Source organism: Meriones unguiculatus, chromosome 7 (genome assembly GCF_030254825.1).
Source record: "Meriones unguiculatus strain TT.TT164.6M chromosome 7, Bangor_MerUng_6.1, whole genome shotgun sequence".
NCBI lineage: Eukaryota > Metazoa > Chordata > Mammalia > Rodentia > Muridae > Meriones > Meriones unguiculatus.
Window position 1 is genome coordinate 107,365,651 of NC_083355.1, and position 144,179 is coordinate 107,509,829.

Here is a 144,179-nt window from a genome sequence, read left to right on the forward strand (position 1 = left end):
CACCTCTAGAGTGGTAAACCGTAAATTCACATTGTGCTACGAAATTAGTGTAATGAAAAAATACAAGTTAAGCTTTTTGTACCATTTATTAGCACAAATGTCATCATCTAAAACAGTGGTTCTCAAACTTCCTAGCGCTGCAGACCTTTAATGTTGTGGTGACCCCTAAACATAAAATTATTTCATTGCTACTTCACAACTGTAATTTTACGATTGTTGTGAAATATCTGATAAGCGGGATATCTGACACGGAACACAAAAGAGTCGTGACCCACAGGTTGAGAACCACTGCTCTAAAACGTCCTTCTGGAAGACTTCCTCTTTCTCATATATGATGAAGTATAGCCCAAGAGCTTTTATGTATTACCCTGATACGTAGCATGACCTGCCATGTTGGATATACTTTAAAATAATAGGAAGAGAGAACATGAGACAAGAATTGCCAAAAACTGGGCTCGAGAAATGGCTCAGTTAAGCTAAGTGCTCGCTTTACAGATACGAGGACCTGAGTTCCATCACCAGACCCAACATACAAAATATGTCATGGTAGCACATGTATGTGCCACAATGTATGTGTCCAGAAAGATCACTGGGGCTTGTTGTCCAGCGAGGCTAGTCTAACTGGCGAGCTCTAGGTCAATGAGATCCCCTCTCAGGCTTTCCTGAAGATGATACCTGAATTCTGGCCTCCACACAAACACACATAAATACATTAAAAAAAAATTTTTTTTCAGAGGCCAGGCATGGTGGTGCACGCCTTTAATCCTAGCACTCAGGAGGCAGGTGGATCTCTGTGAGCCCTGGGCCATCCTGGTCTACACAGTAAGCTCAAAGCCAGCCTGAGTAACATGGTGAGATGTCTTAAAAAATAAAATTGTCAGAAATTAGGTATGATTGACATTGGGTTATGAGTGAGTACAAGCTGGTCATTATACTAGTCTTGGTTCTACACAGGCTTGAATTTTTTTCTAGTAAAATTTAAAGCATGCCTATGATAACATTTGAGTTTAAAATGCTGTTCTAGTTTTTCTGTTGCTGTGATAAATACTATGCCAAAAGCAAATTGGACAAGGAAAAGAGTTTATTTCATCTTACAACTCCCAGGTCACAATCTATCACTGGGAAAAGTGTGGGCAGGAAGTCAAGGCAGGACCTGAAGCAGACATCATGGAGGAGTACTGCTCACTACCTCATCTCAGGCTCACAACTGGCTACCTTTCTTCTATAGTACAGACCCACCTGCCTAGGGATGGCCTGGACCCTCAGGAACTGAGCCCAAACTGACCACTCCTAAATTACCTCGTCAGGCATTTTGTCACAGTGGCAAAAAAGGCAACTAATAGATTATAAATACCCTGCCCATTATATGTGTGTATGTATTTACTGCTATTGAGTCAGGCAGCGTACTAAACATGTCCACTACAGTACAGGCCTTGAGACCATTCATATTCTGAATGAACAGTATTACTCATGGTTAAGAACCTAGAACAATGCATGGCCCATGGTAAGCACACAAACTGTTCACTGGATACTACATGACTTTCTCTATGGTGGCCCAAGAGACAAAGGGTGGCTAAGGTCCTTGGCACATGGTAAGTAAGTAAATAAATAGAGGGCCTCAAAACAAAACAAACAAAAAAAGCTAGCCAAACAGCTGGGAATGGTCACACACGCCTGTAATCCCAGAACTCTGGGAGGCAGGAACGGTGGATTGCTTCAAGTTTGAGGCCAATCTGGTCTACAAAGTGAGTCCAGGACAGCCAAGGATACACAAAGAAACCCTGTCTCAGGGGGAGGGAGGTTGAAGCTAGAAAATAGTAGTGCATGCCTGCAAACTCAGCACTCAGGGGTCTAAAGCAGGCGATCCTGATCGTTCCAGGTCCGTTAAGACTATACAATGTCTCAAAAGAACCCAAAACAAGTTATTAGTGTATTTTGTCCCTTGTTGTTAAGAACAATTTAATAAATACTTAAAACCAGATTTCAAGGAAAAATGTGGAATTCTATTCTTAGAAAAGACCTGAGGAAAGGGTAGAGGTATAAAGGCCACTGGGTTCAATCTAATGAAACTTGTGGAAGGCTTGTGTGGCTGCAATGAGGTGATAATGTATTCTGACAGAAATCTGTGAGGGCTCCCTGGCCTGTTTGATGCATCACTGCAGCTGTGTAAAAACAAGCAACTCCACAGACAGTGCTTCTCCAAGGTCCTGGTAGAGGGGCTCTGAATGTGGTCTGAAACTAACTACCTTTGGGAAAAGCTTCCAAGAGACAGAGACGCAGCTGTACCTCCCACCAGACTTTGAATAGCAAGGTTAGGAACTGACAATAAAAACAGAAAGATTAATAGAAAATCACACTCTTTATTTAATAATCTCTGATATTTAAAATACAACTCATTAACATCCACACCTACAGAGCCCTCAGTTCAACAGTGCTTTGGAAGCCCAGCTTTGGAAGGAGCAGACAGACGGAAGACCTGTGGAGCGGCAGCCGACAGTGAGGCACAGGAGGAAGGGCTGCAGAGTTGAGTCCTGAGGGACTGCACTGCCACAGTGCACCATAGTGACCAGAAGACAATGCCTTTTATTTCACGGCTTTTGCACTTGAATTTCAAATATTTTGTTTATACAGAACAGCCATTTTTTAAAAAGTTATTCCTATTAGTCCAGTGTTGTAGAAATTAGATAATAACATTTCAAATGTCTGTCTTCCTCTAAAAAAACACAAATCATTAAAAAAAATTCCAGGAGATATACCACCTTTCAACTATGCAAGAGACGAGTGAGTGTTACCTAAAGAACTGCATTTTCCACACACTTTTCACTAGTGCTTCATCTAGGACTGCACTCTTATAATGTGTACTTAAAATGTGTACCTACATAAATTTAGGGAGTACATTTTTTGCACTAATTCTTAAAATGACAGACCATTTTAGAAAAAAATCCTCAAATAATAAAAAAATATCCTTTTCATTTGTGAAAGACTACAACAAAACTTTATTATGTATAAAACTCTGAAAAAAATACAAAACCAACTTGTTCCTTTAACTAATTATAAACAAATTAGGAATGAAGGGAAAGTTTTTATTCTGAACATGAAAAACAGAAAAATGATCTACACTACTGTTTAGCTAATGCAATCTGGCTTTCCTTAATTGAGGTCCCATATCAGAGCTCTACACTCGTTAGGGCAAAAATACAGCAAACAGTTCACTTGAAAGTATTCCCCTAAGGCCTGTCTAAACGTAGCTGACACTGTGAGCCTCTGTTCTCCCACTGCAGCATTAAGGACTGAACCCAAGGCCTGGGCCACAAGGCAACTGCTCTCCCCCTGAGCACATCCCCACTGCCTCACAGGAAACTGCAATCAGAGGTCTCAGCAGCAAGCAAAACTCTCATAATTCAAAACTTCAACATTTCCCAACCTAAGACTTTCAAACAGCGCATTTTGCATCTGCACTGCCCGATTTGGATGTGTGCAGGGCACAGGGGCCAGTTCTAAGAATTCAGTAACTCTTGGCACTGGCATCATTTAAAAATAGGATTAAACATGCAGGTATCTCAAAATATGTGGTTTAGACTTTCACTCAAATTAAATGTATTTCATCCAACTTGATATTAAATAAAACAATGCAGACTACTCATTTTGAGCATTTGTCCTCATTAACTTTGGCTTCATCAAGAAAAATCAAGTTTTCAGGGGGAGAAAAAGCACCACATTAGATAGTCTGTGAACTGAAAATTATTTGGCCAAGGTCAAAGTTTAAGAGTTTACCCGCACTAACTGTATTAAACTGTATATCAGTGCTGCATACTACCGTCTTTGGGGACATAAATTTATGGTTCACACTACTCTAAATTTTTAAAATATAAGCTCATGACATCTCAAAATATGAAAGTTGTCTTTGAAAGTTCCTTTTTCTTTTTTAAAGACAGGGTCTCACTGTGAAGCTTTAGCAAGTTTGGAACTCACCATGTAAACCAGGCTGGCCTTGAACTCAGAGAGATCTGCCTGCCTTTGCCTCCCAAGCACTGGACTTAAAGGTGTGCAGTAGCACACCTGACCCTCTGAAGTGTTGCTTGTAACACTAGTATCACAACTGTACATATTTTATCTGGTAGTTCCAGTTACACATTAGAAAAATGATACCAGTAGTTTAAATATTAAACAGTAAGATGTTCCCAAATGGTTAAAAACAGAATGTCAGTCAAGTCCATAGCACAACAGTGACAGTGGATTTCCTTGCCCTGTCTGTCCTGCAGTACTGTACAGTAAACGTCAGCTCCTGGCATACGAACCAGAGCTTCATAGAACTCTTACACTTTGGGATACTGTGTTTATAATAAGCATTGGCATTTTTCATACTGGCTACTTATTCAGTGAACGCTCAGCTTCTCTTTAAAAAGTCTCTAAGAAAATACCAACATGCTGTATTTCATAAGAGATTTAACTAGGGTGTATTATATGAAAGTTTTATAAACTCTAAAATTAAAACTGAAATGCATATTCGCTTTATCATTTTCCTATCAGGCAGCTCATCCATCTAACCATATGGAAAGTTTGATGTGAGTTTTCAAAGGGGAAAAGGAAGGAGCCAATGTCCAGACAATGTGACTGGCACACTAGGGTAGTTACATACCACTCAACTGTGAATGGTTAAGACAAGTCCTAACTCTAACACCCCTAGAGCTGCGCAATTCTCTTGAACCTTTGCACTGACTAAAAGAAAGCTTCACAGATTTTTAAAATAGGACTGCCTAATTTTTCATAAAGCAAATTCCAAAAAATTGGCATGCAATAACTAAAACAAAACAAAAAACAACAGAACACCTGTTTTGGGTCTGGGAATATAGCTCAGAGGTAAGAGTGCTTGCCTAAACACACAAGGCCCTGAGATCCATCCCTAGCATAACCAAAAGAAACAAAACAATCCACCCTAGCCAACAAAAAGCTGTTTCATAATCATAAAGAAAAGTATCTGTATCTTTTTCAGTTAGACAGCAAAAAATCCTCCATCAAAAACCTTTCCCTGATAAAACGTATGCAGAACACACACCAGTAGAGCAGTATACCATGCTTCACCCTCCCAAGCTGTTGGCTAAAATTTCTTCTTGGACTTGACCTATGTACAAGTCAACATTCAAAAGGACTTCAAAAGGGGATAGGAAGGGAGGGAAGGAGAGTAGATATGAGGCTATGATACCCATTACAAAGATACATAGTTCATCTCCACCAAAATCATACCAAAGTATTAACCCACAAAACTCTCTGTGCATCCCAATTAAAGAATGTTTATCAAAACTATGGACTTTTCTTATTTACAGACAGACCCTGTAAGCACTGTTAGTTCTGTCTTTTGTTTGTTTTTGGCTTTTTGAGACAGGGTTTCTCTGTGTAGCCTTGGCTGTCCTGGACTCACTTTGTAAACCAGGCTGGCCTCAAACTCACAGAGATCTGCCTGCCTCTGCCTCCCCATGTGCTGGGATTACAGGCATGCACCACTATGCCTGGCTACTTTTTTAATTCTTAAGCAATTTAAACATGATTGCAAGAGTCAACCCACAGTATATTTAAATATATTTTCATTTACTTTCACATTCCAGACCACCATCCTGCATCCTGGCAGTCTATATTCTACTTAAAAAAAAATAAAAAATAAAAAAAAGTGAAGCAGGCATCTATTTTCCAGGACTTAATTGTTAATAGAACAAACACAAAACTCGTGTCACAGAAGAAAACCTAAAACAAACCCACCACCAACACAGAGGGGCAAGTTTCTCCTGTGGTACATTCATGGTGTGTGTTAAGTTGTAACATGCTTGTGTCCTAGCCTCTCCTTTTCTCAGCTGGGAGCAAAAAGGGAACAAGGTGCAGAAAGGATTACAGAAGTCAGCCAGAACACAACTGAAAGCCTTCACAGAACCAGAAAGCACATGCTCACACAAACCCAGTTCATGTATACTCAAATACTCAAGTAGAGCTGACATCAGAGTAAAGCAATGCACCAAAGAAATAATGATTCCACGAAAGGCTTAACAAACAACAGATTACCCTGTTAAGAGTTGTGGGAGAATAACCAAAACCAAGGAAAATAACATCTAAGTGCCCCACATACATATAAGACGATAGATTTATCTTTCTGAACAAGACAAACAAAAGACATTTCCATAAAAGGTTAGTCTAATTAATAAGAAATAAAAGCTCAGGTGAGCCAAGCCACCTCCAACGAAGAAAGAAAATGAAAACAAAACAAGATCAAGTTCTGTGGCAAGAGCTAATTAGTTGGTCCGCAAAGAGCCAAGAAAAATTCCATAGTTTCAGTTAGATATTGCACACTTAAAAAATAAGGGACAGTTAGAAAACTACCTTAAGTTTCTTTAATTGCTGACTGCCTCTTCGGCTAGTATGTGAATCATGTTTTAGTCCTATGACACATCTCTGGCTTTCTGATCATTCGCTCATAAATCACTGAGGTGTCTTTATCTCTTCTGGTAAACATACTGCCAAAAGGGACCTTACACTGTAATCACAGACAATGTCAGGAAGTATGAGTAGCAAAATGATTTTTAAAGGTGCTATTTTTTTCTTTCCGCTTTCAAACTATCCTTAGCAGTTTCTAAAGCCATGGTCACAGCGGCCCGAAGCATGTCTTCTTCACTCAGAGAATCACCTGCTGGGAAAGAAGACAAAGTTATCAGAAAAAAAATCCTGGAAGCTTCTCAATCATCACAAGGCTGACCTCTGAACTAGAGGCGTAGTTAAGTTGGTAGGGCACTTGTCTAGCATGCACAAGGCCCTGGGTTCAATACCTAGCATGGCACAAAAGGAGGCATGGAAACATAGTCCTGCAATCCTAGCACTCAAGAGATGGAGGCAGGAGAAGTTCAAGGCTGTTCTTGACTATGTAACATTTGAAGTTACCCTGAGCCACATGAAACCTGTCCAAAATGAAGAAGAAAAAAAAAAAGCAAATTCTTAGATAATATATTTCTACTTGAACACTAGTTAATTACTTTGTTAGCTGTGTGTAAATCTGTGGGCACGGTGTGCCATGAGTGTGCAGAGGTCAGAGGGCACATAGGCAGAGCTAGTGCCCTCCTTATCATGAGGGTTCTGATTATTGGAATCAGGTTGTCAAGTTTGGCACCTTTATCCACTGAGCCACCTTCCTGGCCCTAGCTTCCTTTTTATGACTTTATAATTCACATGGTATTTGTGTGGCACTTTAAGATCCACAAATGGACAGAGAACATGTTAAGACATCCACCTACTGTACTGCTGCCCCCATCCAGTTCCTCTGCGGTCAGCCCAAAGCCCAGAAGATGTGTTCACTGTTCTGTCCTTCTAACAAGTCATGATAATGGTCTCACATGATAAATATGACCTTCTGAATCTAGATTTTTCATTTATCATAATGCATTTGACATTTATTGTGTTTACTAACAATTAGAAAACCTTTCTATTTGTAAACAATTAAATTCAAAGAAAGCTGCAAAGACAAGGCTCCTGTGGACCTCTCAGCTCAATTTCACCCAACACTACTTCTTCTATAACTAAAGCTCAAACAGACTGTAGCACAATGTGGTTCTATATGGCTTTACATGGCTTTAAAGTAACTTTTTGTGTTTGTTTGTTTGTTTGTTTGTTTGTTTGTTTGTTTGTTGGAGACAGGGTCTTGACAGGCAGTAGTGGTGCACACCTTTAGTCCCAGCACTTGGGAGGCAGGGGCAGGAGGATCCTTGTGAGTTTGAGGTCAGCCTGGTCTAGAGAACAAGCTCCAGGACAGCCAAAGCTGTTACACAGAGAAACCCTGTCTCAAAAATGAAACAAAAGACAAACAAAAACAGTCTCACTGTGTACCTGCCCAGGTGGCTTCACACTCACAGTCCTCTTACCTTAGTCCAAGTGTTGAGATTTCAGGCATGCCCAGCCTAATGTGGCATTTTATCACAGATGTAAACTACATTACCACCACCACCACCACCACGACTAGAGGGCCGGTGATCATGAGTAAGTTGTGGGGAAGCGATGATGTCCTGCCTGAATGTGTATTATTTACATGAACACAACCATGTCTAGGACCCTAATGTTTCAGACACATGGGGATAGCAAATCCTTCCCTGGGAAAGGCTCAGAGGGATGTTCCTCTGGTCCAAGAGAAATATCAAAGCCTTCTCCTAGGCCAAGCTGGGGTGCTAGCCATTAGCTGAAAGCACATGAACAGAAACTATCAATGCAGCTTTCTCTGGAGGACTGCAAGCTGAGACTGTTCCTGGCAGAACACCTACTATCATTAGTTTCCTGCACTACTCCACCCCCACCCGTGTGCTCATGCCTCCTCCTCTTCTATGTTACATTTGGGAGTTTTAGAATGCTATACAAATAGCTCCTTGGCTTGAAACCTTTCAAGACTGTCTTGGACCTGGTATACTGACCCTGATGTCCACCTCAGATGCTACATGCATTAACAGTTGGCTGCTGTTTAATCCTGAAAGCAGTACTCTATGGAATGAACTACTACAATTCCCTTCACAACTCATTTACCTAATGTATACTTGTCTCCAGATTTCGATTAAGACCACTAAAATACCTATGAACATCTGTTTGTATACTTTTGTGTTGACATACATTTTTTTATCTTTGGCATAAGTACCCACAGTGTAATTGTTGGGTCAAATGGTCAGCATATATTCAGCTTGTTTGCTTTCTCAAGACAGGCTCTCACTATGTAGCCTTGGGCTGTCCTAGAACTTACTATATAGAGTAGGCTGGCCTTGAACCCCTGGAAATCCATCTGCTTTTGCCTCTGGGGTGCCAGGAATACAGAGGATTTTAAGAAACAGCTGAATTGCTTTCTGAAGTGGCTGAATGGAGAAGTGCAACAGAGAAAGTTTGGCTCACTTTCTGTCCTTTAACCTCCCTCTTCATAGCCACCCAAAATGCAACCAAAACCAGATGAGTGCTACAATTTTTGTTTCAACCATCAGATACAATTCAGAAAATTCAAAAGGAGGGAATTATAATTATCATCTTTCATTTTTCCTGTTCTTGTCAAACAGCACTTCATTTCTTTTCTGTTTTGAGAACTTTAATTTTTAATTGAAAATATTCTTTTCTATAGAATATATTCTGATCAATTTCCCTTCCCTCATCTCCTCTGAGATCCTCCCAACTTTCTTACCTACCCAACTTCGTTCTCTTTAGAAAAGTAGTAGCTTAAAAAAAAAATACAAACCAGAACAGAACAAAGGAAACAGAGAAAAAAAAGGCATAGAAGTATACTTGCAGAGACACACATGCACACACAAAACCCATAAAACACAAAATCAGAAAGTGTAACAGATAAGCAAAAGACCAGTAAGGTTAAAACAAAAATGAAGTATTACAAAACAGAAAAAGTATTATGAGACAAAAAATCGTAACAAAACAGAACAAAACTGAGTTTGTTTTGAGTTGGCCACCTACTTCTGGGCATTGGGCCCGCCCTTGAATGTGATTAATATACCCTGGGAGACTCCACTGGAGAACACTAATTTTCCTTTGAGAGCAGTTGTCAACTGGAGACAGCTTCTGAGTTACCGATGGGAAGTCATGTCCCCATTAGTGCTGAGACCCCATGAGGCTGGGAGCTGAGCATGCTGCCTCCGCCTCTTAGCTCACACATGCATCACTTCCGCTGTGTCTGGAAGGCACTGTTTCCCTGCTGTCTTCCATCCCCGCTGGCTCTGACCATCTTCCTACCACTTCTTCCTCAAAGTTCCCGGAGGCCTGAGGGCAGGGTTTGATGGAGACATCCATTTAGGACTGGGTAGCCCAAGGCCGCACACTGCGCACTGCCCAGTTGTGGGACTCTGTATTTGCTCCCATCCACTTTGATGGAGACATCCATTTAGGACTGGGTAGCCCAAGGCCGCACACTGCGCACTGCCCAGTTGTGGGACTCTGTATTTGCTCCCATCCACTTTGATGGAGACATCCATTTAAGACTGGGTAGCCCAAGGCCGCACACTGCGCACTGCCCAGTTGTGGGACTCTGTATTTGCTCCCATCCACTACCGGTGTAAGCTTCTCTGGGCATGGCTGAGTAAACACTGATCTGCTTTCCAGGCCTGCATGGACACCCCTTTCTCTAGCTTTTAAGACTAGGACTGCTAGAGACTTTTTAAAAACATTTTTCTCAATCCTAATGAGTATGGAATTACTGCATATGTAATCCTGGGTTTACGTTTTTCCTGCAGCACTGGAAACACGTGATCCACTCCTTCAGCAATAAGAAAGCTCTCATTTCAAACTGCTGTTGAAAAGGTTATTTCTTGCTGATTTGGGGTTGTGCTTTAAGTGTTCCAAAGTCAATGAATCTTCTTGGTAGGTATTTTTGTGGGTTTATACTAAATTGAAGTTCATTCAGCTTCTTCAGTCTGTAAGTTTCTAGTGTTTTGCCAGACTGAGAAGATTAAAAGATCAACCTTTCCCACCACCTCTTCCCTGTCTCTTTAGGAGACTCCTGTGAGTTAGAGGTGGGTTGCAGAGTCACAGCCTCCAGCGCTGTTTATTGTTCATGGTCAGTTTTCTGTGCTGAGGAGGAAAAGGAGGAATTTCTACACTGAGTCCATTCACTGAGGTTTTACATCTAAGTTATTTTTCTGCTCTAGAATTTGTATGTGAAATCCAGCTGTGGTAGCAGATGACTATACTCTTAGCACAAGGGCAGAAGCAGGACAATGGTGAATTTGAAGCCAGTCTGGGCTAGATAGTGAGACTCTGCCTGAAAAAAATTAATGATTAAAATTGTCCACGTGGTTCCTTCTTTCTCAGTTCTTGGCCTGACAGTGGTTTTCAAATGGGTAGTTGAGTACTGTCAAATTGCAACTCATACTGCTGTCTTTGTTTTTGTGAGCCTCTTCTGACAGAGGTATCTGTGTGGGGTATGTATACATTGACTGCGGAGGCCAAGTCCAGCAGAGGTGTCAAAGCCATCTACAGCTGGAGTTAGAGGATTTTTATATAATGTGCTCTCTAGTGCAAGGCACATCTTGTATCAACAATTCCTTGATCAGCTTATTGACTGTCTGCGTACTGTACCATTCTGAGAGCTCTGCACAGATTCTCTGTGAAGTTCTTAGACAGGGTTTCTTCTCCACTCAACTTTTACAAATACCTGGCTCACATTTAAGACCTATTAAATCAAGGTGTGGTGAGTAACCTGGACTTTTAGATATTACCTAGACTACACGACAATATGTTTTCCTTTACTAGGTCGTGAGATGTATTCATTTTCCATTTACTAATATTCATTACCTCTGAATCATCACATTTTTTTGAAGAATGTGCCAACTGTGAAGTTCAAGTACTATATATGTGATTTTAAAACCAACCAGGCCATGGTGGTGCTTGCCTGTAATATTATTACTAAAAAGGCCCAAACAGGAGGATCATGAATTAGAAGGCAGTGTGGGCTACACAGTGAGCTCCAAGCTAGACTTAGCTACATAATGAAACTGCCTCAAAACAAAACTATATTAAATAAATAAAACCCTAATATTCACCGAGTGCTCCGATTTGTCTGCTTCATAGTTCAGAGGACTTTAGTAAACTACAAATTGTTTAAGAGTTTTAATACAATTTTTAAGATTTATTTATTTATTATGTATAGTGTTCTGCCTGCATGTACACCTGCAGACCAGAAGAGGGCACCAGATACTATAGATGGTTGTGAGCCACTATGAGGTTGCTGGGAATTGAACTCGGGACCTTTGGAAAAGCAGCCAGTGCTCTTAACCTCTGAGCCATCTCTCCAACTCCCGAGTTTTAATACAATTAAAGAAGGAAAAAGAGGATGGAGGAATGGTTCAGTGGTATGAGGTCTGGCTGCTCTTCTAGAGTTCCTAAGTTCGATTCCCAGCAACATTTATAATAGGATCTGATATTCTCTTTTGGGATGCAGACAGAACAGAACACTTACAAATAAAATACACAGATGAGTAAAACTAAAAACAAAAAATGCTGGGCAGTAGTAATGCACACTGGATTTTGACCCAGTACTTAGCAAGTACAGGTAGGTTTATCTCTATGAGTTCAAGGCCACCCTAGTCTACAGAGTGAATTCTAGGACAGCCAAGGCTACACAGAGAAACACTATCTCAGAAACACAAAAACAACAACAAAAAAAAAAAAAAGAAGAAGAAGAAAAATATAAAGTAAAACTGTCATGGACCTTGGGTGTCAAGTAAGGCAGTCATGGTGAATGGCCAGAGAGCCTTACCTCGGTTGTTCCCAAGTCCTCCTGAGCTTGTGGTTGGTCTTTCACATGAGTATGAAAGCTGCCCAGTTCGGTCTACCTCCTGTTGCTGCTGCTGTTGCCTGAAACATTGACAAGGGAACATACATTAAAACTCCCCACGTCAAGCAGCTACCTAGCCTTCTTCTCACTATTTCATTTTAATTCTCAGCACAAACACATTACCACCTTGACGCTTCTGTTTCATAAGCTAACACGAGCATAACCATATGCTGCTTACCTGTGTCCCCAGTACCTGAAACTACCTGTCACACAGCAGCTTCATCACATACTTGAAGAATTAAAGAAATGAAAACTATATTCAATGACATTGTATGTCGGAAGTATGCCATCTGCATTTTACAGAGGTTACAGTTCAGAGACTGCCATTAATCTCAGAAGACACTTTGAACTTTGAAGCAGTCTTAAAACTGAAAGACTATGGTGACAATGGTGACCTTTGAAGTTGGACAGACTGTATTTTGCATTAAGTCATGGTTACAGCCTACTGGGGACCAGGGAGTAGAATGTGGTGGCTTACATATGAACAATCCCACAGGCTCATACAGGTGTGGCCTTACTGGAGGAAGTGTGCCACTGAAGGTGGGGTCTGAGGTTTCAAACACCATAGTAGGCCCAGCCTCTCACTCTCTGCCTGTGGATTCCAATGTAGAGCTCTGAGCTACTTCACCACCACACTTGCTTGCTGTGGTGGCTTGTGCCTGCAGTACAACTACTCAGGAGGCCAAGGGAAAAGGTCATCTGAGCCCAGGAATTCAATACCAGCCTGAGTAACATATCAATCCCTATTTCAAAAACAAAACATGCAAGGAGTATATCCTAGTATTTAGAAAATAGAGCTGAAATACTAAGCTACAATGAGCAAGAACACAAGTTATGCCCCAATGCTTCTGATATGTCAACAATCTGGGCAAAGGGTCCTGGAAGGGTGAAGGAGTTCTCTGCACTAGTTCTGCTTTTAAGTAATAAACACACAAAGAGAGCTAAAGAAAGAAGAAAACCCATAAATGATTGAGAAGCCACACAGATTGGCCAGGCGCAGTGGTACACACCTCTAATTCCAGCAGGCGGATCTCTGTGAGTTCGAGCCCAGACTGGTCTACAAAGCAAGACCAGGACAGCCAAGGCCACACAGAGAAACCCTGTCTCAAAAAAACAAAAACCAAAGGGGGAAAAAAAAAGCCCCCAAAAGAAGCCATAATTTAAAAACCACATGATTTTAGAAGGACCAGAACTTTAAAAATCAGTTTTAGATCAGCATATTTTCTTCTGACTTTCCTTTGAATTTTGAGACAGGGTCTCTAGTCCAAGTTGGTAGCCCAGAATGCCACTGAACTCCAGATCTGCTAGCCTCTACCTCCCAAGCATACCATACAATACCACACCCTGCTTATTCACCTAAGTCTTTAGTTTTAAATATGAGCAATAAAGACAACTGAGATAGTGGGAACTCCATCTTCTCCCTGTTGGTCTTTGAGACAAATTATTGATCTTCTGGTGTTATGTGCTTTTACACAATGGGCAATCTGGGATCCTGGAGGCTCCTCCAATCAAGGACTGCAACCTCAGAGGGATAACCTTTCATTGACTTTTAATTTTTCATTTAACTGACAAAATTATTGTACATACTCATGGGGCTATTATAACCTTAAAATTATGCAAAATCAGAAGAAAATCAGCTGCTAACCTTGAAACCACTGTGAATCCTGATGCTGCTGCTATGGAACAAGCCCCTCAGTGCCCTTCCTACCTCACCTTCAGCCCTATAGCAGCTTCAGAACTAAAACCTGGTGTCTGGCTACAGATTAAGGGCAAAAATGAGTCAGTGAGGTACAGCTGCTTTCTTGGTAAGCAATCATGGAGACAGTCCTGAATCCTGCCTCATGGCTGTTTCAGTGGGGCCAGAAACCTTGACAACTATGATGTGGCTTCCTGAGTCCAAGATCACAGCTGTTATCTAGTTTTTGTTTGCTTTTAAGATTTAGTTAGGGACTAGAGAAAAGGTGCAGCAGTTGAGGGCACAGGCTGCTGGGACCTGGGGTCAGTCAGTTCCCAGCACCTACATGAGGGCTCATGACCATCTAGAGTCCTGGCCCCAGAGAATCTAATACCTTCTTCTGGCTTCGTCAGTAGCTACATGCATGTGGTACAGATACATACATGCAAGAAAAACACCCATAAAATAAAGTTGAAAATGTTTTTCTGATTTAATATGCACATATAAAAGACTTAAAAGTGTTTTAGATTGTGTGTGTGTGTGTGTGTGTGTGTGTGTGTGTGTGTGTGTGTGTTTGTGTGTGGCCTTAGAGGTTGAGAACAGAGTACAGAATACTCTGAAGCTCGAGAGATTTTAAGCCATGTGGGGTTCTGGGAATCAACACTGGTCCTCTCCAAGTATATTGGAGCCCCATCATCCTAACCAGGCAGTAGTTGCAGCCCTTCTCACAAACTGGTCTACGTTTCAGAAGCCTGGCTCCGAACAATCCCTAAGGCCTCTAATTTCACTATTAATTACTGTTTTCCTTAAACACCCCTACCTGTTTCTGTTTCCCAAACTGAGCTGTCATAAACTAAGCCACACCACTAAAGCAATGGTGTAAGTATTAGGCAATCAAAACATCACAACACTCCTTGGCTATGAATGCTTGGATGTGTCTTGCTGGGAAACACTGTGTTTCTTGTAATAGGCAGGACACAGCATTCAAAGCTACACCTGGGAAGGACATCAGTGATGCTAACAAATCTCTGGGGAAGATGTTAACAGCTGACAGTCTTCTTACCCATCACTAAATTCCATGCTCCCAACAGAAGGCATCAGCAATGCTGATGTGGACTTTATTTACAGATCACTGCTAAAAAAAAAAATGTCATGTCAAGGAAACATTACCATCACTCATAAACTATGAATTTTTAATAGGCTAAATTTTAGTAATATTTTTTACACAAGAAGTCTTACAATGTGTTGTATTTCATATCTAATTGGGAAATAATGAGGGAAAGATGGGGAGGAATGTAACAAGTTAGCACCAGGGACAGTTTGGAGAGGGAAAGAAGAGAGCCAGACAATCTTATACCCAACAGTTCAGACAGAAACTAGAGAAATAGGAAAATATTTCAGCTAGGAAATGAGGGATGTGGGTAAAGGCAAGTACAGCATGCACTTTTAAACGATGAGCCATCCTCTAGCCCCTTGGCTCCCTGTTTTAAACTTGATTGTAAAATAGCACTTTTAAATGCCAATCAGTGTTAAAAATAAACACTACAAGCCCTTAATTCATCTCAGCTATATGTGAGGGGGCAGAACAGTCCCTGGTTGCCTTAAGTTCTCAGCAGAGTATAAAAAACTAGAGCTAGTAACAATCACGAATACATGATCAAACACAAGAAAGGAGGCATGCTCATACCCCTCCAAAAAATTTAAGGGTACAAGGTTGAGCAAAATCTGTTTGCTTAAAAGTACTAGTTACAGTTTTTAAATTGTGATTGTTATAGCTTACTTATCATGGGATGTTACTGAAATATCTACACTACTACTAAAAGTAAAAACTTACTGGAAGTTTCAAATTTTTATTTCAAAAAAGTTTACAAAATGTTTAAATAAAAGGGCACTGGTGACAGGGCCCAGCAACTGGAGACTCTTGCTGTCAAACCTAATGACCCGAGTTCCATTCACAGGACCCACGTGGTGGAAGAGAGGAACTAACTGGGGCAGGTAATCCTCTGACCTCCTGTGTACCATACATAGCACACGCTCACAGAGACAGAATACGAATATGCGTATGATGAGAGGGGTATGTACATTAATATCACTTATTGGAGGAAGTGATAATGGGAACATACTTTTTAAAAAACTTGGATTTTCTGGAATACTATTTTGCCTACTTAAGTAGTTTTAAGTTATTTTTAAAACTTAGATTTATTTATATTTAAATTAAATTATATTTAATTTATATTGAATTGTTAATTATTATTATTTGGTAACAAAAACATTTATTAGGAGGAAAAAAGAGTCAAGCTAGGTGTGGTGTACACACCACAGTCCACCACTCAGGAGTGAAAGTCAAGATGACTGGGAGGTTAGGACTAGCCCAGGCACTGAGCTGCTCAAAAAACAATGCAAAAACAATAACCCTACAGAACGCAAACAAACAAGCCCTCAAATATTGAAGGCCACACTAAGATCATAATGACATGATGACTGTGACTTGTTACAATTCCAAGGCTGTGGGTGAATGGAACAAATGGGAGTTAAAGGCCTAAAACCTGGTTTGAATGCTGATGTTTATTAAGTCTGAGTAACAAATATGGGTGTGTTATGCAGAAATCTAAGGTTTATGATAATTTAAAAAGTAAAATGAATATGAAAAGCACTACTAAGACTATTTTAAAATATAAATATAATTGAGTCTATTAATCAGTCACTGAAAAAAAGACTAGAAATATCGCACATTAGGAGATGTCAGCCGATCAGAATTTTCCTTCATACACTTCTGAGATGTGAACAGAAAAAGGTAAACATTATCTTCACGATACCAGCAGATGCAAAATGGTCCAAACTTTATCCTCTAACCCGCCAACTCTAAGAAGTGGCTGCTGAAACTCAGAGGTGCCACTGTGCAGCTGTGGCTGCTGTGCTGGGCATGGAAGCTGAGTCGCCTGCATGCTCGGTGAGCACGCTCCCCGCTGAGCTGAATCCCACCCAGTCTTTCAGAGATTTTCAAATGTGAAAATAAACGCACCAATGAATTGATGAGACACAGTATAGAACTGGGCAGAGTCCATCTCTGGCCTTATCTTTCTGACCTGAGATCAGAGAGTTCAATTATCTATTATTGATCATATAGCTTTTTAAAGGTAGAGTTTGGTTTAAAAATTGACATATATCTATAATCCTAGCATTAAAAAAGCTGAAGCACAAAGACAGCCGCCACAAGTGAAGCTTGCCAGGACAACACAACAAAACCCTGACCAAAAAGGAAAAACAAAAATAAAATAAAAATAAAAACAAAAGAAGACTTGTGAATGGTGATTATTAGAAAGGAAGAACTATAAAAGTTTAAGTAATCTTTTTTTCTTGGTCCTTATAAACAGAGCACAATAAGCGGTTTTGAGAGCTCATAATTAAGATTTATGGTGTCTACGGTCCTGATGTGACGGGCCTTAGGTCTCCTAACATGACACTGAGCAGTAATACAGAGCACACAGCACCTGCACCTGGGAATATGCCCCACCTTACTCGAACGCTGCTTTCCCTGTTAGCAAACGGGAGCACAACTCATAGGTGACCAGTGCCACATCCACTCAATCAACAAGCACACTTCTTCTGGCCCTAAGTCCATTTTCCTTCTGATAAGCAAAATTTCACAAGGTTTCCTTTATCCTCGTCCATATAAATATATCTCAGATTGGGCAAAGTTTTTTTTTTTCTAAAACTGCTAAGTATTTCATTTTTTATTTGCTGTAAAAATTTAAAAACATATATATATTCATATATTCACAGGTTCAGGCAGTGAGCAGTAATTTACAAACAGACAAAGTAAGCGAGTATTAAATATGTAACTTTAATCTGTACCAACTACTTTACTTTTCAAAGTAGGCTTCTCTTCTCTTGCGCAGCTCTTCTGAAGTAAGGTTTGTACTTGATGTCTGTGGACTATCTTGACACATATTTCTGGAACTACCTAAAAAAAACAATCATTTCATACACCTGTTCAAGCAGTAGTATACTGTTCTTACAGGAGAAAGCTTCTAGAAAGAAAGTTCTCTTCTTAACATTCCACTACTGTTCTGTAAACACAGGTTGTACGGAAGTCTTGGAAAATCTAATTAAGGTACTTAAAATCTCATGCATTACTGCAACCAAAGCTGATGCTGCCTGTGATACATCAGATGTGAGGACACAGGTTCACCGTTCACCTGCTGTGAGAAGTCAAGACCACACTTCTGTGCTTTTTACCTTCCCAAAACTGCACCTCCATCTCAAAGGCACAGCACTCCTCACAGCAAGCTATGATGGAGGACCACAGCATGCCCTTACTCTGTTCTCAAAACCGTCAATGTTTCTTAAGTTCTCAACAGTATTGTACCAAGCACAGACTCCAGGTAAAATGTAAAAATGGTAAGATGGGTGTTCTGTGGATGACTTCAATAATCCAGCAGGCTCCTCCTAATAAAACATGGGATTTCACACTACAAGGAGGAGGCAGAGGTACGCCTGGAGGTGAGGCGTCCAGGGTAACAATAATGGCTGTGTCAATAAAGCCTCAGCATACTAAGACATTTCAGATATTTAAATGATGAGCAATCTCACTAGAAGCAGAAGCACCTTCAAATAGATTAAAACAAAATAAAAAATAAATAAATAAAGCACTTTGTGCTGTCATAAACTTTTGACTGTCCCAACACTTTTCTCCACCAGTATTCCGAAGGGAATTTATCTTCACTTTCCTCCACTGTTGATGGACTTAAATTAATAAAAAAGGGGTATCCTGTAAAAATGGGCTTAAGTCTTAAGCTGTACAGCCAGTAAGTGTTGGACGCCCACTGGCATGTATCTGTTAAAATGGTTAGCTTGGGTCATCTAGCCACTAGAAACTTAATTCAACTACTTGTTATTTATATTAGTGCAATATTATAGTCATAGCATAACAAAAAAATTATAGCTGTGTTAAACACAATAAATATAGTCCTAGTATAATATAAGTTATAAAAGTGATTTGAGAGCAATGAAATCTAAAAGAAATGTTCAGATCTGGAGTATTGCTTTTGCAGTAACTATCAAAGAACTTCTAAAGCCACACAATTTTCAGAAAAGCCAAGAGTGTGAGCCACTTCTCCAGAAATGACTAAAGCATACATGAAAATGTCCATACCTTGCATACTGAGCCGAATAGCCCTACGGAGATCGGCTTCTTCATCCTCCATGTCAATTTCTTGACGACTTATGGCTAGAGCCCTCTGTAAATCATCCTCATCCTCATCTAACATTCCTGATCCATCAGCTGCCTCTAGGACTCGTTCCAGATCTGCTTTGAGAGCACTAAACAACAAATGAATTCATAATAATTACAGCCCAGTCTTCCAGAAACCCTGTCTTAAAAATAAAATAAAATAAAATGAAATGTGTATGGATATTTTGTTAGCATGTGCGCCTTGCACACTGTGTGCAGTACCTAAAGAGGCCAGAAGAGGGTGTTGGATCCCCTGAGACTGGAGTTACAGGTTGTGAGCTAGTAGGTGGGTGCTGAGACTCAAACCTAGGTCCTCTAGAAAAGCAGCCAGTGCTCTTAACCATTGAGCCATTTCTCTAGCTCCATATTCTTCAACTTTAGATAAAGTTAGATAAACATAAAGGCACTTGCAAACTAAAGAGTTTAGATTAAAAAAAAATGTTCTAGCAGATAAGGTCCAGTAAGAGAACAAGTAAGTTGTAATAAGAGTCTAATATGTTTAAGTCATTCAAAGTGCTGACTCCACCAAATCCACTAAAACACAGCCTAGCTGGGCACAGCGGCATATACCTACTGAGTGACAGCTACCTGCCAGCCAAGCACAGGATGTCAAGTTTGACAACTGGGCAATTCAATGAGACCTGAAGTGGAAGGCAGGGTCTAGAGAGCTTTTCAATGATAAGCATGAAATCCAGGATCTGAGCCCGAACACTACAAATAATAATAATGACAATAATTAATTTTTGGATGGGGAGGTAAGTCCTGGAGATGTAGCACAGTAGGAAGAATAGCTGCCTCATATACACAAGCCCCTGGGTTCCATTTTCACCACCATGAATAAAACAGCATGGAGGCACACACATATGTAATCCCAGCCAGCCTAAGCTATTTAAGATCTTAATTCAAAAAACAAATACAGAGGCTCCCTTAAACAATATGTGTACATGTCAAACTGCCTTCTAAGCACAATTAGACCTAAAAAGATTAGCACTACTCAAAAATGCTTCCTTTTGCAGTCATTGTTTTTGGTTGCTCACCAGTACTAAATAGTAAGATCTAATTGGTAAAGACAGCACATATTTTGCTTATGTAAATAGAGAAACCAAGCTGGAACTAAGCTGGAGGCGAACACCCTGCTGACCAGCTTTCAAAATGCTGCAAGATTCTATGAAGGCTGCTAGAGAAGAAAAGTCATTAATAGTTTTAAACAGACCTTGTCTGTATGTTATACCATAATACTATCTTGTTAGATAATAGTGGCATGACTATTATGGGGGCAACCAATAACTTTTTCTTTTTTCTTTTCTTTCTTTCCTCCCTCCTTCCTTTTGAGACAGTATCTATTATCTAGCTCTGGCTGGCCTGAAACTCACAGAGATCCATCTGCTTCTGCCTCCCGAGTGCTGGGATTAATAAAGGTGTGTGCCACCATGCCTGGACCAACTGTTTTGATGGGATTTGAGGGCGACTCCACAGTAAGTAATTCATGCCTGGTACCATAAACCAGGTCAAAAACCTGTGGTCCTAGGTGAGGAAAACTACTACTTACTGTTTCACTAAAAGGACATGTCTCTGGGTGCCATGGTATTCGCCTGTAATCCCAGCACTTGGGGAGGCAGAAACAGGCAGATCTTTCCAAGTTCGAGGCCAGCCTGGTCTACAAAGCAAGTCCAGGACAGCCAAGGCTACACAGAAAAACCCTGTCTCAAAAAACCAAAAAATGAAAAACAAACAAGCAGGCCAAAAAAGGACATGTTAAACTCCCTTCTAAACATACTTAGACGTAAAGATTAGTGCTTGGTCAGAAAAGCTGACCCCTATGCCCCCACCCCCAGCGGATGGCAGTTAATGCAAGACTCAGGAAAGGTGTCTGAGAATAAGTGACTATTAAGTGATTAGACTTAAGTGGGACATCTGTATCATCCTCTAAGGCTCAAGGAACTTCACAGAAGATAGGGCAGAAAGAATGTGAGAGCAGATTAGGGAGGAACTGTGTGAAATGCTTTCTTCTGACTCCAATATGGCTGTTGTACTCAAACTCACAGCAGCTACGGTTACCAGCACAAGGTCACCAACCACCATTCTAGCACGGATGAGGGGGCACTCAGAGGTCCCATCCCTAGCAAGTTACTAAAGAAGAAAAAAGAAGACATGAAAATAGGAAGGAGACTGACTGGGAAGATAAAGGCATTCAGAGGGAATAGTAAAGGGATAAAAGAAGATAATTGAAGGATGAAAATAGTAAAAAAATTTTCAAATAAGTAAATATTTAAAATTACATATGCACATCAAAGTCTTGAACTCTCTGCCCCACATCCAAGTGTGTCCGCATAATTAAATAAAATGGTCAAAAATGTTTAAATAATTAATTAACTTACTTTATACCCTGACTGGTCAAAATTTTTTAATAAATGAATGAAATGAATGAATCAGTGAATGAATGAACAGACAGGTAAATGAAAGAAAGAAAGAAAGAAAGAAAGAAAGAAAGAAAGAAAGAAAGAAAGAGAAAGGAAGGAAGGAAGGAAGGAAGGAAGGAAGGAAGGAAGAAAATAAGGGGTTTGAACATAACAGAATAGAACATTTGCCTGGTATGAACAAGAGGTTAATCCCCAGCACTACAAAAACAAATACACACAAAAAAATAAGGTTAAAAAAAAATCATGGTAAAATGACCTCATATTAAATGTAAGCACAGGAGCTAAAGAGATGGCTCTCCAAAGTGCCAAGTTCGGTTCCCAGCAACCCCATCATGTAGTTCACCATCATCTATAACTCTAGACCCCAGGGATCCAACCCTCTGTTGGACTTGGTGGGTACCAACACGCAGTAGCATATACTCTCACAGACACGAAACATGTGAGCTTGGACATGGAATTCTTCTAAGGGTATGCTGCGCCATATATTCCACACTAACACTTAATTTTTACCTCTGTTCTTTCAGTTGTGCTAACTCTTCTCCAATAAGTTTTGGTCGATGCATCTGTTGGACTTTTATCATCTGCAAAAGTTGATCAGCTTCACAATCTGGGAGATCACCCTTAACAACAAATATAGAATAACCTAAAAAGAGGCAAAAACAAACTAAAACAACTAGTAAGAATTTCAAACTTGTTCTGAAATGATAGCTGACAGAAAGGTAGCACAGCACAGTAGGAAAAATAGGAGATGAAAGTTCAGAAAGACCTATTTTAGTGATGATTCTCACTGGATTAGAAAGACTACCTATGGTAAGTCACACACAATCCTGAGTCTCACTCTTCTCATCTCTAAGACTCAGGAGCTACGAGAAACAAAGGCAGTCCTGTCTACAAGGATCTAGAAGGGCAGAGCCTGGCCAGAGTCTACTCACCAACAGGGAGAGGACAGGCGGTAAGGGAGAGCAGAAAAGAGGATCTGGAATCGACTGCTTGTTTTATCCTAGATCTGCCACTTCCTAATACCCCAGGGTCTGTCAATTACTTTCCCCAAATGTGTTGGTATCTTTGTTGAACAGAAATAAAGGAACCTTCCTCAAATGGCTGGTGTGAAGACACACTTGGGTACCATGTCCAGTGGCTGATCACATGGGTAAAATAAATTGCTGGAACACAGGGAAGTGGCAGCTGCTCATGCAACTTCCTGCACCATACACAGAGCCCTTCTAACTGAAAACAGGAGCTGGGAAGCTGTACCCCAAATCTAGCCAGTGTGTCTTGTGTTTTGAAAAAAATAAAGAAAATAAACTGGTACAATACAATTTTTAATAAACACGTACCTAAGGTTTTCTCGGCTACAATTAAGTCCAATTTTATTTAACATTTTCTACCATTGATTTTCTTGAACTTCAATAAAACAAAGATTGAGAAGGCTGGTCATGAAAAATGAGAATATATTTAACATTTTTTAAGGACCAGCTTATTCAGAGTTCACATGTCTAAATATGTTTTCTGCTAGAAAAACTGTTTCTAGGTGCCGAGCACAGTGGTGCATGCCTGTAATCCCAGCACTTAGGGAGGCAGAGGCAGGGGGATCTCTGAGAGTCTGAGGCCAATCCAGTCTACAAAGCAAACCCAAGACAGCCAAGGCTACACAGAGAAACCCTATCTCGGAAAAGCAAAAACCACCACCAAAAACCTGTTTCTATACTCTTAGCATCAGTATGTCAGCTCATGATGGTATCTACTAAGCTTGTCCTGAAGAGAAGATATTCTGCCTCGGGCAAACATGCAAACAACGTCGCAATTCTGGATTTTATTTAAGACTTCAGAATTTATTTTAGATGTATTAAGAAACCACTAATCAAGAAAGTAAAGGTATGACATAATACACATTATATTTTTATCAAACACCCTGGCTCCTTTATCAATATAACATATAGAAGCCAGGATACAAGAACAACTCTTACTGAGAGTTGGAAACCTGAGAGAAAGCACATAAAGAGAGGCAAACAAAACCAACCAACCAACCAAAGACCCACAGAAGCTAAGTCTTTGGGGCTGGAGGGATGGTTCAGTGGTTAAGAGCACTTGCTGCTCTTCCAGAGGATTCACATTTGATTCCTAGTACTCGCATGGCAGCTCACAACCATATCTAACTCCAGTTCCAGGGGATCTGATGTCCTCTTCTGACCTCCATGGGTACCAGGTACACACATGGCACACAGACATACAGATAAATAAAACTCATACACATAAAATATTAAAATAAAAATGTCAGATGTCCTTTGTGGACATGTTTGATTTAAAATCTTCCTGGACTGCCACACAAAGATGTCAGTATCAGGACTGGTGTTCAAAGGACCGTCTAGGCTAAATATAAAAATCTGGGAATTATGAGTGTACAGATCATAGACTGTGATTAAAACAGTGAAACGCACATAAGAAGAAGCTGACCTGAACCTGGTGACTGTAACAATTAGATACTGGAAAGTGCATGATGATCTTCAGAGGGAACCTCAAAGAAGCAGTTGGTGAGACAGGCAGAGGCCAACATATAACGACACTGCGTAACCTGTAAGGACAGGAGGGTCTAGGCACTATTCGCTAACATAGGCTAACATCACAAAAGGACAAGCAGACATCCAAGGCCACGTCATCCCCAAATCAGCTTGAACCTACTTAAGTATCTACATCTAAGGTGCACTAGTGCATCCGTCAGTCAGAGGACATATACACAGTAAGAAAAAGACCAAGAGTTGGGACTCAGACAGATGACCCAGTCTCTCTCCCCTCCCCCACGCAAAAACCTTAGTAAATAAATCAAAGGAAAATACAGAGACAAGGAAACTTATAAGTAGATTTAGGGAAAAAGGCTAACCCAGTACAATTACTGAACCTGATGTTCCAACTCAGATCAAAGTGTGAAAGAACTCATCAGAGATGAGGGCTAAGAGAGACGCAAAGAAACACTGAGTGCCTGGTGTCATTAAAACACTGCGGCTGCAGCTGGGGAGACAGGTCAGAGTAGAGTTCTGCTTCACATGAACACAGCCTGGGATTTTCAATCCCTATCACCACAAAGCACAGCATTTTAAGTATAATTATAGTGCAACTGTACATGTTTTTTTTTAATAAATAAAATTCACTTTAAAAATTTTTATCATGAAAATATTTACAGAGGAAACAGGAGCATGAACAGGAAAGAACAGACATGAGGCAAAGGGCACAAGGAGATCAGAACATCACTTCCTTTCCTATTGTTTATGTATTTATTTTTTAAAATAAGCAGTTTGTTGTATTCTGTTTAGTCAGGGTATAATCAACTGCCTCCTCAAATAAAGGAGGCTCAGGAATTGAATCCTAGCACTGGCAATGCAGAAGTCACCATTGATAGTGAGAATAGAGACTTTTGGACTCACTGGTTAGCTTATGGTGACACAGCCGGAAGGAGTTAAACAGGTGACAATGCACTAGAGACAATTCTAATGAGAAAAGTAAAACCTTAAGCAGCTAAAGTTTCATAGCTGAGAGAAGCTCTTCATTTTTTATCAATGGAGGCAAAGAGCTTTTTACCCATGGATAGACTTTTCTCTTTCTTTCTTTCTTTCTTTCTTTCTGTTTTTTTTTTTTTTTTTTTTTTTTTTTTAAAGGAGTGGGAAGAATGAAGAAGGCCAAAACTGAATGTTGACTACATGGGAAGAACAAAGAAAGAGACAGCATACATGGAGAGGCTGGCCTTACATGTAGGGTCAGTCCATATATTTTAATAGGCTCAAAACTCAAGAAGATAGAGAAGCAAGGTTAGAGATTTGCTAGAAGGAAGAGAATTATATCTATGTTCTCAGAAGAAAACAAGAGAAAGCTATAAGGTACAGCAATGTATAAGGAAGTGAGAATTAAGTTGTGAAATAACCACCAAGGAGTCATTTAAAACCTGTAAACACAAAACTATAGTAAAACTAACCAACATATTGTACACAATTTTTAAGCCATGTTCAGCCACTATGGTATAGGAATGTCTAAAGCCAAGATTTGGTTTACTTGTGGTCAAGATTCCTGTTATTTAAGAATGATGGGGGAGAGAAAGCAAAGAAATTGAGGAAAATAGCAGAATGACACTATCAGGGACTGATGAAATGGCTCAGAGGTTAAGAGCACTGGTTACTCTTGCAGAGGACCCAGGTTCTGGTCCTAGCATGCACATAGTGGCTCACAGTTCCAGGAATCCCAATACCCTTCTTTGGCCTCTTTGAGCACTGCATGCACACAGAAACACACAGGGAAAACACCTACCCACATAAAATAAATTAAAAAAACAAAACACCAGGCATGGTGGTATATACCTTTAATCCCAGCACTGGGGAGGTAGAAGCAGGCAGATCTGTGAGTTCCAGGCCAACCTGGTCTACAAAGCAAGTTCTAGGACAGCCAGGGCTCTGTTACACAGAGAAACCCATGTCAAAACAAAACAAACAAAAAATCAGGGTAAAAACTGCAGAGTATAACAGGAGCTCTGGGTCATATGTAACTTTAGAGCCTGGTCAGAACAGCAAAAGAGAGAAAGCACAGCATAAAGGTAGAAGGTGATGGTCAAAGAATAAGATGCTTATGACGAGGATTTGAAGGTAGTTATAGTTATTCGCAATGTCAAGACAAGAGTGAAGAAAATGATCTTTGAAAGAAGAATAGTTACTGGTGTAAAAATGACTAAGAGTTTAAGGAAGAGAGATGGATAACCAGCCATCTAAAGTCTCCAATAAAAGAAGAAGGGGCTCACAGATGACCACCCAGAGTGGTGATTCAAAGGCACTGGAGTCCACAGAAGCAACAGTGGCTGAAATGAGTCAACAGGAATAGGAGCACGCACCTCCTCCTGTCAGCCCTGTGATATGGAGGACACAAAAGGGAAAGATATCAGTTAAGAAAGATGCAAAGAAGGCCTCAGGGAGGTCTGTTGTAGTATATTTGATCCCATTGTAAACCCCAAGATTGTGAACTGTAAAAACCTGTTTCTTATTTGCTGTGGCTCAGCCCTAACATATAACCCTAGCACATACCTTTAATCCAAAACTTTCTGTTTATTGTAAACAGGTGGCACAGCCATATCTAATGGGAACAGGGAAAATCATAAGAACAGCACAGCTGCTTGACAAAGATCCAGCAAAACTGAGCCAGGTGATGGAACTGCTGTGGTGCAGTCTCCTGCTCTTCATGTAGCATGCTTAGGGGCTTTTATTGTTTGTACAACTTGGAGATACTGTGTTGACGGAAATTTTCTCATGAATCATTTATACTTTCTCCTGTGAGTGCTGCTTCTAAGCTTTCCCAGGAATGTCCCAACCATACTTCCCCTCCTGCTTTCAGGGAGATATCCTTATCTAGCCTTACTTGAAGGTCTTCCTTATGCCCTGTAGGTTGTGACTTAAATAATTATGCCAAAGACCTCTTTATGGAGCTCTGACTCAAAGATATTCTCGGCGCATCTAACCCTGCACTTACTCAGGAACAAAATAATCAAAACAAAGTAAACTTAAAAGGTAAACTATATTCAGTACGCTAGAGAACTTGGCAGCAGATCAAATTAAAAGGCTCTTCCTACTACTGATGGACAAAGAATGGTGTGGATAAATGATAAAAGGATAAAATATTAAAACCTCCCTTTCTTAGAAAAAGTTAACTCATACAGGGCCACTGTGGTGTCATATAACTAAGGAATAAAAAAAATAACAAGATTAGATATATAAATAAATTCTATAAATATATAAAATGTAAACATTGTATTATGGCAGAAAATAAATAACTGCAGTAGCTTTGGCCTGAAGACTTCCTGGACCTAATGACTATGAACACCCTGACTATTAAAAGTTGAAAATAACTGCTCAGGACATGATAGTTTGCCCAGTCTGGCTTAGATGCATTCTTTCTGTCTAGAGACAAGAGCTACCAGCCTGAGAACAAACTGTCATGCTTCGGCAAAACATGTCCATGAAACTCCAAGATTGTTAAAAGTTGGGTTGTAGGGTTGATGAGGGAAAATGATTGTAAACGATAACTTTGTTCTGTCATGGTTTATCAATGATGACTAAACTTATAACCGAGAGAAAAGATAAGATCTATGTTTTGGAATCTATGTTTTGCAGGCCTCTATCCCTGCCTAAGTTCTACATAAACAAAGAAGCACCCAGACTGCCAATAAGTCAGGATGTAAAACCCCTCCTGATCCTGACTGACTGCTCTTGCATCCACCCTTCTTCAGGACCCTACCTCACGCCTGCAGTGTGGCTCAGCCCTAGCACACACCTTTAATCCAAAAGGGAGATAAAGTTAACACTGCATCAAGAGGTGGAACAAGGAGCCAGCTGACAGGGATGAACGGAAAGGAGGGCCACTGAGAGCAGGGAATTTAAAACATTGTGGAGAAGGGCTTTTGGGCTTTTTCCTTCTAGGACGTAAGCTTTTTCTTTCTTGGAGGTCAGCTGAGTAGGAAGATCAGTTGGGTGCTTTCTCTGTCTTTCTGAGCTAGCAGGCTTTCAACATAGCATCTGTCTAAATTTTGCCTGGTAAAATTGAAAGGTTGGGATTTTACTGTTTTATAACAACAGAGGTCCCACTGTAGAAAGCACTCACAAGAAGCCATGTCAACCACATCACAGCCCGCAGTTGAACACCTACACTGTAAGGGTGATTCACTACCACTGCCAGAAATCAGCATTATTATACTCACAAATAATGACTCAGTTTTTATTAAGCTACATAAATAAAATTTTTGGCATTTATTTACCTTCTTGCTGTAACTGAGCCAAGAATAGTGCGAGGTATGTATCTGATATTAATTCTGGACCCGTCAACAAAGAATTCAAGTTAAACCACTAGGAAAAAAAAAAGATATCAATATTTAAGTTAATGAACATTATATATATAAATAAGTCCTCATTAAGCATATAATCCACCAAAACTTAGTAAGACTGTCTAGATAACAAAAATATATCAAACTGAGAACTTTTAAAGTACTGAATACTGAGACTCAAAAGCTATATATTTGTCACTATTAAATGCTTTTTTAGAAACAAGTTTTTAGTAACAAATTAAGGCATAAACTTTAACTTATTCTAAAAGGAGAAAGGCTTATAGTATCTTAAAATGCCTTTGCTGGCAGCAGTAACTAAGTGGTTTCAAACTATCAGGCCAACACACTGATTCATGTCATATTGACAGAAAAAAAAATGACATGTACACACTTTTTCATTTGGTTAAAAGATTTCAATTTTTAAAAGGTAGACATTCCGGGAAAAGAATTTACAATCACCACTTCATTTTAACAAGACCTCTAAGCTACCACTGCAAGTGATCATCAGCATTAATACACAACTTAAAACAGAAAAACGCAAAAACATTCCAAAGTTATGGTCAATTCCATGCACAACTGACAGCTCTTCCGGGATTTTGATACTAATCAGAGTACTCTCCCCAATCACTCCTTTCTTTACTCAGGAACCAGAGGCTGGCCTCAGAACTCACAAGTCAGCCAAGCCTCTGACTCCTGAGTGCTGGGATTAAAGGTGAGTGCCATCACATCCAGGTAAAAATCTGTTCTTAAACAATACAAATTAGAACCAAGACCAATATACCTATACTTGCCCTATTTGTAACTGATAAAATAGTTCAAATGTAAAAAAAATCCAAACAAGAGCTAAAAAATTTAAAGGCTCAAAACAATGTTTTCCTACAAATCACTACAAAGTTGCTTATGGGCTTTAAATTTTAAGACCTTAAAACTCCAGTGATTGATAATACAGAAAAGTAACACTGGGTCATAAATAAATTTCTAAAGGCACAAATAAACCATTAATGGCTATGAGGAGGGCGGAGAAGTTAAATAAAGTTGACCCTGGCTCTTTGCAGAACTGACTCCTGTTCCAGTTAGTCTCTAAGCCACTAAACACACCATCTCCTTACCTGCTCTCTCTAGACCTGACAAAGAAACTACAAGGCTTTTTCCTTAATTTTTGAAGGATACTGAAGCTTAGGACCTTGTGTTTATTGTAAGTACATGCCCTGTCAAAGATCTACATCACCAAGCAAACATTGATGATTGGGCTGCTTCCAGGGCTGCCTTAAAAGCTAACAGTACAGTTTATTTAGAAAAAGAAAAAAAAAACAACAACACACACACACAGTTAAACCAATATATATTGACTTAATATATATTATATACTTAATATATTGTATAGTAATATATTTGATATTCTACATTAATATATTTGCTATTATGTGTATGTCACATTTTATATGTATTATTTATATATTAAACCAATACATGTATTCTATATATTAACTCTATTTATACTCATTTAAATCAATGTGTTCTTTCTTTTTAATTTTATGTTTATGTATGTTTGTTTGTATGTATGTATGTATGTATGTATGTATGTGCATGTGTGTGCTTGGTGCCCACAGAGATCAGAAGAGGCTGGAGTTACAGATGGTTGCGAGCCACCATGTGAGTGCTGGGAAACAAATCCAGGTCCTCTGCAAGAGCAGCAAGGTGACACCTGCTGAGCCACATCTCCAGGTTCAGTTTTTTATGTCACTTATTTTATTTTTGAACTTTTTTGAGACAGGGTCTCACGATGTAGCTTTGGCTGGTCTAGAACTTCTATAAATCTCCCTGTTTCTGCTGGGATTACGAATGGGTATCACCACACTCTAATTTTTGCTTTGCAGTTTAAAGAACAGCTTTACTGAGGCATAACTGACATGAAGTAAACTGCCTTTCCTCTCCTCCTGTCTCTCTTGAAGGTCTCATTATATAGTCCAGGCTGGCCTCAAGGCCTTCATAGGTCAGTCTCCCAAGTGTTGAGTCATAGGCATGGGCCACTGTGCTTGGATTAACTGCACATACTTATATTACAACTTGTCTTTTTTACAATTTGTCATTAAAAAGATCTGTATTACCCCAATAAGCCATCAACATGACCATGCATTGAACACATTCATCAGAGTCCAGTCTCCTGATCCCCTGGGAGCCTTTCTCTCGTGTCCCTTCTCCCCATCCCCAGCCCTACACAAGCACTACTCAGTCTTCTTTCTGTCACTGTATCTCGGTTCCCATTTCTGAAATTCACCCAGGCTGCCTGTGTACTAACAGTTCATTCCCTTTGACTGTATAAGCTCGTTTTCAACAACACTTCGCAAGGTCTAACATTCTAATAAGACCTCTACTGACTACTTCTTTCAAAACCATGCTTAACGGTGACTTACACAGATGTGTGCACTGCCAGATCCTGGAATCACCTCAAGAATCCCGTCCCACAACACCAACTTCTAAATGTTTTGCTTACTCCTGACCTCATCTCAGGCTTTGTTACAATACTGTACTAAACACAAATCATCACACAAAAACATACATGATAGTAACCACATATGCATTGTTTTAAATACAAATTTTTATTATCATATAACTTACATGCTTTTTATTTTAAAAATCTGAAGAGAAACTGATTATCTTCTCTTAAGATAGAAAATTTTTATCTATTGTATTGAGTCCAGGCTTGGGCAGAATATACAAGATCCAGGGCTTCATTCCAAAGACACTAATCTCTTTATTTTGGTTTAGGGTACAGAGTATGATAAGAGAACAAGAAAGGAGATGAGATCTTACCTGTTTACCTAACTTTCTAACTGTAAACCAGTGTTCCTTATAATTGCATATAAAGGACCTTTCATTTCTAGAAAAAACCAAAACGTACACTGTTAAATGGGGGTATTATGAGATATATACTGGCAAGTACTATGAAATTTCTACCATTTAGGATATAGCTACACTTAATTACTGATTTTTAAAAATAAAGATCATATAACTCCATGCATTTTCCACAGGATCTTAGTGATGTCATGCCTCAAAGCCTCCATACCAGCCAGGTCAGTGCCACCACTGACATGATTAAAAGGCAGCTGCTCGAGGCACCAAAAAGGTGACACAGTGCAGTCCAAGGGCATCAAACGCAGTAACAAAGACATTCATAATCAAGCTGTCCTCGTTCAGAAATCACACCTTTAAAAACCAAATTTAAATAAAGAAACAGAAGGGGAAACGCTTACATGGGATCAATTCTGAGCCTCTGGTATTCTGGACTGTTGAACAGGATAAGTTCTAAGCCCCAAACTTTCAAAGCATTGCTTATAACCTGTCAGAAGAAAGACAGCAACTTTTCATGAGCTAAACCTTCAAGGCCAAAGTGAAGCAGAACTACATTAATTGTGTAAGCAACTGTACTTCATATGTAAATTCTGATAATAGGGGTTTTTATAAATTATGTCCCCATGATACCTCATGAAATTCAAAAATAATATGTGTGATTTTAATTTTTATTTGATGTTTTTTAAAGATTGTTTTAGAATTTATTTAAATGTGTTTCAGTGAGTACAGGCTATGGTAGGAGTACCTGTGGAGGCCAGAAGAGGGCATGAGGTGTCCATATACTGGAGTAATAGGAATTGTAAGCAGTCTAATGTAGGTGCTGGGAGCTGAACTGGTCCTCTGAAAGAGACCATTTAGCATTCTTAAATTCAAAGCCATCTCTTCAGACCCTCACATCCATTTTAAAAGTACGTTCCATATTAGGTTTCTTAGAAATGTCAGATAACTGCACAGTTCATAGATGACACTGCCTCAAGCATCCAGAAGCACATTCCATGCTATGGTGCTGCTTCTAAAACTGGTCCACCCCATAGACTCACCACCTGCAATGGCAGTGACTGAAGGCATATTAAAGCAAGTTCTCCCTGGGTTTCAAAGAAAGGTGTGGGGCCAGGGAGATGACTAAGTGGTCAATAATGGATACTGTTCTTACAGGACCCAAGTTCAGTCCCCAGTACCCATAATTAGGGGGCTCACAACCACCTATAATGTCACCTCCAGGGCGACAATGCCCTTTTTTGGGCCTCCACAGACACTAGCAGTCATGTGCACATACCCACACATAGACACATAGATATACAAATAATTTTATAAATAAAAATAAGTCTTTTAAGAAGAAGGTTTGATATATTTTAAACTTCCATAGTCACTAACAAAAAGCTAAACCTGATGACTACAAGCTGAGAAATAGGAGAGAAATCTAGAAAATGTTCCATTGGTCCTCCCAGGTGGGCAACAAAGAAATAAGCACACTGGGTAGTAATTCATACCAAATGCAAGTACCAGCGAGCACCGAGTGTGTACACCCAGGAGACGGCAGTGGCCGCACCAACACTGACCTCCGCTCTCAGCTGAGGGCCAGTGGTCCTCACAGTGTCACAGTGAAGTACTGGGTGGAAATGCTAGAGAATGGGGATGCTAGCAGGGTAGCATAAAAGGAATTTATAAAGAACGATACTCAAAAGAGAAATCAGAAAGAACTTGGACAACCCTCACATCAGTAGACTGGACCCTACAAGTAGACATATAAAGTTAGGCATGGTGGCTCAAGACTGCAATCCCAGCACCTAGGGGGCCCAAGCAGGACCTTGCAAAGGTCAAGGCCAGGCCAAGCCACAAAGTGTCTATAAAAGCAAAACAAACAAACATATAAATTAACACAGGGCTGGAGGTTTTCTATAGGGTAGAATACCTGTCTAGTATGTGACAAGACCTTAGACATCATTCCCAGCACTATTAAGAATGAGCCACCACAGAATTAAAATGGAGCCTGGGGGATTGGGATGTGTCTAGATGGCAGAGTTTGAGGTCAACACATGTGAAGCCTTGGGCCAATCCCAATACCACCCTCCAAAAGGGCTACAAGTTAGAAAACAGATCGAATTGTACAAACTGTACTTCAGGAATCCAGTCTGGTAGGGTGATTTAAATGGAAGCTGCAAGACACTGCAATTTCTCAGATGTACCAAAGATAAAAAGTTTGAAGCACTGTAATTAATATATTAAGTTATCAGCACCTACATATAAATTAAGCAATCTCACTCAGAAAAAAAAAAAAATTGTAAAGGCCCTACCTATTCTAAACTAAGTGTGGTAGCACATATCTATAATTCTACTCTGGAGACAGATGGAATGATGATCACAAGTCCCAGAGCAGCCATGACTACAGAGCAAGGCCCTGCCTGCCCCAAGCAAGCAAGCAAGGGACCAAAGCCATTCTAAAGCCAAGAGTCTACAGTCCTATGTTCATCTCTGTATGCATAGCACTCTGGAGAGTGGCCTTATCTTCTGTAGACAGTTTACAGAGGGAACGCCTGAGGACTTCATCGTTACATAAAAAGCTGTGCCAAGCTGCGCCACATGAACGGGAAACTGAGTGCTGCAAGCATAGCAGAGCTGAAAATGAGGCAGCCTTTCCCACACACTTCACACAAACTCTGGACTACTTACTTGAATAGAGAAAAAGCCACTGTCATCCATATTTCCAGAAGGCTGCTGTTCAATTTTCATGGCCAGTTGTGCGCAGACGGAGATGGGAAAAGGAGTAAAAACTGCCATTAGTGTGCACATTTAAAAGAACACGCTGGACAGTCACATTAGCTATAATTAACGAGTCAGGCCCTTAGGGGAGAATGGCTCCTCTTCCTCCTCTGAAGAGCATCCACATTTTAAAAATAAGATGGGATTCGGTGAGTCTGAAATCAGTACCTGTAAAAATGTGCGATAGTCTTCACTGGTAACTCCTCCTTCTGCCATCCTCATCCTTTCTTCTTCATCTAGCTGGTGTGCAATTGAGGATAACTCCACAGGGCTAAAATATTCTCCTTGCAATAAATTATTCAGGCAGTGCTGAGCACAAAGTGAGCCTTCTTGCTAGTATTTAAAAAAAAAATTCAATTGTGATTAAGTGGATCTGTACAGTGTCTACTAGAAAATGCAATTACTAACTTTTTAATATGATCAAAACAGACCTTACAAGCCTTAGCCAAAGCTGAGTTCACTAGTATACGCATTTTCATTGTCATGTTTATTTCACAGTTATTTAACTATAGGAAGAAAAATGAAGAATGGTTTACAGTATAACTTCATCTCTCCAATCTCATAAAAGCCTAAAAACTACTCTATAAAAACATTTAGCCTTTTGAAGTTTTCAGTATCTACAAGAATTTATCTTTGGAGATTCCATAGCAAATTACTACTGCAAAAAGGGAGTGTTAAGCCATAAGAACATTCATTCTTTTAACAAGATAGTTGCTATTTGACCTTAAAAGACTGACTTTTCAAATTCAAGAACTGGTTTAAGTGAGAACAACTTTTTCTCATGTTAAGACCCACAGTTCTAGAGCCAACTCTGCAGATTCATTCCAAGTAACGTCCAGAGAGGAAAACTGTCCCAAGCTGAGACAGTCCAAGTCCGTAAGTGGACAAGCTAGCAAGGGGAACTGCAGCCAAGTTAAGCTCCCTAAGAGGTCATTAGCATCCTTCTTATGGAGATCCCATGGGCCTGGGATGTCTAATTGCTAGGTAGCTGGCTTTCATATACAACTGCACAAAACCCATGTCCAAATCCAGACTGCCTAACACTGTACAGCTTGCTTGTCACTCTCCTGGCTCTACAGTATTGCTCTCCTAAGCTACAGGAAAAGAAGGGTAACTCATGAGTGTAGGAGTCATGAGAATATAGACCCTAAGCCTGCCATTCTGGGAGGTGAAGGCAGATGGGAGATCACTTCCTACTGTCACCTCTGGCCCTCTAGAGGGCCAATAAGGCCTACTGAACTCAACCTGCCTGGTATAATGAATGCATCCTGGTCTGAGCTATGTTACATGGCAGATGATCACTCCAAAGAGCACCTTACAAGATGCATTTTATTCCCTGATGAATCAATGTTAGAGGAACAAAATGTAACTGCTGAAGCAGATATAGTATATATGTCTGTTATGGTGCAGGAAGGTAGAGTTCAGAGAGTTTGAGTCTACCACGGAGTTAGAACAACTTATCTCCATAGTCTGCCAAAGTATGTTGCCCATTCCTAGACTGGCTTGGAGCAAGGGTTAAGTATCCCTTCAAGCTGTAGTCACATGGTGACAGAATTCTTTGTCTCTGCCTCTTTTTCCTTCTACTGTTGATCAACTGCTAGGAGCAATGTCACTGAATACTGTCTACTGGGAGGTAAAGACAGATTGTTCTGCTTATATCTAGTGAAAATACAACCATTTCACAAAACACGAGTGGCTAAAAATATACAAAAAGATGCTCAACTTCACTAGTCAATCAGGGAAATATGTATCAAAAGTACAGCCTGAGGCAGGAGATGGCTCAGCAGGTAAAGGTGCCTACTGTCAATTCCCAGATACTACGTACGAAGAGACAACTGTTGGTATATTGTTCCTATGGAATGTATACAATTTACCCTTGTTCATTCAAACGCTGATTTTTCTACCCCACTGCCTGATTTCAATCCAGACATTGCATTGTGATGCTCTCAAGTCTGTGTAACCATGCCACCATTTGTTCTCTAGTTTGTCAATTAAACATCCAGCCAGTGCTGAGCAATGGAGAGAACAGGGTGGGACATCCTGGTCCGGAGGGGAGAAGGAAGCGAGTGGGAGGAGTCAGAGAGGAGAGATCCACAGAAGAGGACTTAGAACCACAAGGAGAGAGGAACCGGACCTAAAATATGACTAAAAGCAAGTATAATGTGGGAAATCTGAATGGAGGAAACTAAACGGGCTTGAAGGTTTAGGATGGCGTATTCATTGCCCACCATTGTGCTCTAGGTTAACTAAATACATCCTAGTCTCTGTGTGGCGATTTGGGTCTACAGCTGGTTTAGGAATAACCGTTGTTTAACTCAAAGATAAATCTACAACAAAGAACTGACTCCTGGGTACACGCACACCTGGCCATGTGTGTGCCTGCATTCACATGCACACTACATACAATACAACTAAAAATATATTTTTAAATATTACAGTTATTGATTGGTTGGAGAGGATGCAGGATGGCAGAGGAAAACTTGCAGGATTCAATTTTTTCCTTCCACTGTACAGGATTTTTAATTTAGAACATGCCTGCTCTGGCAAGAGATCACACCCAAAGACCTTCCAGGTCTGTGTCATCAGGCTGTAATACAAACACGACTTTAATACAGGAGACAGGCAAGCAGATCTGAGTTCAAAGCCAGCCTGGTATAGAGCAAGTTTCAAATAAAGAAAAGCTTAGGTCCAGGCGTGGTAGCACATGCCTTTAATCCCAAACAATGAGGGTAAAGTTAGTAGAAGGAAGCACCCATGTTTGAAAGTGATGTCTAATTGCGTGGCAGAAAAAGTGATGAATCAGAGAAGATTTGACAGAACATGATCGCCAACTCTCATGAGGAGAGGAAGGAGAAGCTACTTAGGGGGCAATGCAGAGAGAGAGAGGAAGAAAACAGTAATAGAGAGACAGGTTCCAAGAGAGAACTCAGGTGAAGACAAAATGAGCCAGAGAGGGATGAACTCAGGTGAAGACAAAAGGAGCCAGGAGATTTGAGCAGATTGTTGGAGTTAGTTTGAGGCCAAGCAGAGCAGTACAGAGACCGACAGAAAAGCCAGACTGAATCAGTCGGCTGGGAGAGGAGTTTGTTCCAGAACAGCTGAGTTGAACCAGACAGCTTTGAGCTCAGTAAAGAACAAGAAGGGGTGAGCTTACTCAGCCATAAGTTTCAGAGCCTAAAAACATTCTAGGCCTAGGTTAGATTCCACAGAGGATAGAAACTTCCAGGACTAGGCCTAGGTTAGCAGACAGAGGCAATAAGCCTCAGAGACAACTACTGAATCAGGAGAATAAAAGTCCCTTTTACATGCCACAATGTGGGTCCCAACGATGAACTCAGGTTACAAGGTTTGGCAGTAAGGGCCTTTTTACTTTCTGAGCTATCTTGCCAGTGTCTAAAAACATTTTTGTTGTTGTTTTTGAGACAAGGTCTCACTTAGTAGCTCTGGCTGGCCTGGAATTCACTATGTAAACCAGGCTGGCCTCAAACTCACAGAAATCTGACATCTGTTTGCTTCTGACTCCAAGTGTTCAGATTAAAGGTGTGCACCACCACACCTAGCTAATAGAAAGTACATTTATGAAAGAAAAACTCACATAGTGTTAACACAATGCAGTCTCCAGAACACCTATAACGGTGGGGAGGGTTAGAATTAGAGAAAACTGTTGTCACAGAAGCGAGTATCAATTAGTGAAACCACTCCACAACAATCTTCCGTACCAAAGCGTAACATCTGTGTGCTCTGTGATTAGACACATACACTGCAAATGCATCAACCAAAACAGTACAAAACAAGTTCCAGGCCAGCCAGGGCTACAAAGTGAGACCCTGTCTTAAAAAAATAAAAATTACAGAAGAGTAGTATACTTTAAATAGCGCCACAAACCTTTTAGATCAGCGGTTCTCAATCTTCCTAACGCAGAGACCCCTCAATAAACAGTTCCTTATTTGTGGTGATCCCCAATCATGTTATGAATCATAATGTAAATATCTGCTATATAGCTGGTCTTAGGTGACCCCTATGAAAGCATGTTGGACCCACATCTCCTGCAAAGGGGGTCGTGACCCACAGGGTGAGAACTGCTGTTTTAGACACTCATGGGCCTCTCCCTGACACCACAAGCACCAGGCTTACTCAGCTAGGAATTCTGGTGCTCCCACGGTGTCAGCAACCTGAAGAGCTGAGATTATAGGCACAGGCCATGTAGTTAACTCCACCATTATCTCCAACTGGAGATCTACCAGTGGACAACTGCTTTTATTTATTTACTGGTTGGTTGGTTGGTTGGTTTTGTTTCTCAAAGTTCTCTCTACCTAGCCATGACTGTCCTGGAATTCACTATATAGAACAGGCTGCCCTTAAACTCACAGAAGTCACTTAGGTATTATCATGTGTACATACTTAATAAATACTTTAGAAGTACATTTGCCATGTGTACGTGCACATGGGTGAGGGAGCACATGTGTATGTATGCATATAGAGGCAGGAGGACAACCTTGGTGGTGTTCCTCACAGGTGGGCTAACTTGACTATCTCCAGGTATCTGCCTCGGCCTCCCAAGTGCTGGGATTAAAGGCGTGTGCTACCATGCTGACAAATGTTTTTATATTCTAGCTTAGTAATACTCAAGGGGGTTAAGTGTAAAATTAATTCCAAGAGGAAGTGGTTGATGTCTTTTCTAGTTGATTCTCTGGTTAAAGGCAAGTCACGGAAGGGAAAAGAATTCTCTGGAAAACAGCAATTATGCTCAAATATTCCCAGAATAGCCTCCTAAATAATAACCTAAAGTTACAGGTGCGTTCCTGAAATATGCCACTGCTTCAGTAAGCGTTCATTTGCTGTGAATATTTAAGGTGGTGATAAAGGCAAATGTACTGTCCAGGACTGGGGCGAGATCTCAGTCGGCAATGTGCTTGCTACACTAGCATCAGGACCTGCGTTCAATTCCCAGAACCCGAAATGAAAGCCATGCATGGTGGTACCCATTTGTGACTACAGGGTGGGGAAGTGGAATGGGCAGATACCTGGGGATAGTCAAGTTAGCCCACCTGTGAGGAACACCACCAAGGTTGTCCTCCTGCCTCTATATGCATACACACACATGTGCTCCCTCACCCACGCACACGTACACACGCACGAACGTACACACGCACGCACACATGGCAAATGTACTTCTAAAGTATTTATTAAGTATGTACACATGATAATACCTAAGTGACTTCTGGGTAAACAGGGGTGTGTATGTGTGTGTCTGTGTGCATGTTTGTATATGTGTTCTCATATACACGTGTGCAGACAGATGTATACATATATGTGCTAAAGGTCAAAGTCGGATGTCTTCCTCAGCTGCTCTACACCTTATTTTTTGAGACAGTCTGTTAACTGAGCTCACTGATTCAGCTAGACTGGCTAGTCAGCAAGCACCAGCCAGCCACCTGGCTCCATTCCCTGCTTCCAAGAACCAGGGATATGGACACACACTGCCCTGACTTTACGTGGTTGCTGGGGAGCTGACCTCAGGTTTGCAGCTTACACAACAGGCACTTTACCAGCTGAGGCATAGCCCCAGCACTTTGTTACCCTAGCGCTTTGGCTATAATGGTTCTGTAGTTACTTGCACTGAAATCTGCTCAATAAGGAACAACTGATACTGTAAAGAAGGGATCGGGGAGCTGGAGAGACGGCTCAGCAGTTACAGGTACTGGCTGCTTTTCCAGAGGACCCAGATTCAACTCCTAACTACTCAACCCTCTGCCATTCCACTTCCAGGATATCTCCCCACCTCCGTAGGCACTGGGGACACACAGCATGTACAGACATACACGAACACCCAAATTTCTTGTTTGTTTTTCAAGGTAAGTATTTCTCTGTGTAGTCCAGGCTGTCCTGGAACTACCTCTGTAGACCAGGCTGGCCTCAAACTCATAAGAGATTCCCCTGCCTCAACTTCCAGAGTGCTAGGATTAAAGGTGTGCACCACCACCACCACCCAGACAAAAATACTTTAGAAATGCATTAAGTGCCCTAGGTTAAGCAGCTAAGGTGCATATTTAACATATCAAGATGAACCTGGCCTCCAGGTTCTCCCAGCATCCCTCAGTCCCTACCAGTTTCAAAGTAGGACTGATAATACCCCACCCTCCACCCTGAACATTCCAGCCTAGGGGCTGGGCTGCCCTTCCCCCAAAGGCTCTTCTATAAATATATAATCAGACATTTTGCATACCTGTCCTCTTTTGTATCCTTTTTAATCTTTGCCTGCTGGACTTGGTTCCCCTCTCTCCATTCCCCTCCTCCTTTCCCCACATGGTTCACTGGACTCTCCCAGATGTGTCTGCCTCTGGCTATTCTCTCCCATGTATCTATAATAAACTTAAGTCCTTCCCCATACCTAGGACCAGTCATGTCCTTTCCTTTCCCTTCTTTTTTTTTTTTTTTTTTCCTCATTTCTTTTTCCATTCACCCTAGTGATGACTCGGTGGGTTAACTCGAAAGCTTGAGTTACATCCCTGGAACCCACACCACACCAAGTTGGAAGGACAGAATCAACTTTATGAAGTTGCCCTCTTTGACGGCCACACAAGCACACAGTAATGAAACGGTTTTGTTGTTGTTTTTAAGAATGCATGGATGCATGGAAGGAGTCTTATGATGCAGTGTATAAAGTGTTCAAAGTCTGACATGTTTCAAATGGATTTGATGCCAACGCCCTTGTTAAACTAATTACAAATTCGTGTGTGTGTGTGAGAGAGAGAGAGAGAGAAGAGAGGGAGCGCAAGAGTGAGAGTGCAGAGCACGAGAGAGCTGGGAGTCATGGCACAGGCCTGAAATCTCCGCACTCAGGAGGCCAAGACAGGACGGAGAGCCTGGAGTCAGCTTGGGCTACCAGAGATCTCGTCACAAATTAACTTGTTCCAGTTCCAAAACACTCAGAAATGTCCTATGAGCTTTCATTTAACAGTTTCTTACATCACTTTTGTCTTTCCTTTGTGGTGCATGAACTTTATAAATGCTCATTTATAAGTATTCGATAAAACAAAGACCCTTTGCTCCTACCAAACAGCCTCAACTAGCAACCCTCTCTAAACCTAAAACGATTATGAAACATGGTATCATATGCCAAAGTTGTCCTGGGAACACCCAAATGACTGGATAATTGGACGTGAGCATAGACCAGTTTCTCAAGATGTCACAACACTTTTAAGCGTAGTCGCTTAGAAATTAAGAAGAGAAAGAAACTAGCCAGACCACACAGCAGAAAGATTCTAATCTATCCATAATACCCCAAAACAAAGCTGGCCTCCTGGTCCGGAAAAATGGGATAGCAAACCAAACCCAAACATCCCGTAATAAAAACTCTTATGACGACTTCCCTCCGCGGTTTCCTACTTTACTTCCTAAGTGTCAGGCCCTTTGATGGGCGAGGCACGGTCACAAATGCAGAAGGACGTGAGATAGATCATCAAGATGGAAGTGCATAAGACATTCCATTATAGAACTGAGTTGAGAGAAAGTTGATTCTGCCAGAGGACGGGCTAGGGGGCGTGGGTGGTCCGCCAGGTGTAGAGAGGCGACTCCCAAGACTAGACCCGGAGAGAGAGGGCAGAAGAAACCCAAAAAGGCGTGGCAAGTGAAGAAGAAGCGACCGCGCTCATCTTCCGGGTGACGTCCCCGCAATGCCCAGCCGGCCCTGGTTACCCGCCCGGTCCTCTGGGGCAAGGGCTCCGGGGGCGCAGGGGGCAGGCTTCCGGAGCAGAGCCCGGGGGAAGCGCCCCTCAGCCAGCCGGGTCGACACGGGGGCGCTCGGCCCCGCCCTGACCTCCTGAGGCGGCGACGCTGCTCCCCACGCCCGCCGCCGAGCCGCGGACGGCTCCCCACCGAACGCCCACACTCACTTTCTCGTGGAAGATGGACTCCATGTTTATTTGTCTGGAGCCAACGGCCCCGGCGCGGAGCAGCCCCCGCCCCCGGCCCCACCCCTCCGCCCCGCCCTGCCCACGTGCCTCCCCCTAACCAATCGCTACTGCGGGCGCACGTCACGCAGCGCGCGGTTCGAGGGAGCGCAGGACACGTGACCTGGGCGGTGCGTCCGCCCGCGGCGTGCGCGGTGCTGGGGCGCCGCCTGCCGTGCGGAGGAACTTCTCTGCCTCCCGCGCTTCGCTGGACGATCTTGTTATTCTAGGGTTCTAGATGCGGAACCTCGCAGCCAGGTTTTATGTTCCTTTTTTAATTTTCCACCTTCTTTGGTACTTTCTGCGTAACTGCATGTAATTAATACCTCCCGTTCCACTGAAAACCTCATTCAGGAAAAAGTACTGGTGTAAAAACTATAGACAGTGTTTAGTAAGGGCCAATTTATAAGTGCGATTTAACACAGCATGTTTTGGAGCGTGCGTCTGTTATAATATTTTATACAGATGAGGAAAAAGAGGCAGGAAGAAATTAGGAACTGCCCCGTGTGCAACCTAGTTGCCTGTTGGAATGAATATCGGGTCACCTGCTGAGGACTCTGAAGGAGGAAGCATCCGCTGGAAAGTGAAAAGTCAAAAGATGTTGAGGCGGCGTGTTGATGAAGATTAAGTTGATTAAGTAGTATGGGCGCAGATCTTGCACGGTGAAACCATTTTAGGTTCTTTAGAGTCGGCAAGGAAACTGGGTAGGAAGGCTCCTTGCACCTGAAAGTAGAGGAAGGAGTATACGGAGTTGGAGGACAGCTGGGCTATGCCAGCCGGTAGCCTGAGCTACATAGGGCAGTCCTGCACACCCACCCTCCCAAAAGGAGGAAACAGGCAATTAGAGATTTTTTTTTTTTTTTTTTTAAGTAGAGCCATGGGATCAAACTAGCATTTTAGAGGATCACAGGGGAACAGAATACTTGAAGATATTTTGGGAAAAATGAAGAGATGATGGCGATCAGGATTCTAGCAGTAATTTGAGGATGAAGAGAGACCACTTTGAAGTTTTAGTTAGCAGACCCGGAAGAATTTGGGGAGGAGCTGGAGAGGAGGCGTATGTTGGGAAAGACTTGCGGGTTTCTGCGGTAGGCACCACCTATACCAGGAGTTAATACGCCCATCAGAAACCTTTGCAGAATGAGCAAGACGACAGGTTTTGTTTGGGGAATAATGAATTTAAACGTCTGTGCATGATCCATCAGACCTGGAGTTTACAGAAGCTGTTTTGACTGGTTGCTATTTGGAGGTAACTGAAGGGCTGGAGAGATGGCTCTGTGGCTAAGAGCAGTTGCTTCTCTTGTAAGGGACCTGTATTTGGTTCTCAGAACCCACATGGAGGCTCACAACAGTTAGTTAGTTATTCCGGACCCAGGGGATCCTTCTGCAGGCTCCAGGCATACACAGCTATGCACCTACATACACGCATTCACATAAAGTACATTTAAAAAATTAACACACAAGGTAACTGAAAACATAGAGTGAATATAATCTTAGAGAAAAGAGACTGGAAAGCACTAGAGCTTTCCCTGAAGATAGAAAGCAGTGGGCAAGGGGAGTGCAAATGCTGGGGAATGTAATGAAAAGCAAGACCCAGGGGAGAATGCGTCAGGGACCAGTCAGTGTTGGTGCTGCCAGAAAGTCAAGGGATGTAAAGACAGGAGACTGCTCAGTTTGGTTGCTGTTGAAAGGGTTTCTGTGAGTACAAGTTCAAGAAAGGAAGAGGAAAGAAAATGAAGACTGCCAGTGAAGACCAGCTAGCTACTCAAAATGAGGTGCCATATTTTTTGTTAAATATTCTGTATGCAATTTCCTCGTGAGATTAAACAGAAATAAAGATGTTCTAATGAGAGGTGAAACATTACATCTTGCAAGGAAGCTAGTGAGGACATAGAATAATGTGAGGACAGGAAAAACATTCCATCTTACAGAGGGACGTCTTTAGCTTAGAAAGTGAACAACTCAGAGGCTTCTGCAAGTTCCTGAAACTGACCGGATTCACTAGATTCCTTCCCCTTAAAGCATATATAAACAGTAAGGGCTACTGAGCGATAAACAAGCAGTTACCTAGAAGAGGGTCACAACAACTGAACTGACTGGAAGAAGCAGAGACCAGTTAAACTGCCTGAGACACTCCAACCCGCCGAGCTGCCTGCTCACCATTAGTGAGCATGTAGTGATGCAGTAGTCTTTAAGTCATTTTTGCCCTTATAAGTAATCTCAAATAAAACTCACTGGTTCAAGTTGGCCTTTGGTGGTATCCTTACTTTGGCCTATGCTCAGTCCTCTGAGGTGAGTAGATGCTTGTTCACAGCTCCCAGGAATAGTGGGCATAATACATATATGATATGATATGATATATATTTAAAGACACAATTGTTCAAGTGAATTAATGAAGCTGGGCTGCTATAAATACCTGTGCTGGGCCAGGTGTGGTGTGGCGCACGCCTTTAATCCCAGCAAACCAATAGCCAACATCAAGTTAAATGGGGAGAAACTTAAAGCAATTCCACTGAAATCAGGGACAAGAAAAGGCTGCCCACTCTCCATATTTCTTCAATATAGTGTTTGAAATCCAAGTTCAATATAATGTTTGAAGAGCAATAAGACAACTAAAGGAGATTGATCAAGGAGGTACAAATTGAAAGGAGGAAGTGAGAGTATCTGTATTCACAGATGATAATGATAGTATACATAAGTGGCCCCAAAAAATCCACCAGGGAATGCCTACAGCCGATAAACACCATCAGCAGCCAGCCGAGATGGTGCACACCTGTAATCCCAGCACTCAGGGAGGCAGAGGCAGGTGGATCTCTGTGAGTTAAAGGCCAACCTGGTCTGAGTCCAGGACAACCAAGACTACATAGAGGAAACCCTGTCTGGAAAAACAAAAACAACAAAACAAGGTCAGACATTGTAGAGGAATTTTAATTCTGAACATGCTGCTCTGGCAAGAGATCATACCCAAAGACCTTGTAAGTTTCTGTGATCCACTGGAATACAGACCCATCTTTAATCCCAGAGACAGAGGAAAGCAGATCTCTGAGTTCAAGGCCAGTCTGGTATAGAGCAAACTTCAGATAAAGAAAACCTTAGGTACAGGCATGCTGTTAATCCCAACACTCAGGACAGAGGCATGGAAATCTGGGTTCTAGTACAAGTTCAGCTGAGTCAGGGAGATGAGAGGCAGTTCAGTTCGTGGAATTCAGAGGCAGTTTTTACCTGTAAAGTTTTGCTGAGAGAGGTTGAAGAGAGAACAAGCCAGAGATTAAGGAGCCAGAAGATTAGAACAGATTGCTAGAGTTAGTTTAAGGCCAAGCAGAACAAATCTGTCAGCTTGGAAAGGCGATTGAATCAAACAGTTGAGTTGAACCAGCTGGCAGGCAGAGATCAGAAAGAGCTGGAAGGGGTAAGCATATTCAGCAGTCTAAGTACCAGAGGCTGAAAACATTCTAGACCTAGATTGCATGGAGGCTAGAAGCTTCCAGGACTAGATCTAAGTTGGCAGGAGGAGGCAGTAAGCCTCCTAGATGAATGTTAGTGTTACAATAACAAAGAGGTTGAGTTTCGCTCAGGATTCTGAAGTTCCAAGATCAAGGCCACATCCAGTGTTGGCCTTCTTGTTGCCAGTCCTGATACCTGGGGTAAGGTATTACTTAGCAAAGATACATCTCTTAAAAGGCCACCAGGAATTAAATAACAGATTCAGTAACCTGAAGTCAGGTCTAATCCTAATCACCTCTCAAAAGCCCTACTATACATAATATTCTAAGTTTCCATTCTTTTAATATTTCACAATGGAGACTAAACTTGAACACATGGAACTCCTAGGAGACACTGAAACCATAACATACCTAGCTTGAAAAGTATGAGGGGCAAAAAGTTATGGCTTAATAGAACTATAATCCAAAGAAACAAAATGCTAATAACAAGTGGGAAACCTAGGTATACAGTGGTGTGCTCAACTGTAGTTTTTGGGTCTTTATTTTTTTAATTTTTTTTGTTTATTTATTCACTTTGTATCCCAGCTGTAGCCCCCTTCCCTCCCTCCTCTCTTCCCTGAGTCCACTGGTAGGGGAGGTCCTCCTCCCCTTCCCTCTGACCCCAACCTATTAGGTCTCATCAGGACTGGCTGCATTGTCTTCCTCTGTGGCCTGGTAAGGCTGCCCCCCTCAGGGGAGTTTTTGGGTTTTTGAGATATGGCTTTGATATCCTTGGCTGGACTAGAACTTGCTATGTAAATCAGGCTGATTTGCATTTGCAGCAGTTGTGCTTCCACCTCCTAAGTGCTAAGATTACAGGTTTGCATCACACCTGGCCTCACAAACAGCCTTTTTTTCCCTCCCAGACAGGGTTTGACTGTGTAGCCGTGGCTGTCCTGGATTTGCTTTGTACACCAGGTTGGCCTCGAACTCAGATCCACCTGCCTCTGCTGTAGGCTTAGACTTTGTTAAGTGCTTCTACCTCCCTTCCAACCCCACAACACTGTGTAGGAGAGAATGGTTAGTGGGGACTGCAGTGGAGTTTTCTTTGCTACTTCCTGCTGGGTAGAGTCGTAGGAGTCTTTTGGGGGCAATACCAATAGCAGTCAGAAAATCCAGGAGTCTAGGTAACCACCAAACAGCAAACACAGCAGCAGGATGAACCAGCAGCAAGCTATGTTTATACTGCTCAAAGTCCTCAGAATTCAATTAATTCCAGCCGGCAAAGACTACCCTCCGCATAAAATACTTAACAGGTGTGGACAAACTAAAATCCCCAACTTGGAATGATAACAAAAAACATGTTTTCATATCATAACCCAAAATGTCCACAACACTCTGCCTCCCTGAGCGCTGGGATCATAGGCGTGCGCCACCACGCCTAGTAGCCATTTTCTAAGTCAGCTTTGCCCCATACTTGAAAATTACCTCAAAAATAAAAAGGATTTAAATGGTTACCTCCATAAAAAGTATAAGAATCACACTTTAAATCATGTTTTTATTTCTTTTACAACTTTTAAAATGTGATCATTCAGTGATCTAACCAGTCTTTACTTCCAAGTAACTTCTTCATTGGACCTCAGTTCCCTGTGTGAAAATAAGGAAAGGAAAAACAGTAAATAAACTATTAAAAATACATGTATATTTTTTAAATTTTATGTCTGCGCATGCCTTACAGTATGTGCACAAACTATGTGTGTGCAGGTGCTCTTGAGAGCACTGGATCCACTGGAACTGGAGTTACATGCAGCTGTAAGCCACCATGTTGGTGTTGGGAAGCAAACCTGGGTCCTCTTTAAAAACAGCAAATGCTTTTAACTACTAAGCATCTCTCCAGCTTCCATGTAAATAAATGTTTATGAAGGGGCCAGAAGTTTATGTTTACATTCTATCAAATAGACTTAAAGTTTTATATTAGATTCATCATATGTATTCATCCAATTGTCAAACTTTTACTGTCTTTAAAGAAGTTGTAATTTCTGTACTTCTAAGTGTGCTTAATGGTTTCTAGATCCACTGCAGCTTATTTCATCTTTCTTAAAATACTGGACTTTTGAGACATACCTGCATAGTGACATTGGATGCTACTCAGTCTTTTTAGCCTTTGAGTGTCTTCCAATCCAAATAGCTATACCCACTGCCAGATGGCTACACTATCATGTCTGGTTAGCCATGTTGCCCAGGCCCATGCAGCTGCTTGATGTTACCACTCAGTCCCTATATGTATGAGAGTGATGCTAAGAATACAGCAGTACTGTTCAACTGTATCAGGTCAGTATACAATAAGATATATGAAAGTGTATATGGTAAGTTTGGGGCAGCTGGCTTAAGTTTTGTTTCTACCCTAAAATAAACTCTTCAGTTTTAAAAATTCTGGCTTTCTATAGGGGAGGCCTCAATAAAAGTAAAGGGCAATGAAAAAAAATTGCATATTTTCTGCCATTTGCAAAATCTAGACTTACATACATGAAAACAGAAGGGAGTCTATTTGGAGAGGAAGGGAACCAGTGATGCGGTGAAGAGTACAAACGTGTATGTACGAAGAAGTCATGAGGGCGATGGGCAATGGCTGGGTGGTTATGAGTGCTCTCACACAGGACATCCGCACTGGGAGGCTCACAGCTACCTGTAACTCCAGCTCCAGGGGAGCTGATCCCTCTTCTGGCCTTTGAGGGTACCCAAACACAACATGTAATGTACACACAAATAAAAACAATTTAAAAATTCATTTTATATATTAGCTGAAAAGTTAATAAAAGAAAAAAAATGAAACTTTAAAAGCTCTGAAATGGCTAGATCATAAACTAAAGATTGTTTTCATTCTGGAGGTTAATCATACAGTTTCATCCAATGATTAAGTAACAAACCTGAAGCATCACTTGACTGTTAACTGTCAGAGTAAAAAACAAACTCTTCTTTGTAACAAGAGAGACAAGACTCCCCAGAGCTGCCATGAACTAACCTTTGAAAAAGCATGCTCTTATTCCGGAAGGCAGTCAGCTTTTCATCATCCCTCCTGTCTAGATAACATCCAAAGATAAAGCCCGCAGGGACAAGTATGTGAACCCAGTGGTCACGAACCAGCTGAAATAAGTTCATGATGACTGCCAAGACAGAAAAGAAATTGAAATGTACAATACAACTGCCTTGGAAATAATGAAATAAAGGTAGATAGGCATTACATGGGCTGGAAATAATACACTGAGGAGGGTCTAAGGGTGGAAGGATGGATATAATCAGTGCATGCTAAATGAACGAGAATGTCATTACTGTGTTCAATTAATATGATAATAAATAATTACCTTTTGGTTTGGGTTTGGAGATTTTTTTTTGAGACAGGCTTGATCTTGCTACAGTTATATGCTGGAACCTACTGTGTTCAAGGCTGACCTTAAACCTGTGCTCCCGACTGCCTTCCTAGTGCAGAGATTACAGGTGTAAACTACCACACCTGGCTTAAAACAATTGCATCTGAAACAGGAAGATAGCTGTGACATGACACATGTTAAAAGCATAAGCCTCTTTAGGTTTGCTTGGCTTCAGAATGTATAATTGAAAAACTGGAGGTGGTAGCACACATCTTTAATCCCAGCACTCAGGAGGCAGGAACTCTGAGTTTGAAGCTAGCCCTTGTCTACAGATCAAGTTCCAGGATAGCCAGGGCTACACAAAGAAACTCTGTCTCAAACAAAACAAAACAACAAAAACAAACAACTTAGTTGAAGATTAGACGACAATGGTCAGTGTAAAGTTCACTGTACTCAGACCAGTGTGATGGTTCGTTGGATGAAGGTGCTCACTGCCAAGCCTGACTGAGTGATTCCCAGGACACACATACATGGTTGATGGAGAGCACTCTCACAGCTTATACTCTGACCTCTGTGTATGCATGCATGCACACATACACAAATAAACACCAAAATGTGGGGCTGGAGAGATGGCGCAGTGCTTATAGAGCACTGTCTGCTCTTCCAGGGGCCCTGAGTTCAATTCCCAGCACGACCGTCTATAATGAGATCTGGTGCCCTCTTCCAGTATACAAAAGAACGTGAGGATAAAGCACTCATATTAAAAAAACAATAAAACATTATACTGCATTTATGTGCTCTGCTTATACAGAGTAGTTTTTAAACTAGGGAATCTGGCCTTTCCTCCAGAATGAGGCTGGAATGATAGAGCCATTACTTCTGTCATTTTAAGAGATTGATTTGGTCTGGCTTTATTCAGAAAAGAAGAGATGAGTTAGGACTATGGGGCTCTTGCCACATACGGGCTCTTACAGATTCCAGAACAACTCAGCCACTGGTTTAGATACAAATGCTTCTTGGAGATATAAAGCACAGCCAATCTAACTTTATTTCCTGTAAGACAACGGTTCTCTTGGCTTTAGTAAGCAGCATCATTTATATTTAAAGTATTAATTTTTAAATATAAATAGTATTTATATTTAAAGCTTGAAATGCTAAACAAGGGTTCACCAAGTGAACTGATTACCTTTGTAAATTTAGGCCAGTCAAGTATGAGACAATAAAGACCTGTGGTAAAAATAAGTTACTTTAAAAGCACTCAACTGCAAAATACTAGTCAATGTCTGTGTTCAGGAGACTGTGTTTAAGTTTGACAAGCAGTCACCTACACTTCCTGTCCTTATCAAAACTTAAGGTCCAGAAAGATGGCTCAGCAGGTAAAGGCACTGGCATCAAGTCTATGGACACAAGGTTGATTCCTGGGACCCCCATGATGGAAAGAGAGAGCTGACTACTTGAAAGTTTCCTCTAACCTCTGTGCCAGCAAGTGCGCACACACACACACAAATAAATGTAAAAAAGAAAAATAGTTGTTGGCGTCATTTACACAGCTGTTAGATATCATTTGTGCTAGTAAGTACTTGTTGATCCCTAGCTCACAGCAATTTAAAATAAACTCACAGCCACCTGTAGGCCATGAGCCATTACTACGGCATTCTAAGAAATGGGTTTAGTCTGCGCCTGTTTAGCAGAGATGAGGTAGGTCTATGGGCCTCTTGCCACACCACTGCCTGGTGCTACAGGAGTAGAAGAAGGAGGAAGGGAGGAGGAGGAATGAGAAGAAAAGAAAAAAAAGAGAAGAAGCAAAGAAGAGAAGAAGAAAAGAGAAGACCAGCACATGGGAGGCTGGGCGTGGTGGCATGCGATTTTAATCCCAAAGTCAGAAGAAGCAGGGGCATCATATCTGTGAGTTCTAGGACAGCCAGGACTACACAGAGAAATCTTTTCTCAGAAAGAGAGAGAGACAAAGAAAGAAGAATGAGAGAAAGGAGAGAGGGAGAGAGAGAGAAAGAAAGAACCTAGGTTTCCTTTCCTCTTGTGGGGACTAGGGAGTGAGGAGGAAGAGAATGTTAGAGGTTGCGCTTGGCTTTGTGCATGCTGTGTCACAGAGATACACACTCTGCCTTGGTTATCTTTTAATACTAAAGTGATCCAAATTTTACGGCAAGCTTCTAATTTGATGGCTTCAAACGCCTTTAATCCCAGCACCTGGGAGGCAGAGGCAGGAGGATCTCTATAATGAGTTGGACGCCAGCCTGGTCTGCAGAGCGAATTCCAGGACAGTCAGAGCTACAGAGAACCCTGTCTCGAAAACTCAAAACCACATTTTTCCCTAACGTTTCTCTAACATAATATTCTTTCCCCTTCCAAGAAGTACACAGAAACTGGTGTGTTTTCCTTTGGTAAACCACTCTGGATTCACGTTAAAATGTAGACATTGAGAGCTATAACTGGACCCCACAGTACGTTATACGAACTACTCACAAAGTGTCACCTAAGCCATGGAAAACTGAATGCACGAAGCAACGCAACCCTTTGAGATCGTGACATACACGCTGGAAACCAAGCATAAAGCTATGTTTTCAAAAGGCAAATGGGTAAGTGCGAGTTTCGGATTTAGGAGTGAGGCTGGGCGAGGAGACAGATGTCCGCGCCTGGGGGAATGTGAGCGGCTTCTGAGTAGGAGCTGCGTTCCCTGCTGTGGGATCCTGGCTCGTCCTCCCCAGTCCCGCAAAGGTAAGGTCAGGGTTCGTCCCCCAAAGACGCTTCGGTTAAGGCAGCAGAGGAGCAGCCTTGGTAAAAGGTGTGGGGCGGGCAGCGCAGCGGTCACCTGAAGGCCACCCTGATGTCCCCTCCACGCGAGCCTTCCCCCGAACCCTCCCGCCGGCACCACCGCGACCCAGACCCACCTGCAGCTCGGTGCAAGCGCGACCCCACAACCAAGGGCAGCGGCAAGGAGCTAGGCCACCGGCGCCGGCGGAAGCCGTGACCTCGGGAGCTGCCACTCGCCGCGCCAGCCCTCGGGAGAGGGGCGGACATTAAATCAGGGCTCCTCTCTCGTCTCACGAGCGGGTCCTCTAGTTCTTAAGTTTTCAGTAGTCATGACTCCTTCTGAATAAGACTTGGACCCAAGCTGACAAGATGTGTGAGCTTCTGCACTGTCATTGTTCCCAACCCGGCCCGCCGCACCCCTACAGATGGTGTCGCCCGGGTCGTCCCCGCCTCGGCCGCTCGCCCTAGGCCCAAGATGGCGGCCACCACACAGCGCCTCCTCGCTCTCTGCCGCTGAGCCGCGCGCTAGTTTTGCTCGCCTCGAACCTGCGTTCCACGAGGGGTTGGGAGGGGCGGCGGACGGTGCTGGGGGAGACTGACCTGGCAGGTGAGGACGGCCGAGAGGAAGCCTTCGGGTTGGGGAGGAGGTCCTCGGGGGATGGTTCCCGCGTCGGCCCGGTGTCGCCCGGACGCGCTCCCGCGGTTTCGGTTGTGACCGGCTCCGTGGTTCCTGGAATAAGCGTTCCGCAAGGGAATGAGAAGTGACTCTTCCAGGGGCCGAAACCTCGGGGTGTGTGTGGCGCTCCTGTGGTCCCTGCGTTGCTCCTTGCCGTCCCGACCCTGTCTATTTGCTCCGACCTTTCATCTTCTCAGAGCTAAGAGTTAATCCAAGCCCAGCCTGGGCTCCTGTGGGTGCCACGGTTAGCCCCCACCCCAGCCTTCCCTCTGCCCCTCTCCCCATTTTGGGTTCAGAGACTACGGGGCCAGATGTCCTCCTAGCTCTTTACTTGAGAGACCCTTAAGGTGCTTTTGCCACGCCTTGTTAGAATTGTCGTCGCTCTCAGCGTTTCCACAATCAGTGTTTCCCAAGACGCCATTCTCATTTTCCTTGTTTACATACTTTTCAGGAAACCGCAAGTCAGGCCATTTCTAACCCCAGTAGTCTGGCCCCTGGGACCTGGAGAACTTAAGCCAACATCTGTGTCTACCATCTAACCTTTAATTTTACAATTCTCTTGTCTGTTTGAAAGCCTTTCTTTACCTGAACGACTAAAGAGACTGTCTCACCCTGTAAGCCCCAGGATTAGTCCAGACCCCAACTTCGTAATTGGATTTTGCATACTTCTCATTGGCTGCCCTCTAACATTCACGATCATTCCCGAGGAAGAAGCATCTGATATATATTCAGGATGAAGTAGAGACAGTCAAAATCACTACCCTGGGTGGAATTTCTGATACGATGGGTTCACTGTTTTCAGCATATGTTTATATTGCTGTGAACATTGTGCTTGGTTTGGGTGATACAAAGATGATCACTTTTAGACATTTATCATCCGATATGCTAAGTAATCAAGCAACCCACCTTACGTGGGGACAGTGAAAAGGCTATGCCTGAATTGGATCAAAAGGAATTTGTAAAACCAGGGAGAGCAAAGACACTCCTGGATGCTGAACAGGGATTAAAAACTTAGGAAGGTTGGGCATTGTTGGGGAGATTTAAAAACAAAACAAAACAAAAAAAACCTGAAAGGGTGGTTGGTGAAGATTGAAGGTACAAATTGGAGGTTGAGATCAGCTTGTGAGTGATCTTGATTTCCAGAGCAGGAGTTCGGATTTTATTAAGCAATTAGGAAACTAGTGCATAGTTGCAGGGAGTGGCCATGAAGGGTTTCTTTTTCTTAGGAGGGTCTGGCTGATAATGGTATGGAGGACCAACTTGAGACAAGAAAACTAGATGGAACCACAGTCATTCAAGTAAGGCAGCAAGCACTTGCATTGAGGTAGGAGAAAAAAGACCTTGAGAAATGAAGTCAGTGCTTCATGGGACTCCACTAGTGACTACCAATTTGCTGGTAGAGGTGGCTAGTTTTTAGTCTGGTTGGTGATACCATTAAAATCAGTCTGAGACAGGCACATAAAAATGGGGGTACCAACCTTGCTCTTTAGCTGTGGAAAAACACAGTGTTCCCCAGCCTAAAGCATTGATTTTGTAGTCTAGACCTCTGCTATTACAGTAGCCACTAGCCTCATGCAGTATGGAACACTTGAAATGAGGTTGGTTTGAACAGAGATGTACAGGGAAAGTGCACTCTGGCATTTGAAGACAGTACAAAAACAGTGTAAACTGGCTCATTAAGTGATCACATGTTGAAATGAGCATTCAGACACTGTTAAAACATCAGGCTTTACCTCTTTTTGCTTTCAAACGTGGCTGTGAAAAATTACATCTGTGGCTCGTATTAGTCTAGTGTATACTAATAGTGGGAGAAGGATGATTAAGGAGTCAAAATCTGAGCTAGAGCTTGAGAGAATAGTAAACTGTGTCAGGGCAGTGGCACTCCACTCACCAACATTAAGTTATTGTTTTTCTTGCCCCCAGGCGATAAGGCACTTTTTAAGGTTTTTTTGTTTGTTTAAAGTCTTATTTCATGGTGGCACATTCTGTGTGTGTGTGCCTGTGTAGGCACACATCTACCACAGTGCACAGACGAAGGTCAGAGACAGCTTGCTGGAGTGGGTACTCTCCTGTCATCATGTGGATACCAGGGATTTGAATTTAGGGTCAATCAAACCACTGAGCTATCTTGTCAGCCCTGCCTTCAAAGACTTGAACAAGAGGTAATGTGTGTAGGGATGTTTTAGATTAATATGGCAGTAGTGGTTTCATTGAGATGAAGGGAGGAAAAGCTACAGAGAAAGAAATAGAGAAACCCAAATGTAATGAGGCCTGACTTTTAAGTATTGACAGTAAGAACAGAAGGGATGGTATGCATGCAGGTGCTCTGAGGAAGGAGCAATCAGAAATTGATAGATGTCCCCATAAAAGTAAAGAAGGACCTTCAGCCTTGGTTACCTAGCTAATAACCAATTAACTGATAAAGAATTATAACATGCAGTGGAGACCAAAGAATTTAGTCTTAGAATAGAATCAGTGAAGTGGAGAGAGTCTAATTAAGCATTTCCCCTTTTTCTGTGTTTGTGTTCTGTTAGTATTCAGTCATGCACATCTATTTTCCTTCAGTACAGAGTTGCCTGTATCATGCCTTCTTCCTCTTTGTTAGTGAATTTTAATTTAATCTTAAATGCTTCTTTACTGCCTGTAGAACTAGGCCCAAGGTATCCAGGGCTCTTCTGCTGGATCCTGTCCTGCTCATTTGGTCAGTCTGTGTTTCTTTGTAAGCATGCTAGGATGGGTTTTTTCACTGCAAACCTCTAGCTTTAAGGTTTGTGTCTTAGCTAATGTAATTCTAATCTTTTGACTGTCTTCTTCTCTTTCTGCCCTGCCCTTATAAGTCTTTAATACGTAATCTTAATTCTTTTAATAACAGAGGTAATTGAGAATTTTTAAAATTCACTTACTAAACTATATATGTAAACAGGTTATAACCAATTTGGCCCATTATTATATATTTATATGTTTTATCCTTTTAGTAAATTTCACTCCTTACAATTATGTTTCCCTTTTGTTAGATTTATTTTATGTGTATGAATGCCTATATGTATAGATGTATGTACATACGTGTATATGTATGGTGCGTTTGGAGTCTGGGGCCTTGGATTCCCTGGAACTGCAGTTACAAATGAATGTGAACTACTATGTAGATACTGAGAACTGAACCCAGGTCCTCTATAAGAACAGCAAGTGCTCTTAACTACTGGCTGAATGCTTTTCTCCAACGCCAATGTTTTATGTTTGTTTGTTTTTAAATGGAACATATAGCGTCAGGCATGATTGTACACACCTGAAATCTAGCACTTGGAAGGCTGAGGCAGGAGGATAAAGCACCTGAGGCTATTTGGGCTGTATTGTCAGTTCCAGACCAACACAGCTTCATAGTGAGAATTTGTTTCAAGAAGCCAGTGCTACTTTTGCTGTTCATGATGCCGTAGAGAAAGACATAGAAATTAAAATGGCATAATTCTAAACAGAAGTAAATTACATTACATTCACGAACCTTTTTTTTAAAAAAAAAAAAAGATTTATAAAGAACTTCCGATTTTGTGTTTTAGCATATCTTGAGATGAGATATCAGTACATAATGAATATTTAATAAAGATACAGATTACCATGAGGACCTAAAAGATACTTTTGGTCTGTTAAAGTCTAGGTCTTTCTTAAACATTTTAATGTGAACTTATTTGGTTATATCTGCAAGTACTTTGTATTTTAATTTCATAAAGTTAGAGCTGTAGTAGTACATTTAAAGAATTAGGCATTTAGCTCAGTGTTAGAGCACTTTCTTAGCGTGCATGGGACCCCAAGTTTGAGTTCAAGCACTGTCCCCCTCAAAATAGAAAATGCTTTAGGGGAGTATTGCCTAGATTCTCTTCAAAATTATATTTATAAACATTGTTGTAGAGTAGAATATTAAGCCAGGCATCTCAAAAAAAAAAAGCAAAGGGGAATTGGAGCCCCCACATTAGTAAAGAGCCCACATTACCTACTGAGCCATCTCATTGACTTGCTAAAAGCTTCTTCTCATAAGTTTATACAAAACAGTGTTCAGATAACTAGTAGGTATCTCCCATACATTGCAGTGGTGTATGCTGAGTGCCTACTTTGTATCAGGTTTTGTTTTGGGAATTGCAAATATAAGGTACTGTCAGAGTTACCTGCAAACATTAAGATAATTTTCAGTCACAGTGTTGCACAGGTATGCTGACACTAAGCTTTCTGAAAAGCCTGTGCATCTCTGTGTGAGTATACATTTTGCATGTGTGTTGAAGAGAAAAGAGGAACCATGGTTTCTAATGAGATTCTCAGGAGAGTTTATATTTAAGACGACTTGAATGAGAAAAAATGTGCAGCCTTATTGAACTAATGAAGAAAAACAGATTGGCTTTGTAGAGTCAGTTCTTAATTTACTAGCACTTAATACTGAGCAATATAGGTATAGTGATCTATGCTCTAAATGATTTCCACGTTATCTGGAATCCTCCACTCTGTTTTTAAAAAAGATTTATTTCCTATGTATACAGTATACAATATACAGTGTTCTGGCTACATGCATGCTTGCACACTAGAACAGGACACCAAATCTCATTATAGGTAGCTGTGAGAATTGAACTCAGGAACTCTGGAGACCAGACAGTACTCTTAACCTCTGAGCCATCTCCAGCCCTCCTCCAGCCTTTTTATGTGTACATTAGTATTAATGTTAGCAGGGTATGGTGGTACATGCCTGTGATCCCAGCACTCAGAGAGGCAGAGGCAGGCAGATCACTGAGTTAGAGGCCAGCCTGGTCTACAGAGTGAGTCCAGGACGGAAAAGGCTACACAGAAACCTTGTACCAAAAAAACTGAAGGGGGGGGGGGCGGGGAAAGGAAGGAAAGAAAGAAAAGGAAGGAAAAATACTTTATGAGATGGAGTCCCTAGGTGAGGAAAAGTTAGTTAACTTATCCTGAATCATGTTGAAGTGGATTGAAATCTGGATCAATGATTCCAAAGTCCCGTCCTGGGGAGGCTCTGAAGGACTCTGTAAACAAGGCTGAACTTTTAAGTATGGCTGCTAACATGCTTTTAATCTCTCTGGAATTTCTGTGCACTTAATTCTGAAATAATTTGCCTGTTACATGGACTGTCCATTTATGTTTATTTTTATTTTATTCGCAAGCACCTTTTAGATACCCATTACTGGACCAGAAAGATGACGTCGATCATCAAATTAACCACCCTCTCTGGGGTCCAAGAAGAGTCTGCTCTTTGCTATCTTCTCCAGGTTGATGAGTTCAGGTTTCTATTAGACTGTGGCTGGGATGAGCACTTCTCCATGGACATTATTGATTCCCTGAGGAAGTAAGTTACAGTTGGTTGTATTCAGTTAAGTTGGTTGTATTACAGTTAAGGTTGTATTAAGTCTGTTTAAAAAAAAAAAATCATCAATTTCTTTTATTCTACACTTGTATAACATAATTTAATGTTATGCACTGTTGCTATCATTTCTTTCATTTAGTTCATAGTAAGTTTTATTCATGACAAAAAGCTAACTTGTGGCCATTGTAATTTACAGAGTTTTGATTGGCTGATAATTGTGTTTTTGAAATTCAGCAAAACCTTTTTAATTTGCTAATGGACCACAGAAAGTGTGCTCTTTAGTTTTTGGAAAGGGCGCAAGTCTGTGAAAAGCTGAGGAAAGGTGACACTTCCCCGTGAAAGCTCTGTCCTTGCATCACATTGCCTCACTTTCTGTGTCTCCGTTTTCAACACTGACTTGATTCTTTGAATGGTGCCCCCTGATACAAATATCAGAAAAAAAAAAAAAATCAGTTACATTTGCAGCATTACTACTATTAGTGAATGAAAAAGGAGAACTTGAAGCCCTCCAAAAGTCTTTTAATCATCTCCTTTATTCCTGTTGTCCTTGAGGACATAGCTTCCCTGACTAATGCTATTTATAACATTTGGCATTTTATTTCGTCACCAAGCTGGAATGCTGGAGCAAAGTCAGTAACAACTATTTGAGTATTAAAATATTGACCCTTTCATAACTTCCTCAATTCTAAGCTGATTTCTTAAACTTAATAGTGTACATGATAGTGGTTTGAGGTCGACTTCCAGGTGGTGTCCTTGTCTTCCTCTGTGTTTAAAGCCACCTGACACTTTAACAGTAGCAGTCGCAGCTCACAGGTGTCAATGTCTCAGCCCTTGGTTTGCTCGGCCACGCCTTGAATCTAGAGTAGGTGAGCCATGATAGCGCTTCTGCCTTCATGCTCAAAGAACTGATGGGATTGCCCTCTTGGTTGTGTCCACAGGCACGTTCACCAGATCGATGCCGTGCTCCTCTCTCACCCTGACCCGCTGCACCTTGGTGCCCTCCCATTTGCTGTGGGGAAGCTGGGTCTGAACTGTGCCATCTATGCAACAATTCCTGTTTATAAGATGGGACAGATGTTCATGTACGACCTTTATCAGGTAATGGAAGCAGTCACAGGAGAGGCGGGTAGGTTCCACTCGGTCATTTGTAATCCTTGGCTTGTCTTTCTTCTAGTCTCGACACAATACAGAAGATTTTACCCTCTTTACATTGGATGATGTGGATGCAGCCTTTGATAAAATACAGCAGCTAAAATTCTCTCAGATTGTGAACTTGAAAGGTAAATATAAATCAGTGGACTAAAAGAATAGAAGCTTTGTTATCTTTTTGTTTTGTTTTTAATTTTAGCTTTTAGTTTCTACAGTGCTAGAGATACAACGCAGAGCCTCACTTGTACTGGGCAAAGAATCTTTCCCTTAGCTGTATCATACCCTGCTTGGACTAATGGAGTTGATTTAGCCTGAAACGCACTGAAAGGAAATCCTAATAAAAATTATAGGCAGTGTGGTATGGGGATAAAAACTAGCATTTTGTACCTGGAGCTTCCCTTTGAATTTCAAAATATTCAGACTACATACTAACAAATTATTAGCAGCTTGGGTGTGCTCATATCTGGGCGGGAAATGGTGCTTAAACTGTACCCTCCTCGGTACGTAAAGTTAGGTTCAAAAGACAAATTGACTCAGTCTTAAATGTAGTAACTGAAGCAAATTAAATATTTAGACAGCAGAGGAGAACATTTATTACTTAATAAGGATAGCAAATATCAAGTTTGTAAGAGGGAAGCTTGTTACAGATTTTTTTTTTTCTTTTTTAGATTGGGAGGTTTAGGGGACAGTTCAAGACAGAATTTCTCTGTATAGCCTTAGCTTTCCTGGACTCTTTGTAGACCAGGCTGGCCTCACACTCACAGTGATCCACCTGCCTCTGCCTCCCCAAGTGCTGAAATTAAAGGTGTGTGCCACCATGCCCAGTTTACGGATTTTCTTAAACATGAACTCGGGCATTAAAACATGGCACAGTAGCTGTTATGGTAACTCATGCCTATAATCCCAGTGCTTGGGAGACTAAGAGAAGGAACATGAGCTTAAGGCCCGTCTAGGATAATATAGCAAGTTCTGGTAGCCTAGGCTGTACATAGTGAAATTCTTATCTAAAAAAATAAAAAAGCCAACCAAGAAAAGTGATACAATAGCAGTTGATGATAATGATTAAACCACAAAGAGACCATTAGTGGATAGTCTTAGTAGTTTTGCTTGTGTTTAGCTTTTCTGTTGATAAATTCTTTACCATAATGGGGTTTGAATTGTTACTCCATCAGTGTAAGTTAACAGATATGGAAACAACTTGGCCAATATTTGTGCAATATAAATATCAAAACTTAGTCTTGGGGATGTAGTGTAGCGATATTTGTCTGGAGTGCATGGGCCAATGGGCTCAGTCTGCAGAACTACAAATACTATGTACAATTCATGCTAAGTAATTGTGTATTGGCTTTTAATTCCATTTCTAGCCTTGTATTTATAAGCACAGATAGATAGCTCTTGAGGAGCAGATAATAAAATGAGAAGCATTATCTCCATTAAGGGAGTAGAGTAGCTGGAGACAAGAAAAAAGGCTTTCTTTTCATTGTAAGCATTTGAATATCTGAATTTTGTACCTCTATTTAAATATGTTGCTGCTAACATGATTTAGAAATACAACCGTCCTTAGGGTTGTGAGAAAAAATTCTCAGTGCTGTCATTATCTTGTTGATACAGGCAAAGGGCACGGTTTGTCTATCACACCCCTGCCAGCTGGCCATATGATAGGAGGAACAATATGGAAAATAGTAAAAGATGGAGAAGAAGAAATTGTGTATGCCGTTGACTTCAACCACAAGAGGGAGATGTAGGTATATCTAACCAGGTGCTAAAGGAGATGCAGTTATTGTTTCATTGAAGGGAAAACTGGAAGCAACTCTTTGATTTTGTTTTTTTAATCAGAACTCTACAGTATTTTCATTGTAGAGCAACGGGTTCATTATAGGACATAAGGGCTTTAACTTTTTGTGAATCAATATCTATTCATAAAACAGATGTTTCTATGAAGGTTTTTCAAAGGAAAGGAATTTTGTACATTAAATTATATTTTGTGATCTTGACATTACTTGATAGAACTTTGTAACTTCTTGTCTTTTTAGGGGCTGAGGCAATAAAAGTAGCAGTTATTGTGTAATTTAATGCTATTTAATGACAGATTTCTTTAAAAGGGTACATAATAGGTATAATTTTACATTATTCAATTGATATTAAGAAAAATACTATAAAGTGTGTGTGTGTGTGTGTGTGTGTATGTGTGTTCACTGTCCTGCAGGCTCCTTTGTTACATCTTTATATTAAGTTCATGGCTATTTTGTATTAGATTACAATCATCAAGGTCTTTATATTAAGAAACATTAAGGACTAATAGAATTTAGACTTGTAATTGTGGATGAATGAGAAAGATGGAAAACTAAGTAAATGCTGAATGAATTCAGCCACTTTAAAAAAAGTGCAACAATAAATTTTAGATGGGTTTAGAATTAAGTAGACCCGGAAGCTGTGTTGTGTTCAATCTCTGACTTGGAAGAGACTGTTTACACAAAGATGATGGCTCAATTTGATTATATATGGATTTAAATTAAAACCATAAACTATACTATAAACCATCAAACAGGGGAAATGCTGTAGCAATTAGCTAATGATTTACATATGTCTAAGACTAAGAATTACTCAAGAAATCAAAAAATACACTAATTACAAAATGAGCAAGAATTAGTCAAAAAAGAGGATGTTAAAATAATATGAACTTACTGGATATGTTCAAATTATTTCAAAATAGAGCTCTGCGAAGCATCAGTCTCCCTGGTTGAGCCTTTTTGGAAGAAGTTGGACCTTCCTAAAAAGCCACCATGCAATAGTTGTCTAGTCTAGGAGTCCATTTCAAGGAATATGTCCTACAGAGATGAAGAATTCAGTTCAGTGTGGCGACACGCCTCTGTAATCCCAGCACTGGGGAGGTGGCGGCAGAAGGGTTGGGACTTCAAAACGTCTCTTTCAAAGATAAAGTATGAAAAAGTGACTTCAGCGGATTAAAAAAAAAAGGTCAGATGAATAGGAAACCTTTACAGTTGTGAGCTGGGCACCTTGCTGCATGCCTGTAACCCTGGCATTTGTGAGGCTAAGGTAGGATCGAGATGTCACCTGGGCTGCAGATAGCCCATTTCTCTAAAAGCAAACTCCAGGCAGAAAGTTTATACAATTTCTAAAAGTTATGTTTATAGGAAAAGTCCAGAATGTACAAATTAATGTATAGGAATGTACATAGGATATCTATGTTCTAAATGTAGATATGGATACACAGAAAAAAAATCCATAGGTTTAGAGGGGTATGTCTAATGTATCATAATCGCCTGTCTTGAAGTGGTAGTCCTTGCTAGCATGAGGGAGGCCTTATAAACGCAGTTTCTTATTTTTGTAGTAGGTGAAGCTGTTACTGTTCACTTGAAATGACAGATATTCTTCATTTTTAAACTTTGTTATAGCCACTTAAATGGATGTTCCCTGGAAATGCTAAGCAGACCTTCTCTACTTATCACAGATTCATTTAATGCTACGTATGTGCAGCCTAGAAGGAAGCAGAGAGATGAGCAGCTCCTGAGTACGTATATCTGCTGTCTGTTGGAGTAGCTGTGGAAGAGCATGGGAATAGGAGCTACTGCTTATTCTGTTTGCCTGTGTCATAAGAGATGGGCTAACTCTAGTATTTTCTAATCACATTTTATACATTTCCTATGTGTGCATGTATCTGTGGGCACATGCTTCCCACAGAGTGCATGTAGAGGTCAGAGGACAATATGAAGTTCGTTCTTTCCTCCTTCCACCTGGGTCTCGGGATCAAAATCGGGTCATCAGACTTGGCCAGAAGTGCCTTGATGCATTAAGCTATTTTGCTGGCCCCATAACTCTTGCATTTGTTTCCTTATTTGTTAATGTGAGCAATTCAGGTTGCTCTCTAAAGGTTGGCTTCCTGTGCCACTCAGCGCATGGAGAGCTCCCCCAGGCGCTCTGGTCTCTGTATATGTAACAGCTACGTATATATATTGACCACAGTGAAAGTGAGCCAAAGAGAGAAGTGAGGGTGCACAGGTCTGGCTAGTTGTTGGGTGTTTTATTTTGAGATTTATCTTGATTTTACACAGGTGCCTCTGAGCTGACTCTTTTCTTCTCCTTTGACTCATTCTGTTGTACTTCATGTTAGTTTTTATAAGCCATATGTGATTGCAACAGGAAAGCTGTGTTGGCTTTAATGGTTTTTTCTGTGTCCGCTCTAGTTCCCAAATATAACATGGAGACCTGTTCCATTTATAATAAGCTTCAAGCACCATAACTAGGCAGATATCGATCTATTCTAACTCGACTGTGTTAGCCTGGCCTATTTCCCAGCCATGTGCCCTGTTACTTGTCCTCTAGTCTCGCCCTGACCACCTCTGCTCCATCCTTGTCCGCATGGCATGGTGACCTTCTTGCCCAGCCACCTCCCCCCTTCTCTCCCTCTCTCTCTCTCTCCACCTGAGACCTTCTAAGTGGCAATGGAAGCCTCACCTACTGTCTTCGCTGCCCAGTCATAGGGTCTTCAGCATCTTTATTAACTAATCACAGATAAGTGGGGAGTCATTTTTATACAACATTGAGATAGGAGATTCCTCGGTAGTATTGACAATACCAGAATCTGTTAGCATTTAGCTCGGTGCCCATTCCGCAATTAACAATCTATACAGCGACCTTATACCTTAATACACTGTGAATGAAGGTCGCCTCTACAAAGGTGGGTTCCACTTCTAAATGTGTGAGCAAGCACTGTCATCTGTCTATAATTTACTAACTTTAAAAAGCCAAGTGCGGTGGTGCATGCCTATAATCCCAGCACTCAGGGAGGTAGAGGCAGGCAGATCTGAGTTTGAGGCTAGCCTGGTCTACAAAGCGAGTCCAGGACAGCCAAGGCTACAAGAGAAACCCTGTCTCGAAAAACAAAACAAAAAAGAAACCCCTCAATTCTTGTAACGTGTGTATACGAACATGTTCTGTGTGTTATTCTACATGCGTGCACACAGAACATGTATCGTGTTTTATTGCTAGGAAAATATATTTATCCAAGTCAAATGTTGATATGAATAAACACTTTTGTATGTGTCCTGGTAAGACTTATAAAGACTTATGCAGTCTTTATAAAAGATGCTGGGAAATTGTGTCATGTTTATTTTTGCTGCAAAGCACAGGCTTTATAGGGATCTTGTGTTCTTTTTAAGCAAATGTCCTGGAAACTCTTCGGGGTGATGGAAACGTGCTAATAGCAGTGGACACGGCGGGCAGAGTTCTGGAGCTTGCTCAACTTCTTGATCAGATTTGGAGAACTAAAGATGCAGGGCTGGGCGTTTACTCCCTGGCACTCCTGAATAACGTCAGTTACAACGTGGTGGAGTTCTCCAAGTCACAGGTTTGTTCTCATGGGACCCTGGGTGAAGAAGTTGAGTGTAGTGTGTTAATAAACCCTTGAGGTTTTATTTTTCTGCAGTTAATAATAGCAGCTGAACATGAACTGCTTAATGTTCTGTGTTCTTTACATACGTTATTTCTTTTAAGGAAAAGGTATATTTTTGTCTCCTTTTGCTTACTTTCTAACTCCTTGATTTTCTGGTCTATAAGATGGGGGGCAAAAATAAAATATTAATGCCAGAATTCATCCTAAAAATGAATTATTTCCCTCCAGGTGACAGTCCTTAAAAAGATTTAAGCTGATATAAGTGAAACATTGTGGGGTGTTTTTTTTTTTTGTTTTTTGTTTGTTTGTTTGTTTGTTTTGTTGTTTTTTTTTTTTCTTTTTTAAGGATTCAAAGCTGGGGTTGGATGATAATGGGGAAAAGAAGCTGTTTAGCTGCTTGTCCAAATTGCACAAATTTAATCAACTAGTGGGGGAGAGGACTTAAAGCTTGATTACTGTTAAATATCTCACAGGTATGGCATTTTCTAATTGTTGTCCTTTTTCTCCCTTATATTAGGTAGAATGGATGAGTGATAAACTGATGAGATGTTTTGAAGACAAAAGAAATAACCCATTTCAGTTTCGCCATCTCTCTCTGTGCCACGGTCTTTCTGACTTGGCTCGAGTTCCGAGCCCCAAAGTTGTACTTGCCAGCCAGCCTGACCTGGAGTGTGGGTTCTCGAGGGACCTCTTCATTCAGTGGAGTCAGGACCCTAAAAACTCAATTATCCTCACGTACAGAACAACTCCTGGGACATTAGCCCGTTTCTTAATTGATAATCCTACTGAGAAGGTTACAGAAATAGAGGTAAGCCCTTACGTAAGGTAAGCCCTTTTAAGGTTCTTGTGTTTGCGTGGCACTGGGTCCAGTTGGTGCTACTTGTGTGCGTGTGAGTGTGACTGAGGCCATCTACGGAAGCATGGGCAATGTGCTTGTCCAAGTCCCCAGAGAAAGGTGATCTCTCCCTCCCTCAGCAGGCGTCCACTGCCGGTCGCTCTTCAGCGACCTTGTGAGACCCTCCTATCCGTGCTGGACTTTGACCTGCTTGATCTTAGGCAGGTAACCCCAGCCGCCGTGAGTTCACTGGTGCCGCAGACACGCTGTGTCCAGCAGACAGCGTTTCATAGCGCTCCTCCTTACCTTCTAGCTCCTAACTCCTCTCTGCCGTGTTTCCTGAGACTTAGAGGTGCAGCATTTGGTCCAGAGCTCTCACCTAGGGCTGAACGCTCAGTCCTGGTTGACCATCAGGGAGTCTGTTAACATCTGCCTAACAGAGAACTCTTCTGACCAAGGCAGGGAGCAGCGCCAATCTATGGGTGTAAACATAAATGTTTGGAAGGCATTTTGGCAACATGACCGTTTAACCAGAGCAACAGCGGGTTTCCCGCTAGGACCTTCCTCTTGAGGGCCTTTTGAGCAGGTTTGACATTGCCAGGCAGGAATGCCCTCCTGTAGAGCAGGCCTCAAATCTAGTTGGTTTCAGTCATGCTATGCTACAGTGGCCACATTCAAGTGGCTATTTCCTGGTTTTGTGCCTTGGGTAGGTGTCCTCGTTCCATATCAGAGCTTTCAACTCATTTTTCTCTTCTTTGCAGTTTGTGCGGTAAGTCATGATTTCCTAATGACCCCTTTTGGTTTGGGGCACTTAATAATCTTCCTGTGGCCTCTCTTTATTTCTTGAATACTATTTCTTAATGCTCTTTTGTCCACTCTACCTGGGCTGCTTCAGGGCCGGCAGCTGTCGGTCCCACTGGAACTTTGAGTTCATTAACCTCCCCTTTTACTATGCATTGTCCTACTGGCTTAGACAGTGCCCCTAGATCAAAGCGCGGCAGGCCTTGTTAGCAAGCCCACCTTTCTTCTCAGCTGGCCACACCTTTGCCCTAGTGTGTGCCTGCATTCCAGCAGCTTTCCAGCATTTGAGTTAAACGGAAGAGCACTGACAGCATTCAGCAGCATGCTCATCTCCTCACTCCCCAGTGTGCCTTCTTTCTCCTCAGCATCCTACAGCTAGCCTCTAGCCTCCTAGTGCTTGACCTTGTCTGGAATTTAACGGAAGTGGATGGGTCAGTCAGGAGTTCCTGTGTTACCACTAAGTATACTAACCTGCCTCTGCACCTTCATCTGCAATACAGCCAGCGGAACAACCAAGATATGGAAAGATTTTGCTTAATTATCAAGCCATAAAACCCTTCTGGTTTTCACAGCCAATGCTGTTAGCTCAAGTTCATAGCCGTCATTTCATCTGGGTTGGCTGGCATAGTTTTAGATGGCTATTTTGTATTTGTCCTCCCAGCAGCATTTGAAGGGATATTTACTTTGTGAAAAGCTGTGTAGTATCCTTGTCTTATGTAACAAGTCATTTAAGAAAAGCATAATACCAGCACCTAAAGTCTGATAAGTATTCACTGTACTTACATCATTGTTGATTAAGGATTCCAAGCAACCATATCAAAATAAAATGCTGTCTTGGGTTATTTAACAGCTTGGAAATACGACGCTAAAATAACTCAGAAGTGCTTTAAATGGTTTCATGAGAGATGAAATACTGAATTTGAAAATTTTAATTACTAGAAACTCAATTAGGGTTGATATGCCATTGAGGAATTAAAAGGACATTAAAAGTTTGGGGGGAAGAAAAGGAGGAAAATGGCATTTCCGAGCATCCTCATGATCAGAAACCAAGGTGAGAGGCTTTAGTTTAAAAGACTACTCGGTGTGCTCGGGTTCTGGCCCCGTTCAGATTATCCTTCCTTCTCCCGCCACCACGTTCTGAACTCTTCACGATCACATCCCAGGACAGTGTGTACTCGTTTGAGTTTTCCAAGCTCTTTCTATACTCTGAGTATCAAGCCCCTATCGGATATTTTCTTCTTCTGGAGGCAGCCTCTGCGAAGTTGCAGTACAGCAACCCATATCAGTGCGGTTGCACAGGCTCTGACCTGCATCCGCCTTTCTTACTGGTGTTTTTTGTTTTGTTTTATTTTTTGAGCAGGGTCTCACTGTATATCTTAGCTGGCGCTATATACTAGGCTAGCCTTGAACTCAAAGAGATCCGCCACCTCTTCTTCCTGGGTGCTGGGAAGGTGTGTGGCGGCACACGCAGCGAACACCACTCTTCTGGCCGAAGCACATCGCACACGCTCTGCTCGCTTTACCACTTAGCCCTGGCTGGCTCCCTGTCATCTTAGACTGTTTAAGTTGCCTCTGTGACAACTATCTAGTTAGTTACAACCTTGTATTATTTTTGTTAGTTTTCATCACCATGTATTCTTTACTGCTGCCTATCTTTACCAAAGTGAATAGTTACAGAAGAAGAGGGACCTTTTATTCTTAGTGACAGAATAGTGCCTTATGTACTGTGGACCTGCAATGAATGTGCTCGGTGTCATCACAATGACAGAGGACCACAAACGTACATACAGTACCCTGTAAAATTAAGCCTTGCTCATCTAGAAAGAACAAAACCAGTAATCTTAAAAAAAAAAAAAAATGAGGCCAATACTGATCAAGCTGGAGGTTTAGATTAGGAAAAGGCATAATTGGAATGACAGTCGTGAGGGCATAGAAGGAATGTATCTTAGGGTTAATTGTCCTGGAAACTTTATGAATATAGCACTTAATTTCAGATATCTAAAATGGAATTAAAAAAACTGAGACAAAATTTATTTAGTTAATTGTGTTTTTTTTTTTTTTTTTTTTTTTGAGATGGCATCTTGTGGTCAGCTTGGCCTGAGCCTCTGAGTTCTCCCTGCTGAGGCTCCTAAACTCCCAGATTACAGGCTTGAACCACCACACCAGGCCAAGACCAACATAATAAATCAGGGGATTAAATACTTCATTAAAATTTGTGTGCAAGGTGTCTGTGTAAGTTGCTAACATTTTATTTTAAAACATGTTTCAAGTAAGCTATTAGCCAAATATGAGACGCCACATATGTATTTATCACTTAATTTTGGTTTAATTTTTATTTCGAAATAGTTTCAAATTTAACCAGAAGTTGCAAAAATAGTGTGAAAACTCCAATTCCTCAGTTGGCAAGGCTTGAGCTCGGTGTGCTTTTTCACATCCTGTATCTTCACAGGCACAAGTGTTACACACACATTTTATTTCACAGCCATTTGAAAGAAATTGCAGTTATTCCAGCATTCCCTTGGATGGTACCACCGTGTGTATTATGGGAAAACAAGAGCCACAGGAAACAGGCAATCAACACTGACCCTGCCAGCTCTAGCTGGTTGGTACAGCGGTGTTCTTTTTAGTGATCCCACCCAGGAGTACATGTTGCATTGAGTCATTGTGACTTGACATTTTAAAATTATTAATAATTTTAGGTTAGTGTGCAAAGTGGTGAGTTTCATTATGACATTTTCATGTACAAATGTGTCCTTGCGCTTTGTTCTCTTTCTCTCTCCCCTGCCCCCACTTACTCCCTTCCTTCCCCAAAATAGTTCCTCTTTCTGCTCTATCAAATGTATTCCATTACTGTCTCTATTTCTCCCTTCACATTTCTTCCTTCTTTCTCGTGATCCCTAATTTCATGACCTCCCAACATGTATAAATACATTCATATACAATTTAAAATCTAGGCTTTGTTTACATTAATTTTTTTCGTGTTATACACACACACACACACACACACACACACACACACACATACATATATATGGGGCTTTTGTGGCAAGTGCTCCTTCTCACCAGCCCCAAGGGCTCTCTAGTTTTTATTGGTTTTTTGTTTTTGGATTTTTCGTTTTTCGAGACACGGTTTCTTTGTGTAGACTTGGCTTTGCAGACAGGGTGGCCTTGAACTCACAGAGATCCACCAGCCTCCCAGAGTGCTGGGATTACAGGCATGCACCACCGCACCCAGCTGGGTTCTCTGGTTTTTAAGGTACTCTGATGGCAAAAGAATAGAAACTACTAATTCAGTTTTGATGGATTTTATGCAGTTTTATTATTATTTTAAACAGTACTACTAAATACTTTAAACATCACTGTTTCAGTAGAATAAATTCCTAGAAATAAGAACTCTGTGAAAAGACAAGCAGTTTTAGTTTCAGTTGTTAGCAAATTGTCTTCTAATAGTTTGCTAATAATACGTGCTGCAGTGTTTAAAGTACACTTTTCCCAGGTAGTAATTAGCATTTCCAGTCTTGCAGATTAGACAAATTATGGTGACTATATGCTGCCTCAGTCAACAACCATCAGTAAACATAATCATCTATCCATGGCTATTAGCCATCCATGTTTCTTTTTAAATTTCCTCTGTATGTTGTCTTTTTTGATGTGTTCTGGTTATGTTTGAGTTAGGGAATGTAGCTTCTGACAGTCGTAGTGCAGCCAGTATTTTCATTTTCAATTTTGTTAGATTTAAAATGTGAAAGAGGTTTTGTTTCCTCCATGTTGTATAATTTTTTTCCTTATGGCTTAGGGGCTTTAATGTGGCTTTTCTACTTGAATTATAAAAATATTTACCTCTGCTTTCTTTCCCCAGTTGACTGTTGTATTTTAACCAGTTTGACTTAAATCCATCCACTCTACCAGCTCAGTTTTAGGACTAATCTAAATAAGAGCTATAATTCTGTCATGGAAACTTGATTGCCTTCAGATGAGACTTTGGTTTAAAGGTGTCTCGCTCTGCTGTCCAGCTCCCCTAAGACTGCCTTTTCTTTTGTCTGTCCTTCATTAGCTGAGGAAACGCGTGAAGCTTGAAGGGAAGGAACTTGAGGAATATGTGGAAAAAGAGAAACTAAAGAAAGAAGCTGCTAAGAAACTGGAGCAGTCGAAAGAGTGAGTTACTCATAGATTGAGTCTGTGCAGATAGTGTAAAAAGAGCTCATTGCAGAATTTAACATTCAGTGGAAACAACTTACATTTTCTTAGTACTTTATAACTCCTACTAAACTTTTCAAATGGCAAAAAATAAAATCCTTTCAGTGCTAATAATACCAATATATTAAGGAAGTTCACCTTTTTTTCTCAAAATATTGATCCATTTATACTAACTATTTATGATTCAGGTTCATGTTGGGGAGTAATTCGTTCATAGTTTGATAAATATTAAATCAAAATGTCTAAGGGACACGATGACCCTGCTGTGTTCCCAAAACCTCATAGGGCCGACATCGACTCCAGTGATGAGAGTGATGTGGAGGAAGACATCGACCAGCCTTCAGCTCATAAGACAAAGCATGACCTGATGATGAAAGGCGAGGGCAGCCGCAAAGGAAGCTTCTTCAAACAGGCCAAAAAATCGTACCCTATGTTTCCTGCCCCAGAAGAAAGAATTAAATGGGACGAATACGGAGAGATCATCAAGTATGTGAGCAAAACAAACTATTTTGGCTTAGTGATTGATCTCTCTGGTCACCAAGGGCTTTGCTCCCGAGTGCCTTGGCAGACACAGAGGCATAAAAATAGAGATGTTGAGAGGCATCCTGAGAATTCGTAATGAAGGGAAAGTGTAGCTTCGTTAACTGGGTGCATGGAAGGCTTTAAGAAAGATGGTTTAGACATCCTTTCCCCTGATTAAGAAGTAAGGGACATGCTATGGCGGAAGCCAGGAGAAAAAGAACCTTTGTTGCCGATTGTATTCATTTTGGAAATGGGTTATGATGCTTTTGGCTGCAAGGGGAATCTGAGATAAAGGGTGGAACCATGAAAACCACCTGAAATCACATGCTCGAATTACAGATTTGACACTGCTAACCTGAGTAAAAGTCTCCCAGAGTTCCCTCCGATGCCCCAGACAGTGTCCGATGCCTTAGTCTAATGCACAGTCTCACACTCTTAGTTCTTTCTGCTTTTCTTATGTTTTCCTCTTTCCCTTCATCTCTGGCCATGGTAGATCTACTCAAGTGTCCGTATGTTGACACACACACTTACTACCTCTTCCCTAGCCAGGATTATAAGCATAGGCTTTGTGCTTGCCTAGTGCTTCCATAATGCTGTCGAGCAGGTAGTAGACTTAGATCATTCTTGGGTTTAACTGGGAAAATTTCATTGTCTTCGTGGCCCTGTGTATCCCCTGAGAGGAAATGTAACAATGTAAACAATGCTGCTGTTTGTTTGGTTTCATCTGATAAGTGCCCAGTTGTCTATTTACTGTCCTATCTGTGTGAATGTGTGTCTGTGCTGCATGTTCGTGTGGAGGCCAGAGGACAACTTGCAAGAGTCAGTTTTTCATTCCCCACTGTTTGTTCTGGAGATAGAACTCAGGTTGTCAGTTTTGGCAGCAAATTCTTTAACCCACTGAACCATCTCACTGTTCTGGACACTACTCTTTAATTTGACTTTCCTGAAAAACATGGGGATACAAATTAAAAGAAATAGTAGGAAGTTTTTGTTGATGTTGCTTTGGTATTTTTTTTTGGAGGGGGGGAGGCTAGGGGGATGGGGTAGAGAGAAGTTTCAGGAGTAAACCCAGGGCCTTGTACATACCCTAGTTATTCTACCACTGATTTACACTCCAGCCTGTGAGATTTTGATTTTAAGGTGTCAAGCCTGGGATCATACTAAACGTGCTTTAAGTGGTTGTTACTGGTCGTGTTATTCTGTGGTTTACAGCTGGAGGTGTTGGCTGTGGGAAGAAGGAGCTGTACCAACCTGGGTGTTAGGGAATAAAGCCTGGGTTCTCAGGAGTGAGAATGGACTAGAAGGTTGAAAGGATGATCACAGGGTGTTAGAAAGAGAATTATAAAACCAGGGATTTCACTCTTTTCAGTAATGCTCATAGGAAGAACTGTTTTCATTTGGGCACACACACATAGATACTCATACTACTAAGTAAATTACAAAAACCAAGCAGGGCCAGATTACGAGAATGCTCATTACAGCCATTCAGATCATCTTGTGACCTATTCAGGCATTCTCACTGGGCTGTTGTAGCATCCTTAAAGAGTTCTCCTGGGCTGGGAATGTCGCTCAGGAATAGCATGTTTGCCTAGCTTGAGCGAGTTACTGCTAGCTAGATAAATAAATAGGTCTCTTCAGTGGTTATGAAAACGTAGACATCTGATGACTGATATCATCTATTAATTAGCTCTGAGTTAAATGAATATTTAAGGCTTAAAATACATGAGGAGCCTTAAAATTATGCCACCTATTAGTCAATTACATGTGTTACATAATGTCAGCCATGCCTTCCACATGCCTAATTAGAGACTCACTGTTTAGACCAGAAGATTTCTTAGTGCCAGAACTTCAAGCTACTGAAGAAGAAAAAAGCAAATTAGAATCTGGTTTGACAAATGGAGAGGAGCCCATGGATCAGGACCTGTCTGATGTTCCCACCAAGTGTGTTTCTACAACAGAGTCTATTGAGATAAAGTAAGTGCCTTTGTGGGGTTTGGAGATGAGGTTATAAGATAGTTTCAAGCACTTGAGTTATGTAACATAGATCATTTCAAAAGTGAGATATCAGCAGAGCCTCCAGTAAGTTCGTGCTTTTAAAATTCTCTTTTCTGTGAAAAGACCTCTGAAGGATGGTCGTGTTTTCATTGATGATACTTGGATACCAAAGTAATTGGGTTAGTGGTCTGATGGAGAGGGAGCTGAACATTAAATTGTACATTTATATGAAGAGACGTTATTTCTGGCCTTTTTAGTTAAGTCCAGTAGCAGGTGGAAGAACGGTACAAGCTGAGAAGCTGATTCTTATACGTTATGCTTAGTTCATGAAATGTCCTTCTTGACTTAGACATCCTAATGCCTGGGGATAGAAAATTTAACAGGACCAGAAGTAGTTAAGAAGCTTTCCTTTTTTGCATAATACAGTTAATACTGCCAAGAAGTCATTATTTTGGAATTTGAATCATCAGAGAACAGGTGGTTTATTTGTCTAATAACATCTTTTGTATATATTCTTGGACAGAGCTTAGTTGGGATACATACTGTAATACACATCTCACAGTTTCCCCTTACATAAGTTCTCTGCATTTCTTCCCTGGTGGTAGAAGCCTGGAATTAACTTAGCAGGAAAGTGAGCTTGAATAATGCTGTCTAATTACAGAGCCAGGGTTACGTACATAGACTATGAAGGCCGCTCCGATGGAGACTCCATTAAAAAGATCATCAATCAGATGAAACCACGCCAGTTGATCATTGTCCACGGCCCCCCAGAGGCCAGTCAGGATCTGGCCGAGTGCTGCCGTGCATTTGGTGGCAAAGATATTAAAGTGTATATGCCAAAGCTACATGAAACAGTTGATGCCACAAGCGAAACACATATCTACCAGGTAAATATGTTGGTGGTAGAGCCCTGGAGAAATAGACACTGCTGTTGCACACGAGCCCACGTGTGATAGGAATGTGGTGAGTGAGATGGATACAGCTCGCTGCCCTAACAGATCCTGTGGTTCAGGATGTTTAAAGCAAACAAATTGCCTTCACCCTTACTCCTTGGGCGGTGTGCAAGGTGCCAGCAGAGTATAAAAAGAGGGCTCCTGCTCAAGTTGGGGCGTTTGGGAAAGGCTTTCTGGAAGAAGTGATAACTAAGTGGCTCTTGTTGGATGTTTAGCTGGGTTGTCAGGACAGACAGGAGCAAAGAGTTGGGGAAAGATTGTTCTAGTTAGATTAACAGTTTTGGCAAAAGTACAGATGTGAGGGAATGATATCGTTCACAAAATCAGAAAGGATATGTTCAGTCATGAATGGCAGGGGCTGGCTGTATAGCCCAGGCTAGTCTCAAATTCTGTTCTCCTGCCTCACCCTCCAAGGTGCTGGGATTATAGACATGTACTGCCATACCAGCCTCAAAAAGAACTGTTTTTAAACTCAACAGATGCCATAGTTCTTCTCCTGGCTAAAAGAAGTAGAGATGAGTATAGAAAACAAAGCTAGCTAGAGGAAAGATAGAGCCTTACCTGGTTGTGGGAGACGGTGACAGCTGAAGGTAGGTGTGATATCTATTATCTGGAAGAAGTTAGAACTTGCTGGGGAGAAAAATTATTCTGGGTAAGTAAGGGAGAGGAAGAGCATGAAGGTGTGAAACCACCACACGGCACATCCCAAAAAGCACAAGTTGCTGGCGTCCAGGCCACACCAGCTGCAGCTGCACACCTGGGCTCCAGTCTTAATTTCAGTAGTTAACCTAGAAACACTAGAGTAACACCCCTGTGTTAGGATTGGGGTGGAGGCAGGGGGCTCCATGTGATTCTCCTGTGCAGTCCCTTATTTTGGAAAGTGGCCAAGGATCCTTAAAACCTTACAGATAATCAGGTCATCGTGAAGACTGATGATGTGAGGAGAGGGATTTTCAGCTGTCGATCATATTGCCAGAGTTAGATAATGGCAGAGTTTATATTGAATTTGTGAACTTACACCCTGTGGCTTTTGTTCCTCCTGCTCCCCTTTGCATATCCAGGTAAGATTAAAAGACTCCCTTGTCAGCTCCCTTCAGTTTTGTAAAGCTAAAGATGCCGAGTTAGCTTGGATCGATGGCATCTTAGACATGAGAGTTTCCAAAGTGGACACAGGAGTTATTTTAGAGGAAGGAGAACTCAAGGACGATGGAGAAGACTCTGAAATGCAGGTGGATGCTCCTTCAGATTCTAGTGTCATAGCCCAGCAGAAGGCCATGAAAAGTCTGTTTGGAGATGATGAGAAAGAGCTGGGTGAAGAGAGTGAGATCATCCCCACATTGGAGCCCTTGCCACCTCACGAGGTGAGAAGCCTGCGCTCTCTCTCTCTCTCTCTCTCTCTCTCTCTCTCTCTCTCTCTCTCTCTGTCCATTTAGTGGTCCTGGGGATTGGTAGGGCCTCACACGGGCTAGCCACATGCTCTGCCATTGAGCTATGTCCCTGGTCTGTCTGTCTTAGCCATTTAAAATACATTGTTTGGGCCTCATGTCCCGGTTCTCCTTTTTTCCGTTCACGCGTGTGCCACATTACCCTCCCCTATGCAATTATTCATGACTTGTTTTTTTAGTGTGGACTCTGAAATATGGAGTCTGATTGTGAGGATCACCTACCTCCCATTTGTCTGTGTTGTCAGTTCCATTCAAATCTCGTTTTGATGCAGTTAAACATTTTTCATTGAGTAGAGCTTTAATGCTAGCCTAGAAGTTACATGTTCTCAAGAGGACTTAGTTAATTAGAAAGCTCCTAGGTAATGAAACTCGGAGCAACATTAATACTGTAAGAGTCCTACAGGCTTGTCAAGTGAAGCCTTTAGCCTGTCATGGAATTTAGAGAGACGTCCCTTCTGCTGGCTTCTGATCTAATGCTACTGAAATTTGGGGGAAGCTGTGAGTTTTTTTCTCTGTGCTGAAGCTATAGTGCTCTTCAAAGCACTTTCAGAGTAGCAGCATTAGGCAAAAGTACCTGCTTTTCTGATTCTCAGCCTGTAGCATCTATTGCAGTCACTGTGAGGGAGGAGGGAACTCAGAAGTGGGATTAGGAAGACTTAGCCTCTAAACTAAGCAGGGGACTGGGACCTGGAAAATGAGGTTTCAGATCAGTTCTGCCTCTTGACACTCTAGTTGACCCCTCCAGCAAGTGGGTGAGTGAAGAGCATAATATTACCTTGAGTCTCTGTTATTAGACGGCATGACTAATAAAATTGTGAAACATCAGAAAATGTGAAGGGCTTTGTAATGGTAAGTGACAAGGTAGAACCCAGAATAACAAACTTGGAATGTAATTTACAGACTTGAAATGATCTGTCAGAGGACTCGAGGGAATAATAAAAATCTTAGAGATCATGCAGTGTTCCACTTTATCCAATACAGCTTTGTATCTGCTGTTTTATTGGCGATCCTCTTACCCCTTTGACCTTATTCTAGGTTCCTGGACATCAGTCGGTTTTTATGAATGAACCGAGACTATCTGACTTCAAGCAAGTTCTTTTGCGGGAGGGGATTCAAGCGGAATTTGTAGGGGGTGTGCTTGTCTGCAACAATCAAGTAGCGGTCCGCAGAGTAAGTTTAATTGAATAGGGCTGCATGGAACATTTATCATAATGCTGTAGTCTGATTTTATAAAACAAATTCAGCCTTTTACATCCACAGTGATGGCCTTAAAGGCCTATAGCAGTGATTCAAACGCATGGTACATAATTTTATAGTAAATTTTTATTATTTGAATCCTCTGACATTTATGTGTCTATAAAAACCCTACAGCATTGTACCCGTTCTCTAGAGTTGGGGCAACCCATTTCCTGACCAGTCATAGAGTGGTCCATGTTACAGATGTTGCTTATTGTTTCTGCATGTTGATGACTGAGACATGTACTAAAGAACTTTTTAAACTGCTTCTTCTAGACAGAAACTGGACGCATCGGGTTAGAAGGCTGCCTTTGTCAAGACTTTTATAGGATACGAGACCTTTTATATGAACAGTATGCCATTGTGTAAAGGACGTGATGTCAAGAAATGTCTGCTTGACCTTTCTCAGGAAGAAAGGATTCTCATCTGAGGCTAAGATTTCACTGTCTTGTTTTGTAACATACAAAAAGAATCTGCCAGAAAATGTGAGCATGTATTAGATTTTGAAAAATATGAATCAAGGGCCTGGGGTGTAGCCCAGTGGTAGAGCTCTTACTTTGCATGTGCAAGGCCCTGGGTTTGATTCTCAGTACTGAATAAAGAAAGAAAGAAAATGTAAATAGAACACATTTTGTAAATGCTCTTGCCTAGCTTTGACGCTAGAGTCCCAGCAAAGAGACAAGCCCAGAGCTGAAGGGAATTAGCTTTCTCTGCATCTCTGGCTCCAAGGGCTCTACTTGAAGAAGGGAAAAAAACAAATGAAACCCCCGAAACTTAGCAAACCAGTTCATGGCCTTATAGAAACTGGTATGCATGCATTCATGCAAACAGTTTCTTATGTTTTTCTGGAATAAAAGGAGAATTGTACAGAAAGGATATGCAATAAAAGATAACAAAACAAACAAAAAAAAACTGGTGAAAGTTTTTTTAAGGGCCTGTTGTGGTTACTACATTTTGAATTCTGATATGCAATTGCCTCCACATGCAGCCTCTCTGCCCTCTACCTTCTGTGTATTATGAGGCAGTACACATTTAGTTTGGAAATACATTTTTATTTCTCCAATTTCTTGTTTATTAAGATTTTATTGTTACTCAGTTTGAATTTATAACCTCATCATTTGAATAAATGTCACCTAAAAGAAAGCAGTGACGCTGAGTGTGGTACGTACGCCTGTAATCCCAGCACTCAGGAGCCTGTCATAGGAGGATTGTGAGTTAGAGCCTAGCCTGAGCTACATGGTGAAACCCTGTTTGCAAAACCAGTGAAAAGAGAGCTGGTGTGTTACCAGTTCTGCATGTATTTTATTTAGACTTAACTGTTGGCTGAGTAACTGTATTTGAAACCATCCAATGCTTTGTTTTTAAAAAAGCAAATGTTAAACCTCACATTTGTAATTTAAAGGGTGTAAATGTTTTCCTTTCTTAGCTTGTTTTCTAAGTTTATGTAAACAGTGGTTGGATTTTATGCTTGTTACTACAAAAATAGTACTGAACCCAGGTAATTGCAAACCTTGATATAGTACAAACGAATCCTGTTCAAGAGTAAAAACTGAAAATATGTAATTCTGTTGACTAGAACAATGAGCCATGTTGTCCTATTGTAACTTGTTGGTTTAAGTTGTAGAAGATTGCTTAAGCAAGGCAGTCCTTAAGCCCTTGTCTCTGCATTTAGCATTTAGAGAAGCCTCATTCTCGTTTAACTTTGGAACTATGTATATTTCAACCCAGTGATCCACTGTCAGACTAGAATTAGACTCTTATTCACTTTCATGTGCTGAGAGCCTTCTGTTTGGATTACAGCACTGAAGCAAAGTTTGTAGCATTTTGATACCGAAAACCAGGTGTGCAAAATAGTGTTGCAGAGATGAGTGTAAAGAGAATATTTTGTTTTTAGCAGCCATGAAACATTCCTCTTTCACCCTATTGCTGTATAGAGGAAGCCTGTAATTCCGTTTCTATCCCAGGGGAAGAAAACCTGCAGTTGTTACGTGGTGTAAAGCTCTGGCTATACCAACTACATGGTAATACCTGTTCCTAAAATGATTTCTTGTCTAACCTTTCCACTGTCTACGAACAGGAGTTAAATTTTACAGTACTGCCTGAAGATGGCTGTTCTACATAATACCATCGGAGAGCAATGCTCCTACCTGTGTCTAGATGACATTATCCTAAAATTCCTGAAATGGAGACTTGCATTGCAGTCTGAGCTATTTAAGAAAAACACAACTCTAAAGACAACAGTGAGATAAATCATGAGTGCAGAGAGGCTCTCAGACACAAGAATAAATACAGCATGTGAGCTATCAGCCGATAACTGCAAAAGTTTTCGTAAAAAGAATTTTCATCTGGGCATGGTGGCACATGTCTGTAATTTCATCACTTCATTCAGACTTGGCTTATGGCCAGCCTGGACGACATAAAACCCTGCTTAAAAGGAGGAGAAAAGGGGTTGGGGTTATAGCTCAGTGGAAGAGTGCTTAGTGAGCATTTGTGAGGCCCTGGATTTGATCCCTGGGTCTGGAGGTTGGGGGCCTGGTTGCTTATTGTATTTGTTGTGCAGTTATACATGTCAAGCATTGTTGAAGTTATTTCTGTATTTTTTTTTTTTTACCTGCAACAATAGAGAAGAAATCAGTTTTGTAAGGTGGGTTGTTCACCTTTCTTTGTGTCTATGGGTAGTTTACATATCATAAAATATTTACTCTTTTAAAATAACATAATTTACTGGGTTTTTGGTGAATCTGCAACCACTGCTATGTAATTCCAGAATATTCTTTTATCATTCCATAAAAGAAACCCAGTAACTATTTACACCCGTTTCTTCTTCTCCCTGGTTAATCACCAATCCTTCTGTCTCCTCTGGACATTTCATAAAATAAGAATCATGCAACGTGTGGCCTTTTGTGTCTTTCATTTCAATTAACGGTTTTCAAGATTCATCAATGTAGTAATGTGTTAATTTCATTTTCGTTTCCTTTGGGATGTGGTGTTGCACTGTATAGCTCAAGCTGGTTCAAACTCATAATTTCTCCTGCCTTCGGCATGCTGGGATTACAGGTGTACACTTTCAGTATCCATCTTATACTTCTGTGACACTGCTTTGTTTGGAGGTCATGTTTATTCATCAGTTGATGTACGTTGGGTGATTCCCAGGTGGTTGGTTTGTGTGTTTGCTTGCTTGTTTGGCTGCTATAAAGAATGTTGCTTTGAACATTCTTGTACAAGATTTGTTTTTAAATAGGAACATTTGTATTTAAATTTTCTCGTGTGTATGCTTAAGAATAGGCTCACGGGGTGGTGTGTTAACTCGCTTAACCATCTAAGGAACTACTGACTCTTGTGAAGCAGCTGTGCCCTGTCATGTTCCCATGGGTGTTTATGTGTAGGGTTCCATGTTTTGCCACATGCATTCTCGACTCTCTTCTATTCTCCCTAGCACGTGAAGAGCTATTGCCTGGAGGTTTTGATTTCTTTTTTGCTAATAAGTAATGATGCTGAGCACGCCATGTTTCTTGTGCTTATTGGATGTTTATGTGTCTTTGGAGTAATGTCTCGACTCCTCTGTCCGTTTGTAAACTGTTTATCTTTTTCGTTGTTAAGAAGCTTTCTAGGTTTTCTAGATATTTCTGTATATGAGAGGTAAATATTTCTGTGGCTTGTCTTCACTTTGTTGCTCATGTGATATGAAACAAAATTTATAATTTTAAGGTTCTTTTCTCTTTTCAGTTACGTGCATTATTGGTATCATTCTTAAGAAGAATGTCCTTCTTGAATATTTTAATGTATTGGGGGCAGGTGCACAGTTGCCATAGCATGCATGTGCAGGTCAGGGGACAACTTGCAGGAATCAGCTGTCTCCTCCCACGCTGTGGGACCCAGGGATCAAACTAAGGTTGTCAGGCTTGGTGGCAAGCACTTTCTCTGCTAAGCTATCTTGCCCTTAAAAATCATTTTTAGAAAGCCTCATCCAAAGTTGCAAAGATAGTTTTTTTTCTAATAGTTAAAGTTTTAGCTCATAGAGGTAGGTTTTTGTTTTATTTTTTTGTTTGTTAACCCGTTAGATTAATTCTTAAGGATTGGTAAGCATCTAATTTCATTTTCCTGCATGCATGTAGATGTCCAGTTGTCCTGGCATCATTGATTGAATTTTCTTCCAAATTATTCTGCCATTTTCAAAGTCAGTTGGCCAAATCCGAGTTTGCATCTGCTTACCCAGTTCTCTTTTAGTCTCTGGGTCTTCATGCCAGTGTTAACACCATCTGGATAACTTTGTGTTTGTAAGTTTTGAGATCCAGATGTTCGAATCCCCTAACTGGTTTCCTTTCAAGACTTTCTTCATCTGTGTGAAATCCTTTGCATTCCTATGTGACCTTTGCGATTAGTTCATCAAATTCTGCACAATGCCCACTCTTACTGGGGGGGGGGGGGGGGGCTATTGACATGTATTACTTAAAATATTACAACACAGTGCCTAAAAAGAACTACATAGCTGTCTGGTCCGGCACATTTCAGTATTGAGTGAACAAGGCTCTGGCATAGGGAAGATTTGTTTGAGAGGCACAAAGCTGTTTAAACACAGGATTGGAATTGCAGCCCAGTTGTGGATAATCTGGTCCCCAGAGTCAGACATGGCGGCCCATCCTTAGTTTCCTAGCATGGGGGAGGAGGCAGCAGCAGCAGAATCACCAATGCGAAGCCAGTCTGGGTTCCATAGCAAGATCCCATCTCTAAAAGAATCCAATGTGCCACTCCATTTCCTTAGTCTGTTTGCTTTTAAGAATAATACATCAGTTCTGCTCTAAGAATGGCACCTGATAGGACTGTAGCCTTAGAAAATTACTGGGGTTAGGTTAGCACGTGGTTGTCAGCTGCCTGTTGTGGGTGCTGGGAACAGAACCCAAGCCTTCTGCAGTAGCAGCAGGGGCTCTTGACCACTGAGCCATCTCTCCTTCCATCTCCCAAGGGTTACAGGCATGTGCTACCACATGGGTCTCTCAGTATGTCTTTTTGAAAAAACAAAAACGGGACGCTCCTTACAACACATCAACTATCAGGACGTGAACACTAATAAAATGGTATCGTTTCATCTACAAGCCCCATTCAGATGTTGCTACTTATTGCAGCTTTTTTTCCTAAGCACGAATAAAACATGCACGTGAGCCATCTGTTCACTTTCTTATCGGCACAGCCTGGCCTTGGGATTGACGGCACAGCTGCGCTGCTGTTTCTGTGATGGTGTTGAGTTTCTGTGTGATCTCAGCACAGTAAGGTTTGCCCACATTGGGAGCTCTTCCAGCCCCTTGACACTCTGGACCAGCCACTTCCTGGAAGCCAGTGGGCAGCATGTGTCCAGTTTTCCTGTCTCATAACCAATGAAGACTCGGGATCTGGCCCTTGACTCAGTACCTCTGGGTTTCCACCAGTTGAGTCTAACTTTGATATATCAGGGTCTGACACGTGCCAGATAAACCTCTGCGTCTTCTTTTTGTCAGTCTTGGCCTTCACCAGAGACTGGAAGGCAACTGTCGTAACCACCTCACAGGCAGCCCCAAGGAAGAAGCTGCCATTTGCTTTGAAAGTGCTCTTTTCATAACTCCTTCTATTTACCAGGGATACATATGCACTTAATTTCCTTTTAGTCTCCCTCAACTGGAACAGTTCCTCGGTTTCTCAAGGGCTGGGCATTTTTGAAGAGTGCAGGCCAATTTATGGAATGAGCCTCACTATGGGTTTGTGGGATGCTTCATGGTGATTAGATTCAGAAAAGCCTTTCTATGTTCTCTGCATTGTTTCAGGTGGTACATGGATCATTTTTCCCCATTCCTGGTCATTGCTGCTTTTTAACAAGTGGGCGTTCTGCCTTCATAGTTTCTGTTTTATTTGGTTGCTGGTTTTTCTAGACAGGGTTTCTCTGAGTAGCCTTGGCTGTCCTGGAACTCACTCTATAGACCAAGCTGGCCTCAATCAGAGATCCTTTTGCCTCTGCCTCCAGAGTGCTAGGATTAAAGGCATGTGCCGCCACCACCTGACTGCTGTCTTCAAAGTCTTAATACTATGAAGTTAATGACTGCCTCCCCTGCCACATGCTGTTTCGGTATTCATGGTGAATTTTGAACACCACAAGTACTTATTAAGGAGGACTAGGTATTGGGGCAGGGGGTGGCTTTGAGACTGTGGTAATAGTCTTCTTTATCAATCTTTGTACCCTTGTCTTAACATCCATTGATAATTCTTATTCAAGTCACTTATTGCCAAATGGTAATTTCCTAATTCTACCGTTGTGCTTACATTTGACTGACATTCCATCTGTTGGGTAGTTTCATCATCCCATTATTCTTATCAGTAGGCAACAATGGTTCCTGCATTATATCCACAGGGCTCCTGAGTACTTTCAGGCACACTCTAGTGTCCTTCCATGTCCCCCTTGCTCCTTGGAATACTTCCTTACATTTCTGGTACTGCAGGGTGTCATCCTGAGTACTCCCTAACCCAGTCCTGGGATCAACCATATACCCCCAAAGACTCTTGGGTACCCTAGGGAAAAATGTCGAGTCGGGTGCTGAGCTGGGCCCATTGCCACCTGTGTTGTCACTGCTATGTCCTTTTGGTGGACAAACTTGGAAACTTATGTATACATGCAAACCTGTTTCTTCACTGGTACCTGTTAAAACCCACAAGTCCTGGGCTCTAATTCCCTTCAAAGAGCTTATTCTAGTCTTCCTACCTCCCTACCATTTAAAATCTAGCCCTCTGCCGTGCTCCATGTAGGCCAGTCCTTCGCTATGAGCTCCTGCGCATTACTGCTCAAGGACCAGGTTTTCTCACTGTTCCCAGCACCCAGGGGCACCTACCAGTGAGCCCCACAGGGGACATCCTCAAGCTGACACCTTTAGTTCAGATGGTAGTATCAAAACTCAGTCCAGTGCACCCAGTGCTTGGCTGGTAAAATAACACAATGGCTCCGAAGGTCTCTACTCTGGCCTTGCAGTCTTTGGACTTTTGGTTGTTTAATTTAACTCATGTTTATGAGTGTTTTGTCTATATGTGTACCTGTGCACCATGTGGATGTCTGGTGCCTACAAAGGTCCAAAGAGGATGGCAGATCCCCCGAAAGCAGAGTTACAGATGATCGTGAACTACCATTTGGGTGCTAGGACTCAAACCTGGGTCCTCTGGCTCTTAACCACTGAGCCGTGTTTTCAGCCCCTCATTGTTGCTGTTTTCTTAAAGGTGTTCTCACAACTCTACTCTGTCAATAAGACTTATATTTACTGTCCAGGTAAGCAAAGATGAAATAATGATTGCTATTCAGGGAGTGCTCTTAGTGGAGGAATGGCTGAAAAAGAAGGAACTGTAGTGGTCTCAATCTCCTTTCTAAGCTAGAAAATGTTAGTGGCTACAGATCTTCAGTAACGTGCTAGCAGGATTTTATAACTGTCCTTGCCAAGGAACTTTGACTGTCAGTTCATTTGGATCAGCCACCCCCTTAACTCTTAGGTTTTAGGAGTGTCAGGGCCAAGTTCACTATGTTGAATGTTGAGATGTTCTTTTATTAAACAGTCATTTTTCAGTCTTAACAGTCTGGAGTGGGAGGAACAATATGCCCCTGGACAAATGCTTCCTTTGGAGGCTCAGGATGGGGGAGTTACGTAACGGCTGTTGGTGACCTGTACAATCGTTATTAGAACTTGTTCTTACCTGAGGGGAAAATGGGTTCTGTGACCCTAATTATTTCCATTTTACAGACTTGGCTCACTTAATTGGGAATAATTTTCTTTTTTTGCAAAAGGCAAACAAACAAAAACCCCAAGTCCCTAACCTACAGTAATAAGTATTTTGTTCGTACCACATGCTGTGCTGAGCGCTTTACATGCATTGCCTCAGTCTCCACAGTGTGGGCAGTATGAGGAACTTCTTACCCCACCCACAAACGAGGAAACTGAGGCTTACAGTCTCATTGATTGCCCTCCAGTTCTTACATGCGATAGGCATTACAGGATCTGGTGGTCTTTAAAAATCTTTAAAATTACATTTATTGGTGTGGGTCACAGTGCATGTGTGAGGGTCAGAGGACAATATATGGGAATCGCTTCTCGCCTACCATGAGGGCCTCAGGGACTGGACTCAAGCCTCTGAAATGCTTAATGCCCACAACAGCGTGCAATACTTTGTTTTATTTGGGGCAGAATCTCACTGTATAGCCCTGGTTGGCCCGGGCCTGGATAGGTAAACCAGGCTGGCCTCAAACCCACAGACAAGTGCTGGGATTACAGATGTGTGCCACCATGTTCAGTCCAGTGCATAGTCTCTTCAGGCTTGAGCCAAAGAAACTATCGCTGGCCACATTAGGGACCAAAGGACGTTACTAAGACAATAATCTCATTGTGAGGATCAAGGCAGTAGGCCTGACAGCCTCTCACCGGACTAGTAAAAGGATGGACCGGCTACAGTTTGGGCCATTGCCTATATGTCTTTCACTATGCATCAACTCCATGGCTAATGTGATGCCCTTACCAAAATTAGGCACAGATAGGGAGAGTTCTCCATGGAGATTTGAGTAGCCATTACCAAAAAGTAGATGAACATGCTGTGAGGTAAGACAAATACACTATTATCTTTGAGAGTGAAGGCTCAAGGGTCAAGAGCTTCAAACATGATGGCGATCATGTTGTGGACTGGACCAGTGACCTTATCCTAACACTTCAAGTCAGTGAGGATGGTTGTTTGCACGGTTCCCAGGGTCCATGCTCTGAACCATCCAAAGCCCTCCATGTGCCCAGGGAGCGTCTTAGCACATGTTCATGATTAAACACCATGCTCACAGGCATTGCCTCCTGGTACCACATTACCACTCTAAGGCTAGGTGTCACCTCCGTTTCCACATTTAAACGAACTTGCTCTAAGGGGTCTAAATGGCTTTTCAAAGTCACGCAGCTGATAACTGGTGAGCTGGAGCTTTTAACATGCCACTTTGCCTACAAAAAAAAAAAAAAAGCACTCTTACATTTATCCTTTCAGCCTCTAGACAAGAACCCTCTAAAATAGCTTGCAATTGTGTTACTCACAATGTCTTCTAAACAACAGGGGAATTTCTGCCATATGGCCTAATGTAGGTCTAACACGTTTAATGCAGCAAGCTTTCTAGTTTGATCAATGAGATAATGCATTCATCTTAAAGTTACTGAATATTCTCTTTATGGCTGGTTTTATGCTGTTTTCCACAGAATAAGAGAAAACAGCCTTCTGCTGTTCAAAAATAAGGAAATCCATGGGCTGCATGAGAATCTTAGAACATGTTTATCCAACAGTGTTTCCACAGGGTCTTTAAAACGCCCCCTGGCCATTTCTCATAAAATCTTTATGGGTCAACGAGAGAGATGTGCTGGTTTGGAGTCAGTCGGTGGGCTTCTGATCCTCTCAGGGCTGGGTGGGCTTCTGATCCTCTCAGGGCTGGGTGGGCTTCTGATCCTCTCAGGGCTGTTTCCAAAGACTGCTCATTGGGGGGATCTGTGCTAATCAGAATTTGCAGGCTCTGTCTTCCTCTGACTTCTCCTGACATTTTTATAAATCCTGGTTGAAGAGATTGATGACAAGTTAGGAAAGTTGGCAAATGACCTGCCACTGGAAGAAATAGCCCTTGTGTGAGGTGCCTCAATCTTGACAAGTTTGGGTAATGGGCTAAATCTAAGAAAATGAAATGTCACCCATCTTTCTAAACCAGCGGCACAAGTATATAATGTAGAGTTAAAGCTTAGAATCCTAGATTTTATAAAAGAAGCATTTCTTGAGTATAAAGATGGCTGCCAAAAAAAAAAAAAAAAAAAGGTTGTAGGGCCATATTGCTAATAAACCAGTGGACTCTAATTACTAATAAATTTTATGATAAATGTGGGCTGCTCCTGCTTCCTTTTACTGGTAAGACTCTATTTAGAGTTTTCTACTCAGTAAACTTCATCCCAACCTCCAATCTTTTACTTTCACCTCAAATAAGTTGTAAAGACTCATTATAGAAAAATTTAGGTACAAAAAACATGAGTAGAAATGTCCTATACTAGATATGGTATTTTTTATCATTTTGGCCAATACCTAACTTTTAAAAAAATTAAATATTACTGTACATATATATTGTGTACATATATGTACATATATATTGTTTGTTTGTTTTTGAGACAGGGTTTCTCTGTGTAGCCTTGGCTGTCCTGCACTTGCTTTGTTGACCAGGTTGGCCCTAAACTCACAGAGATCCACCTGCCTCTGCCTCCCTGAGTGCTGGCATTACAGGTATGAGCCACCATGCTCGGCTATCTTCCTATATTTATAAACAAATACATCATCAAATGCCTGTGTCATTATTAACTCGTTTTTCCTAATCAATGAATAAGGTTCCAACTTTTTTCTCTGGAAAATGCAGGCATGTATCAAGTCAGGCAGCATGGTGAAATTAATAATAGCAGACAATTTCAAATAGCCCAAGTACAACTTTTTCACAACATTAATCAATGATGTAGTTCCAGAGGAGAATAGCTAGCATATTGAAGGATCTGGAAACCATTGGAAATAGGCACTAAAGGTTGTTAGGTTAGATGTGCAGTAGGACTCTTTTGGGAGAGACACTGTCCTCCAACATTGCAAACTAAGGATCAGCAGGCCTCCAAGAAGCTGATGGTCAGGTAAGCTTCAGTGTCCCTTCATCCCCATCCCCAGTAGTGTCCTTCATTTCTGTGTTCCATATGTAGTAGGCTGGAGAAGATAAACGTCTTCAACAAAATGAGAGGCCTGTAGATCAGTGATAAAGAACAGGGCTGGGTAGATGGATGGGTAGGTAAAGCATGTGTGTGCAAACATGAGGACTTGAGGACACAGGACTTGCATAAAACTGAGGTGGTAGGGTACCTCTATAATCCTGCAGTGAAACAGGAGCCCGAGGTCAGACAACAAGCTCAAGTCAAAGAGCCTCAGACTGGCCTGCCACAGCATTGGAGTGGGGGAAAGCAGAAAGGCAGTTTCAGGGAACGAGAGAACCAAGTCAGACTTGGCTCATCCTGGGAAGTACTTAGGGAGAGCTAGCTCCATGCGGAGAGTCCAGAACAGATCTCATCATCTGAGAAAATTCTGGAGTTTGACAACTCTGTGCCTGAGGCTGTGGGTGGGTCAAATTCTACAGCCACCTATTAGCCCTTCACTGCTCTTCAGAGCCAGGAGTGCTGAGGTGTCAGGGGTGTCCCTGATAGGCACAGCTGCATCCTTCCACCGCCTGCGGTAATAGTCAGGAGGTCTTGACAGCACAAAGATAAGTCCTCTGTGTGCATGGACCTGGGTTGGGGGGTTGCTTACTATGCTTTCAGTAGACAAGGATGAACACCAATTATCACATGAACAGAAACTAAAACCAAGCTGGTATGGCTATTCTGATATCAAGAAGATTTCATGGGGCTAGAGAGTCTTGGCTCAGTAGCTAAAAGCATTGACTGTTCTTCCAGAGGACCTGAGTTCAAATCCTATGATTTAACAAGTAGGATTGTATGGCATTTAAAAGTGTCTCCATGCCAACAGAAATGATCACCAGAGAGAAGAGGAAGAGTAGAGGATGGGGGAAAAATCTTTGCTAAGTACACATTAGACAGGGAATGGATATCTGAAATATGTAAAGAACCACAGAACTAAAACACCAAAGAAACAAAGCAATCACTAATGAATTAATAGACTGAACATACAGGCCTCAAACGAAGTAAAAAAGGCCATGAAAAATTGTCCAGTATTCCTAGTGTGCTGGCTGTCTTTTCTGTGACAAAATACCCTACTCACAGTTGAGTTACAGTCCATCACAGCAGGGAAGTCATGGCAGCAAGCATTTCATTAGCTGGTCACATTACATCTGCAGTCAGAAAACAAAAGCTCAAATTGTTTGAGCTCAGATTACTTTCAGTTCTATCTGGGACCCCAGACCATGTAATAGGTGGGTTTCCCCACCTCAGCATTATCTAGATAATTCCTACAGACATAGCCAAAGATTCCTTTTCCATGGTGTGGAACATTAAGTGGGCAATCAATATCAACCACTACACTTCCTCATTACAGAAATGCTAATTAAAATGGCTCTGAGTCAGAATGGCTGTTTCCCAGGAAACAACAACCAAAACTGGTGAGGATGCATAGAAAGAGGAATGCCTATTTACTGCTGACATGAGTAGAGACTAGTACAGCTTCTGTGGAAGTCAATATGGAGGTTAAACAAACAAGCAAACAAAAAGCTGCCCTGTGACCCAGCTGTGCTCTTCTTAAGACTATACCTGAAGGACTCTAAAGTCAGCATACCACAGAGATGTCTGCACGCCCATCTTCATTGCTGTGCTGTTTACAACAGTCAGAAGATGGAACTCATCTAGGTGCCCACCAACAGAGAAAACAATAAAGACAATGTGGTTATGCACTTGATGCAATTTTATGATGTAAAGAAAAAGTAAATCATAACATTTTCAGGAAAATGGATGGGACCAGAAATCGTGCTACATGAAATATTCACTTAAAAGATTTAAAAGATTCTTTTATGTGTGTAACCGAGGGCTGTGAGGCGTGGTGGGGAGGGAGAACACAAAGACTAGCAAGAGAATCATGAGATGGGAGGAAGAGTCTTAAAGGAGTGAGAGATGAGAAGGTCGTGAAATATATATATTTCTTCATATATATGTCTTTATATATATGAAGAACTCAGTTATGCTATATAAACATGTTTTTGTTTTAATCCCGGGTATGGGATATGGGGCTGCTTCAGATTGTCCACAGCAGCTGACTATTTGCCTCGTGTGTGTTCTGGCAAGGGTGTGATTCTGCCAGCTGAAGATAGTTTAACTCTGGGGCCTCTAGAGAGGTTATAAAAAGACCAGGGCCCCAAGAGAGGGGCATAATGGCTGCTGGTTCCTGTTCCTGCGGCTGCTGGATTGTCAAGTGGTCGAGATAAAAGAGACAAGAAGATGTTGGAAATGTCCTGAGAAGAAGATTGGGTTTGCCTCAAGGAACTCACTGCCCCTAATAAGCAGGATGTAGTCTAAAAAAGATCTCAACACCCCCTCTCCCCACTAACTTTCTCTCTCTCTCACCTGGTGACGGGCGGTTGGAAGGAACAGGGTGAAATAAGGGTTGGAAGGGAGGGAGAGGTAGAACCCAAACAAAGTAGATAAAACAAGACCTTCCACAGGGGTGTGCTCAGCGCCCTGGAGAACACACCCTAACAGCTTCAGGTAGGGTTAGCACCTCGTGCCTACACTCCTTCTCAGTGCTGGGATTCTGTCTGAGCTTCCGGAGTCATGTACATGCTCTCTCAACTGCTGTAAATTCATGTGCTCTGCTGTGTCTGCAAAATACTATTTATATATTATTATATTATACATATTATATATATGAAGAAAGCAAAAGATGGAGCAGCAAGATGACCCAGAGGATAAGGGCATTTGCTGCTGAGCATGACAACCTGAGTTCAAATTCTGGGGTCCACATGGTAGCAAGAACTGACTCCTGAAGCTTGTCTCCACAAGCTGATCTCCCCATGCACTTCCTTGCATGTGTGTGCACATACATGCCTAAAATTTTAAAATGTAACATAATAAAAGAAATGAAAAAGAAAACAGAAGAGGGAACTATCTGACGATAGGAAGGGAATAAGTCATGGGTGCAGAGAGCACTGGGGAAGGAAATGAATGGGAACAAAGCCTCATGACATGCCATGATGAAACTCATCACTTCGTATGCTAATCCCAAAGCATGTTAAAGGGTTGGAGAGGAAAGGTCTCTTTTGCCTAGCTAGATGGCTTAGGGCATAAAGGTGCTGCCCACACAAGCCTGATGACCTGTGTTCAATCCCTGAGACCCACGCAAGGAGGAAGGAGAGAAATGAGGCTTCGAAGCTCTCTTTGCACACATGCTATGTATGGCTGGCATGCACATGCCTACACACACATCGCACCAGCCACAGCAATAATAAACACAAACGGCTTTTTAAAAAAAACTTTAAAAACAACAACAAAAAAAAAAACCCACATTATAGTGGGGAGCAGGGGACGTTCGCTATGTCCATTTAATCCTCCACCTCCCCTGCTACATCTAACAGTTTATCCCACCTTTCGGATGAGGAAGTGAAGAGCCAGGCTCAAATTTCTCTGGGTGCCAATCACTAGGAAAGGAAAACCACAATCAGGATATGAATCCGACTTTGAGCACCCCCAAGGGCACGCTCGCACTGAAATAGATTAAATATTTAAAAGGGGATGAGGGAGGGGAAGGGTGAGAGAGCAGGTTAAGCAAAACTAAGGATGCGTGGAAAAGGCCTATGGATACCCACTACTTTGTTAGCTAATTTAAAAAGTATAACTTAAAAAGGGAATTTGCACAGAGATATTATGCATGGATACACAATGCTCCTCCCGGAAGAGATGCGTTAGTGGAAGAACATCTCAGTGAGGCCCAGGGCACCGCCTTACAAGCTGTTGTCAGGAAGACACCAGAGGACTCAAAATAACACAGGCTAGCGCACTGTTCTTGGTTGCACCGTCACAACATAGTTAGAACCTGTTGATGGAGACGCTGCACATTTTGGTTTCAAGACAGAGAAATTTAACTTGGATTGACAAGGGAACTTTCCCTGCTGGCTGGCTGGTGGAGAACACACAGCAGCAGCCTTATTTAGCGCTGGATCCAATACTGACCTGCCAAGCAAGATGTGCCCAGTGGTGGAATCGTGGCGTAACTGTTAAGAAAGTTACAAAAGGCTTTCTAATTGTGTTTGAGGTCTGCTCCACAGGAGGGTTTCATTCCTGATGCTATAAACCTGGTTAAAACCCCATGGCTGGGAAGGTCTTGGGACTAGACCGGAACCGGCTACTGTTGTTTTACTAAATGGTCATGTTGTCAAACTGCCTCTTAAATGTGTTCACACCGACAAATCACAGTGCTCCCCTCAGTCTTGGTCGGAGAAGCCTCTTTTTGCAATGTGCAGCTGTTAGTGCTCCCCTCAATCTTGGTCGGAGAAGCCTCTTTTTGCAATGTGCAGCTGTTAGTGCTCCCCTCAATCTTGGTCGGAGAAGCCTCTTTTTGCAATGTGCAGCTGTTAGTACAGAGGCTCTTTCTTAGCTGGTCAGAATGCTGATAAGTGGCTCTGAGTACTCAGCCCCAAATGGACTGTGCATACCGACCACCCCCCAACCCCCAAGGCTCGAGAGAACACTTGAAGCGGGGGTGGAAAGAATGTAAGAGCTGGAGGATGGAAAGGAGGGCTGTAAAATGCTGTCTTCCGGATGTGACGGATCTCCTTCCCGGGAGACTCTCGAACCCACAGCAGTTGTGGTTACCTTCACAAGATGAAGTCAGTCAATATCCCAGCGTGGATGGATGGATAAGGGACTCCTGAGGCCCCACCCTAGCCTGAGGGGCAATTGGCTGGTAGGAAACCGTTGTTTCTTTTGGGGATTTTGGCCCCTGGTGCATTTGGTGCACCAGTGCATACGTGCAGATGGACTGCACTAACTGGACCTGGAATAATGAAAAATACGTTAAAAACAAAAACATCAAGAAAGAGTGGCCAAGACTATTAGATCTAGTCTAATGCAGCAGTAAGAGCTGAGCGTGGTGGAACATACTATAATACCAGCCATGAGGAGGCTGAGGCGGAAAAATTAAGAGACCAAGGCCATCCTGGGGTTGAAGGCTAAGGGAGTCGGGGGAGAAGGAGACAGGAGAAGGGATGTAGCTCAGCATTATAGTATTCGCCCAGTAAGGCCCATTAGCTTCACTCCCAGCACTGCAAAAAGCAAGGGAGGGAGGGAGGGAAGAACAAGGAAAGGAAGGAAGAAATCAGACTGGCTCCGAAACAGGAAAAGAGGAAGGCAGCATGATATGCTGGGAGAACGGGTTTCAGATAATTCAAACATTCCATTGCCTGCCTTCAGAGAATGGAACCCCCGAGTTTCTCTCTGTGGGATTGAACCCCTAGGCTCTGTTTATTTCTGGGGCTTTCCTTGTTTCTTGCCTTCTTTATTCACGATAGAAATAGTGATCGTTCTAGTTAAGGCTGGGATTTAATTCACGCTCAGCCTCACCTATTCAGAATGTGTTTGCAGCACTGTGCTAGCTCACCCGCCTGTCCCCCTGTGGGGAAATTTTTCTGTTGCCGGCAGAACTGCTCTGGGCAGGTTTCACATTTTGAGATTTCAACTTCTGAAATACAGTAAGGAAGGGACTAGTGTCAAATGCAAATCAGAAATCAAGAGAAAACCTACCAGCTCAGCAAGGGCAGAAGTACAGACTGATTAGTGGAAGGCTTTGAACTCCGCTCACCTCTGCTTGCATCCTAATTCCCTGTCTGACTGTGGAAACAGGGAAGGGCTGGGGAGGGAGGCTGAAGACTGTGCTTGCTCTCTGGCTGACCCTATGCTAGGCCCTTTAGCACTGCCCACTCACAAAAGTAAACCTGACAGACACCGGCCACTTAGGTAAAAGGTAGTATGACCTAGCCACACTGAGAAATATTTAAACCATTTTTTTTTTTTTTTGAAAAAAAAAATCATGTACATGGGTAGACTGGGTGGTACTAATCCTGACATGAACACATGTTTATGTTGTATTATAATAAAATATCAGTGAAAGGCCAGGCATGATGACTGCATAGCTTTAATCACTTGGGAGGCAGAGTCAGGTGGCCAGTCTGGTCTAGACTGAAAGTTTCAGGACAGTCAGAACTGAACAGTAAGACTGTGTCTCAAAACAAAAACAAACAAAGCCCCACAAACAAAATATCAGTAAGATGAAGAGAAAGATGTAAAGTCATATGTGAAAACAGCCAAAGGAAGATTCTAGCGTCCATCCATATTGAACATTAATTTTTTCCCCAAGCATGTGGTTTAATAACCCTCGTATCCTTTTGCTTTTGTTCCAGGGAATAAGTCCTTTAAGGGAACATGGATGTAGCATGGAAATCCTGACCTTCTCTACTCCCCATGCTGGTGTGTAATGTCATAGAAGAGGAGATGGAGGAGGTGATGGAGAGAGACAGGAGAAGGAAGAGCAGAACGCTTTGCCTACTGCAGAGCCTGGCTACCCTCAGCCTACATTGTTCTTCATTACCTACCCTGACATAAGTGGCCCCCTCTCTCTGAGAACATCACAGTCTCATCTCATCTATGCCCACTCCATTTCTGACAGGAGATCCATTGCCCTTTCAGAAGCCTGGACAAGCTCGGACACTAGACGCGGCTTCAGGGAGATGCATGAAGATTCTAGACGCAGCTTCAGGAAGATGCAGGAAGAAGGTGCCCTTTCATTTTGGCAGAAGTAGATGGGGTCTTGCCGTCACAGCAGTGATGAGGGACAACAGATGAGCGTCCCTGCAGAGTGAAGACTGCAGGTCCGGAAGGCTTGATTGTCTCTGGGCTCCTCTGGTCCTCAGTGCATTTGCCTGTCAGGGTTGGGGTCAGAGCAGATAATCAATAAGACCCCGGTCTGCATTCTGATCCTGTCATCCATGTCACATACACTGTGTCGCTGAGGACCTACCGTGTTTCAAGTGCAACACACTGGGGAGTAGATAATGAATGGAAGACCTGGCAGATGAATGCCTTTCTAGGTCCCCACTACTGCCACCCTCCACTCAGCCCTCCCTCTCCTCACTGCCAAGAGCACCCAGTGGTATAAACAAATACGGCATTAATTCAGCTCACTCTTCAGCTAAGGGGAAACAGTATGCAGAATTTTAGCACTTGCAACCCAGCATTCCTTTGTGGGATCAATTTACGATCTACCTCCCACAGACCTGAACTAGGGACACTCTTTATTGTACAAATGGCCATTCCCCGGGGGTAATTTCATATCGAAACCACATTTTCTTTATAATAAATCGGTTTTATTAGTACCTTTCAATGATGGTAAAACTAATGATTTCAACTTAACATCTAATCATTAGAAAGGGTAATTAGGTGGGGTCATTAAAAACTCAGCAGCAACAGATTTTTAAAAACTCATACAGGGCTTTGGAAAAACATTAGTTTCCCCTTTAAAAAGTGTGTGTGTGTGTGTGTGTGTGTGTGTGTGTGTGTGCACCCATCTTTGTGCCACATTTTCACATGGAGGTTAGTTGACAACTTTTGGAAATCAGTTTTCTCCTTTCCCCATATAGGCCCCAGGGATCAAACTCAGGTCGACAGGAGCCTTCACCCTCTGAGCCATCTTACCTGCCCTAATTTCCCCTTAAACTCTCTCTCATGCAAAATAACCTAAGCAAATGAGATACTCCTTGGAATAAGAGAAGTTCTATAAAGAGCAGGGGAAGTGATAAATCTTTAATGCTCTGACTTATCTAACTCCCTTTTCTCAGCCTGAAGTTGAATCCAAAGAAGACATGAAAATGTGAGAATGAAATCCATAACTTCATCTATAGCTATCTATCTCCAGAAAGAATGGGGAAATGCAGAAGAAGAAGGTTTTTACAGTGTGGAGCTAAGCTAGGAAAGGACACTATTGGAAGAGGTTGTTTACAAAGCATGTTTTGGACGGGAGAGGTGGCTCAGTGGTTGAGAGCACAGGCTGCCCTTCCAGCAGCCTGTTTGGCTTTGACTCTAGCAGCCACATGGCAGCTCACAACCTTCTGTAGCTCCAGCATCTGAAGCCTTCTTCTGACCTCTGCAGCTGCCAGGCATGCAAGTAGTACACAGACATACATACAGGAAAAGCATCCATACGGGTAAGATAAATAAATCTTTTTTAAAGCATATTCTGATGAGCCAGTGGGCAATGGGCAACAGATCTGACCACAGATCAGAAAAAAAAAAAAATTCTACAAAGCAACCAGATAACACACCGATTAACAAACTAACCCAGAATTGCTCTATGCTTATGGAATTGCTCTCATCTATGCCCCGTAATCCATATCCATAGCTTCTGGAACAATCTATAATAATTAGGAAAGTTAAAAATAGAAATGAGTTGTACCTATCACCTGTCATGTTTCCTGGCCTGTGGAATGTTAACCCTCAAAGTAACCCCCAAAGTGGGACTGGTGCCAGACAGAACCATCTATAGGAAACTGACTCTGGGGAGCATCCCGGGTACCCTGAGGGAGGAAGACATGACATGTGGCATCCTAGCTTTGCATGATTACAAGCTAAGACCACGGACATTGGGCTGGGGATATATAGCACAGTGGTAGAGTATTTGTCTTGTTTGCCTAGCGTAAGTAAAGTCCTGAGTTCGATCCTCTGCAAAGAAGAAGAAGAAGAGGAGGAGAAGGAGGAAGAGGAGGAGGAGGAGGAGGAGGAGGAGGAAGGGAACACAGGCAGTGTAGTATCCCCAATAAATCAGAAAGAAGCAGTCAGAGGGATGCCTGAGCTGACGATGGCGACAAAGAGGCCCACTGGAAAAAAAGGCCTTTCCTCCTATTGGCAGGATAGCTGGCAGCGTAAGGACATCATGGGATGGAGGAGCAGGAGATGAAGGAACAGAGGCTGGGCCCTAGGATTTCTCTTTGCCCCCTGGAAAACCTAAAAGAACAGGAGAGGGTTTGCACCATGGCTCTCTTGTACTTGAGGACCCCACCTAAAGAAACAAACAGGTGTTCTTTAGAGGAAGCTGGGAGCTCAGTTAGGGATGGAGACAAGCTGTGATTCCTCACAGCAGGCTCAGGGCTGGAGAGCAGAGGTACTGAGTTAAGGCATGAAAGTGGACTTCTTAGGCCCTCAGATCTGGAGTCAAGCTTGGCTGTGAGACCCAGGGCAAAACCTCTCTTGCCTAAGGACACCATCTATGTAGATGGATTTACACAGCTTTTTGCCTCCCCAGCATCCAAGAACACACGGTTTTCTCTGAGAAATCCATCTCTTTCCTGCTCTGCTCCAGGACTGAGCATGTGACGGTAGGCAGACTCCCTGCCATTGGTGTAACTTACTCGGCCAGGCCCACAGAGCTTCAGCCCGAAGCTTTTGTATGTGTTTTCTGGGGACTAACCCCAGGATAGACCATGTGCATGACATTCAAGGGGAACACTCTCCCACTACATCTCCAGGCCCAGACCAGATGGGAAAGAACACCTCACTTCCCACTAGGCTACTGATTTGGTGGGCTCTAGCCCTGGGGAGGGGGTCATCTCCCTGGAGAACAGTCTGGCCAGAAAGAAGTCAACGCCAAAGCAAGCTGAAAGGGAGGGAGCAGAGAGAAAGCCACCAAGCTTGTGCTGTCACTTGGGCACCTCAGGAAGTTAATTACAAATGTCAATAGGTCCTTGATCCAGAGTGCTTGCTGGTTTATTTCAGCTAGTTTGAGCTGGCTTTTCTAGAATGAGAGTTTCTGTCTGAAGAGAGCTGGGAGGAACCAGCAGCGAAGATCACCCCCAAATTTTAAATCTCAGCTCCTTACATGTACGGTTTGGAGCTAATACAAGCCCTGCTCACCCAACAGGGCTGCCAAAGAACCCAGGGATCACATAGGACAGACACATAAGCCATTCGAGATAATCAGAGTACCCCATAACTGCACCAGTAAATAACCGGCAGGCAGCAGCTCTCCCAAACCAGGACGGGAGAAGGGCACCACTATTAGGGTGAGCAAACATGTGATGGAGAGATGGGAAAGAGAAAACTGGAGCTGTACGCGCCGTGTGCAGAGAGGTGGACCTGGAGACGGCTGGGACGAGACAGCGTTGGGGACCAGGCTCATGTGAGCAGCCTGCACCTGAGTCATGGTGATGTTCACGCCATGCCGCTGCTGCCAAGGGGCACATCTGGGTCCAACGTCCTACTGCAGCTGGGTGATGGGTTATCCCCACTGATGAGATAAGCCCATCCAAGCCAGAATATAAAGCCTTGAATACATGTCACTCTTCAGTTGACACTCAGTAGAAAGGTATCAAAACAGTTGGCTTGGTAAAAGGAGGGTCTCCAGTGACCAAGTTAAAAAGGTTCTGATGGAGCCCAAATTGGCCATCCAACACAGGCCTCCTTCACACTGAAAGGGACATTTTAGGCTTGTTAGCCCTGTTCCTGATTCATGTGACTCAGTCATGTTGTAACTCTAAGTATAAAACAATTTTCCATTTTGTCCTTGAGAAGATTTTACATTTATTTAGTGTTTGCCTGTGTGTGTGTGTGTGTGTGTGTGTGTGTGTGTGTGTGTGTATGCTGTCTATTCCTATGTCTCTGTGTGTTTTGCCTGCACGTATGCATATGTATTACATACATGCTTGGTGCTTGGAGAGGTCAGAAGAGGTTATCCGCTCTTTTGTGGATACTGGGAATAAAAACTGGGTCTTCTCCAAGAACAGCAAGTGTTCTTAACTACCGAGCATCTCTCCAGCCCCCCTTGAAAAGATTTAAAATAATACCAAACAAAAGTCAACATTTTTGGCCAACTTGAATATATAAATTTTCAAGAAAATAAATAAAATAGCCATAAGTGTTTCTATGATTATTTATTTATATTTATTTTGGATTTTTTACCGTATAGTTTTTAGTGGCCACAAACTCTTGGCAATCTTTTGTTTTAGCTTCCAGAGTGCTGAATAGAATTACGTGATGTTCCTCTATGCCTGGAAAAAAAAAAAAAGTCATGTCTAAGCCAGGGGTAGTGACACATACTTTTAATCCCTTGCACTTGGGAGCAAAGTGAGGAAAGCCAGAATTATACATAGAGAACTCCAGGCCAGCCTGATCTACATAGTGTATTCCAGTCCAGCTTGATTTACATAGTGAATTCCAGGACAGCCAGAGCTACATAGTGAGACTCCATTTCAGGAGGTGTCGGGGGAAGGGCAGGTAGTTACATCCAAAAGTCACGTGGCATGTAAAAAATATATTTCAAAATGTGTTTTGTTTTTTTTTTTTTAAATACCCTGTGTCAGAGAGCAATTTGCAATTTGATTCATACTTTGTTGGTGGCTCATGGATGCCAACATCTCCGTACTCATTCCTGGTAACCCTTTAACAGTTTAATGCTGGGGACCTCACGGGTTCTAATGAGGTAAGCCAAGCAGTGCAAATTATTTCTGTGGACAATGAGGTGGGGGCTCGTCTGCCAAACAGTGACTGCTTCAGTTAGGCAGCCAAGGTGTTGTTCGCGACCACCCCCTGAGCCAAACGGTCACCATCTTCGGTCCTACTGGGGTCATGCCCAAAGTTCATCACAGCTCGACCTGTTGACTGTTTACTTTCCCTCATAGAAGGAGGGGGGAGGGGTCACTCTCACCTGAATACCCAGCCACCTCTCCCCACCAGCAGTCTGCAATTCTGCCCTGATTGCTTGTGATCTTGGGGGAGGAGCTTACAGGATATAGGTGGAGAAGGATGGGAGTGGGGTTCTATGTACACAGCCAGGAGGATGTCATCCTCGCCTTCCAATGAGGCTGCTTTAGGGTCACCCACCCTCCTGCCCTAAACGTGGAGAGCAGCCTGCACCCTTTCTCAGCTGAAGGTGGCACCTATTCCTGGCAGGTGGAGCTGCTGAGCCCTAGCTGGAAGGTTGCTCTAATCCTGCTCTCTCCCACGCTAATTCCCTGCAAATAATCTCCCAGGCTGGCTTTAGCCTACTTCCAAGGCTAGAAGGCACAGGAGGTAAGCCAGTGGCTTAATGACCTGTGGGAGACAGAGACCCACATCACTTCACCAGCACACACTGGATGGCGGGCTGGGAGCTGAGATTCAGCGAGGCTGTCACTGTCCCCGGCTACACAGCTCCAGGGACTTGAATTCTGGCATTTCACCCTGAAGCTCTGCTGGGGAGGAGATGCAGCCCTCTGGGTGGTGAATTATTAATGAGCTTGCTCCTGCCTCTTTCAGAGCCCTTCTGCCTTCCTGGGGTGGGACTGTGCTGGAATGGCTTTGCTGCAGCCCCCCACCCCCCATCCCCCACCCCCAGGGTAATGTCGGTGTGTCTTCCTTGAAAGGACTCGAGGGTCAGGCTGCTGTCCATCGCCAAAGGGTGATTTGGGAACAGGAACCGCAGTGTGGGGTTCTGCCTGGCTCCTGCACACACACACACACACACACACACACACACACACACACACACTAGGACAAGCCAGTATGTAGTGGTTGCTTCAGGTTTCCACATGGCTCCCAGAGCCCTACTCCCCAACCCTGTGATGAAAGCCGACTCCATTCATCCAAGGCTTGGGGCTCTGTGTTTATTCTGCAGACCCCAGGCTAGCACCTGCTGTGTGCCAGGTGTTGTCCCAAGAGTCCCACAAATGTTACCTTTCCTAATAACCTGGAGCAGCTTCTAGTGTTAGCTCTGGTTCCTCAGTTTCTAGATGGGGAAGTTGAGGCATGGAGAATTGAGGTTATTCACCAAATCACACGTAGGTAGGTAAAACTATGATTTAAAGCCATATTGTCAGGCTCTCAGCCCTCATGCTCCAAAGCACCCCACTGTATAATCGCTGTTGAATGCATGCACCCATGTGACCTTCAGAAAGGACTAAGAGATAGAAATAGCACACTACCCCCACCCCCATGCCAGCTGGAATAACAACACCTGAAGGGCTGGGCAGAAAGGGGTGTGGAACTGAAAGCCAAGTACAATCAGATTCCAGAACTGGAGACAGGGACATTATTCATATGTAACTGACATTAATCATAGCTTTGTTCGGCTTTATCATTTGCTGCTGTGCCTACTGTCTGGAGGCAGACAATAAAATATAAGTTCGATGAGCATAAACATTTGAGCCAGGCCTGGTGGGCTGGGCCTGTGACCTCAGCTACTCAGGCCTGAAGCAGGTGGATCCCAAGTTTAAGGTCTGCTTTTACTAAAGAGTGAGTTCAAGGCCAACCTGGGCAACTTAGTGAGCTCTTGCTTCACAATGAAAAGTAGAAAGAGGGCTGAGGGTGTAGAGCAGTGGTAAAGCACCAACCTAGCATTTCTGAACCCCCATGCCTCAGGACTGAAACGAAGGAGCTGTGTACAATCTCTTCATCTCCAGCGCTTATAATAGCATCTGGTATGCAGCGGGATACGTATTTGTTTGAATCATATGTTGAAGGTGGGCATGCATCCTTTGTGAGCTCTCCCACTGAGAGGTGGGTCTGTCTCTCCTCGCTTTGCACGGAAGTTTGCCTCAGTGGCTCGCTTGGCCAACACAACCCAACAGAAGGGATGTTCTAGCACCTCTGAACCTGTTGTTTAGGGTTCCACCTGGAGATCTTGGAATACTCACTCCAGCATGGTGTGGCTCCCTTTCAGATTCTGATAGTCTTCCTCAAAGCATTCTGGGGCCCAAGAGGCTGTGTACAGATACTATCAGCAGCTAAAACCAAGCCTCAGTTGATTGTCACTGCCAACTGCTGGCCACAGCAGAGACCAGTTTGAACACCCAATTTAGATGAAAATTTGGACCACCATACTTGCAAATATGTGCTTGCAATAACCTGAGGGAGACCACTGAAGAGCCACCCAGTGGGGCCTATTCATTTCAGAGAACCGTGGGAGACGGAGCAGAATTTTCTATATGTGGATGGAGAAAGTGGCCTGATATCTGTGATAAAGCAGCATGCATGGTTTGTGCTCATTCATGTGAAATCATATGTAAAGAGAACCCCAGAAAATGGACACCAAATATTTTTTTTAAGATTTATTTATTTATTCTATGTATGAGTGCTTTACCTGCAAGTATACCTGAATGCCAGAAGAGAGCATCAGATCCCATTATAGGTGGTTGTGAGCCACCATGTGGTTTCTGGGAACTGAACTCAATGACCTCTAGAAGAGTAGCCAGTGCTCTTAGCCACTGAACCATCTCTCCAGCCTGGCCAACAGATAGTTAATGGTGATTAATCTCAAGATGGAGACATCCAGGGCACCTTTAATTGGCCTCATGCTTTAAAGATTCATTCCGGTTGCTCACAATGTGTCTAAGTTATTTCTGTAATTAAATCTAATCATTAAAATTATTGAAGGTGAGATGAAAGAAAAATAATCAACTCAGAGTTTTTCTGCAATACAGTGGGCAGCCTTGAAGATTGCCATGGCTGTTCTTTCATGCATCACCCTTGGGCAGGGGCCATACTAGTCTCTGAACCAGTGGTTTTTCAAGCTATAGGTTGTGACCCCTTTGGGCTCACATATTAGGTATCAGATATTGACACGATGATTCCCAACAGTAGGAAAATTGCAGTTGTGAAGTAGCAACAAAATAATGTTATGGTTGGGAGTCACCACAGCATGAGGAGCTATGTTAAAAGATCACAGCATTAGGAGGGTTAAGAACTACGGCTCTGGGCCATTTCAGTTTTAATATATGTGCTGCTCAAGCAAGCACATGCCTATTCTTTTTGGTAGCAAAATTAAGAGGACTTAAAATTTCCATCCCTAACCTTCTCTTTAGACCCTGGGTCAGATAAAATTGAGAAACTTGCCCAACCTTACAAGGCTTCTAAATCAGCCAGAACTTTTATTTGAAACAGAAACCATCTCTAGTTGATTTAAGCATAAAAGAAATGTATTAAAAGGTCAATGAACGTCTATTTATGACAAGAACTCTCAGCAAACTAGGACTAGCAGGGACTAGCGGGGACCTCTTCACCCTAATAAAGAGTGTCTGCAAAAATCTATAGCTACTGTTATACTTAATGTGAGAGACTGGATGTTTCCTCCCAAACTGGAAAAGGCAAAGATGTCTGCTCTTACCATCCTAGTCAATATGCAGGGAGTATAAACAGTTTAGAGCAAGAGAGAAGAGGCAGAACGATAAGAAGAAATAAAACAGCTAGCATTATGTTTACATAGGAAAGCTCAAAGAAATTCTAGCACATGAGTTTAGGAGAATGCAAGATACCAGTCTAACATGCCAAAATGTATACATTTCATGGCATTCCTGCATGCTAGCAATGAACAATGGAACACTGAAAGAAATTTAACTGATACCATTAACAGCAGTACCAAAAAAACCTAAGATGCTTAGAGATAAGCTGTGTGCAAGATCTGGAAGCTGAAAACAGCAAAATATTGATGAGAGAAATCCCAGAAGTCTTAAATGAGATATTGTGCTCATGGGCTGGAAAAAATGGAATTTATCAGTGTGTCATTACCTCCCCCTCCACACCAAACCATCCTATCGATCTCCAGATTCAATGCAATTCTAATCAAAATACTAGCAGGCTTCTATTGAGCATTAGAAAGGTGAGTTTAATATTTATATAAAGGAGCAAAGTGCCTAAATTGACCCAAATGGCCTTGATAAGGAACAAAACTATTGGTCCTCTACGACCTGATTTCAAGGCTTATTGCAGATAGAACTGTAGTGGTCAGTACAGTGCCGTGCAATCCATAGGACAGACACGGAAGTCAATACAGCAGAGAACAGTCTGGAAAAATGTGCAACAAGTGATTTGTGATGCTACGGTTGTTTAACGGAGAAGGGTTGGTCTTTCAGCAAAGGGCGAGGAAACCCTTGGATATTTCCATGCAAAACACAATGGCCTTTATGCCACATGCAAAAGCTCTCTTGAACTATTAAATGTAAGAAAGTAAAGTTATTAAATCTTTGTTATTTAGGGCTAGATAAGTATTTCTGGGTACACAAGAAACACTGGTCACAAAAGAATAAAAGATAGACTGGAAAAACACACAGTTTAGAGTTTCTACATTGAAAGACACGTATGAAAACAAAAGAGTCAAGCCACAGACTGGAAAAACAAATTTGCAGAACATATCTGATAAAGGACTGGCAGCATGAATATACGGAGAACTCTAAAACTCAATCATAAGAGAAAGCCCTGCTCGGCTTAGAACTGTTTCCCATAGACTCATGTGAGTGAACACTTGGTCCCCAGCTGGTGGCAGTGTTTGGGAAGGTCATGGAGTCTTTAGGAGGGCGGAAGTGTGTCATGTGGCAGGCTTTGAGGTTTTACAGCTGGATTCCACTTGCTCTTCCCTCAGGGCTTCCTGAGTGTGTTTGTAGCAGGACCAACCAGCTTCCTGCTCCTGCCTCTGTGCCATTTCTGTCTGTTGCCACTTCTTCCCCGCCATGATGGACTCTATCCCCCTGGAACCAATAGCCCCAACTAAACCTTTTCTCTCTTGCTTATAGCAGGATTATTTTTTTCTCTCATACAATACATCCAGACTGCGGTTTCCCTCTTTTCCACTTCTTTCAGCCCCCTTCTCCCTCCCTTTTCCTCCATTTGTCTTCAGAGAAGAGCAGGCCTCCAATGGATATCAACTGTTTATTGTATCATAAGAAGTTACAACAAGACTAGGCACAAACCCTCATTTCTAGTCTGAATGGGGCAACCTAGTAGGAAGAAAAGGGTCCCAAGAGCAGGTGAAGGAGTAAGAGATACCCAACCCCCATACCTCTCCCCTCCCCCACACTCATACTGTTAGGAGTCCCACAAGAACACCAAGCTACACAACCATCTCCTGCAGAGGACCCAGTGCAGTCCCGTGCAGGATCCATGACTGCTGCGTCAGTCTCTGTGAAGCCCCATGAGCCCTGCTTAGTCCATTCTTGTGCGGTGTTTTCCTCGACTCCTCTGGCTCCCACGATCTTTCCTCCCCCTCTTCTGTCGGGCTCCCCAAGCTACAAGGGGAGAGACCCATATGTCAAGATATTTTATCACAGCTACAGAAATGAAATGAATACACTAACAAAATCAGCAAAAGATTTGAACAGACACTTTTCCAAAGGCTGTGTGGTGAGCAATAACAGCTTTGATGAACAGTTACAAAACACACACACACATACCCACATTGAGTGTACAATCAAGTGAATGCAAGTCAAAGCTACAATGAAGTAACATAATGAGATAATGGGACTCTTGACATTTCCAATCTGATGATATCCAGTGCTGGTGAGGATGCTGAGCAGCTGGAACTCTCACCAGTGCTGGCACAACTAAGTTGGTCTGGATATGTTGGAGAACAGTTGGGCATTTTTCTCCCTATATATGTAGTCCTTTTTTTTAATTTTATTTTTTTTATTAGTTACAGTTTATTCACTTTGTATCCCATCTGTAGCCCCCTCCCTTGTCCCCTCCCAATCCTACTCTTCTTCCCTCCCTCTTCTCCCATGCCCCTCCCCTAGTCCACTGATAAGGGAGGTCCTCCTCCCCTTCCATCTGACCCTAGTCTATCAGGTCTCATCAGGACTGGCTGTATTGTCTTCCTCTGTGGCCTGGTAAGGCTGCTCCCCCTTCAGGGGAAGGTGATCAAAGAGTCAGTCACTGAGTTCATGTCAGAGACAGTCCCTGTTCCCCTTACTAGGGTACCCACTTGGAGACTGAGCTGCCATGGGCTGCATCTGTGCAGGGGTTCTAGGTTATCTCCATGCATGGTCCTTGTATGGAGTATCAGTCTCAGAAAAGACCCCTGTGCCTGAATTTTCTGGTTCTGTTGCTCTCCTGGTGAGGCTCCTGTCCCCTCTAGGTCTTTCTAGCTCCCCCTTCTTTCCTAAGATTCCCTGTACTCTGCCCAAAGTTTGGCTATGAGTCTCAGAATCTGCTTTGATAGTTTCCTGGATAGAATCTTTCAGTATATATGTAGTCTTACTTCCCTTTCTCATTCCTAGGGTCAGATGGAAGGGGAAGAGGACCTCCCCTATCAGTCTGATGGGAGCCTGGGCTTTGTTGGTATAAAACCAGAAGTGCATGCTCTGCAGCAGAAAAGGGTCAAGTGCAGAGTCAAAGGAGCTCAGGGCTCCAGAATCTGAGCCAGGCAGCAATGAAGGCCCCACCTGACTTGGGTGGGTCACTGGCTGCTTCATGAGCATCCGATAACAGAGGCTCACCTGGAGGTTCAGGAGGACAAAATGGCTGCTTTGAGAACAGCCAGCGGCTTGTTCACACAGATGGCACTGGGCAGTGCTAGAAAGATGGCGGCAGTGATTCATGCTGACATGCTGGTGAATGGCAGAAGGCGGAAGCTCTCCAAGTAGCCAGCAGCTTGTGGCAGCCAAGCCCTGGGACTCTATCCATGAATTCTTCAGGGAGGAAAGGGAGTCGGTCACTTCCCAGAATAAATGATGAGTCTCAGCCGGTTGTGGTGAAATAGATGATGCTGGCCTGTTTATTTCATGTGAAATGGACTTACAAACCTTGGCAGTGGAGGGGTTTTGAGAGTGATTGTGTTTGATTCACTGGGGCTTGGGGCGCCAGGGATACTCCATCTACATGCAACATCACAGCCCCATCAAAAGACAGTACTTTAATTATCCTGTGGGTAGGAAAACTCCAGGTACTGTTAAAGGTCATCTTTTGGAAGCCAAGACCAAGACTTCTCATTAGCATAGGGTGGGTGTTTCCAGGTGATCCTAGGTGCACTTTGAATCGGTTTCTTATCAGGAAGGAGTTGGGCCTGTAATCTCCCTGAGGGCCGAGTGACACTCCTTAGAGGATCTGGGTTTCCCCAGATCAGGCAGAGAGGGAACACAGCTGAGGAAGGGAGTCTGTCAGATTCCACTGAGCTTAGAGGCTATCTGGAAAAGCCAGACTTCGACCTTAACAGACCGGTCCCACCTCCCTTGGGTCTAATAAGACAAAGTGTGTGTCCTGGATTCCGGGGCTTCACATATGTGGTCCTTTTATTAAATCCCTGTGCTTGAAAACCTGGGGTATTGTGTGTGTGTGTGTGTGTGTGTGTGTGTGTGTGTTTGTCTGGCACATCCGTAGCAAGGAGCTTCCTTTATCCTCTCAGGTAGGAGATTCACCACAGGAAAAAAAAAAAAGTTTTCCATTCTAGAGGCAGAGAGGGATTACAAAGTCCACGATGCCAGTAGAGGTGTGTTCCCAGCTCTTATCTTTCCAATCAAGGCCAGGAGCTTAATTACAGCTTGGCAGGTGACTATCAACTGCTCACAGGTTCTGCAATCAGTTAAAAGCTGTGGACACCTTATGTGCTTCAGCTGGCCCTGTTGAACTGCCCACCTGAGAGACCGTCTGAGCCCTGCAGTTCAAGGGCATCCTCAAGAATGTTCTTTCTGGGGTTAGGAGCAAACAGGCTACTCCAAAATAGAGGAGGAACAAGAGGGATGTCTCCCTGCTCTCCCGAGACCCAGGCTAGAGTTTCCAGTATCATCAGTGCCCAGAAAGAACAGGAAGGAGGAGGTAGAGGCCAGAAATAAGGTAGGGAGGATAAGAAGAGGCCAGGTTGAGGGTCAAACCTTTTGTGTTTCCAGCTAAGCCTCAGCTTAGAGTTTCTCAGGCTTCTCTCTCGGGGCTTCCTGCTCCAGTCTCTCCATCTACTGACCCTGTGGGCATCTCAGCACTCTCTTCTCCTGTCTCCAGAAGAATTCTTTTCCTGACTCTCACCAACCCTTAACACATGGCTTAAATGTTCAGAGGATCTTTGTTCTCATCTGCTATACATGCACACATCAGTAGAACAGCACCCATAGGCTGCAATCTCCAGACAGGCCCCTAGTTCCCAGCCAATGAAGCTAGGAGGATGCTTGGGAAAGGAAATGTGGGAGTCAGAAAATACAGAAAGGAGTGGGGAGTGAGGGGAGGGCTGGGGGAAACAGATCCACCCAGCTGCTGAAATCAGAGATACCCTAACTGAATTATAGAGATCAGAAGGTGGACTGGAGAGATGGCTTGGCGGTTAAGACCATTCACTGCTCTTCCAGAGGAGCAGGGTTTGATTCCCAAAACCTATGTGGCAGTTTGCAACTGAATGTAACTCCGGTTCCAGCAATCCAATGCCCTCTTCGGAGCTCCTTGGGCACCAGACATGCAAGTGGTGCACAGAGGTACACCGGGGAAAACACCCATACACATGAAATAAATAAGCAAATAATTTTTTTAAAAATCAGAAGGTGGAGAAGGGCAAAGATAGTGAATGAGTGAACAGCTACAAGAAAGCCCACAGGAAGACGCTCATGTTGAAACTTTTGTTTGTCCCAGCACTGCAGCTGACATCCAGGGTCATCACGGGGGTCACTGTAAACTTCTGGGACTCCTAGACATCCAAAAACAACAAGGACCACCCCAGCTCCTCTTCTCTTCAGCCACTGTAAGTTACAGGGTCTTCTTTTCCTCAAGTTTCAACAAAAGCTGTTGTTTTATTCTGATGAAGTGGGCATTTTCCAGTCGCTACCTAGCCCTGGCTGCTGGTTGTAGGAATGCATCTCAGGACTTGGTTTTGCTTTTCTGGGCTCACACCCTTAGCATTATCAAAATCTCTTTGGACCTCCAAGATGTCTTTGAATTCTTGGTATAACTACCACCAACCAGTCTCCATTCTTTCTTTTCCTCCCACAAAGACTGAAATGGCTCCCCTCCAGGATTCCAACGTCACACATATGCAGAACAACATCTCTCTGAAGAAGAGGACTGCTACCTGTTCAGATCTTGATCTCAGAGAGGGAAACCGTAGCCAGGAGACACTAAAATGTCCCTCTTCTTAGTGGTCCCACAGAGCCAGAAAAAGAGCATATACCCCAGTTCTGTTGCAAATGGAGTTGCTTCGGTTACTAAGTGAAAATCCCAGTGACCGCTGTGGAATACCTCCTTACTTGTGGTTGGTCAGGGAGTCTCTAGAATCCTCGGACAGACACAGCAGAGGCCACTGTTCTGGGTCGTTTGCTGGAACTGGGTAATAAGATCATATTTTTGAAGACACCATGTGTTTTGGTTGTGGAATGTGGCATGGTCAAACTGGACTGAGCTGGAAGCTTCCTCCGTCAAGGGTCTCATGCAGCTGTTAGCTCCGAGGGCTGTGATCTCAACCAACCAGGAGCTGAACATGCTCAGAGATGTGCCCACCCTCTCTCTTTCTTGAACTACGGCCTTAAAATGAGTGTGCTCAGGAGTGAATTTGCCCCAATAGGAATATACATAACTCTACATACATGCTTTTTTTTTTTCTGGCATAAAATGCCCACACTTCTTTTTGTTTGGGGGAAGAGTATTTCTTTTTGTTGCTGTTTGTTTTGCTCATTTGAGACAAGGTCACACTATACAGCTAAGTCTGGCCTGGGATTCAATTCTCCTGTCTCCGTCTATGAACATCGGGATTGCAGATGTATGCTACCATAGCCTGTGAGGGCGTTGTTTTGGAGATAACTCCCTTGCTCTCTTTATGTACTACAGCTAATAGATCTTTCTCCATTCTTTTATATCTTGGCTGTGCTATTTTTGGCTTTGTGCTCACAGAGATGCAACTCCATTATGCTCAGTTTCAAAATTTCTTCTCTAAAAGAGAAAAAAAAAAAAACAACACCAAAATAAACATGGATGGATTCTGAGCACTTATATTACTTTTGACACTCTCCCTGGTACCAGCAATGCAATCCACTGGAGACAGACATGTCAGGCTGTCTGTGTTGCCATTCTAGTGTGCTGTGTGGGGAGTGGAATCAATTCTCCCGGCCCCTGGTCTAACTGTCTCCATTCTTACACTGTACATTCTGATTAGCCAAAAATAATAAATAATTATAGATTAGGGATGATTTCTGTAAGGGTAATTCATAGGGCTATGTGCTGGGAAACAGTTGAGGTTTCTGGTAGAGAGATGAGGGGGCCCTGCAGACAGGAGAGCTAATGAAAGCTTTGTCCATCATCAAGGGGTCCCTTTCAGAATGAGAACTGAGGTGAGAAGGGGTTAAATCACTGTGTGAAGACCCAAAGAGTGTTTGGGAAGCGAGAGAGCAACTAGTACAAATGCCCTGGGGCAGGAAACGGCTGGGGCAGGAGGCAGGAGAGATGCTCAAAGGCATTTGAGACGGAAGTGTGGTGAGCGATGGGAAGAATGGAGGAAGTGCAGGCTGGGGGTGGGGCTGGACTCTGCAGGACACAGGCTGTGGCAGAGGACTTGCCTATGATCCTGACTGAGAAGTCACTGAAGGTTTTGTCATGCTTTGTTGCAGTCTTGTTACCTAACCTAGCCTGGCCTTGGACTGAGGTCTCCTGCCTCAGCCTCCAAATATGGGATTAGAGGCTATAACAGCATGTCCAAGACATTGAAAGAGTCTAAGCAAAGACACAACTTAATAATATAATTTACTTAATTTTTTTTTCCAATGGTTTTGTTGCCTAGGCATCCATTGTGCTACCTCTCCAGCAGCCAATTTCCTTTATTTCTTTTCTTCTGAGACACGATCTCTCCAAGTAGCCTTGGCTGTCTTGGACACTCTCTGTAGACCAGGCTAGCCTTGAACTCACAGAGGTCTGCCTGACTCTACCAATTTACATTTTTGATAGTTCTTTCTTGACTCTGTGGAAACTGGCACTTTCCTTCCTTTTCCTCCCTTTCTTCTCGGGTGTGTGGGGGGGGGTGGGGGTCACACATGCATGTGTACATGGGAATGTCCATGTGGAAGCCAGAGATCCACACTGGGGGTCTCCCTCAGTCGCTCTCGACATCATTAGTTGGGATAGGACCTCTCACTGGATCTCCAGGTTGCTGACTCAGCTTTCTGGCTGCCAGCAGGCCCAAGGATCCCCCCTGTGGCTTACTCCCTAGTGCTGGAATTATAGGCACCTCATTGTGTCTGGAAAAACAAAAACCTCGGGCACTGGAGCTCTACCTCAAATCCTTACGCTTTGTGACAAGCACTTGACCAGCTGGCCCCTCTGTGTGGAAAGTAACGTTGAGTCTGATACTGACTAAACGCTCCAGTCTGCAGCATGCTGGAAGGCTCCCAGAGCCCTGGTTTGCATGGTTCCTTGAGACCCTCACCCACTGCATCCTTCACTTTGGGGTGTTCTCTGTGCCCTGGGGGTGTGGGCAGCATACCTCAATGCCCTTTTGAGACTGGGTGGGCAAGGGGTACTTCCCTCTCCCCAGTGTGAAATCAAGCCTCCTTCCCTTAGTTCCCTCCATCCATACTTCCTCCTCTGTCTTAATGGTGGCCAAAGAGAATGTGAAGCATTTTATTCTCAAACCCTCATCATAGCCTGCATGTTCCTTCCTGCATCTGTGTCACGGAAACTGGCAAGGGTGAAGAGGTGTCTCTGCTGAACAGGAAAGTGTCTTTGAATACCCACTGCCTACCCCAGCTCTGTAGGAAGACTGCATCCAAGTCCTAGCCCCATTGTTTGCAGCCCTTTTGGGAACAGCTTTGTCTTCAGGATTTCAGCAGCTAAAATCTCAGTCTCTGACAGTAGTCCCTTGGCTTTTGCAAAATAGAAGGTGAAACGTGACTGTTAAAGCAGGGCTGTTTTGCACACACAGGCTCCTTCCTCCCTTCCTCCCTTCCTTCCCTTTCTTCCTTCTTTCCTTTCTTTTTCTGTTGTGCTTACCTGTCTTGCCTTCCTTCTGGTTGCATTCCACACACCCTGAGGGAGAGTGTCAAGAGACTGTAATCATTATGCCTGGTGGAGGAGATCTCTGTTCTGCAGACATGTTCTGCCACAGTCCAACAACATGAGCTTTGGAGGTACCATGTGCCAGCCCCGAGGCCCAGGCAGTTAGTGCGAGATGCTTGCTTATGTGAAGGCGGGCTGCTGCTGTCCGGGACTGAGCAGAAAGCTACTGACTCAAAAGCAGGCTGATTAGACAGCAGGGCAGAAAGCAGCTAGCAGTTGTCAGAGGCTCCTGCAGAAGTGCTGAGTGTGTGAACCTATCATTGCTTACAAATGAGCAACCCAGAGGCTCTGGCTTCAAAGAGCTCAGCCTCAAAGGGCAGTGGGGATCTGTGAGAACACGCCACACAGAATGGGTGCACTCTCTGTCACTCAGCCATAGACAACAGCAAATCGTGGAGGCCTGGCTCTGCCGAGAGCCCAGAACACTGGCCGTGCATAGTATTCAAAAGATAGAGGGCTTGCAAGGGCAGTGGAAAACCAGAGAGAGAAATCAGAAGACACTGAATGAGGGCAAAGACCAGTGCTTAACACAGCATAGACAGATAATTAATATTTGTTGCATGAATGTATAGAAGGATAAATGGAAGGTTATCGTGCCAGCATTCTAGGTACTGGTGATCTGTGAACAGGCAGTAGAGTTAGCCTCCTGCCCCCATGAAGTGGCTATTCTAGAGGCAGGGGAAGTGGGTGATCAAGAGAACATGCAGGCATCTGGTGGCGTCCCTGGAGGAGAGAAGTTGCAAGAAGGAAAGGGGTGTGGAGCCAATGGGTATGGAATTCTACATAGGGAAGCAAGGCAGGCCTCACATAACAGGTCAGAATGCAAACAGACAGAAGCACAATGAAAAGCCAGGCATGGTGCGCTGATAATCATAGCCTCTGAGAGGCAGAGACAGGTGGCTCCCTGGAGCTCACTGAGAAACAAGCCCACTGGCTGGTCAACCTAGCCCTCTCAGTGAGGGGAGTAAGAGGGGAGAGGTGATAGAGGGAGGAAGGGAAGGAGGAAACCAGGAGAGAAACCCTGTGTCCAAAACAACAACAACAAAGGGTGAATGGCAACACCTGAGGTTTCGTGTAGCCTCCATATGCACACATGTATATCTGCATGCAGTCCTCCATGTGTATCTACATGTATGAACACACACACACACAGAGAGAGAGAGAGAGATCACATCACATACACAAAGGAAAAGCCAACCCTATGGACACAGAAGCCACTCAAGATAAATCTGCTTCTTCAACAACCCAAACTAAGACAGAGCTGGCTCTATGAGTTGGTTTAAGTATGAGGCTGGAGACTCTTGTTGAGGCAGATGTTAGTGAGGCACTAAGCCAAGAGAATCTGACCATGGAGGTCCACGGAGCCAAGGAACAAAGTCACAAGGCACACAGGAAGCTCCGTCTCTGTGCCCCATCAGCTGCGTCCTTCTAGTAACTCTGTACAGGCCACGTACAACCTTCCAGACACCTCCTATCTGGCAGATCCTCAGAGAAGCCAGATTTAGCAAATACTCCACCTTGCCCAGTTAAATTCAAGATACACACTAAAAATAGCTTTGAGTCCAAATGTATTGGTTTCTAACCTTATCTGGCAAGCCTATGGCCAGGAAGTCAAACACTCAAACCATTTTGTAGATAGGGAACAGAGAGATGGTGGTGACTACCCAGGTTTGCACAGCTGCTCAGTAGAGGGCTGGACCGGAAAGTCTCAATCCAGAACCCCCTCCTCTTTAGAACCTTGATGTGTTCTTTGCCGTTCAACAGTGAAGTGAGCTCATGGAATCCTATTAATGGGTTGGAAGGACAGGCTGAGCATTGAGCAGAGTGTGGGTGTTCTTGGCCACGCTGCCATTGGTCATTGAGAGCATCTCTCTTCCCAGGCAAAGGAACGGCCGGGTGCTTAGGTCCTGAGATGAAGCAGGGGGAAAGCATTTTGATTGGTGTTTGATTCTTGCCTGGAAAACATCAAATGCACCAGTGTGATTCCTTTGACAACTCTTGTGGAGGAGCGAAGGGGGAAATTGCCATAATGCAGGGACCAGAGCTTATCCTGGCAAAGGATGTGTAAGTGTCCCTGTGGACCAGTCGTAGAAAGTCACCATCTGCTCTAGTTTTCTGGGGATGGTTCCAGTTGAAGGCTCCAAGCCTCACCTGATTTTGCCTTTGTGTGTCTGCAGCAGGAGGAGGGGGCTTGATTTAGGGTCTCACTGTGTCTCCCAGGCTGGGCTTGAACTTAGGTGGAATCTAGGCTAGATTTGAATTCCCCACCATCCTCCTGCCCCAGCTTCCTTAGTTCTGGAGTTTTGGATGTGTGCCACCACTCAAAGCGTGGACCGGCATCCCTCTTGTCACACTGTATTATCTGTGATAAGTGAGATTGGTTGGGTTTGGTAGGACTCCCTTGGGCACTTCTCACTTTTCTTGTCTCACCCAGTTGTGTGTAACATGTATCTCAGACCGTTTCTGTTGTTATAGCAAAATATTTGAGACCAGGTAATATATAGAGAGAACAAGGCTATTTGAATCATGCTTCTGGAGGTTGAGAACTCTGAGAGCATCGTGCCAGCCTCTGCTTGGCATCTGTCCAGGGCTTTTTTTCTATACCATAACCACATAGTGACCCAATGAATATGTCCTTGTGGGTCCCTCTTCTATAAAGTCACTAATGCCATCATGGGGGACCCCATCCTCACGACCTTTGCTTATACTGATTACCTCCTAAAGATCCCTCATTATGTACCGTTAATATATGAATTTGGGGGTTACATGTTCAGTCTGTGAATTTTGGAGAGCCATATTTATACCACGGCAACATGAGAACACTTCAATTAAGAAAAACTTATTCTCTATGAATGGGTGTTTTGCCTACATGAATGTCCGTGTGCTAAGTACATGCCTGGTACTCACAGAGGTCTGAAGAAGGGAGTCAGATCCCCCTGGGACTGCAGTTACAAATGATTGTGAGTCATCATGCTGGAGCTAGGAATCAAATGCAGTTCTCTGGGAGAGCAAAAAGTGCTCTTGACAGCTGAGCCATTTCTCAACCCCTGAGAACACTTTAATCTGTAGTCAAATCTAGATGATTACTGGAAGTAGCCCTCATTATCTGTTGTACAAATTAGCCAGCACCTCCTTTTCAAAAGACATCATGCAGATGGCTCAAAGACCGAATGTTCTGTAGCACATGTGGCCAAGGGAAAGTTAACTGCTGGTAGTGTGTAGAAAAAAGTATTTGATTTGATATCCAGGACCCAGTGGCCTGTACCTGTAGCCTTTGCTGTGATCCATGAGATCTTGAAGCTATCGTGCTGGCAATGATGTTATCAGTAAGGAAATATGGGAAATTACAGATTAGGACCCATAATAATGTGCTGGAAAGAGAGGCTGAGCCTTGAGCAGACAGAGAATCATGAATGTTTTTGACCACAGTGCTGTCAGTCATTGAGAACATCTCTCTTCCCAGTCTTTACTCTGGTTGGTGATGCTTTCACATCACCCAGAAAGACCATATGTGCACCTGTCTAAAGGACACTTAAGTACCTTTCTGTCTCTCAAGAAAGCTAACGATGACCTTGTATCTGACAGAAGGTATAGATGTTTGCAAACATCCAAAGAGGCAAGAGTCACTGCTCACATGAAAACTAGAAGACAGAAATCTGATGACAAATTACCAATTTGTGCCAAAAGATCAAAGTTACTTACAAGCTTTTGAACATGCAATGAGAATGGTTTAGCATCAGCGGCTACAGCAAAGGGCATTTATACAGCTCTCTGTGAGCTGGGGCTCCTGATTCCTCTGAAATGACTGCCCTTTAATCCTGCTCATTTGGGGAACAAATGAACTGAATAGATACATTTTCAAAGAAGAAATTTTGTGATCAGGAAGCACGTGAGAAGATGCTGAGCATCACTCATTAGTAAGGAAGTGCCAATCAAAACTGAAGGGAGCAAACACATCATGCTCAAGAGGATGGCTTGCATCGAAGTCCAGACCATTAACAAGAGGTGCAGAGCCCAAGTTCCATTGCTTGGGAGGGGAAGCAGCAGGACCAGGAGTTCAGAATGGGCTACATGAGACGTTGTCTAAAATAATATTTTTTTTAAAGAAGGGGGCGGGGAATGGCTTGTCAGTTCCTCAGAGTCCTCTTAGAAAGTTAAACATATACCAAAGAATGAGCATGTGCCCCAGCCGTTCTGCCTTTGTCCCCCAAAATGGAGTCAGGGACTGAAATAGATGTTGTTTCCTTGTGTGCATAGCGGCATAGTGCACAAAAGAGAAGAATGGATGAATGGATAAACCAAATGCTTATACTTTGTGGAGTATTACTCATTCTTAAAAAGGGAGTGATTCCTACACACAATACAGAATAGTGAATCCTGGAAACACTGAGCCAGTTGTGAAGCAACAGGTCTGACCCCACTTGTATGAAACAGGTAGAGAGAATCCACAAGGGAAGAGCAACAGTGGTTACCAGAAGCTGGGGGTGGGGGGGAAGTGGATATGAGGAGTTATTATTTCTATTAAGGACAGCATCTTGATTGCTTTTCTGTTGGTAAGATAAAATGCCCTGACAAAGTCAACTTAAGGGGAAAAAAAAAGATATATTTTGCCTTCTGTTTCCAGGGAGACACAGTTTACCACAGCGGAGAAGGCTGGGTGGCAGGAGCAGGAGGCTAGCTGGTCACATTACAGCCACACTCAGGAAGCAGGGAGTGAGCAGTAAGTAGGCTGGGCTATCAAGCTTCGAGGCCTGGTGCCAGTGACCCACTTCCTCCAGCGAGGCTTCACTGACAGAAGGATCCACAACCTTCGCAAACATGGCCACCACCTGGGGACCAGGTGTTCCAACCTGTGAACCTAGGGAGACAGCTCCCACTGAAGCCACAGCAGATGGCTCAGCAGGTGCAGTCACTTGCCACCGCACCCACCACCTGAAGTTCAATTCCTGGGACCCACATGGTAGAAGGAAAGATCCGACTCCCACAAGTTGTCCTCCGCGTGTACACGTAATTAAATAGAACTAAAACCCAACACAATAAATGGAAAAAAAAAACCTTATTGAAAAAAAGCTCTGGAGAAAAGGATGTGGTGGAACAGCAAATGAGTTTACTGAACTTAGGGCATTGCAAAGGATAACGTACACAGTTTTTACAGGGCTGTGGATGGAACCTGAGGCCTTGAGCATGGTCGGCAAGCACTGTACCACTGTTGCCTTCCTGTCCACTTACTACGTGTTGATTATAAATAATAAAAACAAATTACAAATGGCTGCATGAGAAATGTTACGGAGCATGTATATATTTTACCGTAAATAAAAACTCTCTTGCTCATTTTTTTTTTTTAAATTCCAAGCTTTCCTGCACGTTACAACCAGAAGCGATAACTGATAAGGTATGGGCCCCACCAGCAGAACAACCTCACAGACAGACATGATGCCAATTCAAGAGCATTGCCAGCTGCTGTGTCAGGCGAAGGATCAGTTAACTCTAAGGAGGGTTTGCTTTTTCTCAGCTGATCCACAGCTTCGAAAGCAGGCTTTAGGAAGCTCATCCTGCCAACTATGAGGCATCTAGAATGAATGTAAACATGACCACAGATTTAGTTAAAAACACTTGGCATTCAAGATGAAATGGGCTTTGCGGTCTCAAAAATTCATTTTGGTGGAAGGTGGTTTCATAATAAAACAAATGATGGTTTTGCTAAATTTAACTGTCGAGTAGCAATGACCCCGGGATTGGTTGTGATCAACTTGTAATTTCTAATTCATTCAGAACAGCTGTGATAACCTAACCGACTGAGATTAAAACTGCAGTTGTTAAATGAGACAAATATTTTTATATATACCCAGAGTAACTGTGATAAAGCTGAAATCATATTTAACAGCAACAACAAAATCTCTGGCACAGAGCATGTTTGCTTGCTTTGCTAAAGGCCATTAATCAGTTTAGAAATGCTTGAGCTTCTGCAGAAATATAAAATTGAGTAGGTTCCAGGAGCTTCTGAGAATACCCAAATGTGGGAGAAGGCTCAAATCCTTTGTGCAAAATGGCAGAGTGCTTGCATGTGACCTGTTCAGGCCCTTCAGTGTGCTTTCCTTGGCCTCTAGGTGGACTTCTAACACTTAAGCATGGGTTCAATCCATACTCTGTGGACCTACTTTGTCCCAGGGGAACTGTGAACATAGCCCAACCGGAAATTGCAAACGTATTTAAAATACTATGAGATTTGCTGGTACACACCTTTAATCCAGTACTTGGTAGGCTGAGGCAGGTGGATCTCTGTGAGTTTGAAGCCAGCCTGGTCCACATAGTGAGATCCAGGCCACTGAAGGTTACATAGTGAGACCTTGTCTCAAAAAACCAACAAAACAAACAAACAACAATAAAACTGCACTGATCTATCCATCCATCCATCCATCCATCGCCTTTGTGTGTGTGTATGAGAGAGAGAAGCAACTGCATAGTTCTCAAGCATGAACTTTGTGTGACAATACCATGTCATGATATCATTCAAACCTATATGCTCTCACAACCCAAGGGCTATAGGCTAGATAATCCAAGACAATTTTTCATCCTTTATGGTTCAAAGAAGCCAAAAGGATGGCTTTCTGACCTAAAATAAGATTAATGCTATGTCAATAGTTACTTTAATACAGCAGTTAGGAAATAAGAACAATTTAAAAAGGCATCTGTGTTGGGCCTGATAAGGCCTGCTGCATCTACCTGAGCCTGGCTCGAGTTTGGAGACCTGTCTTTAGCTTCGGATTTAAGAGGCGCTACTTCCGGGCAAAAGTGATTGAGCATATCCACCTTAAAATCACCCTTGCCTGGTAACTGTTACGTGGAGTTTTGTAGCTGGCCCACCTGTCCTTGCACTACCTAACCTTGCCCTCTACGTCATCTTACCTCACTTCCTTAACCCTGCCTCCTGACCCAAACCTATAAAAAGGACCGTTTTATTCAATAAACCAAGTTCCTGCTTCGACAGATCTCCTGGCTTGGTGGTGTTTTATTTCCTTGAGCATCCGGGGAAGTCCCGACCGTCGACACTCATCGTCCCCCTCAGCCACGGAGGGCGTCCAGCTGGACTGGCCACCCTCCTCTCAGCTCCACCTGCCGGATATCAACCCGGCATATCTGTACATGTTTGGTAGAGACATAGTTGTTCTGTGAAATATTTTTTATTCACAATTGGCTGGGGCTTCAGATGTGAGACCTATATGCACATGGGGGCTACCTGTGTTTTGTGAATTAGCCCAAGGCTAACAACCATACCAGACTTCCAGTTTTCTCCCAAAAGAGCTTCTCTATACTTTGATCAAAAATCACCTGGAAATAGTCAATCAAAATACTCAGCGCATGGAACACTAATGAAGCTTTTAAAAACCTGTTGATAAATTTGCAGTGATTAGAATCAAAGTGCACAGGACAAGGGATCAGCTCCTTTAGCAGAGGGCTGTTCCACCAGACACAAGGCCTTGCATTCACTGGGAAAAAGAGAAGATGAAAACAAGGCCTGCAAATGGCAGGGCATGGTGGTAAATCCCTGCCCTGGAGGAGAACAGGGAAGAGACTCAACAAAACTAAGGGTAAACACCTTCATAGCACTGCCTGTGCTCTGCCTGAGACAATCTTAACTCAGGGGACAATGGTTGAATATTTGGATAATTGTATAAATTCATATTCTTACCAGAGTGGGATAGAACTGAGAAAGCTAACACACCAAGACTGGCGAAATATTCAAAAGAATAGTGAAAATTTTAATTGATAACTAAAAAAAAAAAAAAAAAAAAAAAATCTTGTAGCTGTATTTGTCAAAAAGAAGTACTCTAAAAGCAGATTAAAAAGACAGTTCCTGTGAAAATATTTGGGTTGAAATAGTTATGCTTTTTTTAAAAATATGAAATAGGTTAAAAATGAGATCATTCTCCTTGAAGCTCATCAGATATCTTGGTACCTATAAAGAATATTTTCTAAACTAGTTTGGTTGTACATGTCTATAATTTCAGCACTCAAGAAGCTGAGGCAGGAGAATTGCAGTGGATAGCAGGCTAGACTGAGCTATATATAGTATGAAACCTGTCTCAAACCCTATCAGTGGACTAGGGGAGGGGAATAAGGGGAGAAGAGGGTTGGACTGGGAGGAGATGAGGGAGGTGGCAACAGCCAGGATACAAAATGAGTAAGTTGTAATCAATGAATAAATAATAAATAATTTTTAAAAATGAAAAAAAGGGGGGGGGGGGCTGGATAGACAGCTCAGAGTTTAAGAATACTTGCTGTTCTTCCAAAGGTCCTGAGTTAATTCCCAGCAACCACATGGTGGTTCATAACCATCTATGGTAAGATCTGGTGTGCAGGCAGAATGTTGTATAAATAATAAATAAACCTTTAAAAAATGAAAAAAAAAAAGGAATACTTTCTTAATTAAAAAATCCTGATCTGTACAGAAGAGTATTTGGAAGATGTCAACAATGTCAAATGAATTATCCATATAATGCAAATTTGAAGACAATTTCAGGCTACTTTATGAAAATCTGAAAATAATGAGGCCAGAACACAAAACCTATTCTTTGGGCTTATAACTGTGACAAAGTATTGAAATCGGAAACACATACATATATACAATAATTAATTAAAATGAGGTCATAATTTGAAAGAGAGCAAGGAGATGTATGGGGAGAGTCTATAGGGAAGGGAAAGGAGGAAATCATGTAATTGTAGTATAATTTTTAAAAGTTAAAAGGTTAAAAAAAAAACTAAGGTGGGTAGTCCACCATATGACTGAAGAAGACAACTATGTTGATCTCCAGCCTCCACACATATGTGTGCACAAATACACACACACACACACACACACACACACACACACACACACACATCAAAACCCCTAGTCAAGTTTTAGTCTGAGCACTCCCCATGATTTTCGAACACGAAGCGATCGAGCCCAGCTTTCCTGAATCAAAACTACTTCAACCAGCTCAGAAACACAAGCAAGACTCCTCCAAAAGACCAAGGACACCAATTTGTTAAGAACGGTTTCCTGGACATGGAGGGCTGGCTGGGCAGTTAAGATTGCTTGTTGCTCTTGCAAAGGATACAGGTTTGGTTCCCATCACCCACAGGTCGGCTCCTAACCCCTGTAACTCCAGCTCCAGGAGGATCTGACCCCTCTGTCCCCCACAGGCATTTGCACATATGTGTACATAGCCCCTCCTTGCTCTCTCTCTCTCTCTCTCTCTCTCACACACACACACACACACACACACTCACATAAAGAATAGCTTCCTATAAGGATTACAAAAGCCCTACCCAGGCTGCCTGCACAGCTGAACCCAGGATTCTAATAGGTAATTGTTTCCCAAACCGGCCAGGTCAGCGTCAGTGGCCAGAGGCCGAAGATCCCCTTGCCATCTGGTGAAAGAAAGGAGGAAATCTTTTTTTAGTCTGTCATTACCAAGGTACATTGAATGTCATGGCTGGGCGACACATTAGACTTGGTCTAGTGCCCGATTTTAATTTCTTTTTTCCTGTTGTGGTAAAATGCACATGCCATAAACTTACCATTTTAACTATGTTTAAGTATGTAATTCAATGGCATTAAGAATACTACATATGAATATAATTCATTGGCATTCAGTGGGTGACATCCCTCATTCACCTCCAGAACATTTTCATTCTGTCACCCCAAACTGTTCCCACTGAACACTAATCTTCTGTCCATCCTCCATCATGTGTGCCCCCTCCCAGCCCCTGATAATGACTGCTAAACTTCTCATTTGAGTGGAATCCTGCCACTTTATTCCTTGGTCTCCCTTCCAAGTATCAGTCAGGCTGGACCCTGCTTAGCCTCCAAGATCAGACACACTCAAGGTGGATGCCCTTGGCTATTTGCTCTGGGACTGGATTATCAAGCAGAGTTCTCACATACTCTGAATCAGAATCTCCCTTCCTTGGTTTGTGTGCACCCTGTGTCCTTTGTGGGTGGTGTTTCTGTAAACACGTGTGCGGTATCTGGAACACGTACCCAAAAGTTGAAATTTCCGAATCACACGTAATCCTAGATTTAATTTTGGGGGCCCGCTAAACCATTTCACATTTTATATTCCCACTAGCAAGGCAGAAAGGTTCCGGATTCTTCCCGCCGCCTCCTCTATCAGGTATTTTGTTTCTAATGATGGCCCTCCCCACGAATGTGAAATGGCATCTCACTGCAGTTTCGATTTCCATTTCCTTTTTTTCATGTGCATGTTGGCTATTCCAGTATTCCCTTTGAAGAAATGCCCATTGAAGTCCTTTGCCTATTTCCAGTTGTTGTTGGAGTAATACCTCTTTTAATATAGGAGAGAGATGGATCATAAAAAGTCTACTCGGGGGAAAGAAGCCAGGTGTGGTGGTACACACCTTTAATTTCAGCACTCTGGAGGCAGAGACAGGCAGAGCTCTGTGAGTTCAAGGCCAGTGAGTCAACTTACTGAGTTCTAGACTGCTGCAGCCTGCATAGTGAGACCCTGTTTCAGAGAAGGGGTGCTATGTGAGGACTTGGGAAGCAGCTCAGTGGTAGAGCACTTTCCAGTTTGTGCAGGGTTTTTGTTTCATCTCCAGAACCACAGAAGTGTAAGCATGCACACACACCATACACACACAGATACAGACACACAAACATACACACAAATACACACACCACAAACACATATACAGACATACAGACACACACATACCTACTGTATACTTTGGGCCTGGTGGTAGCTATCCATTAACTGTCTATCTCTCCAGAGGCTGAGACATTAGCATCACAAAGTCAAGGCCTGACTGGGCGACAGAGTTCAAAGTCATTCTGACAAAACTGATGAGACACTGTTGCAAAATAAAAAGTTAAAAATGGGCTGGGACTATAACTCAGGAGAAGAGCGCCAGTCTAGCAAACACAAGGCCCTAGATCTGACCCCCAGCAACACAGACAGAAAGACAGATAGAAAGACATACTTGCACATGCACACACACACACACACACACACACACACACACACACACACACACTGTCCTGTGACATTCAGGTGAAATATAAACCTGGGGCATCTCAGCTTTTCAGAACAGCTCTTTTGTTTGTCGTTTGACTCAGGCAGGGGAAGAGCCTGAGGTCCGGGAGGTTCCTTTTCCCTGCCCAGTGATCACAGCCTGCTTCTCAACCTGGGGTTAGGTGTTAGGTTGTTTCCTTTCCAGGTAGAAAAGTGCTAATCACGGTGTGGAGTTAGGGCTTTTGATGAGCTAGTTAAGGCTAATTGACGCCATGCAGGTGAACTGGCTTCATTTCTCAGGCTCTTCTGGAAGCTCCTTCTTTCTCCATTCTTCCTGTCCTCCATTCCAGCGCTCATCCATCCCGTCTGCTTGATTGCATCCTGGGTAGCCCATTGTCTCTCATGGTGCTCGCTGAAGATGTCAACCCAATAGGACCGGTGTGTCCGTTAAAGGGGAAAAGACATAGGGAGTGTCTAAAACACAAAGGGGGCACAAGAAAGCACCATCCTTTAGCCAGAAAGAGCCTGCCCCGGAGCCACACCCTCCTACTTCCACAGTTGATGACTGTGACTCACCCAGCCTGTGAGGGCCTGATGTGGTAGATCCTGCTGGAGAGGCCTCCTGGCCTCCTGAGAGATCTCCCAGGGCAGGTGGATAGTTAAGTTCACCAGCAGGATCCTACCTAGGCTGAGGCCACATTAGAGCTTTCTGGAATCTTACAGGCATAAGCTGGCAACCAAAGTAATCCTCTCCTGGCAGAACACAACTTCCTGCTGTTGAAAAACAGCTTAACAAAGGCTAATGAGGAATCTCCCAGGGCTTCCTGGGTATCAGGTGGCTTTCATCAAAAAGTGATGATTTAAAAGCCTCGGGCATGTGGGTGTGTGTATTAGATTGCCTCAAAGCTTGTGTGGTTTTACCACAGCTATTTTTTTTTTTTTTACAGTTCTTTGCTTTTCTCTTGGCCACTTCTTTATTACTATTATTATTTACTCATTTATTTTTATTTTATGTGTATGAGTGCTTTGTCTGCCCGTAGGCATGTATAGCACGCGAGTGCCCGGTGCCCATGGAGGCCACGAGAGGGTTTTAGATTGGAACTGTAGTCTCAGGTAGTTGTTAACCACCATGCAGGTGCTAGGAAGTGAACCCGTCCTCTGCAAGAGTAGTAAGTACTCTCTTAGCTGCTTAGCCATCTCTCCTACCCAGAGGATGGGCTCTTATGGACGTGTCTAGAGGAGAGACAGGAGGCAAAGGAACAAGTTGCAGAGACTAAGGTAAAACCAGCCCTAGGATTGCCTTGCGTAGCACAGCCACCGGTGTCCACAGACTGATGTTTCCAAGTCATCAACTGCATTTCTAGAAGCTTCCAAGAAGTGCAGCAGGTGCTGGAGGTGCAGGCTCTCTGGATATCAAGGCCCCAGGGTCATGCATGTGCATGCCCTTTAAGCATCAAGCACCAATGGCATTGTGTTTTTGGAGGGACACCTGTGCTGGGATTTTAGGGGTGTTGAAGGCAGGAGTGCTTCTCAGCATCATGACCTCCAGGACTCTGACCCCCAGGAAGTGGGCAGCCCTGGCCCTCCTTCCACCCCTGCATTTTTATCAAGCGTGGATCTGCAGGTGGATTATTGTATCACCGTGTATTAGGACCACTTGGAGGGTCAGAACACAGCTGCTGGGCCCCGCCACGACGTACCTTCCGATCTAGAAGCTCCAGGATAAGGCTCAAGACTGCATCTCTAGCAACTTTCCAGGTGATGCCAAAGCTGCACGTTGGAGGAGTGCTGTTACAGGGCGTAACAGAAACCCAGGTACCTCGTGGGTTCTACAAGAGAGGATCACTTGGAACTGAGCATGACACCGTTATTGTCTCTTACGCTCGGTGTGGGACTGGGCAAATCCTTCCCATTTTCTGTGATCCTATCTCCAGTCTCCAGAACCACGCTGATGCATTCACTCACTCTGCGGAGCTGCTGAACAGATGGCCGCCAATGTTGGCAGGTACTCGAAAAGGCTCGTCCCTCCACTGATTACACAGCCTGTACCAGAGAGTTGTCAGTGGTGTCGCACCAACTCAAGCACGGTTTTTAGAGGCCGGCATGTAGCAGGGGCTGAGCACAGCACAAATGAGGTCCTTCGTTCACTTCCCAACACCACATCACCCCTAGCCCGTGGTCATCGTAGTTGCTTGATTTATCCTGTTTGTAGAATAAGTGAGTAAGTGAGCTGAACGAATTGATGTCGTTTGCTTGTTTTGCTTTGGGGCACTGTTTAGGGAGCTTTCTAGATTAATAGGGCTTCTTAAATCCTCCTGTGCACACATCGCTTCTAGATCTTTCAGTGTTGGCTTTTGTGGGACAAGAACTTGGCTATTTGCATTCCCAAAAGTCCCCAGATGGTTTTGGTTCGGGAGCCACATTTTTGAGTGTCAAGAATTTTAGAATGGGGCTTGGCAGATGGCTCAGTGGTTGAGAGCACTGGCTGCTCTTGCAGAGGACCCTGGTTCAGTTCCCGGCATCCACATGGCAGCTCACAACCATTTGAAACTCCAGTTCCAGGGGAATCCAACCCTCTCTTCTGGCCTTCGCTGATGCCAGGGAAGCACTCATCCCATGTAGGCAAACACTCAGACATATCAAAAATTTTAAAAATTCTGTAAGAAAAATAATCCCATGGCCCCGCCCAATCCTAGCCTGTGGTTCCCTGGCTTTTCAGCAAGCAGGACGGTGAAAGCTCCTCTTCAGCTCACTCGAATCTTTCACTCTGAGTACACACTGACACCTACACACGTCATCACCACCAGGCCAAGCCCACCCTGCCTCACAGGGATTTGGGGGAAGGAAGAGTCTGTTTCAATTCCGGGTCTGTGTGATGCTGTGCAGACCATTCCAATTGATTTAATTCTCCTAAAATAATCTGCTCATCTGTAAAATGGGAAAAATATTATCTGTCCTTGTAATGAGTCACTGTCGATCTGGATGAAACAACGCATCCAAAAGCACTTTGGAAATTGCAAATTTGTAAATACAAAGGATTATCTTTAAAAAAAAAAAAAAACAAGCTCAGAGCAAAGCTCTCTGTCCCAACTTCCAAAAAACTGACTTCAGAGACTCTGTAGAGAGATTGTGGGATGAATGCAGACGGCGACAAAAATGATCAAATATTTTGGTGTTGTTCCTGACTTAATCCAGTGGTGCCTTGGAACCTTTTGATTCTGACCACCTCCAAAGACAGGCAGCTGGAACTGAACACGCTGTAACAGTTCTGCTTAAACTGTTAACTGTAGGTCCCATCAGCAACAGCTAGGCACACAGGGCTGCATGCAAGAGCAGGAAATCCGTGAGAACGGGGTCGCAAATGCAGGTTAGCCACCGGGGCTGAAGGAGTAATTTCACACACAGTCAACGTGACTATCACCCGGGTTCCAGCACTAGTCCAGGAGCCCATTTCCTTCATACTGTAGCTAACCCCAGCCATAAAACATAGGAGTTAAAATGTTCAAAGAACAGGACAGCTTTCAAAGCGTTTCTAGGCCTGTTATTATCTGAAGCTTCCAATTATGCTCTGGTAGGATTTCACATTCTTTCCATTTCAAAGACAAGAAAGCTGAGGCTAAAAGGGGTAAGGGTCAAGTCTATAAAGTTATCAAGTAATAGTCAAGATTGAGTTGTATCTGCTGACGTCAAAATGGGCGTGTTTTAGAAGCAGCTCCAATGGGCTCTGTAACAACAAGACAAAACAAAACAAACCTTCAACTTTGTTTAATCTCTATTTTATTTTTTAAATGCTTTTTTTTTCTTTTTACTTATTTATTTTTGGCTTTTAGTTTTTTGTTGTTGTTGTTTTGTTTTGTTTTCTTTTTTTTTTATTTTTTTTTGAGACAAGGTTTAGCTGGCTTGCCTCTGCCTCCCTGAGTGCTGGGATTACAGGTTTGTGCCAACATTTGCAGCCATTTAGGCTGGCTTTAATTTGAAAGTGTTTTCAGCTGAAATCAACTCTCATTCTCTCTCCCTCCCCCTTCCCCTTTCCTTCCCTCTCCCTTTCTCTCCCCTCCCTTCCCCACCTCTGTGTGTGTGTACGTGGGTGTGGGTGGGTGTTCTGGCCCATGCAGGTGTATAGAAGCCAGTGAGGTTGATGTCAGAGAGTTGAGAGGTCGGCTGGGTTCTTCAACCACTCTCTGCCTTCTTCTTTGAGTTCATGTCTCTCAGTTAACCAGAGTACCCACAGAGAAGATCAGCACCTTGGCCCAGGCAGCCATCAGGATATACTGGAGACTGTTTCCCCTTTTGTATCCAACTAGCCCTGGAGTGGGTAGGCAACTTATTCTACCAATAAGATGCAAGACTGGTTGGTTGAAGGACTCTGGATAAGTGGTCTTCCCTTTCGGGGGAGGGAGAGAAGCCAGATTCATTCTCTCCTTGTGCCTTCCTGTCCACCTATCTCCGTTTCTCTCTCTCCTTTTCCTGGGGTGCTGGTAGCCACTGCCCCAGGGGTCCAGTTGTGGCCTGCACATATAAGAGCAGAGATCAGGCAAGAATCTAGCCTTCTGTTATATCCTCGAGCTACAAAAACAACCAGTCTGAAAGCCCCTCTCTGAAATTCTGCTTCCTATCTCTTTTAGTTTGAGAAGGGCTCCATCATCCGTATCCCAAAGCAGAGCAGCTGTCCTGAGTGGAATTGCATTCCACTCAGGAGCCCTCTTTCTTTGGCTAATTAGACTTCAGAGGTGCAGCAGAGAGAGTCTGGGGTGGGGCAGAGGAAAGGATAATGTTCAGGGTTCTGACATCAAGACAATCCTATGGCTCAAGTCTCAGCTTGTTTCTATTTCAGCGTGGAAGCACTAAACACCCCCAAACCCTATTAATTTGGGTTAAATGGAGGGGAGAGCCTGAAATACAGCTTCAGTCCTAGGAACACAATTTTATTCTATTGTCAAGTGCATTGTAACTGGACCAAGCTCAGCCAAGAGGTCCTGCTGGGATGTTCAGGGGAAATGCAATTAACATACTGTTGCTATGCCAACACTAATAATTTCTTTGGGGACTTGTTTTCTTCATATAGGCATTGTGGCTGAGTCAATGGTGTAAAGGAGGTAACTGGCCTTGGAAGGGAAGGTTAACCTATTTCAGGGAACAGGCTGTTTTCAAGGACTTGAGCAGTGGCCCTTGGCAGGACAGCAGAATGCTAATTACACATTCATTAAAGAGGGCTCCACAACACCAACCTGGCACTGCCCGAATGCCCACAGGTTTTAAGCCCGAGGAATCCTGGGAGCTGCTCCTTCCATGATATGTACCCTGAAAGGTGGCTGGATTCACACATTCACTGACAGACTGTCAGGCCAAAGCTGCACACACCAGCCACTTCCAAAGACACGTGAATGTGCCCTGTGCACTCTAGGCAATTTCTCATTCTGGGGAGAGTGACTGAATTTGGGCTTCTTTAGGAACTACTGGTTACTACAGGCCTCGAGGCCCCCAAAATTAAACGTAGTCTTTAGTCCCTGACCCCACTCCAGTTTTCCTCAGTAACTTCCCGGATGACCAGAAACCTTGAAGACAGGAACGAATCAGTCTGTTTTGTTAGCAGAGAAATGTGGGATACAATCTCGATGTGCATTTAGGTGTGCATGCAAGGAAGACCCCTTTAATTAGGAAATGGCTGAGGGGGGATCCCTCAGCTGTCCCACGTCCTTGAGCCATGCGGGGTCCAGGCTTCTCTCTTTCTTCCTTCCTCACTGTCTTAGGGTTTTATTGCTGCGAAGAGACACCGTGACCGTGGCAACTCTTTTAAAGGAAAACATTTAATTGGGGCTGGCTTCCAGTTTCAGAGGTTTAGTCCATTATTGTCATGGCAGGAAACACGGCAGTGCACAGGCAGACATGGTGCTGGAGGAGCCAAGAGTCCTAAATCTTCATCCACAGGCAGCAGAAGGAGACTGTCCCACTGGGCAGAGCTTGAGCATGGGAGACCTCAAAGCCTTCCCCCGACAGTGACATACACTCTCTCCAGCAAGGCCACACCTCTGCTCCCTGTGGGCCAAGTGCTCACTCACCTGAGCCTATGGGGGCCATGTCTGTTCAAATCGCCACAGTCACCTACGCCTTCTCCTTGTCTTCCCTCACCGCATCCAGCTGGAATACCAGCTTCCTGCCAAACATGATGTTGCACGCATCGGGATGATGACTGAGACGCAGAACCTGCTGTGGAGGGTCTGATGACATGAGAGCGTCCACACACAGTTCTAGTATGTGCTGTGAACAGGCAAAGCCTTCCAGGCGGAAGGCGAAGGTCACGGTGGGGGTCTGGGCCCGGGAGGGGTGAGCAGACCTCTCGGGCGAAGTCTTGATGACCTGGTAGTATGAAGATGAGTAAACAGAGACACACTTACGGCTTGTGATGCTGGGGTCTCAAGTACAAGTTCTGCAAGCGGGTGAAGCTGGACTTGAACTCAGTAGGACCTTTGGTACACAGCCCTGTGCAAATTTCTTTTCCTGTGTATAAAAGAGGAAGAGCGATTGTGTGCCGTGGGGGAAGGGCAATGAAGATGAAGGAGCATGGGTATATCTTTACATCATACTTATGCAATGCTCATGGAGGACAGAAGGTGGACTCGGATCCCCTGAAACTAGAGTTACAGACAGTTGTGAGCTGCCATACGGTTGCCGGGAATTAAATCCAACCCCTCTGGAAGAGCAGCCAGTGGACTAACCACTGAGAAATCTCTCCAGTCCCCAACATCTGCCTCTTTAAAATCTAGTGCTCAGGTTTCTTCCTCAGCTTACTTTGATTCTGGGGGGCAAGTCTTTGCCCTAAGAACTGTAGCCCATTTTTTAAAGTGATGTTGGAAATAAGGCTTCGTCTGTCAGTAAAGTGCTTGGCAAGCAAACATGAGTACCTGAGTTCAGAGTGACAGTGCTCGTGAAAAGCGGGGAGAGGCGGTGCATGCCTGTAATCTCAGGCCTGGGGAGACAGACACAGGAAGGTTGCTAGAGCTCACGGGCCAGCCGGTCTCACAGAATTGACATGAGAGGCTGTGTCTCAAAAATACTAAGGCGGAGAGTGTGGAGGGAGACGCTTGACAGTAACCTCTGCTCTGTGTACGCACGCACATAACACATGTAACTGAGCACAAGCAGGCAAACACAAAGACATGCACAAGCCACACACACTAGAAAAAAAAATGAGGCTTGGCCAGATACTATGCAGAAGTAAAACCATCAATTTCGTGATGTCAGAAATAAAGGTTTCTGGCTTTGCTAATACTAAACCCCTTATGGTCAGTCTTTCCTCCCCCCCCCCCGAATCCAGAGCCTGAGTGTGCTGTGCAAGGGTTCTGCCATTGAGCTTCACCTGTCCCCTCAGCCCTGCAGCCAAACTTCGACCTCTCTCTCTTCCCACCCTCCTTTCTTTCCTTGACAGAATCTTGCTACGAAGCATACACTGCTTCAAATTTTAGCCCCCCCCCCAATTTTAGCTGCCCCTCTTTCCAACCTCAGCCCCCCACCTCCTGAGGACTGTGATTAAAGGCAGGTGCCTCCATGCCAGGTCTAGATTTCAATTTTTCACGCTGTCCGTCGATGATATCAGGACTCTGCTGATTATTACATCTTGGGTCAAAAGACCAAGGGAATGCAAAGTTTGGGGTCACTACTTTCTACTGTCAGAAGGAAGCATGCTTTCAAAACTGCCAGGGGCATCCCCAAGTGCGCACACAGACAAGCCTGACAATCTGACCTTCTATGAATGTGGTCAGTCAGAGCAAACTCGTGAAAGGCCATGAGTACAGGGCACTATGCGAGTGAGAAGCGCTAGTCTGGTGCTCTACAAAAGGGTAATTGAGCGCTCTGAGGAGGGTGACAAGCAGAATGTTCTTACGTCGTTTATAAGTCAGCCGCGTTGACAGGCCTGGGCAGTTTGTTTCCCTGTGTGTGACGGTTTGTGGTGACTGGGATGTGCATGTGAGCCTCAGCTGCGCCCTTCACCAGGAGACAGACCCTGACAGGCTGAACTTCTTGGGCCTCTGGATGAGTCAGGAAGATGGCCTCTGTCTCCCAGTCTGCCCTACCTCCAGCAGAAACCATGGCACCGGCTATGTTCCCTTCCCACATTGCCTCTGTGGCTACAGCTGTCATCCTTACGTGAGATTACAGGAACCAACTCCCCCTCCCTCATGGGGGCTCTGGGGCAGAGATAAAGCCCTGATAAACACTACTGATGGCAGCCAAATGCGGTGGAGATGCCAGCTAAGCCTTTGCTAGTCTTGTCTCACAAACACCTTTTGAGGTATTGCTGTGAGTGAATGAAGCTGTCGGGACAGTCTGTTCAACAGACTGGGCAGCCTGTCCATCGCCCTGCACTCCAGCTGCAAGGGACACGGTCACCACAGCTGCTGAAGATGTGATTCCTGCTTCAGCCTTCACACCACGCAGGACAAGCCTTGAAAGGCTCTAAGTGACCTCACTTTTGACTGTTCCAGAGAGCCTTGCCCCTGACAGCCCCAGACCTTCCCAAGGCGTCTTCTATCAGGTCTGAAGAAACAACCAGAGTCCCCTAGTCACTCAGAGAAGGCAGGTCTGGACAGAGGGGAGGGCTGCACCAATGCTTGTTTCTGACTGACCTTGACACAACTGGAGGTTGTGTTGTGAGCGGTGTAAGCCTTGAGCACCACATTTGCATGCCACACCCATCTCTGCTCTATTCCCAGACAGCCCCATTCACTTTTGGGGTCACCCAGGAGGTGTGGCCCATGCTGGTGTTGCAAAAGCCTTCCTCCAAGTCTTTGGGTGTTTGGCATGAAGTGCATCTCTGTGCACAGCTGTGACAACATCAGCAGCTGCGGCACAGGAAGGCGGCTGGAGAGTTGCCAGAGCAACTGGGGCGGAGGCTGCAGGGCGCAGAGATAGAGAAGACTATCAAGGGCTGTGACAAGTAAAGAGGATAGGGAAGGTTGAGTCTGTGAACAGCCCGGGATCAAAGGCTGCAGGTCGTAGTGGCCAGAGAGTTCCAGGGAGCTGGCAAGCCCTGAAGGCGGAGGGCCACCATTTTCATTACTTTTCTGTGGCTGTGGTAATCATTCTGACCAAAGGCAACTTAATGAAGAAAGAGTTTATTTTGGCTTATGGTTGCAGAGGGATACAGTCCATTCATAGCAGGGAGGCATGGCATGGCGTGCCAAGAATAGGAAGCCAAAGCTGGCTGGTCAGATTTTCCTCTACACACAGTAGGCAGAGAAGAGCAGCGGTGTGTGTGTGTGTGTGTGTGTGTGTGTGTGTGTGTGTGTGTGTGTGTGTGTCTAACCTCTAAATGCCAGCCCCCAGTGACACACCTCCTCTGGCAGGGTTCTCCTAAATGTTCCACAACCTCCCCAAGCAGTGCCCACAAAGGGATCAAGTATTCAAAACACGGGCCCAGGGGGGCATTTGTCACTCAAACCAGCACAGCCACGATACCCCAGAGCTGTAACAGGAGTTGCTGTTAGAAACTCCAAATCCCAACTCCCCTGGAAACTGACTGCTAGTTACAAGGGCCCTCATCCCCTGCTGCCTCAACAACAGACATAGCAGGTAGATCTGGCTTCAGCAGGATTAGGTCTAGGTAGGAAAGAGTGCCTTTGCCAGTCCCGCTGATCCTCCAGGAACACAGTCTGATATTAATGTTAATAAGACTCTAATAAAAATGTGGATGTTTTAAGTAATATCATCAGGTCTGGTCCATTCATTACTGCGATAGAATGATGTGTTTGATGCCGTTATTCAGGAAGCAGTTACAGGTGTTTGGGTAAGATGTCAAGATCAGCAGTGCTGTCAGTGATCCATCTATTCTAGCTTGTCAATGGGACAGTGTTGAACTGCAAGCCCCTGAGCGCTGTTAGGGGTCTCTCTAGTCACTCAGGCCTGTGTGGCCCACATAGGGCAAGCTAGAAGCATTCTGGGTCCTGGTCACCCTCCATCAAAGGCTGCCAAGAATGAAAGATGAGAATCCTAGCATCCTTGCCTCCTGGAGGGTAGCTCTGAGCTGCCATTTGTACCATCTCCTGTGTTTCCAGAGAAGCCTGGTTGCCCACGCGATGACCCACTTGCTCCCGGAGCCTCTGTTCGTTCCCCGCTTGAAAAATCTCACATCCCCACTCTATCAGGTAATTCGTAGAATCACTCACCAGCTTCTGCTCGCACCCTCCATTCCGCATCTGCCTTTGAGGGGCCCCAACCTAAGATACTATTTCTCAAAAGAAACCAATGTGGACTCATTTTAGATTCACAGACAGGTTGCGAAGATAACACACAGAGGCTGAGTGTTGCTTCCAGCCCTGGCTCCTCCTGTGGTTGAGTCGCCATCACTGAGGTCCACACGGTTTGTTCCAATTAACTAAACTCTAGCCCGGTGGTACTCAACCCGTGGGGTGCAGCCCCTTTGGGGATGAACCGCCCTTTCCAAGGGGTCACGCATCATACATCGTGCATATAAGATGTTCATATTACTACTCATAACAGCAGCAAAATGACAGAGATGGAGTAGCAATGAAAATAATTTTATGGTTGGGGGTCAGCACAACAGGAGGAACTGTTTCCTCAGGGGGGATTACAGCATTAGGAAGGTTGAGAAGCATTGATCTGGACCTTACGGGGCTATCATCCGAATTTTGGTGGAAGCCTGTTTCCTGGGGCAGGGTCTCCTGAAGGGATGCCATCCACGGGTCTCCTTCGTGTTCTCCCAGCTCCACCACAGTTTCCCAGTCCTTGTCTCCTATGGCCTTGACAGTCATGAAGAATCGCGTCAGGTTTTTGCAGACTGTCCCTTAGGTTGGGTTTGGCTACTGTGGTAGGTTTGGGCAAAGTCTCACAGTCCAGGTGTCCTTTCCTGTTCCATCATAGCAGAGAAGACACCACGTTTTAGGACTTAAAGAAAATGCTCTCAGTCCTCAAGCCGTCACAAACAGCCCTTTCTTCCCCAAAGGGAGCTGGCCAGAGAGGGGTGTGTGTTTGAGTTGTCCCAGTAAGCACCAGTTACCGAATCCGATGTTCTCTGCTGCTCTGAGAATGTGCTCTCTGTGTGTTGGGGTCTGTTAAGATTCAGATGCTCCTCAGCCAGCCAAAGGGATACATGTGGAAATGTTAAGATGACACAAAGGCATGCAAATCAAAACTACAGTGAGAGTCCATCTCCCAGCCAGAATGGCCATCATCAAGAAAACAACAAAAGTGGTGAGGATTCCAACAGTACCCTTATTCACTTCGGGAGGATGTAAATTAGTCCAGTCACTATGCAAATCAGGACGGAAACTCTGAAAAAGAAAAAAAAAAAAAACCCTAAAAATAGATCCAGTCATACCACTGTTGGATCAAAGCACCAGAGCTGGCTTGCTTCAGAGATAGCTGCCCTATGCACAACAGCCAAGTTATAAAATTACTTTAAGGTGTGTGTTCACAGATGAGTGGCATCTACTCACAGTGGAGGTTACTGAGCAGTAAAGGAGAGTGGCATTGTAGGTTTTTGTTTTTGAAAATGGCTGGAACTGGAGAGCATCATGTTCAGGGAAACAAGCCAGACTCAGAAAGACGTTTCCTTTTTTACCTGTCAAAGCTAGGAAAAAAAGAATGATGTAAAGTAATGCGGGACATGCTAGGGTTGAGGAAGAGAATCAGGAAAGGAGGGGTGTGAAGGGCCATCACGTACCAGATCCAGGTACGTGATCTGCATATATGCAAATGTCACAGTGAAACACCTTATGTTGCAAGTGAACATATGCTAATTTAAAAGGGGGGCAAGAATGTAGAGCTGGGTGTGGTGGTATACGCTTGTAATCTTAGCATTCTGGAAGGCAGGAGGATGAAGAGTTCAAGGTGAGCCTAGGACATATGAGACCTGTCTCGAACAAACACAAATCAAGATAATAAATAAGAAATGAACGCTCCAGCAATCTGGGGAAAGTACTCTAGTACTGTCTACTTTCCGGTAGGTCATCTAGAGGTGACCTAGAGTACGGCTCACCTAGAGTGGGCCGGGGGTGCTGAATAACCACTTGGAACCATTTTGTTGCCGATGTTTGGCTCTTTGCAGAACCTGGAATCCTGGATAGAATTGAATTCACTATTTTCAACTATGTTTGAAATGGTTTAAGAAATTTAATGAATCAAATTCATAATTGGGAAAAGCTGGTTTCCTTAGTTCTGTTAATTAGGTACAGCCGTAACATGATAGAAAAGCCCCTTAAGATTAGATCTAGCAACACTTCAAGAGGAAGCAACGCTCCATTAGGATCCTTTAAAACTGTTAGTTTGCTTAGGCTGTTGAAGCACTAAGGAAGCCCTTATGAATGCTTTAGCATTCTTCAATGTTTCATTTCATTTTTGCCTGCATTTGGCAAATGTGGAAGCCGAATGCATTTTTTTTTTTTTGTAAGAAGGACAACCCTGGACCGAAAGGACTTCCTTGAAAATCAGACCCGCTGGCTACAGGGCTAGCTGATGCAACCTATACAATAGCAGGCTCCAGTTCCTCATGGGCACACGGTAGCTGCAACAGTTCCAGACATCCAGAGTATCGTCATAGGGAAGGTTGGCTTTCCTGTAGCACGTATGTTGTCGGAGAGAAAAATCCTTTCTCAGCAGCCTCTTGTTTCTTTCCTGTCATTGTCTAGGATTGAATTTTGTGCTCAGGTTTTAGCCAGTCAAAGGGACAGAGTTACCATGACTGACCTGTACGTACCGATCAACTTTCATCCCCTACGACTGGTGGTATAACCAAACCACTAGATCAGTAAGGAAGATGGGCTGCCAGACAGAGTCATGTGGGGAGGATCTGAGGGGGAATATTCCTAGTGTATCCCTGTAAGGACTGGGGTCTGGGAGCCATGTGCGCACCTGGGGTTTCCCACCAGTCCCCGTGAGACCTTAGCATGAGATCATGCCTTGTCGAGACGGTGCGTGGGCATCCCTTTGACTGGTGGGTGGAGGGAGGCTTGAACTACTCAGCACTGATGGTCACAGCTCCCTGAGCCTGTCCCTTTGTCAGCACAGATGGGATGGGATGGGGCAGCGTGAGGGGCAGTGTGAGGGGCATGAGGTCACAAAGCCAGGTTGGAGGCTCTGGCCTCAAAGCCTCCATTGGCTGGTTCTTTACTGCTTTCCCCATCTGACCATTCTCCAGGCAGACACACCAACTCACCTTTTTCCTTTTCTCCCATCTCGCTTCCCCCTCTCTTCCTTCCTTAGTTTTCCTCTCCTGTTTCTCTCTCTTTCCCCAACTCCTCTTTCTTAGTATGGGTGGGATTGACCATAAGCGAGGGCCTTACGTCCTACCATTCATCTATATTCCCAGTTCTCTTTATTTTGAGACAGCGTCTCACAAGTTGCCCAGGCTGGCCTTGAACTCACTCTGTAGCCCTGGAAGACCTTGGCTTTCAGCTTTTTTTCTGACTCAGCCTCTTGACTATCTGGTATTACGGGTTTGCATCACCAGCCCCATATTTTGTGTGTGTTGGTGTTTTGACTGCACTACTGGTACACCTGGTGTCTGCAGAGGCCAGAAGAGGGCATCAGAGGCCATCGAACTAGAGTTACAGATGGCTGTGGGCCATCAGCCATCATATGGGTGCTGGGAATTGAACTCAGGTCCTCTGGAAGAGCAGCCAGTCTTCTTAACCACTGAGGAATCTTACCAGCCCTATGTCTATAACTTCTGAGAAGCAGCACCTTTGGTCCCAACCTGCCCGCTATCCTCCAGTAATAAAAATCAGCGAGAATGCTGTAATGTCAGGCTTGCTCTGTTTCCTGTGGCTGTAACAAAGTACCAAAGGGGTGCTTTATAGAGGAAGGTGGTTTGTTTAGCTTACATTTTCTGGAGGAGCAAGAACACAGTGTTGCCAGCTGCCCAGCTCTAGAGAAGTACATGCTACCACAATGCTCAAATGTCACATATCAAGGTGACAGGTGGTGCAGGAGAGGGAGGGTGGGTGGGAGGAGGGGGGGAAGGGAAGCTCACCATTTACAGTAACCTCTTCTGGTAGAAGGTGATTCGCTCCTACCAGACCTGACCAACTTCATGAGATCTGCAGAACCTTCTGAGGTTGATCCTAACTCTATCTCTCTTGGGTCACCTTCCAAGGTCCCATGGTCTCTCAACATTGATATGTTGGGAACCAAGCTGCCAGCACACAGAATCTTTAGAGGTACATGAGCCACAGCCAAAGCCCACCATTGACCTAAGATGGGGTTTCCAGTTGCAGGCTTCCACATGGAATTTACCAAAGGTGTGGTGGTCTGCTACACTCTCTTTTGGGAAGGCCATGTGGCTGCATGCAAGAACACTGGCTGTGGAGTTACAGGACATACATTCAAGTTGCTCGCTCCTCTGAGGCAATAGAGGACTCATAAATCACCGTGTTCATAGGGAGTCATGTCTGAATTGTCAGCAAATCACACAGCGCTGCAGCCCAGTCGTGTATAACTGTTACTACACAGACTTTTTCCTGTCTGTTGCTCATCATGTCCGCATCTCTCCATAGGCTAAGCACTCTTCCAGACCTAACTCTGTGTCAGTCATCCACAAATCTCTGAGCCTCCTAGTGTTTGACCTAAGGTCTATTTAATTGTAAACATGATGGCCTATGGGAGATAGCTCGGTCATAAAGCATTTCCCCGAGCAAGCTCGAGGCCTGGATTTGGACTCCAACTCTTACATAAAAAAAACAAACAAACAAACAAAAAAAAAAACGGGTACAATGCTCACCTATAATCCCAGTTCTGGGGAAGCTGAGACAGGAGGAACCCCAGGAATGGATGGCCAAGCAATTCAGCTAAAGTCGTGAACTCCAGGTTCGGTGAGTCCCTGTCTCAAAAGATAAGGAGGAAAGCGATGAAGGAGGACATCCACCCACATGCATGTATGTGTGCCTGCACACGTGTTTATACACACAGACAGAAACCACATGCACACACAAATGAATTTCATACTATGAAGTACCACACTTACTGTACATCAAGCATGCTTCATTCGTGTGTCAATTCATTTAATCCCCCATAACTTACATAGCATTGTTAGGAGATTGCGCACAGGAAATACGGACGGAAGTGTATTCCTTTTCCTGCTCTTCCATGAGGTCTGTCAAACAGTAAAGCTGGCTGAAAAGACTGTCGTTGCACTTCCAGTAAAGCTCCAGATGGCTTTATGGGGTGCAGGCAGGGCTGAAAAACACAGAAAATAAGATTTGCTTCTTCCATTGCTTGGGAAGGATTACACATTCTCAGGTTTGATGCTTTGATGAGCATCGTGAGGCACTGATGAAGATCAGTCAGGCCAAGCGGCTTCGAGAGCCTCCCTGGAATCATCCATGCTCAAAGTCTCTGGGAAAGCAGAGCAGATACTTCCTAGAACCAGGGATACTGCTTTGGAGTTCCTCTATGTTTAAACTTAACAGGGAGCCTAGAGCTTGTCCGGAGCTTGCTGTCCATGCAGGGGCTGTGACCCTTTCCAAGGCTGCCATGGATCAGGTAGGAAGCTGGAGGATGTTTGGGGTGGTAGGGAGGGGGTATACAGTTGAAGCATGACCTTAGCACTATGCTCAGACCCATCGTCACCAAGCATAAACTGCCCAGTGTGTGGTGAGCTGCTCACGGGTTCTGTTTGCTTAGGGTAGATGTGGAAAATGGGGGCTCCACAGGCCTACCCAGAAAACGGGAATCCCTGGAGCATCTGAACCAGGAACTGGGCTCACATTCAGTTAGATCTACCAAAGCTAAAGAGGCAAACATCCGCTTAAGCACTCTGGGGGTCAAGGGTCCTTCTGAAAGAAAAGGGGATCTGATAGGACCAAGTGCAGTAAGGGTAGCCAAGCTCAGGAGATAAGCTGTTCTTTCCTTCAGCCCCTCCAAGCACCAGTCCACTCACACTCTGCAAGCACACCCTTCCTGCTCCCACATAACTCTAGGTGACTTTTGGCTTTCCGAGATATCAGCCGGCACAGCCCTTTGAGGACAGGAAGCCTACAAATTCATCACGTTCTCATCAACTGGCTCCATTTACTGGGCTCTCAGGTCAAATTACAGAGTCGGTCTCTGGGTCTCTTTAGGGTGAAGAGTGGGACAAGGGAGAGGCCTGCAAGCTGGCCTTTAGAGGAGCAGGTTGTGGCCAGGCAGGCTATGAAGCAGGCTTCCTGCCAGAAGCAATTGTACATCTGGCCTGAGGGCAGAACTGGATGAGGTGAAGCCTTTAAAGGGATAATAGCAGAGGCCCTCTGTGGAAGGCTCCTGGCCTGTTTCCTGTTTTCTCCCTTTTCTGATGTCCATCCCATTTGCCTTTCTGAGTAAGGATTGATCATCTTACCCAGGGGTTGAAGAGCTTGCTCGCCATTGAGTTCATGTCAGAAATAGTTCCTGTTCCCTTATTAGAGAACCCATTTGGATACTGAGCTACCATAGGCTATATCTGAGCAGGGGTTCTAGGTTATATTCATACATGGTCCTTGGTTGGAGACACAGTCTCATGAAAGACCCCTGTGCCCTGATATATTTGGTTCTTGTGGAGCTCCTGGACTCTCCAGGTCTTACTAACTCCCCCTTCGTTCATATGATTCTGAGTGCAGGGACTCTTATGAAAGAAGGGGGAGATAGAAAGACCTGGAGGGGACAGGAGCCTCACAAGGAGAGCAACAGAACCAAAAAATCTGGGCACAGGGATCTTTTCTGAGACTGATACTCCAACCAAGGATCATGCATGGAGATAACCTAAAACCCCCGCACAGATGTAGCCCATGGCAGCTCAGTGTCCAAGTGGGTACCCTAGTAAGGGGAACAGGGACTGTCTCTGACATGAACTCAGTGGCTGGCACTTTGATTACCTTCCCCTGAGTGGGGAGCAGCCTTACCAGGCCACAGAGGAAGACAATGCAGCCAGTCCTGATGAAACCTGATAGACTAGGGTCAGATGGAAGGGGAGGAGGACTTCCCCTATCAGTGGACTGTGGGAGGAGCATGGGAAGAGAAGAGGGAGGGAGGGTAGGATTGGGAGGGGACTAGGGAGGGAGCTACAGCTGGGATACAAAGTGAATAAACTGTAATTAATAAAAAAATAAATTATTTTTTAAAAAAGGATAATAACAATCAAGCCTTCCTGTGTCCCAAGCTATGTCAGCGCTTTTTAATTGGTCAAACCCTTTAGTCCTCATGGTGACCCTCAGAAGTCAGTGTTCTAAGCAGCAACACCCCATTTTATAAATGAGGAGACTGAAATGGACAAGGAAACTGAAATGTAGCCGCTGGCCTGGTCCATGAGCCTCATGCTTGAGCACCAGGTTCTGCAGCTTCCACCAGCGAGGCTGGACCTTCCTGCCACTTGCTGATGGATGCTCTTCTGCCCCTGTGGTGGGAGACATAAAATCAAACTCTGGATCTCAGGTGCACAGGCTAGGGAGCTGGCTCCCTAGTTTAGGGCTCACCATCACCTCCCCAGCACCCGCCCCCCCGCCGCACCCCTCCGCTCGTTTTGAGTTCTTGCTTGCTTTAGAAAAATCTTATTTTCTTTCACTCTCGATGGACGGTTTTGCTGGGTATGGATTTCCTAGCTGGTGGTTTGTTTCCCCTTCTAATACTTTAAGTCTACAGTTCCACTCTCTTCCTGCTTGGCTGGTGTGTGCAAAGCTGGTAACTCCCATCCCCGCTTGCACATACCTAAGACAGTTCACCACCGCCGGCTTCTTTGGTGTTTTCTCCTGGCTTTTCTGTACTTTGAACAAGTGTTCCTAGATAGATGTGTGGGTGTCTTTTGTGTTTATTCCACTCAGCAGATCAGCTTGGAGCTGTGACCATTAGTTCTTCAAATACTTCTGCTCCATTTTCTCTTTGTCGTCTTTCTGGCATTCTAATTATGCACATGCCATAGTTTTTAATATTGTCCCACTGTTCTTTAATATTTTTTTACGTTTATTTACGTGTGTGTGCTTGTGTGTGTGTGTGTGTGTGTACATGTGCACTTATTTCATGGTGCACATGTGGAGACCAGAGGACAACTTGCAGGAGCTGGTTCTCTCCTTCCACCCTGTGGGCTCTGGGGAGGGAACTAGGTTCTCTGCTCTGCCGTGAAAGCTCTTATTCACTGAGCCATTTTGAAGGCCCTGTCCCACAGTTTTCCATGTCCTGTTTTGTCTTGGTCACTTTCTCTCTTCTTTGCATTTCAGTTAGAAGTAATTCCACTGACCTGTCTTCCGGCTGCCTGACTCGGCTATATCAGTCTCCTAATGAACCCTTGAAAGGCACTCCCTCCTTCCCCCCTTCTCTTCCTCTCTCTCTCTCTTATCCCCATCCTCCCTCCCTTCTTTCCTTTCCTTTCTCATTTGTTTTTTCCATGCTGGGGGTTGAAAACATTCTATCACTGAGTAACATCACCAGTCCCGAATGCTGGTCTTCATTTCTGACATAGGGTGTTTAATTTCTAAGATCTCCTTTTGACAGCTTCTTAAAATTCCATTCTCTTCCCTCACATTAGCTCTTGTGTCCTTACATGCATGCATAGCAATCTTTTTATTCTAGATTTCCTATCTGACACCCTACATCTGGGCTACCAGAGGGAGTCCAGTTCTGGTGACTGCCTTGTGAATCCCAGTTGAGTTTTCCTACCTTCGGGGGAACCTTGTAACTTCTGGCTGGGAGCTGGATGTGTCACTTTGGGACACAGGGATGGAAGTAGGCAGGCAGTTAGTGGAAGGTTTCTGTTCATTGTCTAACAGTGGATGTGTTTAATATTTAATATGTTTGTGGGCTATAAACCCTTTAGATTTCTCTGGTGTTCTTGCTTGTCTCTTCACAACCTTGAATTTCCCTACTTAGCTTCCCTTGTTAAAGAAAAAAAAAGTCTGTCCTGTAGATTTCTCGGCTGTAATCTGCTATTCCTGTGTTGGACTCTTGGTGTGGTGGCCTGGCTTCTCATTAGCTTTGTGACTTTGGACATGTTTCTTCACTGAGCCTCTTTTCTCATCTATAATATAAAACAGGAATGATGTTCCCTTACAGTACTGGGCTGAGGATTAAATGGAATACCAAATTAAAAATGGTGAGCGCCGTGCCCTGGATAGGCTACATTGAATCAATGGACCCTTTGGGCTCTGAATCACTAATTGCTACTTGTTGAACTAGATGCTTGCAGAGTGTTGCTCTGTGTCTTTCGATGGTATAGTTAGAATAGGCATCTCTCCCCATCCTCGTGGCTCCGCTGCATGGATGCTGAAATAGGTAAGTATCTTAAAAATAAATGGAGGTGCCTTCCAGGTACCCCAGGTACTTTAAGCAGCACCTAATGACATATTTAAGTGCAAGCGCTGCCGGAACCAGAGAAAATAATAACCTCCTTAATTGCACAGACATCTAAGCTACATTCTCCCATGTAAATAATACGCCCTTCAGAAGCATCCTAATTAGGTATTTACCTCAGCAATTGCAGTGGCTTCACCCTGCTCCCGGGGGATGTGTTAAACATCATATCAGAGTGGCTAAGACCGAAAACAAACCAGCATCAAGAAAATAAACGGTGTCGTTTTTTTTCCCCCCTGAGAAGGTTGGGAGCCTAGTCCGGGAGAGCAGAGGGAGTCCCATGGTTGGGCAGCTTACCAGTGTGTGTGGGAACTTCCTGTCAAGACCCCTACAGGTCAGGTTGAGAGGCCTCTTCATGCTTTCCAGAATTAGAATCTGAGTCTGTGGGGAATGGCTCCCACCAGTCACACGCTGGAAGGGAGAATGGTTCTTACCATGAAGAATCACTGGTTTGGAAGACCTTGGGGTGTGACAATGTCCTGCCAAAGGCCTCATTTTCATTGTCCTGGGTCATTGGTAGTCCCTAGAGAGGCAAAGGAGCCTCTGACAGTTTTGGCTGGGGATGAGAAAGTGACCTGCTTTCAAAAGGGCTTTCTTGCTTTTCTTTCTTTTTCGTGTCTCTCCTATTGCTCTCATATCCCTCTCCTCAGCCACACCTGAATTTACTCTTCTGTTATTCCCTTCTGTTCTTCTGCAATTCTTCCTCTCCAGAACCTTGAGATGCCCAGAATGCCCGAGCATCACTTGGGGATGGCATGGCCGGGTGACAGCATGCCCAGGGCAGTGATTGCAATGCTTTGAGAGTAGTGATAGTCTGGGAACATCCAGATAGCTCCTCACCAGGACCTGACAGGTAAGCTCAGTTCTTAGAGCCGGTTCCGCCACTGTACCACAGGGTTCAAGCCATGTGGCCTTGCAGGCCCGGGCTGTCTGCCGATGCACTGTGAAGCCCACAGGACTGCCTGCCCTTGAGGCTAGCTCCAAGATTCTACATGCAGAGGTGTGAAGATAGACTAGCTCACAGGGACAGTAGCAGTCACAGCCTCGATGGGGCCCAACAGTGCTTAGGCCTTGCTGCCACCTTGACTTGGGCTGTAGTAGAACTAAGGCTTGACCTTTCTATTTGCACCCACAGCACTTGTTATGGTTCTAGTAGGAAATGTGGCTCACAGGCTCATCATCCATTCAGTTGGTCCCCAATGGGTGGCTCTGTTTTGGGGAGGTTTTAGGCTCTTCTGGACATGGAGCCTAGCTAACAGTCATAGGGTGGAGGCTCATGAGTAATATCCCAGAGCTGGCTCTGTCCTGGGCTTGCTTTTCTCCTTCCTGGTTGGTGCTCAGACTTGAACAGGCCCCAGGCTGCTCCTGGTGCTGCAGCAAGAGCCACTCCCACCACCATGCCCTCCCCGCCATGATAGGATGCATCTCACTCAAACTCAGAGCCAAAACCAAACCAAACCAAACCAAAACAAATGCTCCTTTAGATTGCCTCTTATCTGGCATTTGGTCATAGCAAAAAGAATGCATGTCTGGTGCCCTTCTTGCCTGGTACAGGTGCTTGAGAAAGTTGAAGGGACCTACAGCATTGTCCATTTCTGTAGCTCTTAACCTGGCATCTATTGGCTGCAGAGTTGTATTAGTCTGTGGGTGCTGCTACAACAAAAACTGGGGGCTGAGTGCCTTAAGCAACAGAAGTGTATTTCTCATAGTTCTGGAGTCCAGGAAGCCAAGGTCAAGGTGTTGCAGGATCGGTTCCCTCTGAGGGTGAGCTCTTTGACTCGTGTAAGTCTGTCGTCTTCCCTGGGTCCTCACGCGGTCACCCCACTCAGCACACCCTCTCATGAGAAGATTAGTAGGTCTCCGTGACATCATTGAACTGTAGTAACCCGCCTGCAGAATCACGTCTTTGGCTACAGAGATTTGGAACTTTACTATATGAAGTGTGTGTGTGTATGTATGCTCGAGTATGCCTGCACATGTGTAGGCTGTGCATCTACACAGGTGCATGCGGGCGGTATGCAGGTGAGGGTGCATGCCCATGTACGTACATGCACGTATGTGGGATGTGCACCTGTGCACACAGGTGTGTGTGTGTGTGTGTGTGTGTGTGTGTGTGTGAACCATGTCAGGTGTCTTCCTCAGTCTTCCCATTTTGTTGTTGAGACAGGACCTCTCGCTAGTCCTGGAGCCAGTGAGCGGTAGAGATATCTGTCTGTGATTCCCTTTTCCCTAAGCATTGGAGTTCAGAGATGTACTCTGTGCCTCATGTTAGGGATTCAAACTCAGGTCCCCGTCCTGTGAGGCAAGCGCTTTGGGACTGAGCCATCTCCCTGGCCTCTAAACTTAGATTTTTATTAATGGTGAAAGTGGAGTCCGGAGAGGGGATCCACCTTCTCTCATGTATGGCCACACGGCTGGCTCTGGAGGGGCTGGAGTGGAACTCACGGCTCAAGGTTCCTGGCTGTGTCTAGGTCATTCCCTGACCCTTGCTGGGTGCTTTCCCATGGCGAGGACTGTTATAAAGTCATTCGCCATAGTACAGATTTTAAAACACCTTCAGATTGCTGAGGCACTGGCTATACTCTCCAGATGCCAGCCTTTGGGCTTGGCTTTTCCTTCACTACCTAAGCAGTTTCAGTCTTCCTCTAGAGCACAGTCTGGGAGCACTTCATTGCACTCACTGGAGACACGTTCGGGGACATCTCAGAGGGCTGCTTACACACGCTACAAATGGGTCCTGTCTCCCATGTAATGGAATGGACAGCTTGTCCTGCTCTGCCAGGGGCTTTGCCAGCATCAGTACTAGTCATCAGTCCCCAGAGGACAGAGATGACCGAAACCTTCCCAACCAGCCTCCTCTCTGGGCTCTCTCCTATCCCCAGGCAGAGGTTTCATTTCCAACCAGTTCCCAAGTACTGTTTGAGAATCTCTTCACACCACCTCTTCCTGATGTCCACCCTCGCTCCATGCAGGCGCTTGGCAGAGCTTGAGTGGTAACTATCCTTATTCTTAAGAGAGCGAACGACAGCCTGGTATCTCTTTCAATACCCCAACATGGCTCTCCAAAGCCCAGTTACAAACATTGCAGCACCAAAGTCTTCAAAACCTCAGGAATTGTGCCTCGAAAGGGAACACATGGCTCTCCATGCTCCTGGCTCGCTGCCCGTGACCCTGGCCAATGGCTGTCCATGCCTGTGTGGTTCCACCTGCTGCTGCTGCTGCACGCATTCCCATCCATCTCTCCCCAACATGCCTCCTGCCTTTTACGGCGCATATTAACATCCTCTCCCTTCTCGGTCCCCATTCTGAAACCTCTCTGAGGGGGTTCTCTGCTTTCAGTACCACACGGAGCAGCTTAGCCTCCA

At 43.6% G+C, this 144,179-nt stretch overlaps 3 protein-coding genes across 16 annotated transcripts; 1 reads left to right on the plus strand and 2 right to left on the minus strand.

Annotated features, from left to right (window-relative positions):
* Window positions 1–2,340: 2,340 nt before the first annotated feature.
* On the minus strand, window positions 2,341–42,110 carry Atxn3 (ataxin 3). 11 transcript variants are annotated; one of them, XM_021650197.2, is made up of 11 exons: window positions 42,024–42,100; window positions 34,297–34,461; window positions 34,039–34,083; window positions 31,770–31,855; window positions 31,330–31,396; window positions 28,450–28,537; window positions 22,179–22,311; window positions 19,171–19,337; window positions 17,883–17,979; window positions 12,263–12,360; window positions 2,341–6,673 (listed from the first exon to the last, which is right to left on the minus strand). In XM_021650197.2, the coding sequence occupies exons 1-11, from the start codon at window positions 42,045–42,047 to the stop codon at window positions 6,576–6,578; spliced, it is 1,068 nt and encodes a 355-aa protein (XP_021505872.1). In that variant the 5' UTR covers window positions 42,048–42,100; the 3' UTR covers window positions 2,341–6,575. The 11 variants fall into 11 exon arrangements, with proteins under 11 accessions (XP_021505872.1, XP_060244043.1, XP_060244042.1 ...); XM_060388060.1 differs by having other exon boundaries at window positions 34,297–34,457; window positions 42,024–42,090; XM_060388059.1 differs by having other exon boundaries at window positions 34,039–34,080; window positions 42,024–42,070.
* Window positions 42,111–47,040: 4,930 nt separating this feature from the next.
* On the minus strand, window positions 47,041–52,431 carry Ndufb1 (NADH:ubiquinone oxidoreductase subunit B1). Of its 2 annotated transcripts, none has more exons than XM_060388066.1 (3): window positions 52,243–52,431; window positions 48,525–48,666; window positions 47,041–47,149 (listed from the first exon to the last, which is right to left on the minus strand). In XM_060388066.1, the coding sequence occupies exons 2-3, from the start codon at window positions 48,659–48,661 to the stop codon at window positions 47,113–47,115; spliced, it is 174 nt and encodes a 57-aa protein (XP_060244049.1). In that variant the 5' UTR covers window positions 48,662–48,666; window positions 52,243–52,431; the 3' UTR covers window positions 47,041–47,112. The 2 variants fall into 2 exon arrangements, with proteins under 2 accessions (XP_060244049.1, XP_021505868.1); XM_021650193.2 differs by lacking the exon at window positions 52,243–52,431 and adding an exon at window positions 51,780–51,991.
* Window positions 51,494–79,113, plus strand: Cpsf2 (cleavage and polyadenylation specific factor 2). 3 transcript variants are annotated; one of them, XM_060388064.1, is made up of 15 exons: window positions 51,494–51,606; window positions 57,478–57,659; window positions 58,616–58,775; window positions 58,852–58,957; window positions 60,438–60,567; window positions 62,243–62,358; window positions 64,007–64,194; window positions 64,757–65,047; window positions 69,930–70,030; window positions 70,358–70,558; window positions 72,416–72,568; window positions 73,251–73,476; window positions 74,604–74,903; window positions 76,023–76,157; window positions 76,500–79,113. In XM_060388064.1, exons 2-15 carry the CDS (start codon window positions 57,511–57,513, stop codon window positions 76,590–76,592), a joined length of 2,349 nt encoding a protein of 782 aa, XP_060244047.1. In that variant the 5' UTR covers window positions 51,494–51,606; window positions 57,478–57,510; the 3' UTR covers window positions 76,593–79,113. The 3 variants fall into 3 exon arrangements, with proteins under 3 accessions (XP_060244047.1, XP_021505867.1, XP_060244048.1); XM_021650192.2 differs by lacking the exon at window positions 51,494–51,606 and adding an exon at window positions 52,107–52,249; XM_060388065.1 differs by lacking the exon at window positions 51,494–51,606 and adding an exon at window positions 52,112–52,249 and having other exon boundaries at window positions 57,488–57,659.
* The last annotated feature ends 65,066 nt before the right edge of the window (window positions 79,114–144,179 follow it).

Bases quoted from the DNA above. Each gene is read 5' to 3' on its own strand.
- Atxn3 (XM_021650197.2), bottom strand. From the start codon at position 42,047: ATGGAGTCCATCTTCCACGAGAAA. The intron at 34,084-34,296 runs GTACTGATTTCA...AAAATTGAACAG, and splicing joins ACTATCGCACATTTTTACAG to CAGCCTTCTGGAAATATGGA. The intron at 28,538-31,329 runs GTAAGATCTCAT...TTTTTTTCCTAG, and splicing joins TTAGAAAGTTAGGTAAACAG to TGGTTTAACTTGAATTCTTT.
- Ndufb1 (XM_021650193.2), bottom strand. From the start codon at position 51,909: ATGTCCGCCCCTCTCCCGAGGGCTGGCGCGGCGAGTGGCAGCTCCCGA. The intron at 48,667-51,779 runs GTGGGTCTGGGT...CTGTCTTGGCAG, and splicing joins GCGCTTGCACCGAGCTGCAG to TCATCATGAACTTATTTCAG. The intron at 47,150-48,524 runs GTTAGTTCATGG...ATTTTCACACAG, and splicing joins AAGAGCATGCTTTTTCAAAG to GGAACTGAGGTCCAATGAAG.
- Cpsf2 (XM_060388064.1), top strand. From the start codon at position 57,511: ATGACGTCGATCATCAAATTAACCACCCTCTCTGGGGTCCAAGAAGAG. The intron at 72,569-73,250 runs GTAAGTGCCTTT...GTCTAATTACAG, and splicing joins ACAGAGTCTATTGAGATAAA to AGCCAGGGTTACGTACATAG. The intron at 74,904-76,022 runs GTGAGAAGCCTG...ACCTTATTCTAG, and splicing joins AGCCCTTGCCACCTCACGAG to GTTCCTGGACATCAGTCGGT.